The sequence below is a fragment of the Vulpes vulpes genome, chromosome 3 (assembly GCF_048418805.1).
Source record: "Vulpes vulpes isolate BD-2025 chromosome 3, VulVul3, whole genome shotgun sequence".
Classification (NCBI taxonomy): Eukaryota; Metazoa; Chordata; class Mammalia; order Carnivora; family Canidae; genus Vulpes; species Vulpes vulpes.
This window is the reverse complement of record NC_132782.1, coordinates 52214650-52358828: the sequence shown is the minus strand read 5'-3', so window position 1 is coordinate 52358828 and position 144179 is coordinate 52214650. Positions and strand designations below refer to the sequence as shown.

Here is a 144179-nt window from a genome sequence, read left to right as displayed (position 1 = left end):
TGGGCATCAGAACCTGCTGGTCACCACACTGGTTACCTGTGTAGCAGAGGAGTAGCTTCTGCCCCTGTGTATCCCAAACAGATAGGAAAGGGAAGTTGTTCAAAAGGGAATCCATGCTGAGAGCAGCATGGGAAACTGACTCCAAGTGTGTACGTGGGTCACCTAGAGCGGACTGTTTCACTGATAAAGGGTGGCCTGTGACGGCTGCCTGAGTTCTGCTCTGAAACCCTGTCCAGCTCTGTGATGTCAGGTGGTGACTGGATGGTTTCCACATTCACTCCAGCGCAACCCACTCTTCCCCTTGAGCTCCTTGAGTAGGGAGGAGCCCCGTGTGCTTAGCAGGAATGGCGAGCCACACCTTGGGTGTGAGTCAGGCCCCCAATCCACCCAAGATGGGGAAGGTTGATAGGGGTGTGGCCTGTGGCAAGTTTCCTGTTCTCCAGTCTCATCTTTTCCTTGGTTAAATATTCATAGTGAAGGGCATTCCATGGTAAGGCTCTGTCGCATGAGGAGTCCTTCACTCCACCATTGGTTGCTGACAAAGCTTTGCTCCATCGCTCTCTTCTTCCTGGTGTTTTTCCTTCTATATTGCTTTGGGGGATTGCGTTTGCAAGACCGGCCACACAGTTTGCAAACCTCAGTGCAAAATGAAAATGTAGGCCCCTTGTTCAAAAACTAAGGATTTCAACCTGGTGACAACAGAACACGACCGAACATGGGGCCTTTTATCTACAGGGCTCCGGGCCCCTGTGTCGGTTGTTTGCCCAGGAAGCCACCCTGGGTGGGGATGGATCAGGGAGTGGGGACCTGGGGGGGAGAGTGAAGCCCTAGGCCAGTAGACACCAGACCATTGCCTTGAACCAAAGTTCAAAATGATGAGCAATCCTCCCCAGTTGCACCCAATGTAAATAATGGCACAAGGATTAATTAGTTCAACTTGACAGCCAGAGAGATTCAAGATATACCATGTAGGTCCTGTGGCATCACAAGGAGACTTTATCTTGTGAGGGAGAAGCAGGCACAGCTAGGAAAGGTGATCCACGGAAGGTCATGCTGCTTGTTGGTGGTACCCGGGGACCGGGTCTCGGGACTCGTAACTTCAGTGCCCTTTCCAAGCCCTCGATGGAGCTGGGTATCCATGAAATTGTTCTCTGTCGCTGGGGGTAAAATTGGGATTTGAGAATAAGAGTGAGATGCAGGAAGGAAAATGAGATCAATGATAGCTGAATGGAGAAAACAAAACAGCTTAGAAAGCCAAAGCAGTTTGTCTGAGTCCTATCTGATACACAACACACAGCAAAACAGACAAATGTCTGTGCAGCAAAACAAAACTGGAGGAAGAAGATATTGTCAAATAGAATACGCATATTTCCAACCAGCCTTGAGCTCATCTGATAAGGGACAGATTGTCCAGAGTAAATAGAGAGAGGAAGAAAGATGCTTTGGGCTGAATTTAGTCCCCTGTCAAAATCACAGGGGAGCGTCGTGCTTCTCCTCCTGTTTGTCATTTCTCTGGTGGCCAGGCCTTGTAGGGCCACACAGGGGAGCAGAGAAGTTCCTTCACCCATGCATTTGTCCATCCGTCCATCTGTCTGTCTGTCCATCCATCCATCCCTCCATCCAACACCAAATATCTCTCTTGTCATTGTCCTGGGCTGGATCCTAACAAGAATGTTTAAGACCAGCCCTTACCTTTAAAGAGGGCAGACACATATGGATCAGCGGACAAGACTAACCACAGCGGAGTGTTATGCTCATGAGGCCCGCTGTGTGCCGAGGGACTTAGGAGAAGGAGAAATTCATGCTGCCTAAATTTCTCACTGGTTAACCTGCCTGAAGGTTCCTGCCTGCTTCCACAACTCCTGGTAGGGTCTGTTCATCATCCCCATGCCCCTCTATACCAAAAGACTCCTGGGGAGGAGGCAGGGCTGGGGAGCAGGGTTGTGGGATTCTTAAAGACCAAACCCTTTTACTCTCAGGGGTGTAGGTCTGTGCATCAAGCCTTCTCTGCGGGAAGTGGGGAGTCTGAGCTGGTGGCGGTTCTGGTTCAGGCTTGTTGAGGATCTGGGCCCACCTGTGCTTTCTCCCACCCACCTGCTGCTCCAGGCCTGACTGTAAGAGAGCAGCCCTGCCCTGCGAGGAGCCTGCTTCTCCCTCTGCCTGTGGCTCTGCCTCTCTCTCCATGTCTCTCATGAGTAACTAAGTAAAATCTTAAAAAAAAATAAAAAATAAAAAATGAAGACAGCAGCCCTGGCAATGTGAGGGAGAGAGCAGCCAGGTGATCACCAGTATCACCCTGGGCCCATCTGCAAAATGGCAGGAGGGCAGATCTATTAAATCAGTGTTTCCTAACCCAAATAAGCAACAGCTCACATTTTCTGTCAATGACAGCAGGACTAAAGTAGAAGACGAAGCAGAATAAATGGTAAAGGCTGTCACAGAAGAGAGGGAAGAGATGAGACACCAAGAGAAATGATCTCTAAGTGCACATCTGGTAAAATGGTTCTGCAGTTCTCTGTTCCATGGCTGTGGAACGTGTCATCCACCAGGACACCTGTACACAGCCTTCACTATAACTGAAGACAGGCGAGAGGTGAATCACATTCGTCATCCTGTGTCCCATCGTGACAGTTCTACACATTCATGCAGGACTTCACATTCACAAAGCTCATCTCACCTCCAGAATCTCATGAGCTCCCTGGACAGCCTGGGAAGGCAGGTGGGGTCTGTGTTATAAATCCCACTGCATAGAAGAGGCAACTGAGGCCTGGGGAAGGACGAAGCTACTTGCCAGTTGATTCCAGTGAGTGACAACGAGGGCCCAGAGCCCAGGTTTTCTGTGTGGCATTCTTCCAACTGCCATGCCCCTCTTGGGTTGCACTGTCACTGCCCCCGTTGCTGCAGGAGCTGGGAGAAGCATCCCATGGCCACTGGAAGCCTGATGATAATTACCTGCCCTGTGGACATAGATGTCTTTTCAGAATCCCTTGCCCTTTAAAATAGCATGCTTCAAACAGCAATGTACCAGTTAGTCCCAGGCTGGGATCCCGCATCTTTCAGCCACCTCCCCCTTCCCCCAACTGATTATAAAGACACCTGTCACTGAGTGGAAACTGTATTTGTTTCACAATTACTTCTCATTGCCCTGTAGTTTTACAGTGTAGAAGTGGAGTGACCTAGACGCTACTTATGGGAAACTCTCTTTTTCATCCTGGGGTCAGTAGTAAGGAGGGAATAAAGCAGTTAGATCAGGGGACTGTAGTTTATTCCATCTCACAGTTAACTCTACTGTCTGCACTTGTCGAATGCCAGCTCTCCTTATCAGCCCAGAGCTAAGGCTATCTCCTCCTCTGTGAAGTCTTCCAGGACTGCTCCCTCCTCGGGATTCCCACAGCAGTTGTTCTGATCCTATCCATGATATTTGGGTGCTCTTCACTTTCTACATATTTTATTTTCCTGAATTTTCATGCCAGAGGCTGCATCTAGTCCATTTTTCTCTCCTTGTCTACACTGAGAAATGAGAATGGTCAAGGGGGTTGCTCAGTTAACTACTCATTGAATGAAGCCATAAGTGGATTATGCCCTAGACATGGTGGAGGCACGGAAAAAGACAAGCGGACATGTGATGTCTGTTCACTGCTCGTACTTTATTCTATGTAGAAAAGACTTATTTGGGTTTTAAGATCAATTGATCATGATTTGATTTGATTTTCTAGCAGTTGTTACTATGTCAACTCTTACCCTAGGTTCATTGTCCTATGCTTCTCCTTTCAAGTTCAACATCTCTGAAGGTGGAATGATATCCCCAATTTACAGATGACCAAAAATACCAGGTCAGTTGGTGTTGGTTTGCTCCCATAGGTGGCAAAGCCATGCAATGGAAAATTAGGATTCATGAAACAGATATTCTTTGATTATCATTCATTCAAAATGTATTTATTTAGTCCCTGCTATGTGCTGGACATTGTGGGGAATATATGGGAAGATAAGATGTGGTCATTACCCTCAAGAGGCTCACAGTCTAATGAGAGGGGCATGCACTTAAATGGAAAACCATGTTGTGTGTCAAACACTCTGAAAGGAATACTGACAAGAGATTCTGTATGCACATGTACCTGGGTTTGTTCTCATGGAGATCTACCGCTCTGCATGTCCTCTATGTGTCCAATGCAAAAGTTGCGATGATGCTGAAAATCACAAATATCCAATAAATTAAGTCATCATAAAAGAATACTAATAATAGGAACAAAGACTTCAGGCTTAGGCTTCCCTACAGCTAATTGGGAACATACAGATGATGTAGGGGAATGGACAGGAGGCTGCTCCTGCTCACCTCACCAGAAGATTTCGATCAAAGAGGAAGTTGGCAGGAAAATCGAGGACATCTTGAAGAAGAGGACGAGAGAGAGGTGTGTCACTAGAGCGAGAAAGGCCTCACCCACAAACCTGTCCCTGACAGGTTGAGTTCCTCCCTGTAAACACCCTCAATCCTTTCATTTGACCCTTTGAGACTGAGCACATAACTCTCAGCCTTCTCTCTGAGGCAGGGTTCAGACTGAGGGGGTGACAACACCAGGGTGCCCTCGTGTTAGGCTTCATCTGAGCCAACCACATTTTCACTGGCCACTATCTGTGGTCTTGCCCCTTCATCCAAGAAGGGAAAGAAGAGTCTTGAGGATCAGCCACAACCTAGTCAGGTAAGCCCAGGTGGTTTCTCACTGGTTCTGCAAAGAGATGGGATTTCTATGTCTTGATTGCTCTTGGCCCCTAGCCTGGGTTTCTGGCCAGTTCCACCATTGACTCACAGTTCCATCTAGGCTCGTAGTTTGCCACGACCACAGAAAAGTCTTCCATTCGTCCTTACTGCCCAGAGTTGATGAGGTTTGTAGACCAGCATTTTTTAGGCTATAAAATCGCTTGACATACTTATCTATATATTGATTTTGATCTCAACTGCCTTATAAAAGCCATAGGATAAGGTATAATTTTCTCTATTCAGTGGCTTAGTGAACAGAGGCTTGGTGAATTGAAGTGATTTGTTCCAGTATGATCAGCAGGCTAAGGCCAAGATTAAATTTGATTCCTCCTTCTCTTCCTCTTCTGTACCACCCAGCACGTCATATCTTATCTCAAAAAGAAAAAAAAAAAGTGAAAGGGTTTCCCCAAACTGTCAAATGACAAACAAAAGATGTTATTTCCTTACAGGCAGGTTGCGAGGGATGTTTTTGAGCTCATCTGAGACAGATTTTATAATGATATATAGGCTTCATCAAATTGGAGTATCTCTAGAGAACAAATGAGAAGGTATATATATATATATAAATATATATATATCACACACACACACATATATATAAAATATATAAATGCCTTGCAAACCAAAGAGTGATATGCAAATGTGGGAAAATGGCTCCGTGGAGCCTGAAACATGCTCTAGCTCTCTGTATGAGAAGGCTTGCATCTGGGGCTGGATGACACTCTCCTAATGTCAGCAGGAACATTATGAGGAACAGTTCATAAAAGCCCTGGGGAAATATTTAGCTTTTCAGTCTTCCTGTGGTATGTGGAAAAGCAAATCTCAAGGGGGGGTAGATAGCGGAGGAAGAGGGGGGTGGAAACACCCCCAAATCCTTTCAAATTGACTCCTGCAATTTCCTCTCTTATGACAGCTATCATTATATCTCATTGTTCTATAGTTTTTAAGAAAATCTCATCTTCAGTGATTATGTAGTTTATTTTTTTAAGATGCTAATTTTAGCTATCATTTTTCCTTCATGCTCAAAAGGTTGTAGCATTCTGTTGTGGAAGGAAATATTATGTGCATGTGTGCACGTGTCTGTGTGTGTGTGTGTGTGTGTGTGTCTGCTTGAGTCTGTTATGACAGTGCTAATATTTCTCCCCGTGAGCCCACCACAACACAGTGGGTTGCCATGCTACACCATCTTTGGCAGACTTCTATAGTTTCGTAGTGTCTGGCTGTGAGCATCTTGAAGGAGTCACTTAATCAATTACCTTATTCAAATGGAGAAACTGAAGCCCAGAAAGATGACATGATATGCACAGGGCCACAAGGCCAGTGATCATTAAAGTTGTCAGCCAAACAACATTCCTACTCTCACTGCCCATGATGCATAGTGAATGGTGCTGGGCATTCCTCAGCAGAAGCAGGAGCTGTGTCATTGGGGGTATTGTACCCAGATGTCCTTTAATATTCCTTTCAATTAAACATTTTAGAGCACTTTGACCTTTCCTTAGCATTCGATGGAAATATCACATCCTGTAGAATCTGTGACTTCTAGAGAAGACACTTTTCTTATTAGCTTGGTTCTTGTGCAATATTTATTTTAGCCAAATTCTGGAACTTCTTAGGTGTAGCATTAGGAGATGTGCAAGCACTGGTGGCATCTTCATTTTATTTAGCCAGTCTTGGTCTTTGTTTCTTTTAGGACCCTTCTAAAGAGCTGTCACTCAGTTTAACTGGTTGTAATGCTGTGTGATCTTTAATTCAGAATTGTAGAACCTAATGGCAGGGTTGAGTTCTAGAATTCCTTTAATCCAGGGGCTGCAGACTAGTGGCCACAGGTGAGTACAGCACTCAGATGTGTTTTGTTTGTAGTGCAGTGGTCAACAAAACTGAACCAGTTGCAAATATTTAACATCCAGGGAATTTCTTATAAAAGTTCAGATATATCATTTTTCAGGACGATCAGAAGATCTGGTTTTAGTGGGTCCAAATACCCACATGGAAAACATATTGTCTGGGTCTGGGCAGCATGTGCTTCTTGTAGATAGAGCATGTATTCCCCAATCATTTGCATCTCTGTGGGACCTGATTTTGGCTAGCAAGTATTTGCGTTTGTCAATTTTGGTTTCTTCCAACCTGTCATGAGCTCAAATCATTCTGTGTTTCAAGGGAAACCTAGTTCTACATAATGATAGGCCAGGCTATAGATCAATGTCACCAGGGAGGAGGTGAAATTAATTCTTTGGCCCTAACCTCTTATTATTTGCAGAGTAGGAAGAGAAATGATGACTTCAGCAGAACATGCCATTGGCCCTGATACCTACCCAGGATATTAAACCAGATGTCAAAACTTAGTGACTTGAAAGCTTAAGTATTTAGTGACCTGACACAGTTCTAGCATAATCTCTGGGTGCCTACAAGAGAAAAATTGACAAGTGCAGGGTAATACTCTTTACTCAATAGATCAATGTCATAAAAATAAGAAAAGAAATTATGATGTATGATAGCACATAGATTGCAACACAATACTCCACATTCTAAAAGAATACAGAACAAATTGCTGAAATTCTAGAAACTAGCCCAATAATATGTTTTCTGTAATTCATTCACTGATAAAATAATCACTTCTGGATCACTTATAGTGTACATCACCCTAAGTTAGGGGATTTAGGGATGAAGAGCAATGACGCTTCCCCAGAGGGGCTTACTAGTATTGAAAATGTGTGCACAAATAACCAAAACACAGGACAAAATATGATAAATGCTACAAGAAGAAGGAAGCCAATGAGTAAAGAGATATTCATGGAAACTATGTAGTTTGACACCAGGATGGCTGTAAGGAAGAAATGGCATTTGAGCTGGGCTTTGGACAGATAGAGGTGGGAAGAGTTTTTAGCAAAAGAATTTAGGCAAATTCCTAAGTCAGTAATATCTGAAGTGTACTTGAGAGAGAGTGAGAGAGAGAGAGAGAGAGAGAGAGAGAGAGAGAGAGGAGCACATTTGTAGTGGCTGTATACAGGGCCAGTGGGACAGAGAGGGAGGGAGGCTAGAAATGTGGGTCTGCACCGGATCTTGGGTGCTGAGTGACAGGCTAAGGACTTCAGAGCAGGGCGCAACATGGTGGATTCAAGGAACGTTGCAACTACTGACCAGACATTTAATCCAAGTTCATTGCTATCCAAGTCCTTAATTTGGTAGTGACAGAACAACTGTGTAAGTACCACTAAGCTTAGCTTTAAGTTTTTTGAAAAAATTAAGAGGGAAAAACCAGAACTGAGCACTTCTAAACACAGTGGACACTATCAGATGCTTAGGGAGAAGGCAAAGTGGTAATATACAGAAGAATTACAAAGATGGATGAAAATATTTTTTAAAAACATGTTGAGCAACTTGTAAAGAATACTTGGGGAAAAAACATGGTTAAATTTTTTTCTTTCTTTCTTTCTTTCTTTCTTTCTTTCTTTCTTTCTTTCTTTCTTTCTTTCTTATTGGAGCAAGTTTATTCCTCTGGGTTATCTGAAAGTTAGAAAAGTGATGTGCCTAAGTTCTTGTGGGATATGGAGCATTATTTTTAGTTGATAAGCTTTTTCCTTTGGTCTGGAAAGCAGTCACCCCCCAAGGAATAGTTATAGAAAGTTCTTGGATGTCCTAGCCCTCAGCTCTTCCATTAAAATACTGCTGAAGAATTCCACAAATATGTGAAGGCTTCACTGTGGTTTAAAGCATTCCTGATGGGCTGAAGGGAAGGTTCTGGTCTTATAAAGGACTCCACCAGTCACCAGAACAATGTTTTCACACACACCACAAGGTATTTGTGTAATTAACCAAACTTTTTAAATTTTCGTCTGCATGCTTGTGTGTGAGACTGGTTCATCATTGTGCCCACATCTCAAAGGCCTGTGCTTCATGGGAAATGTGTAGGTGGTGTGGCACAAAGTAAAATGAGGTATGTGAAGAGGAGTCATTCATTTAAAGCTATTTATTGAATATCTGTTCAATACAAACATCCCTTCAAGTTTCATTCCTTCAAAACTATTTATTGAATATGGGTTCTAGAGGTTTCGGAAAACCTCTGCAATGAACAAAAAGAAATAATCTCTGCCCTCAAGTAGCTTACATGTCTAATGAGACAGATGGAAAATAAACAAATCAATCAAGAAAATATACAATATATGAGATGATGGTGGGGCAGGGAAGGGGACAACAATAATATAGGCCCTGTAAGACACAATAAGGACTTTGAGTTTCGCTCTGAGTAAAATGGGAGCCATTTACAGATTTTGGACAGAAGAAATACATGGTCTAACTTACATTTCGAAGGGAATCCTTGGTCTTCGTGTTGAGAATAGATGAGGGTGAGGTGAGAAGGCAGGCAGAAACAGGGAGATTCATAAAGGAGTTCTTGCTATGATCGGGATGAGTGATGTGGAAGCTTGGATAAGCTGGTAGTGTGGAGATGAGGACATGTGTTTGAATCTTGTGGTTGAGATGGATTGAATGGGGACTAATGAGACAGGAAGGAGCCAAGGGAGACTCCAACGCTTTTGCTGAAGAACTGGTGGAGAGCAGCGGCCTTATATCTGATATGATGAAGACCATGGCAGGAACAAGTTTTGAAGGAATGCTAGATTACTTTTGGACAGGTTAAGTTGGAGATGTTGAGTAGTGAGTTAACCTACAAATCTGAGACTCATGATACCTGAGCTGAAGATAAAAAGTGGGAGTCGTCAATATATACATGATATTTACAGCAATGAAATTAAATGAGATTATCAAAGGGGTATAGACCAGGTAGAGAGAGAGAGAAAGAGAGAGAGAGAGAGAGAGATTTAAGGACTGACTTGGATACTGCAAGGTTTTGGGTGAAGGAGGTGAGGAGAAGCCAGTCAATGGCATGCCAAAGGGGAAAGGGGAAAGGGCATGGTAGGGGCAGTTCTATGCCAGCAGAGAGGAGATTTCCATCACTGGAATTGTTTAGAATCCCCAGCACATGGTAATAATGAAAAGCATTTTTCATTTACATTTTCTATAGACAATGTGCCCCTTTACCATCTGCCTCTGAAGCAGGCCACTCTTTCTATTCCCACCACCCTCTCTTACTCTCTGGTTCCATGGGAACCAAGAAAAAAGATGGAGAGGGAGCAGCCAGAGTGTGAGCCCACACTAGGTGAGTGCCACGTGCGCTGGGATCCAAGTGTGGGAGCTTTCTGAGGATGAGAGGGTGGTAGGGTGGCACAGATGCTACTGAGACATGGAGGAACATGAGGTCAGAGATGTGAACACACAGCAAGCAGTGTGGCTGGGTGGGACCAGGAGAGAATGGGAATTCCTCTTAAGAAGTAGAGCTTATGAATACAGATGTTCTTTTTAAGGAGCTTACTTGTTGGGACGCCTGGGTGGTTGAGGGTCTGCCTTTGGCTCTGGGTGTGATCCCGGGGTCCAGGATCGAGTGCCACATAGGGCCTGCTTCTCCCTCTGCTTCTGTCTCTCTCTCTCTCTCTGTCTCTCATGAATAAATAAATCTTTTTTTTTTTTTTTAAGGAGCTTATTTGTAGAGAAAATGGACACAAGGTAGAGAGGGAAGAGGGAGGATTTCCTCTGCCTGAAGATGGGAGGAAATGATAGAGATGTGCTTTTATAGAGCTCACACAGCTCAGGGAATCCAGACCTCTCAGTAGCGCCTCCTGAACCGTTGATGCTGTTACACAGATGCAGGATGTCTGGGTCCCTGAGGGCAGGGTGGAGCGGGGGGGCAAGAACTCAGCATGTGCATTAATGAAAACTTGTAATATTTGGAAAGTCTTCCAAGTATGGTCAACACAGGACTTCATGTTGAACCATCTCCCTATCGGAGTATGAGAATGCAATTTCTTTTATTTTCCTTTTTTTTCTTTTCCTTCTTCTTTTCATTTTTTTTGAGAATGAACTTATGATACATCCTTAATGCAGCCTCCTGCTTTCTTTCCACTTGAAGGTCATATGCTGTAAAGTTCTTCCTGTTTACATGGAGCTCCAACCGTATATTTCTGGGTCTTCAGCCCTACATGGGTCCCAACTGGGACATGACTACTCTGTAAACAGAGATACATTGAAACCTATATTATTTGACCCAGCCCTGGAAAACACATGTTTAGAATAAAAAGCTTTGCACACATTCCCTTTGTCTCTCCCAGTGGCAGCTGTTCTCTCCCATCATTAGTGGCACCAAAAAGCAACTCCTAGAGTAAAATGTAACCCTTGTCTTTAGCAGGGGGTCATACTGGGTCCTTGGCATCTATTTGGTGTTTTACTCTGTGTAAGAGCTCTTAGATCCATATATATTCAGACAGCTCAGCATGACTCTGCACTGCCCCTAGAATACTCCTTTGCACTTTGCACAGATTACTATCTAGGTCTTTATCCAGCCATCTTGTAATTATCTTTTTGCAGATCTGATTCTTTTAGAGACAATTCACTCCTTAAGGGCAGAAATTGTATTTGCAGCTTTTCTCCTACTCTCTCCATTTCACTGCCTTCCCCAGCACCATACTTAGCACAGAGAAGGTTCCCCAAAATGTATTTGGGTTAATAAATTAAATTAAACATTTTGTACCATGTAGAGTTGCACTATGCAGATTAATCTATGCCACACAAGCAAAAAGTAAAGTAGCCAAATTCCAGATATTCTTATATGCAGAGTTAGTGAATTAGGTAAATCAGACCTAGAACTGTGGAAGCCAACTGGTATTTTTCACTAGGCTTTTTGGTCAGAGATACATAAAACTGGATAACTGATAAGTCTATTTTGAAAATTTTATACCATCATTATACACACCTGTAACTTTCAGTAGTGTTAATATAATCATTAAGAGCTGTTGACGTTATGAACATTTGTTTAATTGTTCATGCATATAATAAAATGAAGAATTCTTGTGGATCAGTAAGACCAGAAATATGAAGCTAATAAAAATTTCCAAACACACACACACCCAACCTTTGAATCTCACAACTTAAAAATACATTGCAAGTTAAAGCAAATCCTGGACACATTTAAACCATTAATTGCAAAACACATATTTCTTAAAATTACAGAATTCTCTCCTGACACACAGGAAAATTGGCTATATATTTTTTGTTATTTTTTATTGAAGTAAAATTGACATATAACATTATATTAGTTTCAGGTGCACAGTGTAATGATTCAATACTTGCATGTGTTGTGAAGCAATCACCATAATATGTCAGTTAATGTCTATCACCAGGCGTCATTACAAGAATTCTTTTTCTTATGATGAGAACTTTTAAGATCTACTCTTTTAGCACCTTTAAAATATGCAACACAGTATTATAGTAGTCACCATGCTGTATATTATACCCATTTCTTGTTTACTTTATAAGTAGAAATCTCTACCTTTTTATTCCTTTCACCATTTTGCCTACCCCGCAACTTCTACTTCTGGCAGCTACTAATCTCTATCTATGACATGTTTTTTTGTTTTAATTTTAGGCTGATTTCTTCCTAGCCTTTTTAAAAAAATTTCACATATAAACAAGTTTCATATTCCACAGAGACTTAAGTTAAATTCTACATCATTTCTGGGAGGGGTAACTTGGGCATATATACCAAATACTTGAAATCTACAAACTCTGACCCAACATTCCCACTTTTACAACTTCTACTGAGGGTTAAGGATCTCGAAAAGTTTTAGCTACAAGGATCTTCATTCAATACATAGTCATTTTAAAAAAGTAAAGTAAAAAAGCAACAACGTGAATAAGAATCAATAGGGGACGAGCTAAATAAATATAGTTGATTGCATAACAGAACCTTTTCAGCCACTAATATGCTGCTATAGGAAATTATTTGTTCACTGAGCAGTTTAGCACAGTGGTGGAAAACAGGGCCTTGAGGTTTGAGAGAACTTTGATCAACTTACAGCTCTTATCACTATATGACTCTGAGCAAATTCCTCAACTTTTTCCAGTTTCAGTGTCCTAATCTGTAAGGTGAGGGTAACTCTAATACCTGGACCACAGGGCTATGGTGAGTTTGAAATCAGCCAATGCAGTTAAAGCCAAGTGTTTGGCACACATTCAATATATTAAGTGTATGTACAATATATTACTCAACATCTTAAGTGTAAAAGGCAGCTTTTGAAACCATATTTCCAGCATAACTTCATTTTTTAGGTAAAAAAAAGATATTATCTACAGACATAAGGAGAAGTCTTAAAAGATACACATCAGAATTAATTTTCTCTGCATGGTAGATTTAGGGGAAGATTTCTTTTCCCTCTTTTGCTTTTATGTATGGCCTACAATGTAATAAGAAAAGTTAAATGGGTCCAAATTATCATCTGTATCAATCCCTGTAAATGAACATCTATCAAGATAGTAGTTTTGTGCCTGTGTTATCACTGTTTTCCTCATTTTCAAGTCACCAAAATCTCTTTGCACCATTGTCATGGAGGCCATTCATGCAGTGGTTGGTAGTGCTAAGCTGATTACCCTCACTTTCCCCTTGCTACTCTACCCTTGACTTCCGTGATACCCCAGGTGGTGTATATCATAAATACATCCTTCTGTTGAGAACACTGGGTGTTGCTGCAGGGGTGGAATACAAAGCAGTCAGTTTCTGACTTAAGAGGAACCCATAGTGCCTCCAAAGGGAAAGTCACTTACTTTATGGTGCTGTAATGCTTCATCTTACTGAAGAGATCCATCTGTCTCTAGTGAGTTTGGATAGCTAGGGAAAGCTGCCTTAAGGAGGTAGCGTGGAGCTATTAGAGGGACATTAAAAACAAGTATATTTCCATAGCCCACAGGTAGAATGATCTCTGACTAGGATGGAGCCCTTCCAAGCTCCTTGTGTCACCATTACCCTTGATAAGATCTCTTGTATGATTGCCTCTTTCCCCATCATTTTTCTGAAGTCTTGGATGTTTATTCTTATATTTCAATCAATTCCTTTTGTGCCAAAATCCCCATGACTCTGACTTATATTCACTTGGTCCACATCCTTGAAACATTATTTTTCACCTTTTTTGCCTTAATCCTAAGTATAATGTATGTTCAATGCAAAAAAAGTTAGAAAATTTGGAAAAAAATATAAAAAAGAATGTGGAAGTCATCCACAAGCCAGTCACGCAGAGATAATCATTCATAACATTTTGGTGCATGTGTTTCTAATACATGTGTGGGTGATTTTTTAAAATATAATATTTTATAATCTGCATTTCTGTTTCATAATAATATATCTTTTCATGTCAATTAATATTTGACTACAGGCTTATGCTGTGACATCCTTTACAACCTCCCCCTCCTAGAGAGAAGCTCACTTTATCACTTCCATATGTCAATTTTCAGGACTTTTCCTTGCTTATTTATATATACTTCAGTCCTTAAAAATAAAACCATAGGTTATGTATAGCTTTGGATTCTGTTTTTTTACTTAACATTATTCTGTGATTTTTTTTATCTGTCATGTAACTGTCTTAAACATATGATTTCTAATGGTTCCATTATATTCCACTAGGGGTGTGTGCACATAGTTGATACAATAAATACTTTAATTTTAAACCTATCTAATTTAGGATTGATACTTAAATTATTACCCCTTCCATGAGTTTCTCAACTTCATACAAGAAGATCTAGTTTTGATTCACCTTTGAATTGTAGTTGTGTAGACAATTGACAAAGATGAAATCCTTTGTTCTTTTTCTTTAAAAAGATTTATTTATTTATTTATGATAGCCAGAGAGAGAGAGAGAGAGAGAGAGAGAGAGAGAGGCAGAGACACAGGAGAAGAGAGAGAAGCAGGCTCCATGCCAGGAGCCCGACGTGGGACTCGATCCCGGGACTCCAGGATCGCACCCTGGGCCAAAGGCAGGCACTAAACCGCTGAGCCACCCAGGGATCCCCTGAAATCCTTTGTTCTAAGATGAAATCCTCTCAGTGGACACTTTTACTATGTGAAGGGGTTCAGGAAGTTACAGCTAAGTCATTGCAGGGAGAGGAGGCCATGACACACAACATTGTGGTTGCTTGGGGAGGGAGGAGAACTTGACCTTGAATGGGAGAGTTGGGCATGATAAATGCCTAGAAAGGGCATCCTCTCCAAAGTGCCACCCTCACTGGTTGGAGGTGGCTAATGAAACCAAGCAAGAAGTTCTCACCATTAGGTGTATCTTGCTTGTTGAATTAAAAACCAAAACCAAAACAAACTAGTAACTTGTTCTTGTTGATTTCTTATCCCTGGTGCTCTTAAAGATTTATATCTCTATAAATATATAACCAAGGACTAGAAAGTTTTGATTTGTACTGGGATGGTGGTGAAAATAAATATATTCCACCTCATTATTTTTGGTATTTGACTTGCTTTGAAAAGAGCCTCTTAGCTCTCCACTTTGCTTTAGAATGGGGGCTCCAAACCAGGCCTGCATAGAGTCCTAGACTCACAGATCTGGAAGGAAATGTGGGGCCAAGTAAAGTTCCCTCCTCTGCATGTGAAAAAGTCCCCAGAGAGATGATTCACGTCTGAATCAACAGACTCAATGACTTACAGGAGGCTTGTATGAAAGCATATAAGACTTTCTCCATCATCACTAGTTACTACATGCTCTGCTCCCAACAATTCAAGTGTCTCTAACATAGATTCTACTGATCATTAGATTTCTAGCTTCCTTTTCCTCAAACCTTTAAGCTTGATTTTAAGACTCTGTTATAATTTAGGTATTTTTCTAGGCCTTTAGACCATTAGTTCCTCCAATTCCTATACTGTCCTGAAAAGGTAAATATTGGATCCACTTCACATTTGAGAAAACGGAAGCTAAGGATTTTTAAATTGCTATTCAACCTCAGGCAGCTGGTAAATTGTGGAATCTGGATTGAAACCCAAGCCTGTCTGACTCCAAAGATTCTCTACTGTGCCAGTCTATTTCCTGATACAGGAATTGATTGCATGAAATGAATCAATTTATGTCGTTACTATTCCTTGTCTATTATCTTGTGGAAGAGTTGGTTTAATTAATTCTCCAAACATTTGTACCTTTGAGTTGTGGGTCAGTGATTTGTGACACATCCCCCACAACGTTGCACTTAAATCAAAAGCAACGACATCTTTCCTCCAGGAGAGGAAGCTAAGTTGTGTTACTTAGCCACTCCTACTGATTGGCCAAGCTCCCAAACAGGATTGAAGCTTAACAACTGAGAACAAACAAGAACTAAAGTTTTATAAAAGTTGTGGGGAATAAAAAGTATGAAAGGAAAAGAAAATAAAAACCCATTCAATACCACATAGGTGAAGTCATCTCTGCTAAGAGAGGGGATGCATTTCAGGGCAAATCACAGAGAATCATTGACGAGTTAGCAGGTGCAAAGGAAATTTAGGACTGTATTTTGGGATATGGGTTCCCTTAGCCAGATATTTTCTCTTGACCTATTCTCAAGGAAGATGGGTTACATTATGACTTTAAGTCTATTGGCATAATGCAGAGGGGCATGAAGGAAAGTATTTTACAGTGGCTTGTTTCAGACCAATGTTTTTGAATCTGACCTGTGTCAAAGTCAATTTGGTGTGGAATGGTTCCCCTTAACAGCTCCCCTCCCTGCCCCTTCCCCAGGCCACTCTTCAAAACAAGGGGACTCCCACCTCTTCTCCAACTCCACATGCCATGCTATGACCTTTTGCTGGAAACCTGTAACTTCTACCAAATTACTCTGCTCAGTCCATTGTAAATAAGGGCTTTGTTCTTAGAGGATCTGTTCATTTTCCAATGAACACATTGGACTTATCTCTCTAAGACAAATGTTTTCCCCACCTTTTCCCCTTATAGAATTTACATAACAAGTTTGTAACTTGTGGCCCACATAGTGATGTCATTAGTTCTCGTGATAAAACTTGCCTAAGAGGCACTATCTTTTTCCATCTCTCTAGTTTCTTTTGATTTTACTTCCTGAATATAGCCTTTGCATATCAGTGGGCAGACAAAAGTCATTGCCCAATAGTCCAACTATCTGTGTACAGAAAGCAGGCTCCATCTGCGTATGAATTTTAGCCTTCTTCTGACTTTAATTTTTAGAGAATTTCCAACGGCCAGATTTTGATGCATTTTCTGTACGAAACATTCTTTTTTATCTCTGATGGTGGGTGCTGGAGAATAAGAGACCTGTGATGAAAATATGTGTGCTTAAAAAATAATTAAGATTTTAAATGTTTTAGCTAGAACTAATGCTTTCTTTTTCATTTTATCTTCTTTAATGTATTTTCATTTTATGCGCCTGTGGGTGGCTCAGTTGGCTAAGCGTCTACCTTTGGCTCAGGTCATGATCCCAGGAGTCCTGGAATTGAGTCCCACATCTGGCTCCCTGCTTGGCGGGAGTCTGCTTCTCCTTCTGCCCCTTCCCCACTCGTGCTCATGCACGTACTCTCTCTGTCTAATAAATAAATAAAATGTTTAAAAAATATTTTCATTGTAGAAAATTAGAAAATATAATTTTCTATAATCTCATTATTAGGGAAAACCAATGTTAACATTTTGGTGGCTATCCTTGTTAGCGTTCCTTTATACATATCTATATTTTTTTTTTGCAAAAACTGAGATCATGCTCTGCCCTATTTTGTAGTCTTTTTAAAAAATATACACCCGGATGTCTTTCTACTGTATTGGTACTATGTACTATGTTTATTACATAAGCTACATAATATTCTATCTAAACTACATTAGACATTATAAATAAATTATAAATTAAATAGTGTTGCTATTTTAAAAAGGGATTGGCATTGCTGGAAGATTGGCTGGAAGATGATGAGTTTAAAATATAGCTAGAGATATTAGTTATTTTAAATGATATCTCTATTTCTTTGTTTGGATACACCAACACAGCTTCTAGAAATGTACTGGTCAATTCCACTTTCTTTATCAATCTGTCTAAATCTATAATACATAACATTATTAGTGAAACAAAGTAACAGTCTTAGAGAAGCCTATACAGGGTGTGACACTGAACTAGCATAAATATGCTTCCTCCTATATTAAAGAGTCTACATTCAGTCACTCTCAATGGGAGAGTTGATTTCAACTACTCTCTAGCATTTTCTAATAATTTTATCCACTAGCTGGGCTTCAGTGGGAAAATTACTATTTCTCTACAGAATTTTGCAGTCTAACATTAATGGCATTTGGAGCCTGACATTGCCTTTTTTTTTTTTGGTGGGATGCAAGAGAAATGATGAATAATATTAACCAGGGATAGTACTGGGCATTAGAGATTGGCCCCAGCTCATTAAGAAGGGAAGACAGTTAATCCAGAAACCAATATTATATGGTATGTTAACTAAATAAAATTTAAATTAAAAAAAAAGAAGGGAAGATAGAACTTCCCTAAGAGTTAACGGGAAATACATTTTGGAAAATGTCACACATTTCAGTGATCTCTTTAAACACCATGCAGGGTCATAGTTGAAGATATTAGATGTAGAGATAATGCCAAACAACCCACATTGTGGTGATACTTATCTCAAAAGAGAAACTCTGAAGAGTGGTCAAACTTATCCATTCACTTGAATTTCTCCATTCACAAATAGGATACATTATATAAGCCACAGATGTTCTTTCACAGATTTGATATTCTAAAGGGATACTCTAGAGGCAGGAACTGACACAGGAAACGTGTGTATGGGTGACTCTGGCAGCATCTGCATCAAATTCCGGCACTATGAGCTTAATTTTTCTATCTGATCCCCTGGCCTAGTTGGAACAGTTGCCCCCTGGGAAGATCTGGCTCATCCTTTGTCTAAACACACTGTCTCCCCTCACTATCATCCCCCACATCTTGCCAGTAGCTTTGCCTTTGTCAAGATAGGAATCAGCTATCCCTAAAAGCTCTGGGCAGTGCCATTTTCCCTTTAGCATATTTCAGAGATGGTCACAGGGATGGTCACTATATCCTGTTCAGATATTATTTTATTGCCTCCTTCTTCTAGGATAATATACTAATGGCTCTTCAAAAGATGCAAGATCAAGGCATTCGCCATCATTTGCAAAGTACTTTCACAACGTTTTCGTTTGATTTTCACAAAAAAAACCCTCACAGGATAAGTGGGGGCAGGCATCAACACGCAGATTTCCACAGATAAATTGAGAGGTATTATCGCAACATATATGTGTACTTAACATATGAAGATGGCATTTCTGATGACACTTACAAATATGTCTTTTGGTTCATCTTTCCCTGGTCCACCTTCCTACACCTCCTTGATTGCTTTGAGTGAAGCCATACATTTGCAGAAACCTGAGCAAAACCAGTATTCCTCCCCAGTAAGCCAGCCTTGAGATACACCTTCACAGAACCAAGGAAATGTGAATATCACCAGCAGCATTTTAATTTTCTCAGTGCATTTACTATCTATTCTGTATCATGCTGCTTATTGCTTCAACAGGAGATGTAGCAGGCCACACATAAGTACACATTTATCCTTACTTTCTAATATTCTGGACTTATTTATGTGCATATAGTTTACTTATGTGCATATATAATTATATTTTCTTAAGTACTTACATGTTTTGTTTTCTTACTGAAATACAGAAAAAGAAAAGGCCTTTTGTGACAGATGTTATTATTCCTCATCTGTGTTTATTATCTAACTACAGCAAGCTAATATAAACTTTTTTTCTTTTACTTTTTACTTAGCATTCTAAACTGTCTAATTTTCTTAAATCATCTTATAATGAATCTGAAGGTCCTTCTTGAAACAGAAATATTCTCATTTCTCCATATCTGTATGCTGGCCTTCATTATTTTCATGGGAGAATGATGTTCTGCTTTAGTTCTCTTGCCTTTCTCTCTCCCGCTGGTGCTCTCTGGACCTACTTGGATCTTCTTAGCATCTTGTAGAACAGCTGAATCCCAGGTGTTAACATTTTCACCTAGAAGGAGTGGAATTGGGCCAAAGTTGCCTTAGAATGACATTACTATAACGCTTCCTTACACCTAAATTATTTTATCCCATTTGGTGTCTTGTTTAGCATTGGACTTCAATGTATATTTCACTATTAAAACATAGATTGTCTTTCAGTTATGATGACCAGCAAGTGAGAAGTTAGCAATATCTGTTTTTAAGAACTCAACTGCTGCCCCTGTCTAGCCCCCGTCTGGTCTTGTTTTACCCCTTTTAAGTGTCTGCTCCCAAATATTGTCCTTTGGTTTCAGGATAAGCTCTTCTTTACTCCTTGTATTTTCAGACCTGCTCTCAAGAAAGATTCTCGTATTTGTCACCTGTCAGGGTTGTTTGAAGCAGAAGTGGCTTTTTCCCCTGCTCTGTCTCTGGTGGTACAGTCATCTTCTGTGACTGTGACTGAGCTCACTGTCCTGCACAGAGGGTTAAGTATCCTGTAGGAATCCAAGAGGACAAGTGGGGGTGTGGTTTATTCCTTCCCAGAGCTCACAATCTACTCACAGAGGCCAATTACAGTCATTGACTAAAGAACTGGTTGATAAATATCATGGCAGCTGGGGAGCATAGGAAAAATTGCATTTCTAGATTTCCATTCCTGTTAAGCTTATGGGAACAGATAAGTTTGGAGCCTGGTTCAGAATAAAGGGTTTCAAATCTTTTCTTTTCAGATCTGATTCCATCACATTTGAGAAGAGAGACTCTCTAAGTTGAACCTCCTTTGCTTTTATATCATGGGTGCTCCATGGAACAAAAATTTTTATTACTGATCCATTTGTTTAGCTACTGCATAATGAATGCTGTTTATGTTCTCTACTTGGTGCTAAGCATATTGCAGTAAGAAAATTATGTCTCTATTATTAATTATTTTACATACTAGTGAGGAGAATGTGAAAATTAAGGCAAGTTAAGAGATAGTGTGATGAGTACTGTCATAATGATAAACATAGTCTACAAGCAGAAACAGTAGAGAGTCATGTAAGTTATGAGACAAGATTAGTCAGAGAAGACTCTAGCTGCTTTCTAAGTTGAGACAAGAAGGGCAATGGGAGTTATCAGGTAAAGGAACTGGGTGGATTTATGAGTCTAACCATAGAGTAGTATGGCTGAAGCACAGATTGTGTGTGCTGTGATGTGGCGGGGAAGATGGGAGAAGAAGATGGAAAAGAAAAGGAAGAGAAGAGACCTAGTGAGACTTGGTTAGTAGGAGTTCAGATCATGCCTACCATGCTCAGGAGCTCCTATTTTATTTGGAGCACAATGAGGATTCATTGAAAGTTAGGTAGCCAGTGGCACAATCTTATTTGTATCTTAGAAAGATTTGTCTTCCTGCTGTGTGTTGCATGAATTTGGGAAAGAAATATTGGAGAGAGACCAGTTAGAGGACCTTTAAAATGATCAACAAGAGGTGAATTTAGGTCATGGCAATTAGGAGTGGCACAAAGTAGAGCATTTAGTAGATTGAGGCATAAAGAGCTATAGGACTAGGGGCCTGATTGCTAAGTATTGGATAAGAAGAGAGAATCCAGCAGACTTCTGGCCTGAGCAACTGTAGAGCTGTGATTTCATTCACTGAGACTAGAATAAAAAGGAGGAACAAGTTTATGGAGGAAGTAAGAAGACGATGAGTTCATCTTTGGATAGAATGAGATTGAAATACCTGTGGGTCAACAAAGGTGATGTGTCTAGTAGGCAGCTGTTTAGATGGATTTGAACTTGGGAGAGAGATCTGACTGAAGGTACAGGCTTGGGAGTCCTAGATCTATGGATTATGGTGAAGCAGTGAGAATGAAGAAGCTTGTTTAGAGAGAACATCCCTACTGTGCTCTGACAAACACCAGCATGTGAGATATGTGGGTGTGATGTGTGTTTGTGGCGGGGTCTCTCTGAAAGAAACTAAACACAATGAAGAAGCAAGTAGAAAGAACACTGGAATTTGTGGTTCCAAGGGGCAGAAGGATACAAGAATTTGAAGAAGGATGATATCAACAATCAACCATGCCAAAGAAGATCAGGTCGGATAAAGGATGCAAAGTATCTATTGGATTCAGTCACAAGAGCTTTGTTGAGAATATTTCAAAGGAACTGAAAAACAGATTTCTATGGATTTAAGCATAAATGAGATAAAATTAAGTAGAGGCAGCATGGGGGGGGCATTTTTTGGAGAAGCTTGGTCATGAAAAACAAGAGATTCTTCATCTTTCTTATGCTTCTAAGGTCAAATGGAATAAATGCACTCTTTTTCCTCCTTGGGATCCTTTAGATATCTGAAGAGAATGGTCAGTGTCCTCCATGTTTTCTTTCCTCTCATCTAAAAATTTCCAGTTCCTTCTACTGTTCCTCATGGGACACAGTTGGTGGTCCATCACCATCTGTGTGTGATAAGCTCTTCAGAATCAAGAGAAAGGTTATCTCACAGGCCATGGGTCAAAATGACCAGTCTGATCATGGAAATAGAAAAAGGAGAATTTGAGAAGCATCAGTGGACATTGTAAAGTGTCTCTTTATTAATTCATTAATTCATTTAACATCTGTCAGATATATACCAGGAGCTCCTCAAAGAAGAAACAATCATTTGTGTGGGCTTTAGTGCAGTGTCTCCAGGATAGATCCTCAGAGATGAGCTTTATGAAGCCAAAGAGAGCTAACCTCAGAGTCTTGAAGAAAGGAGTCATCATGAAGGGTACATTTCTCTTCTTCATAGACTAGCTAAGTCTTCCTAGGAATTGGAGGCAATAAGAAAAGGAGAGAGGAGTCTGAAACCATGGCTCTTCCTCTAACTTGCTTTGTGACCTGAGCTAAGTCACTTCTCTGAGCATCTGGTTTCTGAGGGTGTTGTCAAGTATCTAAAATGTCTGGCAGTGCTCTCAGATTCCCATCTTTTGAAATCAACTGAATATTTGCTTTGAGAAAACTAATCCTGTCAATGTGCCATTAATAAAGTATTCTTGACCTATGTGGTTGTTACATGGATGTGTTTATTTTATGATCCTTCATTGATCTGTACATTTATGGGTTTTTGAATGCATGTCATACTTCAATATAAATGTTTCTAATAAAATTGCATTAAAATAATAAAAGGTGTCATTTTTATTTGGGGGGAAAATACTATTGGCAGCATTTGGATGAATATCTTTCCCTGAATTTCACAAAATCTTCTGTGAGAAGTCACAGTTGGCCTAGCAGGAAACCCAGGCTTGGGGGCGACTTCCTTAAACAAAGCTCCCAGCCAGGAACATCTGGTTGTGGAATGTGGGCTAGCAATGCTCCCTGGCACTGGGACTAATGCTGGGTAGGTAGTAATCCTGGTGACATATTCCGCACACTCCCCTGGGATGTCCCAATAACTGGGAAAGAGACTTGTTCTAATTTCTAAGCCTTGTCACCATCTAATTTCTGAATCAGCAGCTTCAAAATCAGGGAACCTATTTACTTTGGAGAGGGAAGAAAGAGGCTGCTGTCAGCTGAATTGTTGCCCTTTGTTGATTCTTTTGATTATTCTGCTCTTTTCTTTTTCACTTCTACGTGAGAACAATATTTGAGAGCTTATAGTCCCCTTGAAGTACATCATCTGGATCCAACATACAATATCTTTATTCTGTTCAATTCCTTGTAGGCTGATGTTTTCTTTTTTCTAGAGGGGGTTGGAAGGTTGGTGATTTAGCCTTAATTATTTTCCTTCCCAGGAGAAGAATTCCACCATTTTTCTGTTCCCTCCCTCCCCTAAGCTCTTCCCGGTCAGGCCAGTTGCAAAGTAGGACACCTCTGCCACTGTCTGAGATAATTAACTACAGGTGACTCCTGGCTTATAGGTTGAGTTCCTTCTACTTTTACAAGCACATCCCTAGCCAGCTCCTCCCCAATTCACAAATCCTTGTACAGGTTTATATTAAGTGCTACCTCCAGAATTAATCTTTGTGGGGGAACTCCATTTATTTGGGGTGCTGAAGGGGAGAACCTGAGTGACTTGGATATGTGGACCAAACAGTTATGTCCTTCAAATAATAAACACACATAAGGGAGAAATTGTTACTCTGGAAAGAAAGAAGAAATGAACGGTGCAAAGCTGGACTGTATGCAACGTGGAACACCTCTCCATGACTTCTGTCAGTCTTTAGTGATGTTACTCTCACGAAATGTCTGGGGTGAATGGAACACTTATGGTGTCGGCCCTGATGGTTGCCTTTGGGTTGGTTGTGAGGGAGCTGTTCAAGCAGGAATGGAGCTGTGCTGATAGCAGAGAGGAGGTGTGAAGAGCTCTTTCTACTTTCATCCCGTAAGAGAGCTGTAGTTTTAACCAACTGTTACCAGCTCCTCAAGAAGTGTGGGCTGGGGGTGAGCAGTTGGCACCTCTGTTACACCATATTACCTGCTGTCTTTTGAGCACACCCCTCTTCACACCTCACAGTTGTGCAAGGAACGTTTGTGCCCATCTCCAACAAGCAGTCAGCTCTCCACACCTCCTGCTTTCCCCACTCTCAACCCACCCTCCACTCACCCCTATTAATCCTGCCTTCTGTTTCCACAGTATTTGTGCGCATTCTTCTAATATGACTCTATCACCAAAGTCTGTGATTATCTGCCAGACTATTAGCTTCTCTGAGGAAAGACTGTGACATGTACTTCTATGTGTGTCTGCACGTGTGTGTCCAGAAGATGTTTCCATTCTGCTGCACACAGGGCTTCATTACTCAGCCCACCAATATTTACTGAGCACTCAGGTATGAGGTATGAGGTCATGTGCCAACAACAATGGGTTTGACATAAGCCTTGCCTTTCAATCTTAGACCTGACAGAGAAACAAGCAGGGCATCTATTTGAGAACTTGTACTTGATGCCAGCTCTATGCCATGCCCATGCCAAGTGTGGATTATAAAGATGAGCGCTCAGAGTTGCTTATGGCCCAGGAGTGAAGACAGGGATGTAAAGGGAATTACACAACCGTGAGATAATTACTACAAGTTAGGAACCCAAGCTTTACCATAACCCTGGTTGAGACCAGTGGAAGTATTTGTTGGAAGCATATAAGAAAATTGATCTCAGAGAGTCACAAATTGATCTGTAATCCCACAAAGTTCTCTAGTCAATATCTTTGTCTTTATCAATTTTTTTCTGTATATTTTTTAAGAACTCCCCTTAAAAACTAATATCTTGTGTGAGGGTCTCAGCAAACCTCTACATGTTTTCCTTCTTAAATGCAAGAAGACTTATTGGGGATTTAACATGTCTCTGGCCCTGGCCTGGGTGAGGTGCCCCGTGGATGTCCCAGCAGCTCTGGTCAATGTGGATAGCCACTTGCACTAGAGGGAAGTCAGAGGGCCAACACCCCAGAGTCTTCATAATGGACACCCAAATTTGTGACATCACAATTCTCTTCCTCTGACCCCACAGCCACAGCGAATCATAGGGGAACTACCATGTTCATGGGAGTCACATAACATAGATGGGATGGGGAAACCATATATGAACAACCTCTCTAGACTTAGATCTAGAATATTCTTAGCACTGGAGAAAAGTCTGTCAAATCTTATAGAGCAATTGAGCTGGAAGGAAACTTGGGAATAATTACTCCAACAGTTTTCAAAGTTTCACATATTATTCTCCCCATATGAAAGCTTCAGACGAGGTCTAAAACCAGCAAAATGGATCTGTTTTGAGTGAAATGGGCTACTTGTTTATGCAAACCATAAAGTCTGGCCTCTCATTTTGTAGTTGAGGAATATTCAGTGCAGAAAGAGGAGTGACTTCCCTAGGGTTACCCAGTGAATGAATGGGGGTGCATTCTTCATGCTGGCCCTGTGTCCCCCCACCCCACCCCCTTGCTGAATGAGCACAGGACTCTGCCCACCAGGAGGGCAGCTGGGAGGCAAGAGACCCTGCATCAGTTAAACTTTCTCCCAGGATACAGAGCAGCCCTGCTGGCATGTTATCACTAATGTACAAAATGTGAAATTGTGAAGACTTGTTTGCCAATTCTCTTATCTCAGCTGGCACAGAGGAGGGCTCGTTGGAGTTTCGAGGTGTTAGAGTATTGTTTATCCACCGCACATCCCTTGGCTGTTCTCGCAGAGACTCAGGAAAGGCTGCACATATAAATTCACATAAATTACCTTTACAAAATGTCAAAATTAAAAGTGGATTTTTATTTTGGGGATGTGCCTTGAGCATGTTAACCCCTTATAGTGGGTAGAGGTGTCACCATCAGAAAAGCAGCTGACTTCTTTGAAAGCATCATAAGCCACAGGAACTTACTCCCACGCTCCCGCCCCAGCCCAGCACTACCCACCCTCAAGAGGTAGCAGTTCTTGTCAACAAACCATGGGTTTTTCTGAGCTCCTGGCCTGCTCACAGATTGTCCTCTGGATACAGTATTTTTATTATTTTTATTTTTTTAAACTTAATTTTTAAGAAGATTTTATTTATTCATGAGAGACACACAGAGAGAGAGAGAGAGAGAGAGAGAGAGAGAGGCAGAGACACAGGCAGAGGGAGAAGCAGGCTCCATGCAGGGAGCCCGATGCGGGACTCAATCCCGGGACTCCAGGATCATGCCCTGGGCCGAAGGCAGGCACTAAACTGCTGAGCCACCCAGGGATCCCCAGGATACAGTATTTTTAATCCTGTGGTAGCCATAACTTCATTATTTATGGTCTTTAACTTCTTTTTAATTGACTAAATGGACAGCTCAGGAGAGACACAGAACCCCTGTGGGCCTCAGTTTCCTCACTTACAAAATGTGGAGGTTAGCATAGATGAGTGTTTCCTAACTAGCCATTCAGTCTACCCACCAATCCAGAGAGGTAGTAATGGGGATACTTAAGGAGCTACTAATATTTCAAAAGCTTTGTGGAAATCATAAGGCACCTGCAATAGGGTTGCATAGGCTTAAAAAACAATCCCATGGAGACTTATGGAGGCTCATGGGGAAAGGAAAAAGGGAGAAACAGCTCTGCAGGCTTGCCAGGGAAGCAGAGAGGGTGAGGAGCAGACCTTCTTAAGACCAGATGGAAAAGGGGAGAGTAGAGCTGGAGAGTGGCATGCATGGCCCTTGAAAAGAGGTTCACCATGAAACAGCTCTGAGCTTTATTGCTATCTCTGTTTACTTTTACTGGTATCTCTGCGATACTTTTTATGTCCAACATGTTCTTTATTAAACTCTTGTGAGAAGGAGGAAAAATCCCCAAACTCCCCCTTTCTTTGCCTTTGGTTGGGTTGTGGCTGGCTACTTCTTTCAAGCTGATCAGAGGTTTTCAACATAGTTCTTTTACATACTTTTCTAGAAAACACATATTTATTGGGTCAGCTATTCTGGATCTCTCTTTAATTTTAATAAATCAAAAAATAATTACCTTAAGATTGTACCATTTGTTCCCAGGACAGAAATCTCCCAGTACATAGTGGAGCAGAATCAACCAGAATAAAGAATTTGGAAGGCACTGGAAATGGGTGGGTAAAGTTTCTATGTCTGATGGAACCCCAGAATGGAATATGAAGCAGGGAATGTCAGTAGTAGGATGTAGACTTGATTCAGGACCACATAATCATTTACATGAGCCTAAAGCTCATTTGCCTTTATGGACCTCTCCACTATAATACTATCAATATTAAAACTTATATTTCTATGACTTTAAATAGTTCCCCCCATTTTTTTGGTTTTAGGCAAAACCAAAAGTTTTGGGTGTCCTACAAATTTCACTCTTTTCTAACATTAAAAAAAATAAAACATTTCTTTTGACAATAAAATTGAATTGTTTTGATTTTAAAATAAATTAACAGGTTTCCTGAGCCCCTAAAAAGTTTGCGGCTACAGGCACTGTGCCTGTCATACCTAATGGATAAGTCAGCCTGATACCAGGTAGAGAAGAAAGCTTTACCTGGTAGTGTTGGGTGCTGGGTACCCACTGCTGATGCAGGAGAAGCTAGGGTGCGCCCTGCTTAATGGAAGCTGTATCTCCTATCCCAGAGCAAAGCAGAGCTGACTGATGGAGATATTTGGCAAAAGCGTTTCCAGTTGACCAACACATAAGGTTGATAGCTGCTTCTCTGCTTTTCTTCTAAGTGCTACAACTTGAAGCAGTGAACGAGAGTCAGGAGTCATGTTTTAATTATTAGTTGTGTGTCTTTGGGCGAATTCCTCACCTGAGCATTCCAAAGTTTGCAAAATGAAGGAGTTGGATGAGGCATTGATTCTCTAGCTACAATTTATGCCCTATATGCTTCTGAAATATTTTCAGAAAAAATCACAGAGAGATAAACGAAGGCATGTATACAGTGAGGCAGGTATATTTAGACTAGGACCCAGGAATAAGTTATTTACCATATTAAATTTAGTTCTGAATTTACAGGCAGCCGTAAAATATAGAATTCTTATCATCTAACTGAAGGAAGAGTAACACTTCTTTGGGTATTTATTTGGCATTACTTTGGAGGAGAAGTATATGGTTGAGAAGATATGACCACTACTTGACCAGTGAGCTACCTCCAGGGCAATCGGAATCTCCTTCCTCCTCCCCTGCCCTTGAAATGTACATTCCAGCCACTGTTCCCATAGTGGGAGCAAGTGGAAGGCCATAGCCTCGAGGGAGTAGGGTGTTGCTGAGACCATCTTGAACTTACATGTGACTGAATCCAGGTACGTCCTGTGTATAAACTTTAAGATCCGTAGGCATGTTGCAGAGGCACCTGAGAAAGTCACATGTAAGTTCCCTTTCTTGTTCAACCTGCCACCTACCAATTTGGATGGGTCTACACCTTGTCCTATCTCTTCTTGATTTCTTCAGATTATCCCGCAAAAGCTCCAGAGTTTGCAAATCTACACACCTATTAAATGTTTGATTTTTTTTATTGCAGAAGCAGCACTAACACCATTTAAAACTTTTTAAAAAGCTAAAATTCACTTTCAATCCAACTACCTCAATAAATGTAAGTATTTTCCTTGTGGTCTTTACCAGCGTAAAAATTATTCAGGTTACCATATCTAGAGAAAATCTTTGTTTTTTGCTTTTACGTTTTTTTCACCTAGGAATATGCAACCTTTACTTCCCTGCTGCTGCAGCACTTGTGAACGTTATTTTAAATGTCTGCACAATATCGATTGAATAGACTTAGCAGTTCCTTGACTGTTAGGTATTTAGTTGATTTCTGGTTTTTCCTTACAACCCAGAATAAGCAATTAATATTGCACTCTTTTTCTTCTTTAGAATTTCCTGGAATGAGATTAGGTCCAAACGTACGGACTGACTCTCTTCTAAGCCTTGATGCCTTGCTTTCCTTAGAAATTGTGCTACTTGAGTATGAAATGCTGACATTTAAGGTTCCATGGAGTGTTAGAGAATAATGATCTTTTTAGATTATAAATGACTCTGGATGGGTCTGTTGCAAGGCAGGCTTTATCCATGTAAAGCAGTGAAAACATTTGAATTTGTCTAGATTTATTTTCAGTATAAATATGCTTTTAGTATTTCAATGTATGCAATCTCTTCATGCAGGGGTAGAAGGGCACATTTATTTAATTGGGGATAAACAGTGTCTGGGCAGAGGGTGATGAGGAATGGAGTGGGCTGCTTTGATGTATTTACTCCTCTCAAATTGGGGAGGCTGTTGAAGTGACGTTCCTTGTCCTTGCAAAGTTGTTCCCATGATCAGAGAAGAGCTGAAATCATTCTGGATTCGGGCGGCTGGGCTTCATTTTCCAGGATTCATGGCTGTAAGAATATAACTGAAGCTGAGTTTCCTTCTTTCCTGGATCTCAAACAGCTTGGGCTCAAAGTGCTCTGATTCTCTTCCCTGAGTGTTTCCAGAGAAGACAGCCTGAGGGAGAGGAAGTGGTGCTAATTAAGTCCTCCCTCTGTTTTCCAGGCACAGGAGCCTTCTGCAGATGTCTGTTGTAAGGCGCGTGTTCACAGAGTGTGGCAAATAGAAAGGCAGGCTTTCCTTCCCCAAAGGCACAAACCTTCCTTCACAGGTTACAGGGAACTCTAGAAACACACTTCCTTCCAACAGCCACTGTGTGATTGAGGTGCCAGACCTGGCCAAAGTGCCTCACTGATTGTTCTCTCAGTCTCTCTCTCTCTCTCTCTCTCTCTCTCTCTCTCTCTCTCCATGTGTGTGTCTCTCTCACACACATGTACAGGTGCACACACACACAATTTCTCCTGTTTCTATGGGGGGTGCCTTGTATTTCTTACAGACCATTCTCTGCCTTTTGTACCTTAAAAAAAATTGCTGAAGACAGCCTCAGCGAAGTCTTCCTACTGCAATACAGCGTGCCTCATGATGGACATGCTAGACTGGACCAGAAGCATGGTTGGGAGCTCTGGGTGGGCATCCTGGTGCTGCCACAACTGAGTGTGTCCTGGGTGGGTCCCCTTAATGCTGTGATCCCCAGAGATGCAGGCAAAATCATCTACCTAGGGTTGCTGGGAGGATCAGATGGAGGAACCTATAATGTGACCCGTGGAGGGCTTTACACTGGTGAGCCCCCCTAACCATCTGTATTTTCTCCTGCACTCAGATCCCTCAGGGAGACCGGATATGTCTGCATTTGCCCAAGATAATGTAGTTTACTCCTATCATTCTGATGTAATTGTTAATAGTACCCTTCTCAAGCTCCAAAGTGTCCAGCTTTAGGCCACAGGTTAAATGCTCATCATACTATTTTTACCACTCCTGAATATTCTAATTCCAATGTTAAGAATGTCAACTTGCAGGAGTCAGGGCTGTTTCTCATTCTCTATTATTCCACAAGAATCAAGGAAACTGAATTTATCTAATTAAGAACACTGAGGCAGCTCTGAGAATACGATGACTTTCCCAGTCACAGTGAAGCTGGACACAAAATCCACTTTCTGTAGCATGGACAGTGTACTTACCATAGGTCTGACTCATGCAGGACAGCCTGGTTCTCATCTCATGGAGTCAAGGAATGAATCTCACGGACAACAGAGAGTGAGCAAAGTGATAGAGTTTATCAAGCAGCGAGACAGAGAAAGCTCTCTAAAGTAAGAGGTGTCCCACAGGGTTGCTGCTGAGGACTTTTCTGCTCTGTCTTTTATAGGAAACTGACCAGGGAACTTGGTAAATTTCTTGTCAATATCAGGGTGGATATTGGGATCCCTGGGTGGCTCAGCAGTTGAGCGCCTGCCTTCGGCCCAAGGTGTGATCCTGGAGACCCGGGATCCAGTCCAACCTTGGGCTCCCTGCATGGAGCCTGCCTCTCCGTCTGCCTGTGTCTCTGCCTCTCTCTCTCTCTCTCTCTCTGTGTATCTCTCATGAATAAATAAATAAAATATTTAAAAAATATATCGGGGTGGATATTTAGAAGAAACATGGTGGACTTGTAACTGACATAATAACAAACAAGATGTTTTGTAAATATAAGTTATTGCCTTCTCTCAGGTTAATATCTCCTCCATAATATTTCTCTACATCTGGAATTTCTGTGAGCTTAGTCAGGTAGCCCATGGCCTTGAGATTCTTGCACTGTCTTGGTTTGAGCAGGGACTATTGATAACATCTTAATGACATATTTCTGTGATTACTTAGTAGCCATTAACGGGAGATAATCCATAACATTTTGGAGCTAGGGAGCCAAGTTTATTTTTTCTGTTTTTACTTTCTTATCTCTGTTTTGTTGGGATGGTTAGAAGCCTGACTCTGGGGCCTTTTCCTTATCTTTCCCTCCCTAGCCCCATCTGCTCCTAACTCATCCCTAAATCATGACTATTTGGCCTCAGCTTAGAAACAGTAACCTGATGTAGGGGCTCTTTTTACTAGGCTAGTATGTGCCATCTATGTATTTTGTTAAATTTTGCTGTATATTTACAAAATAGAAACGAGTTTATTATGTTTTTACTTAAGCATATGTAATCATTGTAAGCATCCAGAGATTTACAAAAACAAAAAATTAAAATCACCTATCATCCAGAGATAACCATTGTTAATATTCAATTTTATTTCTTTGTAGACTTTTTCTAACCCTGTCACACAACACACGTATATACATATTCAACTCCAAGTTTCCTTTCCTCTTTCTTTTTTTTTGAATTATTTTAAACCATTTGAATATAATAATTCATTATTATTCATAACCTTTTCCGATTAACAATATATTTTGGGCATATTTCCCATGATAAAAAATATCCACTTACATTTTTAATGACTACATTGTATTTTATTTTATGATATAACATATTTAGCCAATTCCCTACTGATGAGTTCTTAGTTTCTCTATATTCTTCTGGTATTAGATATGATGTATGAGTGACTAATGCGGTGGTGATACACAATGTTTTGCTCTTAGACATAAGCTGTCAGTATTTTTCTGCTATTAGACACATATGATGTGTCTTCCTATATTGATATCTTTGGGCATTTGTCTAAATTTGTTCCTTAGGATAAAATTTTAGAATTGTTTTTTGAGTTAAAAATATGCTGTTTAAGTGTTTTTGTGCCCTATTACTACCCAAGCAGCATATGAGAAAGTGCATTATCATTCCTTTTAACTGTTAAGTAAGTTGACAGGCTGGTAGGTTTTTAAGCAAAAATTCTATGAAATCTTGAAGATCAATTGTCTGGTAATTATTTCATACTATTATCTCCATACTCAGCTCCCTGTCCTCTGGGATTAAAGATGGGAAAATGGACCTACTTGCAGCCCTCTTGTGTCTATCTGAGGGTCTCTACTTCTCTCCCGGGGTAAATGACCAGGTAGGTCGTAGAGTCTCTGTTATTGAACTGCACTCATTAGTGCCTTTGTTAATGTATGAATGCATTTGTCAGTTTCAGGAACATCACGTGCACACTGCAGACCTTTTTGCTCTAGCCAAGACATAGGTAACTTCTTTTCCCCTTTTTTTCTAATGAGAAGATTCTTTCTTCCCTTGTTTTAGATAGAAGAAATGTCAACAATTGGGAGTTTTGAAGGATTCCAGCCTGTGTCTCTGAAGCAAGAGGGAGATGACCAACCCTCTGAGACTGACCAGCTGTCCATGGAGGAGGCGGACCCAGGCAAGGACTCAGAGACAAGGCAGATTTCAAGACAGCCCAGTGTGACTGAATCAACACTGTACCCCAATCCTTATCACAGACCTTTTGCCTCACGGAAGTACTTCGTGACACGGGTAAAATTTTTGGTGCTCTGAAATACTATACAAGACTACTCTTAAAATATTCTAATGTCATTATAAATACTGTATATATTTGCCAAGTATTTTCACGTTTGTTATCTCCTGTAATAGTAATAACCATGAAGTAGGTATTATTATCCCCATGTTACAGAGGAAGGATCTAAATTTCCGTTAAGGGTCTACTTTTGATAACCAGGTAGTATTGAGGAGAAGCTGGTTATCCACTCTCCAGGGATCTTTGGCTCCTCAGTCCTGTGTTCATGTTAAATCTGATCTCCACAGATTAGTGATCTATGGAGAGAAAACCCAGGCAGTGAGAATACAAAATTGTGTGTCCAGAGTAGGTTATTTGTCGCATTTTTGAAAAGGACGGGGGTGATGGAGTGGAAGAGCTTGCTGAGAATGGGTTAGACCTCAGTGTCTACACTGGGATTCTGGAATGACAGTGTGGGAACAGACACTTTTAAATCCCAAGCCTTGGGATCCCTGGGTGGCGCAGTGGTTTAGCACCTGCCTTTGGCCCAGGGCGCATTCCTGGAGACCGGGGATCGAATCCCACGTCAGGCTATCGGTGCATGGAGCCTGCTTCTCCCTCTGCCTATGTCTCTGCCTCTCTCTCTCGCTGTGTGACTATCATAAATAAATAAAAATTAAAAACAACAACAACAACAACAAAAATAAATCCCAAGCCTTCTGTTACTCTCTGGAGCTGAGCCCTTTTGCCTAAGAAAGTAAATGGATAGGTGGGTAATGAAGATGGAGTTTGTGTATCTAGATGTAAAAGATTAGCACCTGGGTGGCTCCATCAGTTGAGCATCTGACTTGATTTTTGGCTCAGGTCATGATCTTGGGGGTTGTGGGATCAAGCCTCATGTCAGACTCTGCACTATGTGTGGAGCCTGCTTGAGGTTCTCTCTCTCTGTCTGCTCTGTCTGCCCCTCTTCCTATTCACTCCCTCTCTAAAATAAATAAATAAATAAATAAATAAATAAATAAATAAATAAATAAATGAAAGAAAGATAGTTTGAACTTCTAGCATCTGGATCAAGTGGAGAGTGGAGAGTGCTTCCACTGGGTTTGAGTACTTTCTCTCTCTCTCTCTCTCTCTCTCTCTCCTTCCTACTTATCAATGTTCTTTCCGAATCCTCAATGTTCTTGTTAGCACAATAATTGCTGGCTCACGGGCTATATAATCAGTTGGTGGCAAAACTGGGGATTGTACAGTGTGGCAATGAAGATCATCTCATTTTTGAAGCATTCATGGGACAAATCTTGAAAAAAAATTTTTTTCAGCTTAATCTTTTTTTTTTCAGCTTAATCTTATAAATAAATGATGGCTAAGATGTTGTGATGATTTACAAGTTTTACTGACAAATCCTGATTTGGTAGCTTTTAAAACATCTTTGGTTAAGATAAAATCTTAACTAAAATGACTCAATGTGTGAGTAGGTGTGTGCATGTGTATGCATGTTCGAAGCTAACACATACCCGTATCATTTGTACTTAGCCACTCTGATGTGTTAAGGTGCTTTGGTAGGTGCTATACTATGTGTGTGTGTTTGTGTGAATGTTTTTGCACATGCAGAACATATGGTTTGTTTTCCTAAGTATGTGAACTTTATTGAATAAGCAAAATTAAGTTGTAAGATACATCTGTGAAGAAAATCAAAGCATCCCCTAAAGTTGTCTTATCTTTGGTAATGATGATATACCAGTCACAGTTTGATGAGATAACAAGCATGAGTGGTATGGAATAAGAGATTCATCATACTCAGAAGCTGGTGCAGTTATGAGGGCTGGCTGGGAAGTCTCTGCAAAGCTGTCGTCTTTGCACCTGGTGATGGGCCTGAAGTTGCTATAGGGCAACCAATTGGTAGTCATGAAGTGGGAATAGAGAATAAGGGAAACACTGGAACCTGTACAGACAAACCAGAATTCCTGAGGAAAAACTGGAATCTGTGTCTGTCTCCCACCAAGTCTAAACTTGAAGATGTGAGTCCTTTCAGGAGAAGTTGGTGGCCTTTCTCCACTGAGCTGCACACTTACCAAGCCTAGGAAAAGGAGAATATGAGGAGGTCTAATTGCCAGCAGTAGCTGTAGGTCTGTCTGGGTGCTGCCCCGTACCACCAAGTGAAGCAGGGGATCAGCAACTGTGAATATGAGCTTGCACAGTGCCTGGTGGACTGCACTGATCTTCCACAGGAAAATAACTGATGTGTCACTTCTGCCTTGCAAATCTTACACTTATGTCTCTTGTGGCCAACTCTACTTGGAAATGGATAAGAAAGGAAACTCTAGAAAACGTAGTTCTAGCTTAGCTAAATCGACCCAGTCTAAAGCCACCATGGAGGTTTTGTTTGTGTGTGTGTTTGAATGATGCTTTTATTTGTATGGTTCTATGCAATTTATCAAGTGAAGTGCCCTGGAGTAACACTATAAGGTCGGTGGGGGAGAACTGCTCACTCTTGTACTAAACATAGTACAGTTTCAGGGGAGTGAAATTACCTGACCAAGTCACATGATATTAGTGAAAGAGCTATAGCTAGAATCTGTGTCTTCTGTCTGTAAGTCCAATGCTCTTCCTACCATCGTGTATAATTGCTTTTATAAGTCAATCAGTGACTGACTCCAGTCCATGAGAAGAGTATCTTCTCCCTCGAGTAAATAGATACAAACCCTAAGTTCTCAAGAGGTTGGGAGGGAAACCTTCTAAACTTGTTAATGAATTTAGAGTAGACTTGAGGACTCTTTAGGAGTTGTGAGGGCTACATTCCCAAGGCACTTAGCATTTGCTCTCCTTCAGACTGATAGATGAAATATATATATATATATATATATATATATATATATATATACACACACACACACACACACACACACACACACATATATATGTTTAGCACATGAGTATAATGAACGTGCTTTATATGTATTTTTATATTATTATCTCTCTATATAAATTTCCTCATTTGCAATGTGTGAATAAAATACAAGTTTTATACAGAGGTTTAAATAGGCTTATTTGTAAATATGCTTAGTACAGTGCATGACATGTCTCTTAACATTTTATAAGCAGCATCTCATTGCTATTATGAATGCTTTCTTATTGATTTGACATTCCTATTTCTATATTTGATCATAGGGAATGACATTAAGATGCCTGTGACCTCACCATGACTTCCAGGGTGAGATATAAATGTAGATGTATAGTTTCTATAGCAGTCAAGAGGTTTGAGTGAAGGAAAGTAATTCATTTTCTCAGGGAATAATTCAATAAGACCCAGGGTCTGGGTGATTCAGAGCTATTAAAGATTCATCATGAAGTATCACTTCTTAGAGCTGAAATGAGATCGACAGATGATCTGGTCCACTGATTCTCCATTTTTATCATGCAAACAAATGACCTGGAGATCTTGTGAAAATGCTGGTCTGATTCAGTAGGCCTGGAGTAAGGCATTAGATTCTGCATTTATATAGATTCTAAGGCGATAAGATGCAATCTGTCCACACAACATACCTTGAGCACCAAGGAGCTATCAACATTCTCATTTTCAGAAGTAACTAAGGCCCAGAGAGGGCTTGTCAAGTGTCATAACCATTAATGAGTGCTGACTTGCCCAAGAGGCTAGTAGTAAGTGCTAAAGCTGGGGTTAGAACCCAAATATTCCAATTCCCAATTCATAGTTCTAGGATCCCACACAGCAATTAAAAAGAAGTGAGTTTACTACTGTGTAAGAATTTAAAGCATATAGGTTGTAAATTCAAAAGAACAGTAAGTAAATGAGCTATGGAATTCCTTGATCAAGCATTTTGTTTCATTAAATATTTTAAAATCATTTCACAGAAGGTGGTTTATTGGGAAAAAAAAAGGAAAATGTCGATAAGCAAAATGAAAGTCACCAAAATCTCCCTGCCCAACATTAACCAAGTATATTGAATGTGTGCTTATACATTTTGGTGTGTATCCTGTCTTGCTTTTTCCTGACCTGTGCAATTGGTTGCATAAAAATATTTCCTATGCCAATAACTATACTTCCATAAAATCACTTAACAATTTAGTTACATCCTGGTATGGAGAATATTCTACAATTTATTTAACTTTTGCTGGACATTGAAGTTGTTTCCTACTTACATCTTTTAACCCAGAAAGGAAAGTTACTCTTTGACTTGCTGTAGCAGAATGGCAGTCAGTTTCTAGGGACCAGGAATAGATAGCCAATGCTGTAATAAGAAAGAAGTTCAATTATATGAGTTTCAAACTGGATATGCAAAGATATGACTGCTCTGGAAGTTAAAATTAATCCAGGAAAAACAAGAGACTCTGTCTCATGACCCTGAGATTATGACCTGAGCCAAAATCAAGAGTTGGATGCTTAAGCAACTGAGCCACCCAGGTGCCCCCAAGAGGCATTTTTTAGCATCATAACCTAATGCATTAGGTCATATCTCTAATGCATTAGATCATACCAGATTATAAAAGCAGTCAATCTGGTTCCTTAAACTTCTTATATTCTTTCATGCAGCATCAGGGATGTTGCTTCCTATCCTCGGGCTTCCAGACTATCATTTATTTCCTGAACTGTGCCCTTGCGACACAGCAATATTTGTGCTCAAAGAAAAGGTCTTAGAGGATATCTAATCCAATCCCCGAAACACAGAAAGGAGATGTGACTTGTCCAAAGTCAACCAGTAATTTGGGGGGCCATGCCAGAACTCCTGATGCTTTTTACCACCCCTCTAGAGCCTCTGACCTTGGTCAATGAATGAGAGGTCATGAGAATAAATGTCTGAAGCACTGGCTATCACTCTGCTTGGATACTTCTTCCTCCTGTTTTTGTTCATTTGCTATTTTATTGCTTAGACATATCTAAAAAAGGCCTGGTGCCTTTTCTGAACAAAAGTACCACTCAAGGCTAATAACTCGAGGTATATTATGATAATCCCTTTAGTTGTGGAGACTGATATTCAAAAGCAACTTCTTATGAAAGGAACAATACTTGATATGCATGGGGAAAGATATTTTTAAACTCCCTGTAGGACTCTATATTTGCAGATACCTTATCAGAAAGTTGAAAGCGATTAGGGATGGGGAATTATCTCTAAATTTATACTTGAGAATGTAAATTACATACAAACTAATGGGACTAAAACTATTTGATCTTTTAATATTTAATTAATGGTTCGCCATGGCCTTTTTATAGCCTGTGTTCTATTGTGAGGAACGAGACTTTAATAAGCAGGTTCAGGACTTCCCATTGTGTAGCAAGATGTCATTGCTTTCATGACACTAATTTGGCTTTCATACTCTCTCCCTTCCCCTCTTCTCTTACTATAGGGTTCCCTGAGTCTTACTCTTGCATTGGGAACAACTAAATATATTATTTATATTATTATTGTCTGTGTGAGTCTCTTTCTGGTCTAGAAATTACATATCTCACTGGGCAAAAGGTTTCTTGATTCCCCTCCTTACATTGAAATCCCTTGAAAATTGTAATAAATTTGATGTTTCTTTCTGAGGGCAGATACTTAACAATAATAAATTAAGAGGCATTTCTTTTATTTTCAGAGAAAGACACATTTGCCCTGGACTTTACAAATCACATCCAATTTAGAGCTGTTTTTCTTCTCTTATGTGTTTATCACAAAGTGATTTCTATCTGGGCATGATGACACCCACAAGAGAGATCTTATGGTATCTGAGTTCCTGGGAGCATTCCTTTCTTTATGGCCCCCTCCTCTTATTGTCTAGCTAGGGAGTCCAGTACATGGGAAACAGTTACCAGTGGACATATTATTTATGTGACAACTGGCCCCTGGCTAGTCTAATTTAAGGAAACATAAGGAAACACACACACACACACACACACACACACACGCACACATGTCTTTCAAATTCCCTTAGTAGGTTTGTTTTGACTGAAGACGTTCTGTGCTGAACTATTAGAAAAGATATTGCCCACTCTGCTGTGTAATGACTTGTAAATAAGGATTCCCCCCTCATGATTTTTCTTCAGATTTAGCATTAGAAATATATGTGTATTGGATGAGGTATACTTATTATTCCAGTGTACTTTCCTATTAGTCCTAGGTGGCATGGAGTCTTCAAGCTAATTGTTCCATTGCAGTGATCATTTGACCCCCAAATCCTGGTACTACTATTTTCCCTTCATTTAATACTAACAATAAGAATGAAAATACAGTGTTTTATTATCCAGTGTTCCCAAAGGTTTTTGGCATTTCCCAACAGCTCTGTTACACTTAATATTGTCTTATCAGCCCAGCAAGTAAGTAAACTGATGTCTGGAATGATAAGGACATAATATGGGACTCATGGCAAATAGAAAGGCTGAGATCTAAACCTTGCCCTAGACACAAGTCAGAGTGCTCACACACTATCTCATTTTCTACACTGAATGGCTGAAGTTAATTTATTCCAGTTAACCAATGATGACAAGCAGAAGAGAGTAAAATACTCTTATCAGGATACAGTGATTAACTGTTCCATAAAGTCACAACCACTGTTTCTGCTGAAGGTGAGAACACCACACTCAGTGAGGATGTTGGCAGAACTCCAGAGACTTCCCAACCATTTTGTAGAAGCCACACTGATGTTCAATGTTTAAGTTTTGAAAAGGTATACAGTAAAACATCACCTCCATTCACTGTCCCATCAAGTGCCTCCCCCCACCAACCATAGGAGACCACTGTTAACATTTTCTAGGTATCCCTCTAGAGTTGCTTTAGCATATACAAGCATGTGCAAATATTTGTTCTTATCCCTTCTCTTTTTATACAAAAATGCAGCATATTTACCCTGTCTTCTGAACATTTTTTCTTTCATTTAATAATGCATTTTGAAATCTTTCCATGTTAACACAGATTTCCAATTTTTTTTGCACATTCATCATGTTCTGTTGTATGGATATGTCCTCTATTATATCTAACAAGTCCCCTATTGATCTATATTTGCCTTGTTTCCAAAATTTTGCTATTCATAAATAAGGCTGCAAAGAGTACTGTATAAACATCTGTCATTTTGCACATATGCAAGAACATCCATAGTATGACTTCAGAGAAGTGGAATGTGAATGTCTAGATCAAAGGAGAGATCATTTTTGGTAGATTTTGCCAAATGCTTTCCTTCAGGAAGACAAGTAAGGTTTTGAAAAATTCTACAATTTTATATTCATCTTCACATGTTCTGGCAAAGTGCCTGGTGTAGAAGCATTCAACAAAATGCTTATTTTAGGATTATTTCATTATTCTCCAATTTCACTTACAGTTTTTTTTTTCTTCTGCAAAGTATTAGTTTCACTACTGAGCTATATGAGCTGAGGAATAAATTATGTGGATATAAGAAAAGAGACAGGAAAAATAGGATGAATCATCAAAGAAAGTATGATTTTGAGCAGTGGGCCTGATGCAGCCAGGCTGTATCACAGGGAGTTCGAGTTGGAGATGGGAACGTTGTCATGGGATCATAAAGGATTTCCCTCCAGCATAGTTTGGTCCTGCCAGTAGGGTCACTAGAACAGTGATGTTGATGCAGCCTTCTCTGTCAGTGGGGGCTCAAGGCATACTTGATTGATGCTCCAGAACTTACTGATTTTATGACTCACAGCTTCCACTAGGCATGGGCTGCCATATTAGCTTTCTGACAATCCGTGAACCAGCCGCAGAGAATGACAAAGGAGTCGGAAATTATTCAGTCCACTGGCTGACTATTCAATTCAACAAGAAATGTGTTAAAATGAGAAAATCAGAATGTCTTGGTATAAGGGCTGTGATCATATTTTCTTAAAGACTTCCAGGAGGCTTTCATCATCAGCTTGGCTCAGAAAGCTTTTATTCAGTCTCCTCATTCGTCTTTATAGATAAAGAAATGGAGGCCAAGAAAACTCAAATCATTGGCTACAGGTCACAGAATTGATTTATAAGAGATCTGGAACAGGAACCCAGGTCACTTGACTCTGTTCGATGGACATTTCCTGGATGACGTGGGCTGTGCTAAGTGAATTGGATGGGGAGGTGCAGACCTAAGTAGGGAAAGCTCTACACCATTTCCCACCACTTCATCTGAAGCAGTGCCATTCTTTTCCTCATTTTCATATATGGATTCTCCTATTATAAGTTTCTTTTTCCCATGACCAATGGATTCTGTGGCCAAAATATTTCAAAGCCTTTTATCGCTGAGAAAGCAAACAAACCCAAATCCTACCACCACCCTACCTCTGAGAGGAAAAGGTATTTGAATGGGTCCTAGGCCATCCTAGTATCCTGGTTTCCTTTTGTGAGAAGAGAGTCTCAGCCTGGGAGGATTGGAAATGTTAATATTAGAGAATATGTGGTTAGTATTAAAGTCCTGTTATATAGAGAATATTCAAGAACTGGCAACCTACTTGTCAGTAGCTCAGGGCTGGGAATGAGGCCAGTACTGCATTGTAGGTGGGGCAATGGAATGTCTATTTTCTTGTCTTGTCTCTACCACATCTTAGCTGAGTGAACTTGACAAGTTACTTCCCCACACTGGCCCCTGTTTCCACACCTATAAAATTAAATGTCTTAAACTAGATAATCCCTGGGCTGCAGTGGTTCTCAACCTTGGCTACACATTGGAGTCATCTGGCATGCTTTAAAAAATCCTGATGTACTGATATGTGGGTCCCATCCACTGAGTATCTGATATGATTGCTCTGGTGTGAGGCCTGGGCATTAGAATTTGTAAAAGCTCCCTTGGTGATTTTGATGTGTACTCAAGGTTGAGAGTAATTGTCTAGAGAGCCACAGTTCTCATAGTACAGTCCCACACCAATAGCATCACCTGTGAACTTGTTGGAAATACAGATGCTTGGGCCCACTCCAGACCTATAAACTCAGAAACTCTGAAAACAATGCCCAGCATTATGTTTTTGATTCTCATGTACACTGAAGTTTAGGAATCACTGAGCTAGAGGTCTATGAATTTCTTATCAGAAAAGGGTTAATCAGCTTTTAAACAAGAGGTAGTAGGCCCATAGGAGGAACACCTGTTTGGAGAAGGGTAAAGAATGCAAGGCAAGGAGAAAAAAAGTTAATTCTCCAGAGTCAGCTAAAATTATGTTAAGAATATTAGAAAAAGTTTCTCGGGACACCTAGGAGGTTCAGTGGTTGAGCATCTGCCTTCAGCCCGGGGAGTGATCATGGAGTCCCAGGATCGAGTCCCACATCGGGCTCCCTGCAAGGAGCCTGCTTTTCTCTCTGCCTATGTCTCTGCCTCTCTCTCTCTCTCTCTGTCTTTCATGAATAAATAAATAAAATATTTAAAGAAAAAAAAGAAAAAGGTTTCTCTTAGATGTTATATTGCCATGTGCTCTTTGAAGAGAGAAAGGTTTGATTTAAAAAAAAAAATATATATATATATATATATTGCAAAATCCTTTGAACTTTCTGGTAAACATGCTTGTCAAAGAAAACTGGCACTCTGAAAATGGTTCTTTTCATTTCTATGAGAAAGTATGAGTATGATCATGGAAGAGAGGACTCAGATCACTTTGGTTCCACCCAAGAAGAACATCTTAGTAAATACCAAAGTTCAAGACTAAGTTCCCTGTCAGGCTGTGCCTAGAACAAACAGACAAACGCAAGACCTATCTTTCCCATCAGCTTTCTGGAGGAGACTACAGGTTATACTCACTAATCATAAGCAAAAAGAGGGCTCAGTTTTCTCTAAACCAGGTATTTTCTTTTTCCCATTCAGCCTGGGGCGATTGAGACTGCCATGGAAGACTTGAAAGGCCACATAGCCAAGACTTCTGGAGAGACAATTCAAGGCTTCTGGCTCTTGACAGAGTGAGTAGTTATGGCTAAGTGAAGGACAATAGAAATCTAGCATTTTCTTTAACACCACTATAACAGAATAGGAGATAGACATGTGGAAGAATTGCTTCTGGATGCCATGTAAGAATTGACTGGCATATCCCCCAGTTACAAAATAAAGTTTTGTGGTGCCCTATGGCTGATGCATTACTAGGTTTGACTCCTACAACAATTTTCTGGGCTAGTCACTTCACTCAGCTATCACCCTGACTCGCTTAGGTAAGACCCTCATCATGGCTCTCAAGGAATATGGCATTGGCCTCCTCACCAATCTCTTTGGTTCCAACCTCTGTCTCTTACAAGTACTCTCTTCCAGCCATATCAGGCTAGTAACCATCCCACTCTGGGTACAGTGGAAAAGAAGGTTAGAAAAGATGAATGAGGTCAATGTATACAGTTCGAATTTTATCTTATGTATGGTAACATGGGCCCATGAAACCAAGGAAATGCAGGATAGAGAAGACAGGCCATCTGTCCAAAATTAGGATAAAAACCAAGTCTAACACTTGAGTCCTTATTCCTTTAATAAGTGCTCCATTTATCCCCAAGGCTTATCTTAGCTTTCATTGCAAATGACACCATGAAGATGGTTACCTTTGTGTCTTGCCCTGAAACTTTGGTGTCTATGACTTTTTCTTTGCTTACCAGGAGACTATTAGGAATACCATGGTCTTTACAATGATAAGTGATATATTCGCATAATAAGAGAAAGAGACACCTCTTTTCTGCTATAGAATCTATAGTATTAAATGAAGAATGTAGTTAGAACTCTATTTGGGATACTCAGTTGGTTCAGTGAGTTTTCTGGCTCCAAAGGCTCCAGCAGAAAAGCTCAGTAATTCCTACACTTCGAGTAAAAAGAATCATTTAATCTTTCACCCCTGGGCAGGACATCTTCTTTGACTAAGTTTTTTGTTTGTTTGTTTGTTTTTTTGTTTTTGTTTTTGTTTTTGTTTTTGTTTTCTGGTGGTGGGTGATGGGCAACACTTGAATGTTCAACCTTCCAGGCCAGCAGAACAACTCCTTCAGTCAATGGAATGTAGAACCAGATCATCTGTGGGTCCATCTGACTGACTGCCATATTACATTATTGTCTCAAAGGGGTTCTATGAACTGAATAAAAATGAGCTTGGAAAGCCAAATTGACCATTTCTAAGCATTGTTTAGACTAGAGATTATGATATGCACCTGAGGAATTGTTACAAGGGCTAAGTGAGAAAGCATGGTGAAACAATTACGCCCCAGCCCATAGGGGATTTTCAACAGATGTCAGTGTTCCTCCTCTGTTCACAAGTTCTAACTATTGGTAAAGTCCTTTTGTGTTTGTTTGTTCAGTTACCTCTGCCCTTATTTCTGTTCTATCCTTCTCTATCTCTTTCATCTCTGGGTTATCTGTAATGGGAAGAAAAGTCTATAATTTAGGTTTTCTACTTATTCATTTTTACCAATGCACATTTTACACCCCACCTTCCATGTGCAAGGTTAAATTTGACTTGTGCAGATAAAATGTCTGCCTTGATTAGGACAGATGTCTACTTAAATTCTGAAGGTCTAATCAGAAAAAGACACCTATTTTGTTTCTACAATGAATTTCATTTATAAGAAAAAATACATGAATGGTGTCTTTCAAAATCCAGGTGTGGCATTTTGAATTCTCAAATAATAGAATCAACAATTTCTTTAATAGTGCGTGTTTTAATTGTTTGTCTTATTTGTATGGAAATTTGTCTTATTTTTGTTTGTTGGTTTGAGTGTTTTTGTTCAGTGATTATAAAGGCCAAGAGATTTAATTTGTCCAAAAACAAAGGAGACTATGATCTGCATTGAGACTTAGCACCATAATTCTGTCTGTTTGATTTAACATCAACTGGGATGATTAATAAGGCCAGAAGTTTTCAGGTATATTTGAACAGTTTACGCCTCAAAGACTCAAGTTTTGCACCTAGCTCTGACCCTAATGGGAAGCTCAAAGAGTTAGTAAGGACTATCTGGCAACTAGTTTTCTATTTCTCTTTTGCTTTGTGGTATTCATTTATATTAGAGAGAATAATGAGGGATGTATCCTGTTTACTTGAAATTTTAAGCAATCATTGTCATATGCTGTCAGACTTTCTTCCTTTGCACTTTGGAACCATTTCCCCTCTTTATTTTATTCTTTTTAAAGATTAATTTTATTTTGAGAGAGAGGGAGCAGAAGGGAAGGACAGAGGGAAGGAAAGGGAGAGGGAGAGAGAATCCAAAGCCAACTCCATGCTGAGTGTGGAGCTCGACATGGGGCTCAATCCCGTGACCTCAAGATCATGACCTGAGCCAAAACCAAGAGTCAGACACTTAACCAATTAAGCCGCAGAGGCGCTCCCCGCCCCCGCCATTTCTCCTCTTTAGATGGTAGTCTTTTGTATTCTTTTTGGTCTTCCTCTTTATCGAAATCCTTCTACACCTCTTCCTGCCATCTATTAAGAAAGATTTGATTCCAGTCATTTCTACCATAGTAAGAATTTGACAGTTGCTTTTCTTTGCCTGTTAAGTCTTAAAGCTGATTTAGACTGCCTTCTTGTAGAGAAAGAGCTGCCAATTGTAACTAAGAGGTTCAGGCATTTGGGCTAAATGAATAGGTTCCCAGTCACTGTGACTGTTCAAGCAGAAGATGGGAGGCATTTATCAAAGGAAGGGCATGCCTAGAGATTCTGAATGACCTTTCGCAATAAAGTCTTTGTTTATTTGTAACACACCAATGTAGGGAAGGTAAATACGACCATAAGAATAGTCAAAGGATATCCAACCCCTCCTCTCCCAAATAACAACAGCAAAACAAAACAAAAAACTAAAGGAACCTATAAATACACAGGCACACTAAAGTGAGAGCCTGGCGGCTACTCTTGTCTCCTTTTCTCTTTTTTCTACTGAGATGAGACCCATCCATTCAATTCTTATGAGTTATAGAGGCTATACTATATAACAGCTTTCCCAACTGCATCAACCACACAAGACTCTTTTCAAGTGTAACACTTTTTTGTGTGTGTGACAGATATGACTGGGCTTTATGCACATCAATGGTTAGTTCCTTTTATGGAAATGAGAAACTCCTAGCTACTATCCAATAGTTTAAAGAATATTCGCTTTCAAACAAGTATTTCAGTTTCAGAATGATAAGAGTGAAAACCCTTCTCATGTATACAGCACATTACAAAAGAACTTCATGTCCATGAACTTGCTTTATGTTCACTACAGCCTTGCTGGTTTTGTGATTGCCTTTTAATGGATAGAAAATGGAGATGAGGGGTGAAGAAGTGGGCAGATAACAGAAAAAGTGAGGAAAGAAGACTGCAACCCCACACTAGCTGGGTTCTGATTCTTTCCCAAAGGGAGTAAGGTGTAGGTGTGGGGTGACTAATGAGCTCAGCTCAACCTTTAGTCATGGGTGATCAGAGTCCCAGAAGTGATTTGATATAGAAAGGTGATATGGGCACTATCATGAGTGTTTGAAGGCCTTAAGTATCAGGTTTAAGAACTTAGATTCTACCTCATAGGCGATGGGGAGACACTGATGGGTGACAAAAGTGTGACTGTATTTCTGTTTTATAAAGATCACTGAAGGCCACAATCCCTTATCTAAAGCCCTTGGAGCCATATGTGAATCAGATTGATAATGTGTCAGATTTTAGAAAGGTAAAACAATGCATATGTGTTTTATTTTGCACCCCCAGTAGAAGTCTAGGACAGCCCCCCCCATTAATCAAACACATTAACATTTTTGCAGGGAAATATGTGATAGTAAAAATAGAAGAAATGGCTTCATGTTGGTTAAGATTGGGTTTTACCACAAGGTGCATTTACTATTCTCAGGGCTTTATTGGATTTGGAATTGTGGGTGAAGGTGTATGGCCTATACATGTTGGAAATGTGAAGGATCAGTGCAGGGGTGGAAGGTTGGATGACAAATCAGATACTGTGCAGTACAAGTGGGGTCTGATGCAATGCTAGGCCAGGGCTGGTCCACACTGGTTTATGACAGGTGAATGTTATAATCTTAGGAATGATTGTTAATGATTAAAATATAAAATTCCACACTAAATAAATTTAAAACAAAGGCAATATACTGAAAAACTTACTTTCTGACTTTTTTGCTTCATTTTTCTGTTCCATTGGATCTTCATGCCTACTGTATTTGTGTAGTGGAAATGCTACATGATGGCGTGCCACTGTGCACCTCTTCTCAACTGTGCCTTCAGTGCTGTCACATTGGTAGCTTGGAATTGACCCTGGTGGCAGCAAGTAAACCATGGAAGTCAGCAAACATGAGAGATCAGAGCTCCATTTATTGCTTTGTTGATTGTCTAAACTCAAGAAAGTGACAGAGAACATTTTGACAATGCAGATTAAACTTAAAAGTATGTCATGTCTGTGGCTGTGATGCTGCAATAACACACATGAAAAATTGAGGGAATATTTTTCCAGCATTTAGAAAAACTATTATACAATTCCACAAAAGTCACCTTTTCCATTAAAGAACCCTGAACAGACAGCTGAAGGAAGCTTATTGCCAAGTGAAGGCTGTAAGGTTGCTGAGGGTCCATGTTCTGGGCATAAGGCTTTGGCCAGAGTCCATAGCTGTTCTCATACCTACAGAGCTGATCCTCAGTCCAGGCTGGAAATTATAAAAAGCCTCTTCTTTTTGTTACATCCCTCTTGTGCTCTCTACTGCAAAAGTGTAACAAGGGGCACACTTTAAAGAAGAAATGCTTAATGGAATTCTGTTGTTTAGCATAGGGCATGTACTGAAGGGTGCATTTGGGACTGAGAGGCAAACTAATAAGCCACAGAGCTGGACTTTGTGGATCTCTGTGTTTAATCGTCTGTGAGGAAGGAGTTCAGGGCAACTCTTGGGCTTTGGCCTGGGAAACTGATGGGTTCACTCTGCCACCATTCCAGGTTTAGAAGGAAATGATAACTACGTTATTGAGAACACGCCATATGCCAAACGTTGCAGAAAGAACTTTGTGCATGCAATCTCATTTAATTATGCCAACAATCTTGTCATTTGCTTTTTATAGAACTTGCTGAATACAGTTTTGGGGGAAAAATGTGTGTGAGATGTCCATAGAGGGTGCACATGGAGATGTTGAATGGATGGCTTTACATATGGATCCAGATACTATCTCTTAAGTAGTTTTTTCAAAAGGGACAGTAATCCTGACATATTTTGTTTCTTATCGTCTTACCTTCTCTAGAATCTAAGGGCATTAAGTAATATTAAGTTAGTAAAGGCATTTTCCAAGGGATATCAACCAAATTCAAGTGAGCTGCTTTGTGACGTCCTAAATATATACAGGTGTATTATTCAGTCAGATTAGAAAAATTAGTTTGGAGGCACTTGGGTGAAGATATGAGAATGATGAACAGAGAGGCCAAGCAGAGAACTGTAGATATGCAACCATCAACTCCAGCTAGATCCCAGTTAGCTGAAACCATTAAGAATAGAACCCTAAGAAGACTCCAGTTAGGACCCAGGCCTCCAGTCCAGTCCATCCTGGAGTTATATATGCCTCTGTAGTTGTTAAGACAGGGTGGTATTTATCTTAACTTTATTTCCTCCTCTCACTGTCCTTCTTGGCCCTTCTGGGAAAGAACTTTTTGAAGAAATTGTGTGTATGGTTTTAGAAGTGATCCATTAAGGCAACACCAAGGAGAACACCTTGACACTCTGTGAAGTCTCAAAAATTGTGTTATAATGGCAATGAAGTGGCTCTTCAGTAGAATGTACTCAAGATGTCTTTGTATACAGTGCTTAAGGAGGCAGGAGGAGATGGGATCTTCTCTCCAACACATTAGTCCAAAGTGGTGGGGCAGATGTTCTCATTCCTCTTATTTTTAAATGAGAAGACTTGCCTCCAGTGGCTGGGGGTCAAGTAACTCTCACTCTTCATCTTTCTGGAAAATACTTACGGTGTTTCATCGCCTACCTTCCCCTGAACCCGCTGAGATAGAGAGTCTTGAATTTGGAATCAGATGGTTTTTGTTTTTGTTTTGTGTGTGTGTGTGTGTGTGTGTGTGTTTGTGTTGTTTTGTTTTGTTTTGTTTTGTTTTGTTTTTTGAGTCTGATGATTAGGTTCGAATCCTGGTCCTGCTACTCACTATCAGTATAGCTCAGTAAACAAGTAGGTTTTGCCATTTGGTTTTTTAATTAGGGTATTTGTTTTAATACATTCTTTAGTCCATTAGAAATTCACTGTCTTTGAAAGAAGCAAAGCCACTGTTAGTTTTCGGTGTATTTTTCCTAGTAGCTTTTCTTCACACATCTTTGCCAAAGATTGGTTATAATATTAATAAATAACCTTTATGGGACATTTAAATTGTACCACATGTCCTGATAAGTGATTTCCCTGCATTTGCTGTGATACTGGTATAATACGTCTGATTTTGATGATCTCTAAATGGCACTTCCCTTAGGCTTTTCCTTGTATTTTTCCTTGTTATCATGTAGTTTTTGTAAAGGTACTTGATCATTCATCTATTATTGGGTGATTACTTTCCAAACTGTCAGTGGTTACACAAATTTAAGGGTTTATATTATTCTTTTAAAATTGAAGCACTCAGTGAGGGATATTTACCAGTAGGGCAGAGTGAGACTCCACAAGTGGAAAGAGAAATGAAAATATATAAGGCCTTCTCCATTTATGTTTTGATCCTTTAAAAAAAGAATATTCTATAGCACTTTGTAGTTAAAAAGTGCTCTGCTACATTTAATCCAATCTTCATAGCAATTATTTGAGGTAGGAAACATTGCCTCCAGTTTGCAGGTGAGTAAATCAAGACTCAGAAGTGTAACAGAGATGAAAACAGAACTGGGGCTCTGATGTATTGTGCTGCCTTGACTTTTGCTAAAATGATCCTTTTGCTGTTGTGCCCAGATTCCACATGTGCCCCTTATTGGATTATAGTCTGTCTTTCTTCCAGCAGAAACTGATGGGATAAAGTCACAAGTCTGTTTCTTGGGCTGGGTGGGCTACATGAAAGCGTGTAGGACATCTCTGCTTGATTTAGACAGATTTCACAGACTGAAAGAGTTATGCTGGTAGTTTAAATAAAAAGAGAGGCATCCTGAGAGAGAAAGGATTGCTGGGGAACAGACAACAGGGGAATATTTCTCAGGCACAGGGTGCCCTGGCATTAATGGATCCCCAAAGTGGCACTATGGGTGACCACTTTTCACACCAGCCCTTGCATTTGATACTCAGACAGATCCATGGGAGGAGGCCAAGAAGAACTCTTGGCTTTATTTTATGAGTGAAGAAACCCAGAGATTAAATGGCTTGCCTAAGGGCAACTACTTATTAAGGTTGTAGGAGGGCTTGCCTTCACAGTACCCCTCACCCAGCCTCCTTGTCTTCTCATCCTGTGTCTCTTGCTGCTTTTCATGAGTTTTCATCTCCTAAGACAGTGATCACTGTGGTTTAAGTGGCCTAAATGGTCATTGTGCCTGTGTCTGGTTTCTTTGTGGATTGTCTGTTGTTTGCAGAGAGGAGGGCAGAGACTTACTGAGGAGGTTAAAAGAACTTTTCCTCTTTTCTTCTCCAGATCATACTCCCTGTGCCATTCATTTGACTTTATTTAGTGTTTTCCTAGAGTCAGTTCAAAAGTCCAATACCTGCAGGGGCAGGTGGGTGCCACTGATGGGCTAAAGCCAATCATAACTTTATCTTGTTCCAGTCTAATTTTAAGGCATGATGAACTACTTTTGTAATGAACAATACTGCTACTGATCATTTTTAAAAAGTAGAAAGACCCCAAAGAACCCTGGAAATCAGGGATTTCTCATCTTTCTGGTCATGAGTAATAAGCATACTATGCAAATTGAATTAACATTCTGAAATGTATCTCATACCCAACCCCATCCATTTTTGCATACATCCTATTCTAGACCTTGTTACTCAGAATGGTCTTAGAATGAGTACATCAGCATCATCTAGGGATTTGTTAGCAATGCTAATCCTCAGGACCCACGCCAGACATACTAAACCTAAGTCTGTGTTTTCACAGGATCCCCAGTTGATTTCTATGTACGTTAAAATTTAAGAAACCCTTGTTCAGGTAGGTCACTCTTGTGCTTCTCATCAGAGGACTTTCGTGGCTCCCCATTGCCTCCATATTCTCCTGTTGCATCCTCAAAACCCTGCGTGTTATGGAATGAATTTTGCCTTCTAATCTTATTTACTGTTAAACCCCTTTACAAATCCTTGGTCAAAGTGAACAGCCTCCTGGTTTCTAAAAGTTCCTGACACAATGCTTTGGCATGATCATCATGATTATACTCACTCACTTGCTTATTCTGTATGTCATTCTCTCCTATATGTTTGTTCAGAACTTTCCTGTCCTTCAGAGGTGCTATGTCTATAAAGCCTTTCCATATTAATTCAGTCAGAATAATCCTTTTCTTCTTTCTGGTCACGTTGTACTACATATAGCATGGTTTACTGTGAGCACTGTGAGGAAAGCATTCCTTAAGGCGGGGCCTGATTCTGATTCACTTCTCTCCAAGCCCATCTCTGCCCACCTCCCAGTAGTATCTGGCATGTAGAGGCTCAGAACGCATCATGAACTTGAATTTAATTCTGAGAGAGTTATCTACTGTTTGAAACCCTTCACTGACACTAGCAGGGTCTATCCATTGGGTCCTGCCTCCGTTTTTCTGGGCCTCCAAAAGACCTCTTGCATCCTTGGGTGAAAGCACTCAAGCTGGAAAGTGCCTCAAATCCATTAAGATGTTAATGACCTGTGGCAGGACTCTGGCAGCAACAAAAGCACCTCTGTTGCCAGAAACCATTTATACTGGGTGGGTGTTTTCGACAACCACTTAATTAAACACATTGCTTTTCTCTATAAATTCCCCATGGCAGGAGACGCATCCAGATAGCTAATGGTCCCGGAGTGACCTGAATTATAGGACAGCGAGGGCATTTAGTTACTGCAGTCACAAATGTACTTGGAAATGTTTGTTTTCCCAAGACTGCTACCAATTAGGGAGGAGTCAGAAAGAGCCAAGAGGTGAAAAAAGTCTGATGCAGCTAAATACCCAGGTCCATCACTTGTGAGCCATGTGACCTTGATTATACAAATCTCTTATATCCTCTGGGCCTCAGTTTTATTAGTTATAAAATGGGGATGGAAAACAAGTTATTAATTTAAGGATTAAATTACTTAAGATACGTGGAATGCTCACGATTTTTGCTACATGGTATGTGCCACATGAGAGTTGGCTTTTATTTTTATTATTTTTATTCTTATTATTTATTTATATTCACTCATTCATACATTCATTTGTGTATTCACTAAGCTTGTCTCATAAGACAAACTCCACCCTAAGTGATGAAAATACAGAAGCAACAAGACAAGACTTTTGTGTTCACGGAGTTCTCCATCTAGAGGGAAGGAGGATATATAAATGAAGTCATGATATATGTTGATATACAGCCCTACAAATGACCTTTCAGGAGCATAGAACTTTGTATTTGCATTGTTGACTTAGGTAAGGGGGATATCCAGGACTAAAGAAGGAAGAGACATTTCCAAAAATACATAATGAGGAAGAACATCCCAACAAGAGGGAAGAATATAAGTAGAGTAACAGACATAGGCTTGGGAAACCACAAACAGTGTGTCTTGATTATAATGATCAAAAGTAAGAGAGCTAGAAATAAGCTAGAAAGGTAGAAAGGAAGCAGAGAGTCAGGGATTTTGAATGGCTGGCTAAGGAGTTTGGATCGCATTTTTTCCTGCAATCATAAATTGGAGATCCATAGGTCACTCAAATGCCTTTAAATCAGCTATGTATTGGGATGATCACTCCCCATTATCTTACACTGGCCTCTCTTTATTCCCTTGATGCAGTGATGTGTGGTGGTCTCTGCCAGTCATGAAAGCCAACTGTATGCATCTCTTCCAACTACATGATCAGTGACCTTACCTTGGTATCTTGAAATCAGTTGTGTTAGGATAACTTATAACAAGGAAATGAAATGAGGGCATCATCATTATCATTATTATTATTTTAGAAAGTGTTTACTATTTACAGCACACCACTACCATTATGTTTCCTTCATGACTACTATAAGCATTTCTTTCTAGAGTTACTGAATGATATTGAACAGGCAGTTGACATTTTTAGAAAGGTAATGGGTTTTGGAAATAATTTACCAATAACCTAAATTTAATCTTGATTATTTCAGGGTCTGCCAATGTGTGTTTCAGTAAAGAAAACAAATAAGACCTCAATCTTAAAACCGAGGCTATCAACATATTTGGGCCACTACAGCTGTTACACAAACAACTATTATAGACTCTTATGAATAAACATGCTGCCTGATTCACAAACAGTAAATTGTGTTTTCTCTATGAGGTACCTAGGTTGTCCCCAAATGCCCTGTTTTAGGGAGGGTAGGTTGGGTCTAAGAAGAGTAATCCATGTGAAGAAGAGGGAGCCTCTGCTTCTACCAGCCTCCTTAGGAGAAAGAACTACAAAGTTTGAGATGTCAAATGCTGTGCTATGTGAATTAATAAAAATATAGACATCCGAGCAAAGAAAATTACCCAGGACAGAAAAATAATTGTATAATGATATAAAAGGGTCGATCCACCAAGAAGATAGTACAATCCTAAATGTGTTATGCACCAAACAAGAGAGCTGCAAAATATGTGAAATAAAACTGATAGTCGGGGAAGGAGAAATAGACAAATCCATGATTATAGTTAGAGACTTCAACACCATTCTCTTAATAATTGATATGACAAATAGAACATCAGCAAGGGTTTAGAATGACTCAACGTACAAACAGAACCCAATCAGCATTTATAGAATGCTCCACCCAGAAAAAGCAGAATAAACACTCCTTTTAAGCACCCAGAGAACAATTATCAAGATCCGACATATCCTGAGCCACAAAACAAATCTCACCAAATTTAAAAGAATTGAAATACTTGAGATTATGTTCCTTCACTACAATGGACTCAAACAAGAAATTAATGACCAGAAGAGAACAGGAAAATCTCCGAACATTTGGGCACAACACAACCTATTTCTAAATGATCTAGGAATCAAAGAGGAAGTTTCAAAGGAAGCCAAAGAGGAAGTTTCAACACTGAGGTGACTTCAAATAAAAATACAACGTATCAAAATGTGTGGGATTCAACTAAAGCAGTCCTGAGAAAGAAATTTATAGCGCTACTGGGAGAATGCTAAAGTCAATTGAGGAAAAGTCTCAAACCAATAACCCAAACTCCTGCTTCAAGAAATTAGAAAAGAACAAACTTAATAGGAACAGAAGGAAGGAAATAATAAGGATAAGGGTAGAAGTCAATAATAATTTTAAAAATAGAGAAAATTAATGAAGAAAACGTTGGTTCTCTGAAAAGTTCGATAAAAGTAAGAAGCTTTTAATAAGGCTAACAAAGAAAAAAAGAGAGAGCAGATTACCAATATCAGAAAGGAAATGGGATATTCCTACAGACCCTGTAAACAATAAAATAATAATAAATGCAAAAAAAATAATAAGCAATTACAACTAAAAACTCTACACACATAAATTTGCAAATTTAGATGAAATGGATCAATTCCTCAAACATTCAAATGACCACAACTCACTCAATATGAAATAGATAATTTGAATAGCCCTATAGCAATTAGGAAATTGAATTCATAATTAAAGCCTCCCCAGAAAAGAAATCTCCAGGCCCAGATGGTTTCACTGGAGAATTCTATGAAATGTTTAGAGATGAATAAGCACCAATTTACATAATCTTCTTTGGAAAATAGAAGAGGAAGAAACAATTCCCAGCTAATTCTATGAAGCCAATATTAACCTGGTACTAAATCCAGACAAAGATAGTCAAAAATAAAACTATGAACCAATATCTGTCATGAATATAAATGCAAAAATTCTTATTGAAATGTTAGCAAATAGAAATTAAGCAATATATAAAATAATTATATATCATGACCAAGTGGATTTTATTCTAGGAATATAAGACTGGCTCAGTATTAGAAAATTAATCAGTGTAATCCACCATATCAACTGGCTAAAGACAAAAAATTACGTGATCAGATCAATTGATGCTGGGAAAGCATTTGACAAAATTCAACACATGTGTTTGTGATAAAAGCTCTCAGAAAAATAATAAAGTGGAACTTTTTCAATTTGATAAAGAACATTTACAAACACTTGTAATTAATGGCATGCTAGTGGGAAAAAAACCAGTGTTTTCTCCTTAAGATTGGAAAGAAAGCAAAGGAGTCTACTGTCGCTACTACCGCTATCCAAAATAGTACTGGGAGCTCTTGCCAGCACGGTAAGGCAAGAAAAGGAAATAAAAGACACAGAGATAAGAAAGGAAGAAATAAAAACTGACCCTAATTGTAAATGGCATGACAATCTTTGTAGAAAAATCCAAGAAATCTACAACAAAATTCCCAAAACTAATAAATTATTTAATGAAGTTGCAGCATACACGATCAACATACAAAATCATATCTGTTTCTATAGGCTAGCATTAAAGAAGTGAAAACAAATTAAAAGTACAATGACATTTATAATCCCTCAAAGAAAAAATATTTAAGTGTAAATCTAATAAAATATGCATAGGACTTGGCATGCTAAAAGCTAACAAATGCTGCTGAAAGAAATAAAAGAAGATCTAAATAAATGAGAGACATACCATATTCATAGATTGGAAGACACACAGGACAGTCAAGGCATTTATTCTTCAATATGTGACCTGTAGGTTTAACATAATTCCTTTAAAATCTCAGCAAGACTTTTTGCAGCTATAAACAATTTTATTCTGAAATTTTTTATGGAGACCAAGGAATCAGAATAGCTGGAACAATTCTGAAAATGAAGAATAAAGTACATCTCACCAACAGCTCCTATTTTCTGCTCAGTAACTTTAGCCTCTGGCCATAGCTGATTGGACAAAGCTAATCCATTAGCTGGCCATGACCCCAAAAGACAGTTCAAAGGAATGATTTGGACTAAACGAATTCCAGGTCTTGAGAATTTGAACTGGGAGAAACAGCTAGAGTGGCTATGAAAGTAGATCTGGAAGTTTGTGTACAGTCAGGTTGAAAGAAAGGAAGGTCATAGACAAGGTGGAATTAAAGAGGAACAAACACTGGTAGTAAGCAGAGGAGCACGGCAGTCAAGAGGAAATATGCAATGTGTGGAGAGATAGAGCAGTCATGACAGAGACAGCCCCTGAGGGAGTAGGGGCTTTTGTTTCTTGTGGATTTCCAGCTCTCATAAAACCCAACTGTGCAATGGTTCCTGCTCTTGGATTTCTGTGGGATTCCTCAGAGTATTTATATATCTCCTCTTTGTGGGCTCGACTGATCTGGGCTGTGTCTCCTGTACCCAAATTGCTGAACTCACATAGTACAGTAAATAGACATCTCTCCCATTTAAAAAGAATAATACAATGGAGGTGGCAAGAAGTGAGCATTTGTTGTGTCTTGTCCCAGTGTTCTTTCTTCTCTGCCGCCTTCTCAAAATTAGGCCTTGTTCTCCTGCCAGCTTCTTTGGCTTCTGATCAAGTGAATACCCCAAAGTCAATTTAGGGGAGGAGAGAACTCCTCAGAGGGTTGGCCTCCTGTTAGCCCCTGGTGTGCTGTGGGGGACATGAGCTATTCAACAGCTATTCAGTCGTTTTTGTGGAAAAGAGAGAAGAATGGGGTGTGCCCAGAGTCTTTTCTTCTGTGTAGCTTTTAAAATATCCTCTTACTGATGGTACCGTGACAGGGAGAGCAAAGTTGCCTGGCTGTGTAGGAAAAATAAGTGGGGGAAGCATCTGGATGGGATGTATGTAGCCTGGGCTGATGGGGTCCAAATAGCTGGATTCTGGTCTTGCCTCTCACTTGGTACTAGATGCATGTCACTTTATTGGGGCTTGGTTTCTCCGTCTCTAAAGTGGAGGATAACAACCATTTGATATGAAAAACATTCATAGATCGCAAAGAAATTTTGGTTGTTCCAGCATGTGATTTAGCTTCTGCTTACATCTCCTTCCCTTCTCCTTGTTCCCTTTGCCTTGGTTATGCCAGCTTCCTTGCTGTTTAATAAAATGTGATGGATCCTGTCTCTGGGCCTTTGCAGTAGCTCTTCACTTTACCTGCTGTTTCCACAGATATTCTCATCTCCCTTTTATCTAGGTCTCTATGTTTATGTGTCCATTTCCTTTTGTCTGTGTGCTTTCCTAGAATGTAAGCATGAGAGCAACAAAGGCTTGTTTGGCTCACCAGTATACCAGTAGAGCCTGGAACACAATAATGGCTCAATAAAATACATGTTAAATCTTTAAGGGGGATTATTTCTGGACTGGGTACCTAGTATTGATTCTCTAAAGAAGTATATTCCTTGGGGCACCTGGGTAGTTCAGTCAGTTAAGCATCCAACTCTTAATTTCGTCTCAGGTCATGGTCGAAGGGTCATGAGATTGAGTCCCACATTGGGCTCTACACTCAGTGTGGTCTGCTTAAGATTCTTTCCTTCTCCTTCTGCCCCTCACCCCTGTTTGTGCTCTCTCTGTCTTGCCCTCAAAGAAATAAATAAAATCTTAACCAAACAAAACAAGAAATACTTTCTGTAAGGCACATAGAGAGAAGAAAATTGATTGCAAATCAATGACTTTACTGTGAGTAGTAATCCTTAGCACCTGCCCTTATGACTTATGAATTGGGCTCATATTTAAATTTGCTGTTGATTTCTCTGTCTGGGATATCTCAATGAGTATAACACGACTCTTGCAGTTGAAAATCTCATGGGTTTCTTGTTAGGTCTTTGTTTCTACTACTCCTGGTCCTTATCTTCTAAGGTGTCCCATGGCAGCTGTCTATGGAGAGAACCTCACATATAATGTATCATCTGTATTTTAAGTAAGTCATATTAACTCAAATATAACTTCCAATATAAGGAAACACACCCAGCTGTGTCAGACAAACAGGCAGACAGAAACATGTAATATATATAGGGAATTAATGATTATTAAATTTTAGGAAATTGAAATGGAAGTATTTTGTATATCTGAAAACTGTAATAGTTTTGAGGAGTTATCTTTAAGTGGATTTACTTCCAATCACTTACCCATTAATTTATTTGTTAAATCAATCAGTGTTGCAAAAGTGTTGATTTTATTTTTGTTTTTGTTTTCTGTGTGTGAGAGAGAGAGAAGGTTGAGGGGGTGGATGGACAGCAGGAGAGAGAGAATTCTAAGCAGACTTCATGCCCAGTGCATAGCCCCTACTTGTGGCTCAATCTCATGATCCTAGGATCATGACCCGAGCTAAAATCAAGAGTCAGATGCTTAACCAACTAAGCCACCCAGGCATCCCTGTTGCAAAAGTGTTTAAAGGTAATTTAAAAGAATTCTTCTTCATTGTTTTCTTCTCCTCCTCCTCCTTCGTCATCACTAACATCATCACTATCACATTAATAGCCAATAAAAATCAAATACTTTGTTGTGTGCTTTATATTTTACTAAGGGCTCTATTGTACTATTTTTAGAATTCATAACAACTCTCTGAGGTATGTATGTATTATTATCATTTTCATTTTAGAGATGTGGAAATTGGATTTTAGAAAAGATAAGTAACTCTGCAAGGTCTCACAGCTAGGAAGGGACAGAATTGCATCTCTAACTCTGGGCCTGAATGTTAGGAAGCCCACCACTGCTCAGGAATGTGGCCCTTAAAATATACCATGAAACGAAGATCCATTTGTGGTTAAAATGAGTCTTAAGCTCACAGAAGTATTGACAAAACTACGCTCTGCCTTCAGGAAAGGGATATAAAAAAAGAAATTAACATTCACAAAGCAACTTCTCTGTGTCAGGACTGGGTTGGGACCATGACATAATATACTGATGCTCTCTGGTTAGTTATCTCGGCTGGAAGACTAAGAAGCAGAAGAGGTTCACTCCTGGAGTTTAAAGAAGTTTTGATAAAGTGAAGGTGGTCATGATTAATTATTTGCATTGGACAAGTACTCCTTGGAAATACTCTGTAGCATTCCACTCTGAAATGTTGGATAAATCCACAAATCTTCCAGTGCCACCTACAAAATTCTTCAGGTTTAGGGTCAGACTGGTTCCACAGCAGTGCCTGAGAGTTCCTAGGTATGATTCAAATTCTTAGATCAGTTCCTGAAAATGTCTTGGTCTTTCAGAATCTTGGATCTGCATCTGGATAGCTTTTCGAAGGATAGATGCCTGGGATTCCATCTCAGTGATCCTGAGTCAGAATCTTTGTGGGTGCTACCCTCCCTTTTTATGGTAATTCTGTTTTCATGATTTTCATTTACATACTGTGCAAACACGTGTCTTCCAACAAGTCATTCTGTACATGTTGCTTTGCATGTTTGCACTGTTCCCTCTATCTAAAATTAATTAATCTGCTTTCTGCAGATTTTCAAAAGCTTCTTCAAGCATACTTTATCCAGAGCCTTGCCTCATTTCCTTGGTGTTTTTAAATGCCTTAAGGTAGAGCCGAGTGGTTAATCAAAAGCATGGGCTCTAGAGGCAGACACCCTCAGCTTGAATTTCAGTTCCACAATTGGGCAAGTTATTTAATCTTTTTTATGCTTTAGTTCCTCATCTATAAAATGAGGATAATGTCTCTACCTTCCTCATGGGATTACTGTAACCATAAATGAAGTAATTTATATGAAGAACTGAGACCAAAAATTCATTTAAAGTAAGCATGAAATCAATGTTAGACATTAGCTGGGATTTCCATAGTATTGTACACAAATTTCCACATTATTATTTATCACTCGATACCATAATATCTGATTTATTCTCCCACATTAGATAAGCTTTTGAAGACAGGGGTAATTATAGTCTTTATAATCTGAGCACCTCCATAATGTCTTTAATAAAGCACAATTGACCCTTGAACAACAAAGGAGTCATGGGTGCTGAGCTCCCACCCCTGTAGTCAAAAATTCATGTATAACTCTTGACTTCCCAAATTTTACGAAGAACCCACTGTTGACTAGAAACCTTACCCATAACACAAATAGTCAATGAACACCTATTTTGTATATGTATTATATACTGTATTCTTACAATAAAGTAAGCTAGAGAAAAGAAAATGTTATTAAGAAAATAAAAATATATTTACAGTATTATACTATATTTACTGGAAAAAACCTGCATGCAAGTGGACTCACACAGTTCAAATCTATGTTGTTCAAGCATCAAGCATCCAGGCACTCAGCAGAATTAATTGATTACATGAAGAGATTTCATTGCCTTTTTAATGAATGGTGGTTTGGTAAAGAGGAGAGCGTAAGTGTCTAAAGTGAAACATACCTCGGATGAATCCTGGCTATGTTATGTGGAACAAGTTAGCTTCCTATATTAATCAGCTTAGGTTACTGTAACAAAATGCCCATAGACTTGGTGGATTAAGCAACAGACATTTATTTCTCACAGTTCTGGAGGCTGGGAAGTCTAAGATCAAGATGCCCACAGATTTAGTTCTCAGCGAGGTCTCTCTTCCTGCCTTCTCATTATATCCTCACATCCCCGGGGGGAGGAGGTTCTCCTGTCTCTTCCCCTTCTTATAAGGGCAGTCATCTCATTGTGGGAGCCCCATGCCCATGACATTATCTACACCTAATCACCTCCCAGTAGCCTCACCACTTAGTACCATCATTTTGAAAGTTAGGGCTTCGACATAGGAATTTTGACAGGAAAGAAACATTTAGTCTGTTATACCTCCCCAAGTCTCCGTTTCTTCACCTGTGCTCATCAGGATTGTTTGATGAAGATTAAAAGAGGTAATATTTGTATAATATCTGGCACAGTAGCTGATCCAGAGAAGACCCCCAATGAATGAAGGCTTTGGTTATAACTTAAGGAAAATACATGCCAGAATTATTCATTTGTGCATGTAGATCTCAGAAGCTTGAGAATTGGTGGGTATATACATATATATGTACACACATACATACACACATATAAATTACATATATGTATACTTATTTAAATAAAACTGTTTATAGTTTTATTATATTTTTTAGAACTCAAAAATTCCTTTGTTCTCTGAGGGAAAAATTGATCGTTGTCTTTTTTTTTTGATGAACTAGAATAATATGAAACTCCAAGAGATTTCTCTTGCTCAGGAAAAAAAATGGTCTTTGTGGATACGTGAATGAATGTTTCTAGGTCTATCCTGTCTGTGTTTTATGGGGACGCTTTGTCTGTCCTATAATAGTATACAATAAGAAGGTGTTAAAAAGATTAATACTGGGGCATCTGGGTGGCTCAGTGGTTGAGTGTCTGCCTTAGGCTCAGGTCATGGCTTTTGTAAGATAAAGGAAGAGCTGCATACAAAACATGATTAGAATAATGATGTGTTCTCTCTAAATTGAATAATTGATTAAAACATAACCTATGAATCATTTGATAAAAGATTATGGTATAAATACTGGGTTTTAGGTGCTAATGTAAATATTGTCAGAAGCTGCTGCCCCATATTCAGAGGTGGTCTGAATTTTATTTTCAGTGTAATGTACTGTTCCATTTGATAAATATACCATAATATATTTATCCTTCCATCTATTGGTTGATATTTAGACAGTTTCTAGTTGCTTACAAACACCACCAATGTGATGCATTATTGTACATGTCTCCTTGTACTCAAATGTAAAAAAAAGAAAATTTTCTAGGCTAAGTATAATTCTCAGGAGGAAGAATTCCTGGGTTGTAGGGTTACAGATCTTGAATTTTACTAGAATTTATTAAATTTCTCCTGAAAGTAGTTATACCAGTTTTGAAAGCAGTCTATATGAGTCCAGAGTTACATGTGTTAACATGGATCAATCTCATAAAGTAATACTACATACTATTTAGGGAAACATTTATAGGAAAATTATTAAAAGGGATTAGGAATGATAAATAAATAAAGACCTAAGTTACTGTTGTTCCTGAAACTAGCTAGTAATGGAAGCTGCTTGGATTTTAATGACTCAGGAAAATGAGATCTCTGAGGGGCAACACAATGTATTTGCTTCTATGTTCTTTCCCATTTGAATGTGCTGAATTAGAAATCATGCCAAATAAGACAATACAAACATTAAAGTGCTTATAGATGAGAAAAAAAAAAAAAAAAAAAAAAAAGGATGCTGGGATCGAGTCCCGCGTCAGGCTCCCTGCAGGGAGCCTGCTTCTCCCTCTGCCTATGTCTCTGCCTGTCTCTCATTAATAAAATCTTTTTAAACAATTAATACTTCTGAAAACTTTTAGTGTATATTCATTCCAAAGAATTGTTCACGCTTGGCAACTTGTGCTTTTTATAACACTGAGGTCTTATACCTAACAGCAGGAAATGCAATGTTGATAAAAGAACCTTCTTCAAGGGCATCAGATCGATCGATGCCTAGGGTTCCTTTTTCTCAGCCCTGTGGACAGTGGGCTGGGAATCTGGAGACCTGAGTCTGTGGACTTGTGTTAAAATTATAAAACCTCATCACATCTTCGGGTGTCATATTAGCTCTTCTTTACATGAGTTCGTGTCACATCTTAGAGAATTGTGTATTCCTTAAGAGCAGAATACTCTTCTCACTATTCCCAGTAGCTACCACAGAGCTTGGAACATGCCTGGCTCCATGAGGTACTGGGGAGAAAACTGAACCACAGGAAGTCAGGTCAGGGGATCTGAGAACAGAGAAGGTTTGTGGGCATTCGGTTTTTATTAGAATACTGTGTTTACTTGGAGGGTCCCCTATTTTAAACAAATTGGAGAGGCCCCAGGAAAGAATAACGAAATGATTGAAAGAATTTAATGTGGATTATTTAGCTAAAGGTTTTTTAAGACTTCACTTAACTCAGGGGGAGGGAAATTGCTTTGCTTCAATGCCATGCATTTTTCATCTGTTTATGTTTCAAGAGCAAACCCAAATTGGATTCTCTTCAGGGCCTGGAACCCAGTGGGTGCTCAGGGAATATGTGTGGAATGAATGATTCAGTGTTTTCCTCCTGGGTTGCCGATTTCTGGCCAGCCAAGAAACTGTCTTCCTCTTTTAAGGTCTGGGCTATGCTAAGAGGCTGGAGGGGCACACAAAGGAAGGTAGATTTGTAAACCAGGTATAGTCGCTCTCTTCAGTATTAGGGAAGATGTTTCTACTGAATGGTGTGTGTGTTTGTGTGTGCACATGCACACACACGTGCATGTGAGTGTGGTGGAATAATGTTAGAAAAAAACATATTTTTGGAGGAAAATCGTCTCTAAACCACAAATTGATTTGACACTGCCTTAAAAGAGGAACTGAAAGTATTGTTAGGTGTAGGCCTAGGGCCACTGGAAAAGCATCTGGGATGGTTTGAGTAACTGGGTGGGGGCCTGGAAACTTGCTTTGACCGGTCGCCTATCATTGCTGGTTCGCTGTTGCCCTCTGCTGGCAAAACTGTTGTCATCCCAGGAAACCACACATCTTGAGTTCCTCGATTCCCTTTTATACAGGGGTGTCCAGGCCTTTCTTCATCAAATAGAGACATGGAAGCTAGTGCTGAGGAATGGTAGTGACAAGAGGACATGTGGCAGATCCTCTGCCAAGAGAGACTGGATCTCACAACTAAGATGATGAATCTTAGTTTTAGTTTTTCATGCTCTGCTCACTGGCTGAGACCATGATCTCTCTCGGCTCTGTGTTGGGCCTAGTAAGGGGAACCCAGACAGGACTAAAACACCTCTCTACACTAGAAGGTCTCTCATCAAATGTGGGGTAACAAGAGGACATTATGGAGATAGACATCACTGTAATATAGAGCAGACTGTGACAACCGAGGCACATCTGATAAAAATCTTGTGGATATTTAATGCAAAGAAAGATTACACCTACCTTGCAGGGGTGGGCTGGAGAATGGTGAGGGTGAGTCTCCGCGAAATAGGTAGCATTTTAACTGGGGACTCGAAGGATAGATGAGATTTATTATCTAAGAAAAATCTCTTTATCATAAAAATGGAATATGTTCATTGCAAAAAGGAATTAAGCTCTGGCTAATGAAAACATAAGAAGAAATGAAAGTCATTTGGAATCCCAACACTCAGATATAATCAGGGTTACCATTTTGATCTATGGATTTTTTGTCACAAAGTTGGAAGTACACTGAAGGTACCATCTTGTATCCTGCTCTGCTCTTTTCTGACTTTTATGGCATGAACATTTTCCCAATGTTACTGATTAGTTTTTGAAACTGTGCTATTTTATGGGGGAGTATTTCAACGTGTAAACGTGAGGATAGGATTCCCAAACAGTGTGAGCCAAGGCATATGGCTTGCACAGCACAAAGATTGTTCATTCTTTGCTAATTCATTTCAGAAATATTTTTTGGACACATGCGACTTTGGAGGCACAATGTAAAGAACTGACTGTGGAGTTTACAGTAGAGGAGCGGAGGCAGACGTTAATTAGGTCATCATAGAAATAACTGTAAAATTGCATCTGGGGTAAGTACTGTGAAGGAGAAGTGTGTGGCGTTATGTAAGTGTACATTAGAAAGAACAAAAGTAGTCACAGAGGTCTGGACAAGCTTGCCTGAGTAAGGAGTAATTGAGCTCAGCACTATAGCTGTGAGAGGAGGAACCTCAGGATGAAGCAGCATATGCAAAATCCCTTCAGTAGGAGTGGGCTTGGTGAATACAAGAAACCGAAAGATCAAGAAGAATGAGTGGAGAGACTGGGCCTAGGATGAAACTGAAGAAATAGGTAGGGCCTGACTATGGATGGTGTCTTAGACCGGGTGAAGAACTTCTGTCATTTCTTGTTAGACCTCTGGGGAACTGTTGAATGTTTGAAGCCAAAGTGAAGAGATGGGGTCAGATTTGTTTTTTTTTTCAGTAGGTTCCCTTCATTGCAGTATGGTGGAGAGGTTATGAGGGAAAGAACAGATGTAGGTAACCTGGGTCTAGGTGACTAGTAGCTCAACCCTAGTAAGGAGGTGATTGAAATAGTCTAAGCAAGAGGTGAGGGAAGACTGGGTCAAGATGGTGAAGGTCAAGATGGAGATAAGTGGGTGGTATTGAGAAATAATGTGAGAGTCAAATGTTTAGGACCCGGCAGGTGAGGTGAGGAAAAGAGAGAGTCCAGAATGACTCCCTCCTAAGTCTCTGGCTTGCATAAGTGGGTGGAAGGAGAGTTCTTTTCCAGGATAGGGAACTCTGGAAGAGGACAAGTTTTGAAAGGTACAGTGATGTGTGTTTTCTCAGGGGAAAGGTTTTCCAGAGAGAACAGTCCCAGGAGTGGTATATATCATCACATCAACTCCTTCCAGAAGTGGGTTTTACCACATTCTCATACCACACTGAAGGACCGTCTATTTGGAGGTGGATGGTACTGGAAAGAAAGCCAATACCATGACTAGGTTTTGTGTCTCTACCTTGTCTTTAAAGGCAGAGACATAACATCTAGTCCAAAGGGTTGTTGTGAGGATTAATAGGGTCATCAACATCCAAGGACTTTGTAAATCTCCACAATATGTTACTGTTACTCCCACCCCTATATTTGTTGTGGATATTGTTGCCAACCCAACTTCAATTATGTTAATATTGAGAATATGAATTCAATGTTATTTCCATGAGTTATTTGGGGAAAAAAGGTGTGATTGAAGTCTAAATAAATACGTATACCACCCAGGAGCTAGAGATGTGGCCCCAAACTATTTATAAACCTGTGTGTTTACTTGAATTCAGACTTTCCCGACATGTGAATTATGCAGAATCTGTGTCACAGCAGAGCACTCTGTGTTCCTAAAAAGAATTCTCTTTTTTCCCCAAATCCTTTACCTTTTAAAATAAATCTCATTATGGAGTGCTGACATTTTCAGTAAAACCATTCAACCAAAAGCTGTGGTTTTTTTAGACTAAAACCAAGTCTGGTTTATTAGGCAGCAGCTTTTAACTTGCTGCTAAGTAGATGCAAGCTATTTAGAGAAATTTATGTAGATATCTGATAAGACATTTCAGAGTCCCCGGTCTCTTTCTGACTAAGACTGAGAGTGTTAAACAGATTATCTAGAATTCTTTCCTTTTCTCAGTGGATCAGGAGTTGAGTATGGCAGCGTTGGAGTGGATGAACACCGTAGAACCAGGATTAAAGCATCTCTCAGACTCTACACCACTGACTCTACTATCTTATTCTAGTTGACTGACTTCGGGTGTGATTTTCTTCAAAGAGTTGTGGGGATGTAGAGCTAAATCATATACCACATCATGACCACCATACAATAGGGCCTCCATCAAGGATCCCAACCTTCTTATTTTTCCATTTTCTGCTTCTCTCTTCTCTTTCACCCATTTTTTTCTCTCTTTCATATGTCCTCCTATTCCTTGCACTGATTTAAGTCCTGGCTGTCTGATTTAAGTCTTGCCTGTCTGTGTTTAGATTATGCTATACTGAGGAATGGTATATATTTGGGTTGCCCAAAATTCCTTAGTGGATTAGGTCTCTGCCAGTGATAATAACAGCTGATTTGTAGAGCACTGATAGAGAATAATTTCCTTTAATCCTCTCCCCAAATTTAGGAGATGTGCTAGTATTGTCTCCATTTCACAAATAAGGAGCATGAGCCAAAGGCAGTTTACAGAGTTAGTAGGTTATAGAACTGGAAGTTTTCACTCCTGCCCTCATCCAGCCCAATAACCTCCAAAAATTTTGATTAGCACTCATTTATTCACTCAACAGATATTTATTTAGTGTAGGCTATTTGACAGGAGCTGTGTAGAATGAGCAACCCAACAGACACAGTTTCTGCCTTCATGGAACACACAGACACACGCACACTCAAACACACACAATGCTGAGCTTGCAATGACTGTCATTGTCCTCCCCTCTGTATTTTTGGTGTCCATTCTGATCAGTCAGTGTCTACATGGTACTTACTTCTAAATATTTTACATATCATTCCTTCTTACAAAAAGCAGTAAGTCCACAAAAAGAGAAGGATCAGGATGGAACAAGATAGAGGGCCAAGTGTATATAGAAGCTGAAAAAATCCTCTTTAAGTGAGGGCTTTCAAAGAACAAGATAGAGGGCCAAGTGTATATAGAAGCTGAAAAAATCCTCTTTAAGTGAGGCATTTGAACTATGATTTGGACAATTAGGGTTCTTAGCCTGCTATGAGATAATGCTGTAGTCCATAGGTAACTTGGATTTTTTCCTAAGATTAAAGAGATGCTATTTAATAAAATAAACAGGGGAATGATGTCATTCTGTTTGTATTTTTAAAATAGAACTGTGGTTACTATGTGAGAATGAATGGGAATGGGATGCCCACTCTATCTTTATATTAGACTGATTCTGTGTATTGAGGATTAAGGCATGGATCAGTCACAGATCATCCTCTTCAAGTCTCTTAGGGAAAACAAATCATGTACTGAAATAATTCTAATAAAAGTCATGAGTACTATATCCTAAAGGCTATAGGAGATAGACAGCAAAAGTGCCATGGGTGAGAGGATTTACAGATCACACTCACTTTTCTCTAATCAGACACCACTCTTTGGATTTCTTCTTGTTTTCTCTGGTGGAGATTCTGTTGGAGTCAGAATTTTCCATGCATACACTGAAAGGCTTTCAAGGCCAAATCAAATCAATTTAGTAAATACTTATCTAGTGTCTACTTTGTCTTTGTCTCATAAGAATACTACTTCACTTGTTTGACTGTGTTTCTACCACAAGGAAATGATAGGATGGGCAGATATAGTGATGGCTTTGGGGTCAGTGCATCTGTGTTTGTCTCCACTCTATCCCCACTCAGCAACACAACTTTTGGGGATTAGAATTAACTAGTACGTAGTGAGTAAAGTTTATGGTAAGAATTGGGGTAGAAAAAATAGATGTTTTGGTGTCCTTGGAACAAGATGAAGTTTTTCTAGTGAACAGGGAACATGTGATGGAACAGAAATCAGGTGACTGCCAACATGATAAAAACTTGTCATTCCCCTCATGGATCACTTCATGGGTACTCATCTCTGCAATAACTTTTTCTGTAATCTTCTATCTTCCCTCCTCCCTTGATCATAGGGCTGGACTGAGAGAAAGAGAGAGAGGATGGCATTAGATATTGGTCAACCCCTCTTCTGAGGTGATCAAACCTCCCTATTTTCTGTGTTAGTAGAGATGTTTTCAGTGAGTGCCATAATCATTAACTTGGAAAGACCATGCCATTAACCATTTTTCTCCATGATGATTCCTACAGAATAGACCACTGGAACAATGAGAAGGAGAGGATTTTGCTGGTCACAGATAAGACTCTCTGGATCTGTAAATATGACTTTATCATGCTCAGCTGTGTGCAGTTGCAACGGATTCCCCTGAGCTCTGTCTACCGAATCTGCCTGGGCAAGTTTGTCTTCCCCAGGATATCACTGGACAAGTGAGTGTGATGCCTTAGATTTGGAAAAGTGGTTCAATGGGGACATGCCATGTAGGGAAGTCAATCACAAAGTTCAGTTTAGTATGGTAAGCTGGGTGGACCCAGGGGAGAAAAGTGAACTCCATGGTTGAATTAATCAATTATTGAGTTTCTACTTTACATCAGACACCAGAGATACGACTTTAAGTAAATTTGTGCTTTAATATGAGAACATGAGAAAAAAGATGGTTGAGTGTAAGGTGGAAAGAGCTGGAGGAGCGTGGAGGAAAGATCCTCAATTTAATTTGTGTGGCAGAGAATCAGAGAGGCTTTCCTGGAGAAGGACTTGAACCTATATTTGACGTTGGGTAGGAGTAGCCAAAGAACAAAAGTTTAACATTCCAAGCTGAAAGAAGAGCACAGCCAAAGGAGTGGAGGTGAGAAAAAGTGTAATGCCCTTGGAAATGGAAATTATTCTGTAAAGATGAATGGACAAAAATCTATGATGGTTAATAGCTCTTATTAAAAGAAGTCTCTTTGAGGTCTTCCCTGGAAGCTTAGTGGAGATGACATCAGCTATCTCAGAGATGTTGACATTCACCAAGATACCTGGTGAGATCTATAGGGAAGGGTTGCTGAACTAAGCTCTTATTATGGTCTTGGAAGGAACTGTCTTTACTAAATATTTTAGATCTAAGCCAGGAGAGCAGTCTTCCTCTGAGCCTTTGAATATGAGCTTCTCCCACTGAATGGTGAACTCCTTGAGGGCAAATACATTTTTTGTTTATTTAGTTTTATTTTTTAAACACCTGGCCTTGGGCCTGGCACATAGTAAGAGCAGAAACATCTTTCCACAATGTTAAAAAAAGCAAAGTTCAAGCAAGTGGTTGGTTTCTTTACAAAAAAGCAAACCATATTAAAGATCTGTTTTTAAATTTACTTTACATGGATGCAAGATGCGACAAATTGATTTTGTTTGCTGACTTTTTGAACTGGTGGATTTTCAATAATACAAGCAATTGTAAACATATTTTTAAACATCATAAAATGTTTCTTTTCAGGAAATCTCTCTCCCATCCTAGACTCTCAGTTCTCAAGCAGTATCTCTTTAGGGTAATAGTCAATAATTACATGTTGTTGTTTTAAAGTAATAGTTTACAAATATACAAGAATCTAAAGTCTTTATATGTGTTTATGTCTGTTTATACATATTTATAACTATGTATCTGCACATGCATATTTATCATAAAGTATTTTACCCAGTGAGAACATATGTCATAAACTGCTCTGCTTCAAGATATTTTACCCAATGATAAACCTCAGAGATTTTATTATATAATCATCTATAGATCAACCTCAGTCTTTTTAATGATGCAGAATATTTTATTTGAAAGCTAATCTGTTTATCCAGACTCTCATTAATGGATATTTATTTTTACTTTTGCTACTACAAACAATATTGGTATAAGTATTCTTGTATATAGTACTTGGCACAGATGTAAAAATATGTCTATAATGTAAATTTCTGTAATTGGAATTATTAGGTCAAAAGTCATATGAATTTCAACTAATAGATATTGCCAGATTGCCTTCAACAAAGGTGACACCAATTAACTCTATATATATTATTATAAACATATTATATTATAGAGTATATTATTTGGACTTTATACAAAGTATACGAATATCTTTTTCCATATACCTTCACCAACATTGCACATTATGAATCTTTTTTTTTACTTTGCCAGTGAGATAAAGAAAACATCTCATTTTTGTTTTAATCTCCATTGCTAGAACTTGAAGGAAGCTGAGGATGTTTTTCTTATGTTAGAAAGCGATTTTATTTATTTTTCTGTGAACTGCCTATTTATGACCATGACCCATTTTTTTTTTCTTATTGGGATATTGATTTTTTTTCTTATTGATTTCTAAGAGCTTGTTCTATATAAGAGAATTTGTCCCCTTTCCTGCCTTATATTTTTACAAATATTTTTCTCAGTTTGTCATATCTCTAACTTTATAATGCTATTTCTTTTTTACTTTTTTTTTGAATTTTAGTTTGTCAAATTTATCAGTCTTTCAAATAAACTTTTTAAATTTATTTCTTTTTGAGGAAGGATTTCTCCACATTGAAATTATAAAATATATTCCCAGTTTTCTAGTATTTTTATGATTTTATGTTTTAGATAGTTAAGTTTGCATTTCATCTAGAATTTACCTTAAGTGAGAAAAAAGATATGCAATCAGCTTTATTTTTTACCAAAATGGCAGGTCAAATTTCTCAGAATCATTTATTCAATACTCCATCTTTTTCTCTTTATATATATTTTTTATCATGTGTATTTGTCTTTATTTCTGGAATCACCATTCCATTTATCTGTTCATTAAAGTACAAAGTGGTTTCCATTATTATCTTTTATTTTGTTTTAATATCTGATAGAGTTAATCCTCCGTTCTTTTTAAGAATTTTTAAAGAATTTATGTTTATTTATGCATATTTATTTTTCTGTCAGTTTGCTTAATTAAAAAATCCTATTTTTTAAATCCTATTTTTTTATCAGGATTCTCAAACATTAAATCAACCTTGCATCCTTAAGATAAATGCATTTAGTCATAATGTTTTTTTCTTTTTACACATTGTTGGGTATGATGTGCTAATATTTTATTAAGGAGCTTTGTGTCTGTCTGTGTTCTTGAGAGATATTGCTCTATTATTTCACATTTTCAATGTCTTCACTGGGTTTTGGTATTTGGGTTATGCTGGCCTCATAAATTTAGTTGGAGAGTGTTCCCTCCTCTTTTATTTTCTGAAAGATTTTGTATATGAGTGGTGTCATCTCTTCCTTGAATGTTTGATAGAATGAATTTACAGAAGAAATCTTCTGGGCTGGAGATTTCTTTGTGAGATAGTTTTTGATAACAAAGTTAATTTGTTTTATAAAATTACTTCATAATTCTTTGATTTTGTGTTAATTTTGGTACATTGTATTTTTCAAAGCATTTGTTACATCTATTTATATTGTTGTATTTGAAACTGTAAATTTGTTCATAATATTCCATTATTACCCCATTAAGATCTATAAGATAGTTAGTGATACTCCTTTTCTTTCCTGATTTTGTTTGGTGCTCTGTGTTTTCTCTGTCAATAGACCTTTCAAGTTTTTCAAGGTTTTTTTTTACCAGAACATGGTTTTCATTTCGTTAATTTTCACTATCATCTGACGTTTATGTTGTTGATTTCTGTTCTTTAATTTTTTTTCCATTCTCCTACTTACTTTTGCTTTACTTTTTCTTTTTTCTTTTTTTCTTTTTTTAGCTTCTGAATTTGAAACTCAAGGGCATCAACTTTAGGCATTTCTTCTTTTCTGATACAAATATTTAAAGCTATAAATTTTCTTCTTAGGACTGTCTTTACTGCATCTCATAGATTTTGATATGTTGTGCTTCTATTATCATTCAGCAAGAGGTAGTCTTTAATTTTTCTTGTGATTTCATCTTTGAAACCTTTAGAATTTGTATTAGCTAATTTCCAAATGTTTGAAGGTTTCTTGAGATTTTAATATTATTTAATTTTAATTTAGAGAACATACAGGCTTAATTTTAATCTTTGTAAATATATTGAGAGTTGTTTTACTGACTGGATGATAGTACTCTTTGTGAATGTATCATGTTCATTGGAAAAAATTGTATGTAGTTTTTTATATCAGTTCATTATATTTGACAGTATTCTTTAGGTTATCTGTATTTTTACTGATATTTTTCTAACTATTTTGGTTATTGAGAAATGAATGTTAAAATCTACTGTCATTGTGGGGTTTTCTTGTTGCATCTAACTTCATTATTCTTTGGTTCATGTATTTGAGGGTCTGTTATTATGTACATATACATTTGTGATTAATATGTCTCCCTGAAAGGCTGAGCTTTTTTTCATTATGAGATGTTTGTTCTTTTTTATCTCTAGCAACATTCTATGTTTTGAAATTTATTTTTATATTTAATATTATTATATCCACTCTATCATTTTTATACTTAATTTTTTGCACAGTAAATATTTTTTAATCCATTTACATGTCTTTGTATTCAAACTAAATTTCTTAAGGAGATCACATAATTGAGTCCTAGTTTTAATCCATTCTGATAATCTCTGCCTTTCAATTGGAGTGTTTAGTCCCTTTACATTTTATATAATTTTAATTTGATTGAACTTGATTCCACCTATTCTTTGTTTTCTGTTTCCCCTTTCTAGTTTTTATTCTTTTCAACCTTCTTTTTAATTATTTAGATATTCTTCATAACCTAATTTTAATATTTCTGTTGGCTCTTGAGCCGTAACATTTTATGTAATTTTATAGTTGCTTTAGGCAGCGTTTCTCAACATCAGCACTATTTACATTTTGGGCAGGACAATTGTTTGGTGTGGGAAGCTGTTCTGTGCATTGTAGGATGTTTAGCAGCAACTCTGGCTTATACCCACTAGATGCCAGTAGCACCCTACTTCTGTTATGACAATCAAAAAATGTCCCCCAGACATTGCCAAATGTACCCTAAGGGCAAAATCACTCCGTACTGAGAACTATTGCTGAAGGATTTATAAGTATTTAACTTTTCAGTCTACTCAGAGTTAACACTGTAATGCTACACTTCAAACATAGAAACCTTGTAAACATATTGTTCTAGGAATGTAAATGTTAGATATGGTATGATAAAGTCAGTGTGGCCACAGGAGAAAATGAGAAGGAGGCTTAAAAGAAAGAAGTTTATTATACTCACAGATCCAAGATAGGGGGTCACTATATGCTATATAGGGCCACAGGGGAAGTCACCAGTGTTGGTTAGGAGGGTGAAAGGGCAGGAGCTGCAAGAGAACTTAGACCATGGCCTTTACTGGAGTTTCCAGGAAAAGCAAGGCATTACATTACATCAATGTGAGTTTAGCTAGTTTTAATAATTTGGGTGGACTTTAAGCCACAAGAGTAATCCATTGTTTCTCACTACCTGACCCTGGGTTCATGAAGGCAGAAAAATACTGCCTCATGGGATGTATGGACCAGATAGAAGAGGTATGGCCCTGAGTTGTTTTATGTTCATATCAATGGTATGTTGGAGTTGGACTCTTTGCCATCTCTAAGAATTGACTAATCCCAAGAAGGGCAGTCTCTCCCCAGACAGAAAAGCTTCCTTAATATGTCAAAACATCATAATATACACTAAATATATACCTACCTACCTACCTACATACATAATATATATGTGGCACACCTCCTTTTCACTGACCTTTTCTGTTGCAGTTGTCATGCATATTCCTTTTATGTGCATTTAAACCCCATACGATAACATTATAAACTTTGCTTCAAAAAGTTATATGTGGGGCACATAGGTGGCTCAGTCAGTTACGCATCTGCCTTCGGCTCAGGTCATGATCTCAGGATCCTGGGATCTAGCCCTGTGTCAGGCTCCCTACTCAGTGGGGAGTCTGCTTTTCCCTCTCTCTCTGCTCCTCCCTCCAACTTATACTCTCTCTTGCCTCTCAAAGAAATAAATAAATCTTTTAAAAAGAAGAATTATATGTGTTTCAAGGAAGCTATGATATATAATTGTATTTTGTATTTAAATAGATGTTTTCATTTCTGATAGTCTTCATTTGTTCCAGAATATTTAGAGGGAGGAGAAATAGGCTCCATGCAGGGAGAGGGAGGAGAAATAGGTTCCATGCAGGGAGCCCAATGTGGGACTTGATCCCAGGAAGCTGGGATCACTCCCTGAGCCTAAGGCAAATGCTCAATACTGAACCACCCAGGCATCCCTGGTGATATATATTTTTAAAACATCTTTATTTGGCCCTCATTCTTTTTTTTTTTTAAGATTTTATTTATTTATTTGAGAGAGTGACAGAGCAAGCATGAACAAGGTGGGGGGGGGGCAGAGGGAGAGGGAGAAGCAGACTCCCCTCTGAGCAGGGAGCTGATGTGGGGCTAGATCCCAGGACCCTGGGATCATGACTTGAGCCGAAGGCAGATGCTTAACCACCTGAGCCACCCAGGCGCCCCTAGCCCTCATTCTTGAAAAATATTTTTTCTAATCAGAGAATTCTGACTTGGCATTTTTTTTCTTTTGGTACTCACAAGATGTTGTTCCACTGCCTTCTAGCCTCCATAATATCTGAAGAGAAGTTCACTGTTATATGAACTGTGTATTCTCTATCTGCTTTCACATGTTACCTTTATCTTTAGTTTTCAGAAGTTTGACTGTGATGTGCTTGGGTGTGTCTGTGCACACGTGTATGGTTGTTTAATCTTGTTTGGCATTCCCTGAGCTTCTTGCATTTAAAATTTATGTCTTTCAACAAATTCGGAAAATTTGGGGTAACTTTTTAAAACGTTTTTATCCTATTCTCTGTGTTCTTTTTTTCTTCTTCTGAGATTTAAATTATATGTGTAATAGAAATTTTGGATTATCCACAGATATCTGAGTCTCTATTTTTTTTCCAGTCTCTTCTCTATCTCATCTTCAGACTGGTAATTTCTACTGATGCAACCTCACATTTACTGACATTTCTCTTTGTCATTCCATTCTGCTATTGTCTATCAAGTATTTTTTTTATTTCAATTGTTCTTTATGTTTTAAAACATCCATTTATTTCTCTTTTATATTTTCCATTTCTCTTAAAAGAGTTCATATATTTCATTTCTTTATGGATATATTTTTCTTTATCTGACTTAGCATAAGTACAGTAATTAAAGTTCTTCCTGATAATTCCAACTTTGGAATTTCAAAATTTCAATAACTTTCAAATTCATTCCTCCTGGCATTGGGGAAACTTCCTTAATATACTCTCTAAAGCCATAAGTAGAATTTTTGTGGGGAAGAAGATGGGTTTGGGATTTTTTTTTTTTTTTTGGTATTTTGTGCAGAATTTCTAGTTGTTATCTTCAGAAGGGCTAGTCTGCTAGGCATTTATGTCTAGATGCTGAATTTCTATAAATGCTTTTATAGAAAGCATCTTTGGAAATATGTATATTTTTCTCCTTAGAGATAATTAATATCATGAGTTAGGTCATACATTTCTTAATATTGAAACATTTTTGTATATTCAAGGCATAAATCCACTTGTAATAATTATATTATAGTTTAATATTCCATTGAATATTCATTGCAAGTCTTAGAAGTGTTTTTTGTGGGGGACCTGGGTGGCTCAGTGGTTGAGCATCTGCCTTTGGCTCAGGTCATGATTCAAGGGTGCTGGGATCAAGCCCTGCATTGAAATCTCTGCTTAGCAGGGAGCCTACTACTCCCTCTCCCTCTGCCTGCTGCAATGCCTACTTGTGCTCTTTCTCTCTGTCAAATAAATAAATAAAATCTTTTTAAAAACCCAAAAATGTAAGTCTCTTTGTTTTTCATGTGTTTTTATATATAGCATGTAATTGAGTTTTACTTTGTGATCCAACATGGAGATCTTTTCTTTAAACTGGTAAGATGAACCCATTTTCATAAAGTGATACGACAGTCATGATCTTTGTTCTGCCTTCTTAATTTTTGTATTATTATATTATTCTAAATATATTACCATATTTTCTGAGTTTCCTTTGCTTTTCATTGAGTATTTTTTTCTTTTTTAAAAATATTTATTTATTTGAGAGAGAGAGAAAGAGAGACAGAGAGTGGGCATGATAAGGGGAAGGGACATAGGAGGAGGGAGAGGAAGAGAGAAAGAATCCCAAGCAGGCTCCAGGCTGAGCACAGAGCCAGTCACAGGGCTCAATCTTTTGACCCTGAGATCATGACCTGAGCTGAAACCAAGAGTTGGATGCTTAACCATATGAGCCACCTAGTTGCCCAAGTGTATTTTTAACAAGAAGGTTTATAGTCTATCTTTTTCAACCAATGACTATAAGTGTAATTTATCACAATATTTTTATTCTAGTCTTTTTGACTATTATCTATTGACTTCCTAATACAACACATTCACATTAACAAAGAACCCATTTCTTTCATCTTCTTTTTGTACTTCTCCATCATTTGTTTAAAAAGATGCTTAAACAAAAAAATGCTTATACCAATCATTTTTAGTTACTTACTTAATATATTTCCACTTGATGTGTTATCTTAAATAGTGTATATGGAACTTCCATTTTGAAAGATAAGAAATCTGCATGTTCATACTATTCCCACATTCTCTAATCTTTCATCTCCCTTCTTTCATTAGTTTTACCAGACAAATTTCATTTTTATGGCATATTTTATTTTATTTCCCACGAGGCACCCAATTATTACCACAGAGAGTTGATGTAATTCCAGCCCTCCTAATTAACTTGTGTGGCTTTCTCCAGATTTGCATTCTGGGGTTAGGGAGAGGAAGCCTGTGCCAGCAGCTGGAATGTTGGTAAATGTAAAGGTCCTTCCCAGGCTCCAGGAAATAGGAACACAGTGAGAGGAAGGGGTGGTGTTCTAAATTCTGTTCAGTTTTCTAACAAACCTCCATAGTAGATTTCTGGACTAGGAATGGAGGCCTTGGTTTGGGCCCCAATTTTGCAGCTGTTAACTTTGTTTCCTCATCTCTCAAAAGGTGACATTAATCATCATTCTGCTTCATTAATAGTCTTATTGTAAGCTTCTAATGAGATAGCTTGAAAGCATTTTGTAATATGCCTCATAGATATCAGCTGTTAACAAGTTCTGATTTTTCTCCCAGATAAAAGCTTTTGTTAACCTGGAACTAAGAAAGTTGATTTGATTGCTGTCTTTGTTTCCAAGTCAGTTGGCCCTCCTTGGTTGGGCATTAAGTCACCATTATAAGGTCAGAGGTCAGGCAGCAGCAAACAGAGAAGAAAGAAGAGGCAAGGGAAAATCAGCTGCTGAATAATCACAAGCCAATTCCAGAGGGAAGCTTAGACAGAGCAAATTCCCTTGTGATAAGAAAATGAAGTGATTTAACATTAGCATCCTCTGGCTGTAGGTGGTAATGTTGACCTTGTTTACCAAGAGCTTTTACCTTTTACCATACCAAACTATGCCATTTGACCTTCAACCCCCAAGAATAAATAGGGCTGAGTGCATACATTTTAGAGATGAGACAAAACAAAAGAGGTTCAGGGATTGGGGCACCATCAGCTATTTAATATCAGAGCTGGGTTCCAATACCAATTCTTCCAACTCCCTGCCCAGTGTTTTTTTGGATCAATAATATTTTATTGGCTTCTTTCTTTCTCTGCCCTCCTTCTCCCTTCCCTTCCCACCCATGCCTTTGCTTTACTTTCCTCTCTCTCTCTCTCTCTCTCTCTCTCTCTACTTCTGTGGTTTTTCATCCTGTGTCTTCTCTTTTGCTCCTCTCTACCCCTCTGGGTGAAGATAATCTCTCCTGTGAATGAAGCCCTGCTCCTCTTAAGAAGCCACAAAGGGGACTATTGGAACTTAGCAGGACATGTGCCAGCAAATCCCACATACTGGTGCTTACAAAACAAAGTTGTTTTGTTTTATTCACTGCTTGCTTTTTGGCTTCTTATGAAGGAGAGAGTAATGGCAAGAGACAACTAGAGGTTGTGGATCAGGTATTTGTGAGATGATAGCCAGTTCTCTTTGGATCAGAGCATTAGCCAGAGTCAAAAGCAGGAAAGGGTAAAAGGTCTGGTTTATCCTCCAGGGACAACTAGTTGCTACTACATAGCATTTGTTATTATTTCTTATCTGAGACAGGAACCCTGCATCTATTCCTATCATAATTGGATTTATTTTCAGATTTTAATTAACAATCCATTTTCATAACCCTGTTGTGTCTGTAATCTTTAAGAAAAGTAGAGGAGAGAGGCACCTGGGTGGTTCAGTCAGTTAAGCATCTAATTCTTGATTTTGGCTCTGGTCATGATCTAAGTGTTGTGAGATCGAGCCCCATGTCAGGCTCTGCACACAGCCAGGAATCTGCTTGAAGATTTCTCTCTCCTTCTCCCTCTGCCTCTACCTCTTACCTCTCTTTCTCTCTCTCTTTCTCAAATAAACAAATAAATCTTTAAAAATGTGGAAGAGAGAGACTAGGCTTTTGTGAGATTAGCCATAGGTTAAAGCTATGACTAGTCTTAACCACATTGATTTTTTTTTTTTACTGTTCAAATTTGGAAAATGCACTTGAATTCAATTAAAACTGGCTTTCTTTTTCTAATCTATAAAATGTCAATAGTAAAAATCCTTACCAGGCCTAACTCATAGGTCATTATCAATTTAAATGATGAATGTGAGAGTGTTTTGTAATTTGAAATCTGCTAAAATAAAATAAGTTGTCACAGAATTCCAGAAATCCATACTTACTTGTTAACTCTCCCCCCCCCCCCCTTTTTTTTAATATGCCCACAAGAGCTAATGATGAAGAACCTGTGACTTTGAGTGGTCAAGTGACTTGTCTGTAATCATGTAAATAGTGGTGGGGCTGGATACTTGAGGTCCTCTGATTTCAAATCCTCCCTTTGTGAAGCACCTGTTTCCTACTAGTTTTCAAATGCATTGTCATTTTTGAGGATAAATGAGCCCCATTTCTTTGCCTCCGTCTTGTCTGAACTCTGTCATGGGGAGGTAAAGTACAATCTAGAGCTTAGAGAGCAGATTCTGAAGCCAGGCTACCTGAGGAACTGATCCTAGATCTGCTTATGAGTGACGTAGGGCAAGTCCCACAATAGCCTCTGTCCCCTCAGTTGTTTCCCCTTAAACGGAAGAGAGTAATAGTATCTATCTCATTGGTATATGTTGAGAATTAAATGAGATACTACGTTTAAAATGCTCAGAAAAATATCTGATATGAGTGAGCACTCTAGCTTGTGGGTAGGATAGAAGCAAACCTATTGCTTCTCTAGTAGGTTTGGTGGAAGGATACTAGTTTAGGATTCAGAGATCTGGGTCCTGATCTAATTTCCCGATATGTCTCCTCCCTTTACGGAGTCCCATTTTCCTCATTGATAAAATCTAGAAGGGTTTTTTGTTTTGTTTTGGTTTGGTTTGGTTTTGGGGTTTTGTTTTGTTTTTTATTTGTTTGTGTTTTTGATGTTGAAATTCTGTGCTACTGCAGTGCTCTGTCGGTATAGCGAGTTTTCAAAAGTCATTCATTTTCGAAGGCCGGATGACTTTACCTAATCAATTACTCCTGTGAAAAATGTCTCTAAAGAGGTTTTGTGCTGGAAAATACTGTTGCTGTCACACTGATATGCCAACAAAAGCTGAGCAGTAAGGTCATGCCAAGAAATATCTTCCTGCAAGAGTAGGCATCACACATTTATCTCTCAGGGCTGTTTAAAATTTGCATTCAGCATAATATAAGGGCTAGGCCGTGCTGCAGAAGGGAGGCTTGGGAAATTTCCTGCGGAGGTCACCGCCACTATCCTGTCTGTAGAGATTCTTGTGGAAGCAGGAGCTAGAAGCCCCCCCCCGTTGACGTAGCATCAGCACATGCAAGGCAGCAGGAGGGCATCCCAGACATGACTCCATCAGCTCAGTGGTGCTCCTTTGAATCCAAAGGCCAGTGAGCTGCTCTGTGCCCCCAGAGTTCTAACTGGGCATCTTTTTCCCAGACAAGAGCTTCAAAGTGCCTCTGCTCTGCTCTGGGTGAGACCAGCTCGTGGCCCAGGCCAATTCTGCTGTCTTTGCGTCTGTCAGTGCGTTCTAATCACTGTTATAAGTGTGGTTCTGCGGAACACCTTGTAAAATATTTTCCTATTGCTCCAGCAACATCTCCTGTCTAGACAATCTAATTATGAGCACAGAGCAAACAGCTGAAGTCTATTCCGCCCCCAAGGGTTGCCTAACTCCAGGAGTGGGGGCGGAGGATGAGGGGTGAAAGGTATTGGTTACTTTTTGTTGACCTGACCAGAAAATTGAGTGCTCCAGAAGAATCGGGCTAACTTTTAATTAAAAAGAAATGATCTGGTGGAAGCTGGATTTTGTAGTTTTTCCAAACTCAGCGGAGGATTAAAGGTACCGATTTATTTCCCTCCAATCGCATCTTTTTCTTGGCTTCAGAGGTGGTTTGTGGTCTTTGCTTTAAAACAAAACAAAACAAAACAAAAATACTGATTTAATAATCTGCCCTCACAGCAGCATTTTGCAAATAGAAGGCAGCCCCCTAAAGGTATGTTCTTTCCAAGTAGTAATTCAATTACATTCAGTGAGTGTTTCCTGAGCCCTGGCCAGGTGGCAGGCATTGAGCATGTCAAAGTGACGAGACATGGACTCTGTCCCCAGGATGTTCACAGGCTCACAAGAAGGAGGACACATATGCACTCATGCTTTAAGCAGGCTTTGTTTAATGCATCAGTGCAACGGCAACAGTGTTGTAGACATAGGAAAAGAAGAAAGACTTTCTACTATGAAATATGGGGGATTCTAATGGAAGAGCTAAAATCTGAGTAGGTCTTTGTAGGATGAGCAGAATTCGGGCAGAGAGGTAGGGAGGAGCAGTGCAGTGCAGGCCTAAGTAGGGGAATGCCCAACTGGTGAGATCATGCCACGTCTCCCATGGGGCTGGGTCCTGGATGTTGGGAAAGTATGATGGGAGCTTCTGAATGGCTTTCAATAATAAATAAGGAATTTAGGGTTTTAGTCCTATTAGCATGTAAAGCAATGAACTTTTGAGGGGAGGAGCCTGAAACAACTGACATTCTGCCCAGGAAGGTAAAGGTGGCAGCAATGATGGTTTGGGAGAAACAGAAACTGGAGAAAGGGGCTGGTTAAGGGAGAGATTCTCTACTGGAGAGTGGGAAATGACAAGGCCCTGACCTAGGCCAGGGAGTGGCAAAAGAAGGGCATGGGTGAGAAGGCTCAGTTGGGGTAGATTGTGCCACATGGTGACTGGATTGGATTTTCCTGCTGTGGCAGAAGGAGAAGGTGACCATAAGCCCACAGATGGAAGATGTTCCTCGTGTTTATTCCCTGGGAGCCTGACCAGCTATGTGACGATGTTTGCATAAACTACTCACGTAACGGATATTTATGGAGCACTTGCCATTGCCAGTTGCTCTGCTGGGCCCTGTGATACCTTTGGGATAAATAGTTACTGCTCCATCAGACAGTAATCAAATAATCGTATTGATAAGATTAAAATTACAGCAGTAATATGCTCTGAAGGGGAAATATATGGGTTGTGTGTGAATTATCTATTGCCATGTACTGAGTTACTTCAAAACTTAGTAGTGTAAAATAACAAACATTTATTATTCCTGGGTCAGAAGTATGGGTGTGGCTTAGCTGGGTCCTCTGATTCAGGATCTCTCCAAAGTTTCAGTCAAGATCACTTGGGTCTTTGGCATCTCAAGGCTCAGTGTGGGAGAATGATTCTCAAGCTTATTCATGTCAGCAGGCTCAGTCCCGAGCTGGTGGTTGGCCAGAGGTTATCAGTTCCGGCCATGTGAGCCTTTCCATAAGGCCACTGACAAATGGCTGCTGGCTTCTCTCAAAGGCAGCAAGGGAGAGAGAGAGAGCAAGAGAGGTTGAGCAAGATGGAAGCCACCATCTTTAAGTAACCTAATCTTAGAGAGGACATCTGTTACCATTATGAGATTATCTCTGCCACAGTCTTCTCATTGGAGGCAAATTGGTAAATCCAGCTTATATTCCACGGGAGGCTATCACACAGGGACATGCGTATCAGGAAGTAGACATTTTTGGAGGCCATCTGAGAGGTAGCCTATCACCTGAAGGATATCACAGCATGTATTAGATGATTTCGACCTAACATTCGAGAGTGAAAAGCAAGGAAGGCTCCTCTGAGGAAGGGGTTCTGGAACTGGGATTTGAAGGGTGAATAGGAACTGACGAAGTAAAGGAGGTTATGGAGAGAGTGTTGCAGGCAGATAGAAGAATCTGTGCAAAGGAGGGGAGAAACTGGTTACCTCTGAAGAAGTGTAAGCAGCCCAGCATGGCCTGTTAGCTTTGAAGGGCCTGAAGGGGGATCCCTGGGTGGCGCAGTGGTTTGGCGCCTGCCTTTGGCCCAGGGCGCGATCCTGGAGACCCGGGATCTAATCCCACGTCAGGCTCCCCGTGCATGGAGCCTGCTTCTCCCTCTGCCTATGTCTCTGCCTCTCTCTCTCTCTCTTTCTCTCTCTCTGTATGACTACATAAATAAATAATAAAAAAAATTTTTAAAAAAATGAAGGGCCTGAAGGACACCAACAGGGAGACGAGTTTTGTGTGTAGATGTGGATGAGCTATGTTATTTTAGAGGAATTAGAGTAATTCTGCTTTTATCTGTCATTTGCGTCGGCATTCACTAGAGAGTGAGGGGGTTCCCGGTTAAAACTAGTTTGGAAGTCCTCGCTCTGAACTGCAGGACTGTCTCTGGACTGCTGGGAAATGGGTCTGATTCAGTGTATAAAATGAATAAAATTGCCCACTTATCTCTTAGGATAATTACTTATTATGTAATGAGATAATGTTCATAAATCACCCTGGGCTTCTTGGGGGAAGGTGTTATATAAACACAAGGCTTTATCAGTGATGATGGAAACAGATTTGGGGGATTAAAATCAGATGTGCGTCTTGACGCTATGGCATTTTACTCCAAACCAAGAGACCTGTAAAGTTCGCCTGAGTTCTTAGGAAGTGTTTGAGGTTCAGAAATGGAGGCAGCAGGGTACTGGGAGGTGATTGCCATGGGTGTAGCATGGCTGGGGGAGGGGTTGCACTCTTTTTAGCTCATCCACCCTAATAAAGGAAGAGCATTGTTCTTATTAATTCTGGCTAAGAGTGTGACTCCTTAGAAATGCGACGTGAAGTCTCTGTTTCTGGGAAAAAGAAAAGTCTGAATTCTCCATCTCTATTCTGTCTTCAGTTTGCTGTATGTCTTTGAAAGATACTTGTTCCCCTTCTCAGAGCCTTAATTTACCCATGTGTAACATGAAAGGGGTTGGATTAGATGATCTTTAGGGTCTCTGCCATCTCTTGGGCCAGTGACTAACCAAGATTTTGTAACATTCTTTCCGGTTTTGCTTCCATGAAATGAGAAAATAATAACTTCTTTACTGTCAGCAGTCAAAAAATGCTCTGGCCAATGACAGTGTTTTGCTCTGGGAAAGTTGAACCTTGGTGACAGAACATGAGCATCTGTGCATCTATTTTGCTGACCCATGGGAAGGATGGAACAGGTGAAGAGAAAATAGGTCACAGTTGGTATCTGATCCACTTTTTTCCAGCTTCAGCAGATGTATTCTTCTCTCTCTCCTCTCTTTCACCCTCTGCTCTTCTTCATTCAGAGTCCCCGGACCCACTTATATGGTTCCTATTTTCATGTTGTCATCCTTCATTTCTCTCTTTATTAAAAACACCCAGTCGAGTATGAAACAGGTTAAATTAGTCTTCACTTAAATATGTGTGAATATTAGGTTATCCATTTAACAGAGCATTTACCTCACCAAAAAGGGTGTTAAAAAAGAAAAAGAAAAGAAAAGAAAATGAAAAGCCCTACAAAGCAAAGTCTTCCCATTAGGTGTAGGTAAGGTGAGAAGTTATTGAACCAGAGGCTAGTCTGTTGTCTTTCCCGAGTAACAACTGCCTGGCTTCTCATCTTTTTCTTCCCAAATACCCTCTCAGTAAATAAGGTAAAGGGGAACTGTACTTTTCTCCCTAAATGCATCCTTATTTATAGACGTAGTTCTTCACTCCATACAACTCAGGATAAGAAGGCCTGGGAACAACTGAAGTCCAAGAAAAATTATAAACAGCATTAGATTACCCAAAAGGTGGACAGGCACTGGATGTATGGCAGTGACAAAGTACAGTCACCAAATGATGACTTAAGTTTAATCCTGGGGTACTTACTCAAAATTTTAAGTCTGCACGGCTTGAAAGAAACTACTTTAATTTCAGTATTCATGACCATATTCTACTTTTTGATTCTGTGTTGTTTATATTGTGATTTATATATAAGTAGAGAAGGCCATAATCTTTGTAGTTCTTAGGGTCATAAAATCTTAAAGATGGCTGTCAGTGTGAGTAGAGACACTGGAAGCCGAATGAGTCCTCTCTTCTGAAAAGTGGCATCCCAGTATGAGGCTGACATGGTTGGCTCATCTGGTCTGTCCACTAAGGCAAAAAGCAACAATTTTTGCCTTATCTGTAGATTATCTCTAAGCATGAATAAAAATGACCCAATTTTCTTTTTTTACCTTTTGCCTTCCACATTAGAATCCTGAACATTCAAAAAAAAAAAATAAGAATCCTGAACATTCTATCTTTAAACCCTTAAATTAGTCTTCAGAGTAGGAGAGATGTCTGCGAAATACAAATGTCACGATGTCAGTTCTCAGTAACATACTCCTTTCTCCCCACCTGATGGAATTCCTAAGTTAATGGCAACAACCATGTTTCTAACTGAAGTGTTACATTTCATAGACTCTCTTGAAGCTAAGTATGTCTATTTGACCAAGTTCTGGTCAATGACATGTAAGCAGAAGAAATGAGAAGGCCTTCTGGGAAGACTCCTCAAAAGGCAAGGAAACACTCTTCTCTCTTCCTTTCTCACCTTCCCCTCTTTCTACCTGTAATGTGGATGTAATGCTGCAGCCCTCATCCCAGACCATGGATCCAAGGATCAAACCTAAGGGTGGCAGAGGAGGAAGCTGGAAGGAGCCTGACTTCCCAATGATTCAGTGGAACTTCCCTTCCATTCTTACACTACCCACCTCTGATCTTCTTTTACCAAGAGAGAATGTTCTTTTCATCATTAGTTGGGATTTTTCCTGTTATATACAACCAAACCTCCTCCTAATAGAGCCATAGAACAAGAGAAGGGAGCCTGCCAACTCCCGCAGGTTGGTGATGATGGGGATGGCTGTTTCACGTGGTAGAGTGTTCATATGGTTCAGGATTCCACAGACCGTGGTCCCAATCCTAGATCTGTCACTTACTGGCTTGGATACATAACTCTTCTCAGGCTAGTGTTCTTATCTCTAAAATGAGGTTACTAACACCCACCTCATGGAGTTGTGAGGATTAAGTGAGAATACTTGAGCAGTGCAAAGCTGCTCACTGTTATAGGTGCTCCAAATATATCAGTTCCCTTTCACTTTCCAATTAGCTGTGATTTTATTAGGGAGATGGCACTCTATGTGTATCCTTCAAGGGATTGCAAAATGCTCATAGACAACCACTCCCTGAGAAGCTTCTGAGTCACCAAGTGGGGCAGTTAGGACTACAGGTCTGCATTGTAAGTTGAACAGGAAAGAAGTGTTAATCATTCACTTAGCTCTAGGCCTGTCATTCAGTGGAAAACTAACGGAGAGCTAGGGCCTATTTTCTGGTGGATATAGCAACTTGATGAGTTGGTTTGGGATAATCTAAGCTGTATTCATTGGATATAAGGAATCTGTTTCTGTGAGTAGGGAAAGCACATGTTAAAATGCTCCCAGGAACAAGATGGTAGCCCCCAGTTCAGACTAAGCAGGAAGTGTGTAAGAAGGGATGACTCTACAGGTCTGCACAGAGAAGTGACCTAAAATCCAATGCATACTCATCTAAAATACCTAGTGTTACATTTTGTACCATTCCATGACGGGGCAGCAGACAGAAGAAGCTAGTTATGTTGAAAAATCTAACTTACAATTAAAAATTATAGGTAATCAATATTACCTTGATTAATATTAATATTACTTTGATATTAATATTCCTTGATTTTTTTAGTTAAATAATTGTGTCAGCTCTTTCATATAGTTACCATCATTATGCATTGTCCTTGTATGTTTTTGTTTATCTTCATGGTGAAATCAGATATTGGTGCACCCAAATTCTTAAAGTTTTATTTATTTAATTTTTAAAAAGATTTTATTTATTTATTCATGAGAGACACAGAACGAGAGGCAGAGACACAGGCAGAGGGAGAAACAGGCCCCCTGTGTAGAGCCTGATGTGGGACTCAATCCCAGAACCCTAGGATCATGCCCCGAGCCGAAGGCAGATGCTCAACCACTGAGCCACCCAGGTGTCCCTCTTAAAAGAAAATTTTAGTTGTGATAGTTTTAATGTGGTGATCCAACATTAAAACTGGGCATTATGGGTGTAGTAGTTTCTAGAGGGGAAAGGAGATGAACTGTACATTGGCCTTACTCTCAAATAGCTTGAGATCTAATTTGGGACGGAGAGCACATACATAGAAAACCAATCCTCATATAACACATACATGACAAACCCTAAATGAATGATAGAAGTAGTGCATTATGGGAGCACAGATTAGGCAATTATTTTTTTTTCTAAGGATGGGAATTATTGCTAAAGATACAACAGACTAATGAATTCTGGTAAAGAACAGTCACTGCCTCATGTCTTAGGGGAAGAGTATTATCACATGACACAAAATGTGGAAAGTTGTTTCAGAAACCATGACAAGTCTCCTAGGCCACTGGAGGACAAGACGGGTGGAGGGATGGAAAGAGGGGAGGGAGGAAAACCTGTTCATAGACACTGTTAAATGGCAGGATATGGAGGTTTTATATATTTTGATTGGCCAAAGGAGTCACAAAGGCTCTAGAGCAGAGAGGCTTTAGGCATCTCGGTGTCTCCACAGCCAGGAACACAGCATTCATATGTGGCAGGCACAGCGCTATGTACTCAATGGGTAGTGAATAAATGATTAGGACAGGTGGGGGTATGTAGCATGGGTTAGAGCACTGAGAAAAGTTTGATCAGATCTTTGAAGTCAGTCTTGATGAGGGGTGTTGGATACTTATCCTAGGTGTGTAAAGAAGTTATATGTGAGATTCTGAGTATCATCCTCTTGTGGACAATGCTGATTAATGGCCCCAGATTCCACTGGATCCAAGCTGCTTGAGATTTGCTTGGTTGGAAATAAGGTCTGAAAACTTTGCGTTGGGGTTTATGAAGCTACCACCCTCAGTAAGGATCACGTTACATGGCATAGTAGATGAACTGGACAGCAGGCAAAGATTTTGTCACGCATGCTCGCCACTTTGCCTTTGGGGGTCTGTGCCAAGAATGCCCTGGATTTGATCTTGGGTGCGGTGCTGTCCACTCACTCATAATGCCCAGGGAGGCGTGTTGACAAGGATGGGTGGATGGTGGGGGATGGCTGAGCTATTTCTTGGCAAAGCCCTGGGAGGAGGCGTTCCTCAAATGCCACAATCCTGTTATTTTTGAGTAATTGGCTGAACCCAGGTGCCTGATTGGACAGGGCCACTCCCAATTTCTTCTAGATAAATATTTGGTTGCCAGGAGGATATATTTAAATGAGAAATACCTCCTTGGGAAGTAGTTGCCTAGAAATTCCTGCAGAGGGCAGGATCCCATCCCTGCTGGGAAATGCTTGAAAGCCACCCCAAAACTTACTCTGCATGTACTTACTTACTATGTACTTAGCGTGAGGGCATCCGGTTTGAGGTCCGTTGTTCTAACGACAAGAAAGCCCATCAGCTTTAGAGGAACTGTATTTCTCGGGGAAGTGCTTGGGGTCTCTGGTGGCATAATGGCAGAATTCTGAAACACAAATGGAATCCAAGTCAGGGATTTGGCTTTAAAGAGACAAATCGGTTCTCTGAAAAAGAGCCAGATCCTTGCTGGAATCCAAAGCCCAGAGTCTTGGGAAACTAGAGAATCTGGATCTTTCAAACACAGGGCACTCTTGACTTTGTTTTCCTTCCTTGTGATCCGTATTTAGATGTTAGCTTTTCAGGCCCCAGCAATTTAGCTTTTCTATTCTTTCAATGGGGAAAATTCTCTTATTTTATGTATTTTTCTTCCATTTTCACCACATGAGACTATGAAGAGTCAGCAATTAAATCTTAGAACTGATATTTGGATCATCTATCTTTAGAAATACCCCAGTTAACATCCTCAGTTGGTTTTTTGTTTGTTTGTTTTGTTTTTCTAAAGAAAAGAACCCAGAACAGAACACGAATGAAAACACACAGAAAAAAGCAAGGCATAAGGCAAAAATACAAATAAAAAGCCTATTAATCTAGCTTTCAGGCTCAAAGTTCAGTGTTTTTGATCCTTCTGTCAAGAACCATCCTAAACATACATTTTCCATAAGAACGTGTGACCTCAGGGTCACATGCTGTGACTCTCCCCATGATGTTCTGAATCCCATCTTAATCACCAGACATATATATTATTTTGTTTGTTTTTTTTTTTTAGCCCCTTGGACTCCTTTTCATTAGGGGTGGCACTAATGTTCACTGACAAATAGATCACCTTAGAAAGGAAAGACCTTACCCGCGTGTACCAGCTTACATACAAATGAGAAGAAGCAGGCACGTTCAGCAGATTGGGATGAGCCCCAGGGCTATGGAGGGTAGTATGTCTCAGCAGGAACCCATCTGGAGGAATGACATGGAAACTTGGGGACGCTTGGCAGAGAGTCAGAGATCAGGATTTGTTTCTTCTAATTTATTGCAGAAAAAAAAAAACCTGTTAATTTTGATTTGTTTAAAATCTTCCAAGGTGCCATTATGATGATTCAGCAAATGAGAGTGAGTGATAAGAAACAGGCTTTTAGAGCTTGAAGGGATTTTTGTGTCTGGTTCAGTCTCCCTGGTCGTAGAGATAAAAACTGTGGTCTCAGGGGACTGTGCTCCAGACCCCAGTGACAAGACTGAGAGGAGAACTTACAGTTGCTAATTGACTATGGAGGTTGTTCATTGACTAAATCTATGACTCTCTGCATCTTTAGGTGTTGTTCTCTTTATGTCATCAGAAAATGGGGACTCTGCTCTTTAGAAGCATCTAGGGAGTACAGCCTCAGCGTCAGATAGTAGATGTGGAATTAGAGTTTTGGCTTTCCACAAATGAGCTCCTTTACACTGGCTATTAATGATCTTCTCACTACTCTTCTCTGGCCTTTTTTTGTTAAAGACATCTGTAGAGCAATGGAAACATAGGATATGATCTTCCAGTTGTCTTTCAAAACTAAAATTCTATAATTTGAAATTGTTATCTGGCCACCCTTAAATAATAATAGTAATAATAGGGGATCCCCGGGTGGCTCAGTGGTTTGGCGCCTGCCTTTGGCCCAGGGCACGATCCTGGAGTCCCAGGATCGAGTCCCGCATCGAGCTCCTTGCATGGAGCCTGCTTCTCCCTCTGCCTGTGTCTCTGCCTCTCTCTCTCTCTCTCTCTATGTCTATCATGAATAAATAAATAAAACCTTAAAAAAATAATAATAATATACTAAGCATATAAGAAGCTCCAAGTAGTTTTATAGAAATTATACCTGTCAGGAGTTTTAAATTTGACCCAGTCCTAGCATTTAACCTATCACGCATTTATAGGTTGTTATTGCTGGGGAAGCAGTTTTCAAGATAGGTTTCCCCTCATTGCTTCTTAGACTTTTTAAATAACTATCTCATTCAATTTCACTTGTATGAAATTCATGCAGTTCCCCCGGGTAGTTGCTGGGTGGCAGCAGAAGTGCTGAAGTGATGGCCCATGGAACAAGCAGAATGGCAAAGTGGGAGGATTCCTGTGTTCATTTAGCACTGAGTGTGTGTCCTGGTTCCCACAGCAAGTGAGTGACAAAGCTAGAAGGGCTGTGAGTGTTGGGATTAATAGGTGAGAGCAGGCATGGGAGGCCATCTTTCCTTTCCCATTGTTCATCACTGGCCATTTGGAAAGGGTGGTAAATAATTATGGTAGCTACTACAATTCATTGAACAGCCACTGTGGACCAGACACTGTATTAGGCTCTTTCAATATGTCATTGTGAATTCAAATATAACCTCGAGCAAGGTATTATTATCCCCATTTTACTGACTGGGAAACCAAAGAAGAGAAAGATTAACTAACATACTCAAGGCAATGAGAAGCTGGCCAGTGATTTACCTGGGATGAAACCAAGACACTAAAGCCCATGCTTTCCCCACCATGGGACTGCTAAAATAATAATAATGATGATGATGATAAAGCCTACAACAAAAATTGCATCTCTGTTGTTGAGGTGAGGAAATCAAGGGGGGTGGAAGTGTCAGGCAAAATTTTGGCTAAGGAAAGAAAAATGTCAGTTCTCAGTGTTTTAGAGTCCTAGAACCTGCAGGCCCTGTACTTATTATCTCCTTATCTGGATACACACGCACACACAGACCATCCCATAATAAATGCAGGAGGGCGGTTAATTTTAAATTTTGTAAATGAAGAAACTGAGGCTCACTTGAAGGTGAAACCATCTTACCAAAGTCCCCCCGTATATCTATACCTACATAGTGCCAAGCAATGTTTCCCTGTCCCTAGGCTAGGACATTTTCACAACAGCACAGCACCTGGAAGAGATAGGCTGCTTTCTCTACATGGTAAGTCCTCTAAGATCCGTAGGCTTAAAAGCAGAAGGACAGTGTTAGGCCTTCATGCGCAGAGTTGACTGTCCCCACCGACTCGATGGTCTGTCTGTCAGCCCAAGCTAATTGCTGCCTACATTTACGGTGGTGCCTGTTTCAGCTGCAGCTGCTTATAGATCTCTGCACACAGTAAATGCCTCACTTAAGCTTGCACATCATGAGCATAAAGAAACTGTGAATATATTGTGTCTTTACTGAAGGTCCTCGTTTGGTGCCAACACTCAGACAAATCTAGCTAAATGTGCCAGAGCAGAAAATAGAAAAGAAAGCAATCTAGACATTGAGGATATTGTGCCTGCTTATGTTTTACGTTATTTATTTTTGGATGGAACATAATATAAGAACTTCACTTCAAATCTTGGATATTTGAGGTTGCGTCAGAGAACTTCTATAACTAGAATAGACCTTTGAGATTACCTAAGACCCAAAGAGGGGAAGTTTCTTATGTGAAGCCAAATTCATTTACAGAGGCACGGACAGCTCAGGTGTACCGATACCTTGGGGAGGAGCTTAGGCTTGGGAACAGAACAAATGTGGATTTGAATCCTGACCCTGTCATTTACTGGTAGTTTAACCACAGGTTAAACACTTGATGTCTCTGAGCTCCAGTCTCATCTTTAAAAATAGAGATAATTATAACTATTTTGCCCAGTAGTTGGATGGTCTGAATGAGGTCGTATATTCAAAAGTCTCATGTAGGGCTTATATACTTTGCCTTTCCTATCCACCCTGATGCCCCAATGACCCTCATTTGCTTTGTATTTTAATGAAATCATGTGTCTTAGAGTTTACAGCACAGATGACCTGCATGATAGAGGAGTACAGCTCAGCCTTTGATGGGAAAAATACAGTGCAATCAATCCCTTTATAATTTATTTACGTCATAGGTTAACCATGTTATAGCATGCTTTTCCCATATGTAGTTTTAGCATCTATTATTACATTTGGGATCTGCTTTGACTTGTATTCCTGAACCTGTATAATTAAGTGTTATATTATAGTGGGCTTCACAGCATTGGGTAATGAAAAGAATTCTGGCCTTGTAATCAGCGGGATTTTGTGCCAACTCTACCAGGCTCTTAGCAGTGTGGTTATAGATGTCTCCCTTTGAGGCCTAAATGAGAGCATTTTAGTTTAGGTGATCTATGTAGTTTTGATCAGTTTTCAGATTTGATTTGTCTATGTTTTTCTCTACTAGCATGTATTGAGACCCCCTGTTTATTACAACTTTCATGCTTCTAGTGGGGTCGGAGCATGTGCCATTCTTCTAACTCAAATCAACGCTGTAGTGGAAGATTAAGTTGACTTCCCAGCCAGAGACCTCTGCTACTAAATTCAGCGTTTTTGCTTGAATTCGTTTGATTTTGCTCTTTAACTATAGAGGCTCAATACCAAGTTGGAACAGTGAGTCAGCTCTAGGGGATAGACCTTTATAAAGTACCCCAGGTTACAGGAAGGTGGCGCTAGAGACTCTTCTCTCAGGTAAGTCCTGAGACCTGGAGGCTGGAATGGAATAGTCCTAGAATCACTGCATTGGAGACCACCCAAAGCAGGTTTCTTCTCTCCAATAACTCTGACAGATGGTTATCCAACCTCTGTTTGCAGGCTTCTGGTAAGAGATAATTCACTACTTCCTTGCCTTGCCTGTACTACTTTTGGGAAGCTCTGGTAAGAAAGATGTTTCCTGTGTTGAGTTGAAATAAGCTCTTCTTGAAGCTGTTATCTATTGGTCCTAGTATTTTTCACAATAGCTGCACAGAATTAAGAGTCAGTTCATTAATTTAACTACTTTTTAGTTCCTGCTCTACATCAAACACGGTGTTGAGCTCTGGAGAGGTAAACTAAGCCATCTTTTGTTTCAAAGGCTTGTAGTGTGGTTGGAGAGATAGACAAGTAAAATATCAGTCATAGTATGTTGTGACAGGTGCTGTTATGTGTCAACATAGAGTACTGAGGGGCACAGAGGAGTTCTTCTTACATAAGGGAGCAGGAAAGATCCCCTAAAGGGTTTGAAAATCAAGTTTTCACGTCTTCCTTCACCTCTATCCTCCTCAGGCTAACTGTACCTCTAAGGTGACAGGCAGTGTAATTTTGGAATCACCGAAAAACTCAAGAGACTTGAGTTCTAATCCCAGTTTTGCTGCCATCATCCCTATGAGACATTGAATAAATCAATTCATTCCCCATAGTAGATGGTGTAAATAGCATCCTTTCATGTTATTCGTCCTTGACATTTTAAAACAAACAGCTGATGCATTTATCTGATGAATCTGGCCTAGCCTTCAGATGACAGGTTATTTCCCCTTCTTTATTTCTATTCATCACTGGTCAGCCTAGAGCAGACAATTAGTACTTACTTTTCCCTGCACCTGGGCCTTATCAAATCACTCTGAGCTCTCTCTTCCACGCTATGGACTGTATTGGGGGTGACCCTTAGCTTGTGCTGAAGATGTTTTCGGCAATCATTAAATTAAAAGCACACTTAGAGAAACCCACAGAAATTCTAGACGTGCCCAGGCAAATTGGAAGTTGCCCCTGGGATCTTTCCATTGACCAGCACAAAAAAGATGACTAAGGCAGTGCCTGCCCACTCCTATGTGGAAATAATGTTGTGTTTGTCTGGCAGCCAGTGAAAAAAAATGTATGTTGAAAATGGCCTGATGACAGGTTATTTTGTACCCCAAGTGCCTTGATACCTTAAATCCTTTATTTTTTAAATTTATGCACTTTGATTTTTTTTTCACTGATCCTTGGAGAGATTTTTAGAGAAAGAGTTAATGGTTCAGACTCAGAGGTCTGAGGAGTCTGTTAGAACTGAGATAGGCATTACTCCCACCTGCTTCAGCCAAGCTCTGATAACTTTCTTGGAGCTAAAGTGAAGTGAAAATATTGGGTGAATGGGGCATCTCACAGTCACTGGTGGGAAATCCCTTAATGATGGGATATAGAATCCAGTCTCCAAGTGCTGTTACATAAAATATTATTTTCCTTGGAATAGGAAAAAGTGTAATTGCCCTTCGTTCAGCCTGTCTGGATAAATTTCAAGGTCAATAACAATATCTCTTGGGAGTTTTTATATTATACAGAACTTAAATCAGTACATGGACTTGATAGGACAGTGGACTTGCTAATTTTTGGATTTCGAATGACTCTCATGCGAGCGGTGAGGAGAGTTGTAATGGAGGCATGGGGCCCAGGTAGTAGCACTGAGAATTCTCTAAGACCATGATGTCAGGGTAAAGATTTTCTGAGTTAATTTCAGTAAGCTTTCATCATTGATTCAAATTTTTGCAAAGAAATCCCCAGGATTTGTCAGCTCCTCTCTTTTTCCTAGACTAAAGTCAGTGAGGCTTGTCCCTCAACTTGGCAATAAAAATTCCTCACCAACTTAAAAAAAAATGTGGAAAGTTGGTGATTTTGAGCATATTTGAAAGCATACGCATAGGTCTCAACTCTTACTTTAATTTTGATCGGTGCTTTTTCTAAAACAAATAGTAGTCACTGAGTTTTCCCAAAAGCATATCTTAGGAATTTAGTGAATTTTGATATATGTGTACAAGTGAAGTCATAATTGACCGTAATAATTATAATCCACAAAACCACTCATTTATGAAATATTTATTAAGTTAGGGCACTACATATATTTGTGCCTTTTGATTGGTCCAGAAAGAAGAGAACAGAAAAATGCATCACCTGTAGGGAGGTCTGAGGCATTTTCCTCTTTAACGGAGCTCTTGCAGATCAAGCTGCTACTTGACAACTTGGCTCAGGCACCAAACAGCATGCATAAAGGCAATATTTCAAGCCAGGTTCAAACAATCTGTTCAAATGAAGGAAGCAGTCAGTGGGTGCAAAAATGCACACATCACTGTTAGGTGTTGTAGTCATATAGAGCTAAGTGACACAGTCCCTACTGTAAAGAGTGCACATTCTAACAGCAGAGATAGGTTAAGTATCTGGAGAGTTGTGCTTTAAGTTGCAATAAGGTTATGCCATCTCAGTGGAGGTGACACGAGAGAGGATATTCATAAATCTGTAGCTACATCTGAGAAACATAAAAATAGGGGTGTATTACATGGTCTTTGAAGGATGGAACCAAGGTATCAGTGGGAGTTAGGATGGAAAGAATAAGTTAGAGGTAAAGGGTGGTCCATATAGAAGGTAAAGCAAAATAAAGCCATATGGTCAGAAAAGAGCAGGGAAAACAGAGAATAGTGAGTAAGGTATAGTTTTGCTTGAGTATACAATGAAGGCAGAGTGGACAATAAGGCTAAAATGGGACCAGATGAAGAAGGGAGGCTTTGAATGCCATTGCAAAATGCTCGTACTTTCTTGGTCTCAATGAAGCTACTGTTGAATTTTAAATGAGAATGTGTATCTATTTAGAGATTTTTTTTTTTACATGCTCTCTCCTGGTTGGACATGTAAACTGCTGAGAACTCAAAGAAAAAAGAGACAATCTCATATTTCAAAGTCTTCATTTCGGGATGGGAGGAGAGGCAAATAGAATTAATATAGTTACACATACTGCAGGGGCATCTTGCTCAGATAACTGGGGGATCATGAAAAGTTGCTTCAGGGAAGTGGACCTCAAGCATGAGATAAGGGCTGTTGAGGGGGAACAAATGTGAAGCACTGGCCCAGGAAGACCCTGCCACGGTTTGTGTGATTGCTAACACGGGTGCACTGGGAGGGGAGATTCTGGGGGGAAGATGGTAGAGGGTGGGAGACCTGTTAGGTGGCTGAGACAGCTGCATGGGAAAGAGAAAGGGAGGGTGAGATGTTGAAATGACTGTGAAGATGAAGAGAGGGTGACCTATGGAAGAGACATCATCTGCAGTTCTCCATTTGATGCTGGAAAGGGGGTTGAGGCAGGGAACTCCTGAAGTGGAAGAACAGGAGAACAGGAGCTGAATGGGTACTGCTAGAAGTCTGAGAGGCGAGGAGAGGGATGCTACCATTGGTAGGGATGCAGCAGTCAGGAGAAGCTGGTTTCAAGGGAAATGTGTGGAATTTGATCTTGAGTCACTGCTAGAGTGCAGAATAAGCAAATCTCCATAAAACTGGGCAATGAGCAAAATTTCTTAGGCTATGATGCCATAATTTCTCTCTTTTCTCTCCTGAAAAAATCAAGGCCACAGGACTAGTGTCCAAATATTGCCTCAAGAACACTTTAAAGTATTGATGTCTAAGACAAAAAGGTCATGTGTATGAACTGTAAAGGATAAAACCAGACATTGTTAAGAATTCTTAGACTGTTCCTTGGCTTGACTATGGACTCTTGACTCTACCTTGGAATTACTTAGGATGACTGCTTTGACACTCCTCTTGGAACATACACATGCCCCTTTAGCAAGCTGGTTCCTTAAGAAGGGACCAACAGAGGTGTGGGTTTGTCAAAATACCTACTTTTCATTTCTTCTTCCTTTCTTTTAGCAGATAAATTTGGTGGTTATTGGAATGTATATATATATATATATATAAATGACCCCAAATGCTATTGGGAAGAATCATGGTGGTCTCTTCTCTTTGCCTCCTTATTACTTCCCTTCCAGCTCCATTTCTGTCTCCACTGTAATTGCAGCACTGGGTGAGATGCTGCTTGGGGAGGAATTAGCTGAACTTGGTGGTTTGGCAACTGAAGGGTAGAGAGGAAATAACATGGAACAAGAGGTCTGTGTGAAACATGTAGCCTTGTGGCACTCTGCCCAACCAAGGCAGCTTCCTCTATAATCTCCAGCCCTCCAAGGACTTTTAAGGCATGGAGTATGAGATGGGGATAAGTCCCTATGCTGCATTTGCCCCAGATATAATTCTCCAGCTACAAAAGGGCACTGTAAACACATACAAATGCTTACACAACACTCCATACCCCAAGATCCTGGGGGAATTTCAAGACCCCATACATGTATCAGAAAACAGTACACTCAAAGTAAAGAGAAATATTGATTTGAGCAATCTGATAGTTCAGTGGGGAAAAGAATGAGGGTAGTAGGAGGAAGTTATGAATGGGAATATAACACAGCTCTACTCTATTGAAGAAGTTCTTTTGAAATATGGTTTTTCGTTTGTGACTCAAGCCTCCCAAACTCAAAATATACCACTCAGTAGGACTCTGCAGTCAGCACGTTTGGCCAGTGTATAGTATAGAGAAGACTTTATGAAAGTGTATGGTCTTGAAGTACTGAATGCCAGTTAATCAAGTAGGAAGGTCAGTTATGGAAAATTATGTGTACAGTATAGGTAACTTCAGAACAGCCCTATTGAGGGGCACCTGGATGACTCAGTTGGTTAAGCGTCTACCTTCAGCTCAGGTCATGATCTCAGGGTCCAGGGATTGAACCCTGCATCAGGCTCCATGCTCAGCAGGGAGTCTGCTTGTCCCTCTCCCTCTTGCTCCGTGCCCTCTCTTTCTCTCTCAAATAAATAAATAAAATCTTAAAAAAGAACAGCCCTATCGAGCAGCATAGGTAGCATCAGTGCATGAACTAGAACATATTTTTCAGTTCCACTTGTCTAATACCACATTCTATGTTGGAATCACTATTGCATTCCCTAATGAAGGGGAAAGTGGTATCAGATCCGACATTCTCAGGGATGGGGAACTCACCACCTCCTCAGGCAGCCTGTTTAATTTTTTATTGAGTTACAACTCTCAGAAGCTTCTCCTATTTTGCCAAATCTGCTTCATCAATGCTTTCTCTGCATCTGCAGCCACAGAAAAGCCTAAATCTTCATATCTATTCACATGCTTCAGGTCTGTGAGCATGTGCTTTCTCACACTGTGTGTGTGTCCTGGCTAACTAACACTCATCAGAGAGGACATCCACTTAGATCCTGCAGTGGAGTGAGGGGTGCCTGCATGGCTGAGTCAGTTGAGCCTCTGACTCTTGGTTTCAGCTCTGGTTGTGATCTTGAGTTCATGAGATCAAGCCCCGAGTCAAGCCCCACATCAGGCTCTGCTCTCAGCATGGAGCTTGTTTGGGATTCTCTCCCTCTCCTTCTGCCCCTCCTCCTGCTCTCTCTCAAATAAAAATAAATACATAAAATACTTTTTAAAAAAGATACTATGACCCCAAGGCTCAGGAGCAGTGAAGGGCATGGTAATCTACCGCCTGGCTAACCTGTTTGAGTGTTCCCAAAAGAGCATTTGGATAATGATGACCACTTCCCTAGATGGGGAAAGAACAGAACAGTAGGGGTCCAGAGGTCAGAAGAAGTCTGGACTATCATGGCACTGGGTCTTGTAGGCTAGTGTGGGTTGCTGGAAGCTGGTGCTCGGAAGCAGATTAATATATAGACGGAGTAGACTGCTCATCTAGATCGATAATGTCTCCTCTCAGTACCGTGGTAAATGATGCCATGAACAGTGCCTGTTTCTCTCCATCTCACTAGACCCTGTGTTCATTAATTAAGGTTGGATATGGATCTATGGATCTCATGGAAGGAGAAAAGTGCCTAGCACTTATGTCCAGTGACCTTAGGAAATCTGTACAAAATATAAAGTAATAAAGTGCCACAAGTTAAAACTTTTTAGGCTGTATTTGAGGTCAGGTATATCCTAGACCAGAGAGCAGCAAACCTTTTCTGTAAAGGAATAAAGGATAAGTATTTATGGTCAAAGTATTTGACTCTATGGACCATACAGTATCTATCACAGCTGCTCAATTCTGCTGTTTGCGAGTAAAAGCAACCACAGAAAACACATAAGTGTGGGACACCTGGGTGGCTCAGCAGTTGAGCATGTGCCTTTGGCCAAAGGCGTGATCCTGGAGTCCCGGGATCGAGTCCCACATCGGGCTTCTTGCATGGAGCCTGCTTCTCCCTCTACCTATATCTCTGCCTCGATCTCTCTCTCTCTCTCTCTCTCTCTCTCTCTCTCTCTGTGTGTGTGTGTGTGTCTCTCATGAAAAAATTAATAAAATCTTAAAAAAAGAGAAAATATGTAAATGAATGGATGCAACTGTGTTCCAGTAAAGTAAGTTTGTTTGTTTGCTTGTTTGTTTGTTTATTACTAACAGACAGTGGGCCAGATTTGGCCACACACCCTCCTTTGCCAATCCCTGCCCCAGAGGATGGACAGCTAACATACTGGAGGACAGAGCTTGGCAGCTTATAGCAAGGGCCCTGTTCTGTCCTGTTCAGCATTCCTGTGTATGATTCAGTTGAAGGCAGAGGGCACACCTGGTAAATGCATGGATTTCAGAAATTTAGAATGTTCTCTAATATATTTTGCAATATGATTAGGATGCAGAAAGGCATAGATAGCCAGGTGGCTAAGAGCATTGCCTCTATAGTTAAATAGATCTACATTTCTGTTTGGAATAATTCTTGGTAACTTATGTAACTTGTATTTAGCCTCGCTGAGTTTTATTTTCCTCATCTGTAAAATGGGCACAATTTTTCTTGTCTCAGGGGTTACTGTGAAGATGAAACTAGATGCCACATGTGAAGTATTTAATACAAAGTCTGACACGTAGTAGGCCCTCAATGAAAGGTAGTCTGAAAAGCCTCCCTAAACCAAAACCAAACTGAAGAAGGTCACCTGCTTTGCAGGAGAACCCACATAAGCTGATTCATCACACAGAAGCAGAATCCCTGATGACGGCTCCATGTTGTATCTAGAGTATCGTTATCAACCTGTAGATTGTGACTTTGGATGAAACAGTACAGAGAGGTGATTCCCTCTCTACTGAGGTGTCTAAAGAAAGTTATAGAAGGAGACATATGAATGAAAGGTAAACTGGATCCAGTCCTTCAGATAAGCAAAGAAATTAGAGGAGAAGATAGAGGCTTCTAAACAAGGAGTTAGAATATTCTGGTAGACCATGGGTTGTTATCTGGAAGATTTCTGAGCTGGCTCTGTAACCACTTTCTGTTATCTCTGGTGTTAGGTAAGATTCCTATTGCAGAGGACAGGAAGGGTAGTGATGCTATTACACCTCTCTTCTGCTCTTCAGGGGTTTTGTTGTTAACAAGAATCCCATATCAGCATCAGCCCTTCACAGACTATCACCATGCTCCACTAGAAGGTATTTCAGATCATGAACTGGGTCTTTCTTAGCTTTGTCCCTCCAGCCTCGCAGAGTGTAGGAGATTTTTTTTTTTTAAGATTTTATTTATTTATTTGAGAAAAAGAGAGAGATCGTGTAAACATGAGCAGGGGTGGGCAAGGCAGAGGGACAAGCTGACTCCCTGCTGAGCAGGGAACCCGACAGAGGACAGATGACATGGGGCTGGATCCCAGGACCCTGAGATCCTGATCTGAGCTGAAGGCAGATGCTTAGCCGACTGAGCCACCCAGGTGTCCCAGATTTTTTTTTTAAGTATGAGTGTTGTGAATAAGAGGAGACACAGTTCATTTAAATGCATGTATTAATACTGAGAACTAGAGAACCTTTAGATCCTCTTAACCACTTCCTTTTATCTTTCCCTCCCCTAACCTGTAGCATAGAGACAAGCATAAATCTTTCTGCATATGCCTCCAGAGGGCTAAAGGAAAGCTATGCTAATAGAGACTCAGAAAAGCCTTGCATCTTCCACTAAGTGAAACTAGCATAGGACTAGCAAACATTCTGGTTTAAAGGACTAATCTTACCATTGCTATTTCTTTCTTTTTTTTTTTTTTTTTTTAGGATTTTCTTTATTTACCAGAGAGAGAGAGAGAGAGAGAGAGAGAGAGAGAGAAGCAGGCTCCATGCAGGGAGCCTGATGTGGGACTCCATCCTGGGTCTCCAGGATCAGGCCCTAGGCTGAAGGTGACACTAAACCACTGAGCCACCTGGGCTCCCCAATGCTATTTCTATTACCTTAGGCAAGTTCATCCCTTTGAGCCTTGGTTTTTTTCTCTGTAATATGAGGATGATGCTCTCTGTATCTCAGGGCTATCATAAGGAGTCATGGCTTTAATACATGTAGTAGCCAATGTTGTTGCCTGCCCAATAACCAAGTACCCCCTCCCTCTCTCCGTTCTAAACAGATCTAGCTTTATTTATGTATCAACTGTCTTCTGAGAAGTCATGTGATTCAGGGACGGTGGATTTCCAGCCCCAAGAGATGAATGATTGGTTAAGCTCCCTTCCTTGTCAGTTAATGCTTCAGGCATAAGTGTAAGCTAGTTCAAGCTCATTAGCTAACATGTAATAGGATTTACTATGAGCCAGATGCTGTCATAAGCTCTTTATATACATTAATTCAGTTAACCTCCTACAAGGTAAATATCATTAACTTCACTTCACAAATGAGGAAACTGAAGACCAGAGAGGTTAAGTAACAGGTCCGTGGAAACACAGCTAATACGTGGTAGAGCTGTGTTCAAACCCAGGAGCCTGGCCCCAAAGCCCGTGCTCCTAACCATTAAGCAAAATTGCTTTTCACGTAAGTGAGAGTCTGCTAAGGAACTTCAGGGAAAAATTTTCTTCATCGATTCAAAAGGAAAAAAAGGGGGGGGAGGGGAGAAAGGGCTCTGCATTGCTAGGTCTACATGTGAGACCTGGTGTAGCTCTAGCCACCTCACTACCATGAAAGAAAGTAACATGAAATGCACAGGATTGCAAAGGAAAAAAAAAAAAAAGATTGTCAGAACCTGATTTTTAAAAATGGCATTTAGCTCTTGAGTCAAAACAACTCTGGAGCTTAATGTAGATTTGCATGTGTATGCATGTGTTTTTGTGTGATATTGGGACTATGTGTTATCTTAATTATGTGACACATACAATTTTATAGATATAAAATCAAAATACGATAGCTTTTTTATCTTCCCTCATTTTTAAATACAAATTAAATCATCATTGTAATCCCTGGGGTTCACAAGGTTTGAATTCCAACTGTGTAGGTAAATTTTGTCCTCGATGACTTGAGCTTTCTGGTTTGGCTCTTTCTGGCTTAGGTACCTCTGAGTTTCATATTTTGTCCTCTTACCCAAGGTCCAAACCAGCACCTAGGAAAGATCTTGAAAGGCATCCACAAAAAGATTAGAAATGGTTGCAGAAGGCTGAAAGAGTTTCCTAGCCCAGGGCAATGTCAGTGGGCATCAGTGCCTTTTCCAAAATAAATGAAGCAGGAAGTGAGGAATCTTTGGCATCAGCCAGAGCACGAAGTGGTGTTATTTTGGGCAGCAGGTCATCTAGGTGCACCTGAAGTCATATCTTGTAGGCGTTCGCCTGTTATTTTCAGCATGCCAGGCCGGCTCTGGGGGCTGCTTCTGCACACCCTTCTGACATCTTTATCTGCCTGAACATGTAGTTTGGAAGGCAGAGAAACTTGGGGAGAGGGAAACACGTGGTTTTGTGCCTCATTCTGTTTGGTCTCATTTCTCCCCTCATCTCCCTCCTCTCTGTCTTGTTCTTTCCCTGCAGTCCTCTCTGTTAGTCCCTGTCAGCTCCCAAACTCAGGCTCTGTCCTCTCTCTTCTTGCTCTCTGCTATTCTTTTGTGGCTTATTTAATGGAATAATATTCTGGGGGTGGGGGGGTGGTTTCTATAAAAATGCCTTGGGCGCCTCAAGGAATACCTTTCCCAACTCCTTGTTTTGATTATTCCGAGTAGGCATACACAGCTGGCCCTTTTCTGTTCGAGTAAAACCACAATCCACTCGGCAAATCACTGCTTTTTATTTTGCTGGCTGGAGGGAGAAAGGATCAGATAGGCAAGATGAGGATGTGGAAGGGGGATGGGAAGATAATGACAGATTTGATGATAATTAATATTTTCTGTGTCTGAATAGTGAAAGTCTCGTCCAAGCCCCCCAGCCAAGCTCAAGTTAAACTCTTGGTGTGTGGGTTTAAGTGCTCTGCAACCTGGCATGCTGGGGCTGGTCGAGAGGGAGTGATGCTGTAGATGTGGAATTTTGTGGTTCTCTTTTATTATGATTACTGAGTAAACCATGCATATCTAAAAAGGAAACTTTAAGTCAACTTCTCTCAAGGTGAATTAATGTATTTGGTCTGAGTTACCTTGCCCATAATTTAAATTACCAGAAGGTTTATATATTAATTATTAAAGGCTTTGGAGTTCCTCGATCACTCATTTTCATTTTTATATCAAACCTCAATTATCTGTGCATCATGTTTGTACCTATTTTTTAAAGTAATGAGACATCAGCAGTTGGATGGACTGGTAATGATTTTCAGATTCATTAAGCTGGCATTCAGCTTCTTTCAGTGTTCAGGACTGGAAATGTCTCTTTTGTGACTCCTAGGCTTTGTTCCAATATATCTTTCAACAAACCAAATAATCATTTCTTTTAAATCAGTAATAGAAATTAATACACAAAATAAGGTTTTCTTGTAAGATGATTTGTTAGAAATTCTCAGTGCTTTGTTTTATATGACTATGTCTTAATAGAGTGTATCTGAATGCTGTTAGGTTCACTTTCTGTGAGATTTTAACAGTGTTCTTAAAAATAAGACTGGGTGGGCTCATGGAAGCCAAGAGAGGGTATTTTTATGATGGGGGAGTGGTGAGCCCAACCAGTCACTCATTCTACAAATATTTGGTAAAACTGGTGTTGGCAAGGAATTATTATACTCACTGTTTCATTTAATGTTTACAATGACATTGAGGGGTAAAAATTGTTTTCTTCTTTTTAAAACAGAAAAAGTAAGGCATGCAGAGAATAAATTACTTGTTCCAATCACAGAGATAGTAATTAGCAGAGCCAGGACCCAAAACTGAATCTTGAGTTAAATAAACCAAAGATCTGAATAGAGGGGTGAACACTTCAATTTTACTTTGCTGTTTTCATGTTTGGCAACAGACAAGATGACTGGAGACTTCTCCTTCTTCTCCTCTGATCAGAAATGTATTAGAAATGGGGGCAGATCAAGGAAGTTTAGTAAAAAAATGGATGCACAGATGTAATAGAGACAGACATCCAATACAGTCCTGCTCAGGTTCCCTGACTCTTGAGCAGTGTTTCTCCATTAACTTCCAGAAGAAAGCTTCCTGCTACTTACCTGCCCCATTTTTCCTTTAGCTTTCAAATTCCTCATTTTTTCTTAAGAATGCATTTGGTTATTTTTCTACAAATATGGGATGTTGCATTGTTGAGAGATGGAAAGTGTTACAAGCAGTTTGGAAAGTGTCAGTGGACTTGACCTGTGAGTCTTTCTTGCCAGGGCCTGCCAGACCTCTGGAAGGTGAGCCCATGGTGCTCCAGGGCCCACCGAGAGACAGTACTGGGGCCTTTCTGTATCAGAGAGAACGGGCCCTTTGAAGACATCGGGTCTAAAGTGCTCCATGGAATCACATGCTTCAAAAGGTGTTCAGTGCTCCAAGTAAATGAAGAAGCATCAGACCTCATGAGGTCAAATAGGACTTCTACGAATGCCCTTCTGGAATGCTGGTAGACTAACATGCATTGTAAATGTCCAAAAAAAAGTGTTTTGTTCCCCAAAGTTCTTTGATCTTAAGAACTCTTTTCTCACAGTGCCTTTCTGCATATAAATAACCCACTCACTGTGCATAACTTAGTTCTTTCTCAAACAGTCTTTTTTTTTTCTTCAAGGTTTTATTTATTTATTCATGAGAGACACAGAGAGAGAGGTGGAGACATAGGCAGAGGGAGTAGAGGACTTCCTGTGGGGAGCCTGATATGGGACTCAATCCCAGAACCCTGAGATCACAACCTGAGGTGAAGGCAGATGGTCAGCCACTAAGCCACCCAGGTGCCCTTCTCACAACAATCTTTGAAGGCACTCAGTAACTATTTTTCACCTGGAACTCAAAGAGGTTGATCTCTTGTCCAAGAACTTATAGTCCTAATGGTCCTGGTAGGATACTAACTCAAGTCTTTCTGACTCCAAAGCCCATGATCTTCCCTTATGCAATCCTTCCTTGTACTTTCTCCATAGAGACTTCTCTGGCATTCCACATACATCTAACTGTGTGCTCTAGACCACTTATATCAATTTGTAGTACACATTTTTGAGAAAGTTTTCCAGCCCATCATAGTCTTGCTTGAGTAGGGGTCTGACTCTCAAAGGTGGACAGTCTAACCTCAAGAGACACGGTCTTACCCCCTAGCTCATGCTGCTAAAGATATGTTGGCTTCCATGGTGTTTCTTTAAAAACTGCCAAGCAAATAAATACTCTAGTTTCAGGATCTTTGCATTTGCTTTTCTCTTTGCCTAGAATGTTGTTCCCCAGATATCATATGAAATACTCCCTCATTTTCTTCAGATCTCAGTTTAAATGTCACCTTCCTAGAACCTTGACCACCCTATGGAAAACAGTAATTTTCCCTGTCATATCAGTCTTTAGCTTTCCCCTGCTTTATTTTTCTCTATACCACATATTTCCACCACATATTATATATTTGCTTGTTTCTTGCTTGTGTCAATAAACCAAATGCTGAACTCCATAAGACCTGGGACTTGATTTGGTTCACTGCTATATCCCTGGTTTCTAGACCAGGAGCTGGAGTGATTTAGTTGTATTGGTTATAGTCAGCTATTAATATAAACAGTGGTTTAAACACTTGTTTATGAAAAAATTCAGGGCTGACATCCAGTGATGGCTCACCAAGGCCATCAGCAGTTCAGCCTCCTTTCCTCTTCCCACTCTGCTGTCCTTCCCTTGAAGACCACAGTATTCATGCTGTCACCTCATGGTTACAAGATGATGCCAAACCTCTCGGCATCATTTCTGCACATCAAATAAGAAGAAACGGGAAGGAAAATGAGGCTAGGAGGTTTTTCCTGGTGAGGCTTTGCCTTTTGATTTCAGAGAGATAGTCTTCCTATATCTCACTGTCTACAGCAATGTCCCAACTCTAAGTAGAGAAATCAAGTAGTTTAGCTCTTTTGAAATTTCTGTATGAGGATGACAAAGGAAAAGAAGGTTGTAAATGGCTCTTGGTTGGCTAGTTCAACAGAATTTATCACAAATGGTGCCAAAAGAACCTGCTACATATCCTATAGTTTAACTCTACTTGTTCTCATTTGTTTTCTCTTTCCACTTTGTAGTGCATTTGAGGAGGGGCCATAACTAATGCTGTTTCTATGGCCTTCAGAACATGCTGAACAAATAGCCTCCATCTATATGTGGATGCCATTACAGATTTTAATTTGGTCTGAGAATCTAATTTTTCACAAAAGAAGTCTTAGCTCTACCCCATATTAATTGCCATCTTTTTTGACTCCAGAAGCATTCTTTGTACAACTACATGTCTTAATGATTCCATAACTCCACTATAAGCACTTGCTGATTGGGCTGGGCCGTAACTTTCTTGATAAACCCTTAACATAGGCTGTCTTCATAGTCAGGGCTCAGTGAACCCATAAGTGAATCCACATGTCATTGAATGCCACACCTTGTAATTCTGTGTCAGAGGTCAGTTATTTACTAATTTATTGCTAATATTTCATTTGGCTGCATATTTTGTAGAACTCAAATAGAAGTAATGTGTATAGTTTCCCTATAAATACTATTGGATGCTTACAATTCTCTAAAAAGAACAAGATTATAAACTTTGCTGAGAGCTATTAAAATGCTTGTTTTAAGTTGTAATCTGCAAATGTTGTGATAGTACATTTCAGATATGAGCACAAAGGAGAGGGGAAGTGGAAACGAATACGTAAGTTGAGAAAAGACACAAGAAATACCTGAGCTCCTGCCAGGTCAAAGGGCATTGTGATTTTTTCTGGGAAATGCCTCTAATATCTGAACAATTTTGTCTGGGTGCTGATAATTTCAGAGAGGAACTGTTCAGAACTGTTGGTGTTGCTTTACTATTCTAAGTGCTATGGGCATGATAATATGTGTCAGTACAAATCTTATTTTGGTGGAGGATGCTAAGTTAATATTGGCCAGAAAAATCACTGGGCTTTCATAATGACTATTTAAAATATTTAATAGCTATGATATATGAAAATATTTAATGACTATTAAAAATTTTCAATGAAAAGTCAACTCTTAAAGCATAACTCAAATGCATTTTGTGTGTTGTCCCCCCATTTTAAGGTATGAAAATTTTTAGAGGAAAAAACTTCTTAGGTGGCAGTGTGGGAATAGATTAAGAGAACCGAGTCCCCAGTGATAGGACTTTATCTCCTAATAGTATAATAATGGAGATTAGCATTTTGATTTTTAACAGAAAGTTTATAACAAAAACAGCAAAAGAAGAGAGAGAGAGAGAGAGAGAGAGAGAATGGATGTGTGAGTGAACATATCCAAAGTTCAGCCAAAAGTAATAAAATTGGTTTTCAAAAATGTTTTATTCAGACTAATGATGTAGCTCCTTCACTCTGTAAAGAAATTAATAATATATAATCTATAACCAGCAGATACTGCTATCTATGAAAAACTGAGAGAGCAAAGTTTATATATACTTTTTAGTTCTCTCTGGAATCTGTAGTGAGATTGCAGTACAAAGTAGGAATGAGCTCCAGAGGTCAGCAAATATTGTAGGAGGAAAGGAATGGCTGGTATAGCAAATAGAACTACTATAAGAAGTTCTATACTACTCACTGTTTACTTTTGGGGTGATATGCTTATTTTTAGAAAGACCAAACCCAATTGGTCCTGTGATCCTAAGTCCCTACTAACTGAAACACAAAATCAGCTTTTTTTTTTTTTTTTTTTAAGTTTATTTATTTTTTTAGTAATCTCTACACCCAGTGCAGGCTCGAACTCCTGATCCCAAGATCAAAGGTTGCATCCTCTTCTAGCTGAACCAGCCAGGTGCCCCTGAAATCAGCCTTTTAAAGGATCCTGCGGGTCTGTATTCCATCTCTTTTTTCCTCTGCCAACCTTGGACTCTTCCCCAGTGTCCCCTTCCGTCTATATTTTCTCTTCCCACCTCAGTGTGATTGGGGGCCCTCTTAGGACTAACTCTAGGCAGAGGAAATCATTTTGAGCCAAATTGCACTTTTGAAACTCCCAAACAGACTTCATTATCATGCAGGAGCAAATTCACCTTTGTAAGGGCATCTTGCTAGAGGAAAGGGAGGAATCATTTCACTGTTACCCCATCTATTCTCCGGCCACTGGTGTGTGTGCCTAATATTCTGAGTTTGGAAAATAAGCAGTGTAAGGTGATTTTGCAAAAATATCCAGTTTGTTATGAGGGGGCTACAATTATGGGTGCTTGTGTCTGTGTGTGAGTAGATTTTTTTTTTTTTCTTTTCCAACTCCAAGCATTTATGGAAAATTCTATCCTGTGTCACTCACCCATGTTCAAGGTGAATCTAAGACTGAAAAGAAGCTGAAAATAGCTGATTGAAACTTTAGCAGGTCTGGGGGCCCAGTGATGGGAAGCACTCCACACCTGCATTTCTTCCCCTTGGCTGTCTCCACCTGTATGCCCCACAGGCATCTCAAACTCAACACATCATCTTCCCCCTACCTCACGCTTCCCCAACAAACCTGCTTCTCTTCTGTATGCCTTTATTTATGAGGATGGCCTCATTATCGTCCCAATTATCCAGGTTTCACAAATCAGTCATCTCTGACTCCTTATTTTCCCCCAAATATAACCAGGTTGTCAAATTCTGTCAAGTCGATCTTTGCCACATTTCTCAAACCTAACCCCTTCCATTTCTACTGTCATGATGTTACTGTGGGTCTTTATTATCTCTTACTTCAATGATTATGGTGGTTTCCAATGCATTTCAATGTAGTGTTTAAGATCCTGGACACTCCAGACTTGCTTAAGTTCAGGTTCAGCTACTTACCAACTCTTCAGAATGTCTCTTATCTTCTCTTCCCTTTGGTTTCTTTATCTCTAAAATGGAGATGATGATAGTTTGCACTTCATAGGATTATGAGGATTAGTTGAGACTACTTATCTTAAGTGTCTGATACAGGGCTAAATAAATATTGAGTACTATGAGGTTATTAGATCTTCCTGCTTCCAGTGTCCACCAGTCCTCAAATTCATCCAATTTAACACTATAGGATTGTCTTCTTAAAATCTCACTGTGATCAATTCATCTCTCTCCTCAGAATTCCACTAGAGATGCCCCCTTATCTCCTTAGTCTTCACAAACTAGATCCCAGAAAATCTCAAGTAACAGAGTTGTGCTAAGGTCTCTGAGAAGCCACAGGATAAACCTCCCCTATCTACCTGAAGTCTCAATTTTGACCCATGTTAAATTGTTTGGATTTTTAAATATTATTTTTTTTATTAAAAATCAATCCATGTAAATGAAATATAGTAGGAAACATAATTACATAATTTTAAGGATAAAACAAGAGATTTCAAATAACTTTAGTGTTTAAAGCAAGTGGCCTTACCCTGACAGTCTTAGGGATATTCCACTGGCAAAGTATGAGAAGCAGGAACATACAGCTTCATACCCTGGCTTACAGGACCTTTGCAATATGATCCCACCCTATTTTTCTAACTTGTCCATTCTTAGGTTCTCTTCATATAATCCAAAATCTCATCAAATCAGATATATCACTGTTTGCCATACTTGTACCATCATTCTACTGCCAGTGAATGTTCTCACATGGTTTCTTCCTCCTGAACTGCTCTAAACCATCTAATCACTGCCCTTCTCATGTATGCTGTATTTACTTTCTTTTGCTCTAAATTCATCTATATCTTAAAGCCCAAGACTTAGTGATGAATTGATTGAGCTGATGAAGTAAAGAGAAGTGTTAAAGATGACTTCAAATTCCATGGAGTACTCCATGAAATATAGTAGGAGTACTCTAACACAGCTGTCTTAAGCCCTGTTAGGGATAAATGAAACAGATCTTGTTTGTCATCAATGATATCAGAAATTCAGGAGGAATAAGATTTTGGGAAGGAAAAGTCTCTGAATGGTTCCAGGGTTGAGAGGCTTGGCTGTGTTTGATTGTAAAACATTGCAGATCAGGAGGGAGTTTGGTTGGGGTGAGGCCATGCTGGAGCACCTCTGCAGATATCATTTGAGTTACATAGGCTAGACCTATATAAGTCAGGGAAACTCACTCGCAAAATAAGGATCATAGATACAGACCTTGGGTTACTTGAGAAGTTAACTGGGAGGAGAAGCTTTCTGTAATTGTTTGACTGAATACAGAGACAACAGCAGTTTAGTTGAAAAAACCCTAGGTTGACCAAGTTCTAGACCAAATCTGACCTCTGCAAATTTTGTGAACTTGGTAAATTGACTTTCTGTTATAATTCTATCATCCAACAAAATAGAAAAAATATTGGGGATATATGAATCAAATGAGGCAAAAATTTATATGTAAAAACACTTTGTAAATTTCAATGGAGTTTCCTTATCTGTGAAATGGAGATAATAATATGTCTCCACATTGGGTTAATGTGAGGATTAAAATGAGAAAGCAATACAAATCTCTTACATAGTGTTGAAAATAGGATGCTAAAGGGAAGAAGTATTAGCCATCATCATCATCATCAACATCATCATCAATTATCATCTATGAAGATGGACAATATTTATTATGGTAGCATTTGGATTATGGTTTGGTGGCTATATTATGGCTATTTTATGATTTAGGGTTTTAAAGGGATAGCATCATGATTCCCTTTACCTCTTGGCAAAATCTTTATTTCAGAAGTTGGGTCCTTAATTATTAGAGATTTGAGCAATTATCTTTAATTTGCATAGTGCTTTGTTTGTTTCCCAGTGCTTTCATAAATATTTATCTCATTATCTCCTGAAAACAAAACTTGGGAGTTGGACAGACTGAAGCTGGGGGCATGGGTTTTTGTCCATGGTCACGAAATAGATTTATGGTAAATACTGTGGACCCCTCTTGCTGCAATGTCAGAGACCTCCCACAGCTCTGGCCATGCCTCTGCTTATCCATGTTTGCCACTTTAGGGAAGCTTCTGGAGGACAGGTACTAATAGAATGGAGATACCTTCTAATTCTCCAAAAACCAAGAAAGCATTCAGCACATAGTAAGATTTGATCACTACTTCTCACGTTCACTTTTTTTAAAAACGTGAAAATATCTTTCCTGTTTTTTCTTGATGATCCTGAATATGACAAGAAGATGTAATTTGTTCAAAAGCTTTCTGCAGCATCAGTGTAGGAGCTCCAAAAAGGGAGTTAAAACTTTTGCAATTGCAGGATTTACAACAGAATATTAAGAGTGATTATCTCTGGGTGGTGGGATTAGATGTAATTTTCCTTTTTTTTTTTTTTTTTTTTTGCTTATCCTTACTTGCTACCTGTTTCTTCCTCCCCACTAAATTTTATGTAAAAATAGCAATTATATTAGGTTGGCAACAGTGCCACATTTTGGAACTGATATATGTCTCCCCAACTTGCTACCTGGGTAACCTTGGAAAACCTCCTTCACCTCCCTGTTTCTTAATTTCCTTTGTATGAAATAGGATTAATAATAATAATACACAACTCACAGGGTTGTGGAGGGATTAAAAAATAATATAATGTAAGGATCCTGGCATATGATTGATCAACTAATATATGTCTACTATCATCTGTACCTCTTTTCTCTCTTCTTCAAACTTATAATAGTTTCAGGCTAGGGACGCCTGAGTAGCTCAGTGGTTGAGAGTCTGCCTTCAGCTCAGGGTATGATCCTGGGGCCTTGGTTTCGAGTCCTGCATCAAGCTCCCTGCCCTTTGCCTATGTGTCTGCCTCTCACCGTGTCTCTCATGGATAAATAAAATCTTTAAAAAAATTGTTTCAGGCTAGAAAAAAAATTAAGTGGTAACTAAATTCTGTATAGAATTAAACATATTCATTTGCCAAAACAACCAAGTGAAAACTGAGGGTGACAAGTTATCCCAAGTCTTAACTCTTTCCCACACACTGTTTGGTGATAGGCTCTTGCAAAATGTTGTGATTAAATGCCACATGACAATGAGCAAGGAAGCCTGGCCAGATGATCATGTAAGGGAGGTTGGGAAGCACTGTTTGTAAAGACATCCTTAAATGCGAGGAGATGGATGAGCGCAGCCTCTGCAGTGTGGAGTATCAGCCACGGGCTGGATTTCAGGCATCCCAGGGTCCCATGTCTGCTTGGGTTGGCCCTAGTTCAGATCACTTCGCCTAATAAGAACCTGCAGCCTCTGTTTCGGAGCTTGGGCTTGGTTTAGGCAGCTCTCTAATTGGTTTATGTCATTCATTAGGAATTTCTGTTCTTTAAAGTTGGCGACTTGAAGCCAGATTGTGAGGAGAGATTTCATACCACCCATATCTGTTTTATTATTCCCCAGGTTATAAACGAGGTGATTGGGGGGCTCCTCTGGCAGCATCCTTAGCTCCCGGTCTCCAGAGTTGGAGGCCTGGTCTGTTTGGCGGGGAGGATCTCACCTTGTACCTCCACCTTCCCTAACTGGGTGGGGCATGGGTGGCAACATGCCTACCAGGTCCAGCCACTCTTTTCTCTCCCACTGCACTTAACACTGAAGACCTCTTGATCCGGGGTGTGGATAATTAAAGAGTTCTTCCACTCCTGGAAAGGGTTTGGCCCAGAAGGTGGGGAAAGATGTGTCAGGAAAGGGAGCAAGGAAACATCAAGAATGACTTTGCTGCACCACAGACTCCTCAAACTCAGTAGGCCCAGGAATAGAACTCTCTCCCCACCAGACCCACTGGGACTGCTCTAGTCAAGGGCACCACTGGCTTCTCCCTTACTAGGGACAGAAACTTCAGGACCGTTGGATCATTTCAAGACGCATACAATGAACAATTTTTTCAGAGATATTTCTAACTGGAACTCAAGGTTCTGTTACCTTTAGCCCTGACATCTCCCTCAGTTTCCTTTTTATTCTTCTTGGCACCACCCTGCTCTGGTTTGGGATTTCTCCACACGTGGCCCCCTAACCGGTCTCCCTTTCTTTATAACCTCCAAATTCATCCTTCCCCTCAAGTTCTGACCATTTAATCTATAAATCAAAGTCATGGTCAAGTCCCTATCTCTCCCCTTATTGAAAGCTTTCCTTAGCCCTCAGGTGTTCAGAGGTTAATGTCTTATAGGAGAAACTCCTTGGTTGAGTTTTCATCATCTTCTGTTACCGGACTCCAATCTATTTGTCAACCCCTTGACTTCTTCTCTTATGCATACTAAGTTTAAGTCTGGTACTGGTGCATTCAAAAGCTTCTGGATGCGCTTTATGATTTCTTCTGGGAATACTATATGAAGTTTTAAAAATAAGAGATAGCTGGGTATATAAAGCAATGTGAATGTCTCCTTATCAGTTTACCTTTCCCATCAGTTGGTTCTGTCCATAGAAGGACTGACTGGTGACTTTGAAGACTGAGCTTTAATTTTAGGGAAATTGATAAAAAGTAAAGATTTGGGATCTAGTATTTAGATACTGTTACCTCTACAGTGATATGTAAGATCCTACAGGTGGGAAGAAAAAGAAAAAGTTAACAAACAAACCAAAAACAAAAATAAAACAACGACAAAAACAAGCTTTTTCTTGGAGTCTATTCTAAATTATGTACTAACCAGGTTGGTAACATATTACCACGTATAATACAATAAAATTTGTGTTTGGTCCCACTTTGATTTTTAGGTATAAGAGAATAGGAAAAGGCAGTAGTGAAATGGTAAACTAGCATGATTGAAACACTGTATCCAGTAAGATTTTTGTGAGCAGTTTGGATGAGAACAACACACTACCAGCCCGCCTGCATCCTCTTTGGTGAGATGGAGAGTGGCCTGTGTATCACAGGAGGGAAGGTCAAATGAAATCAAAGAGACTTCACTACTTTTAAGTAGGCTTTTTGAATAGTCTGAGTTTCAATTTCTTTGTAAGTATAGAAAATAATATCTGCCATAAGATTGCTGAAGAGGCATAGATGAGGACTGTAAAGCACCTGATTTTTTTTTAAAGATTTTTATTTATTTATTTGAGAGAGAGAGAGAGAGAGAGAGAGAGAGAGAGAGCAGGAATAGGGTGGGCTAGATGGAGCACAGGGAGAGGGAGAAGCAGATTACCTGCTGAGCAGGGAGCCTGACACAGGGCTTGATCCCATGGCCTGAGCCAAAGGCAGATGCTTAACCCACTGAGCCACCTAGGGATCCCTAAAGGGTCTGATTAATAAATAGCAGCTAGGTTTCTTACTATACCAGGTAATGACTTACCAGAGAGGATCTGCTACATGCAAACTATGTGCTTCCATGTGGAACATGAACACTCCCCTGTCTGTGACATCCCCAATCACTCAACACACATACACACATACACACAGGGGTGGCGATGAGGGGAGAGAATTTTTCCCTCATTAGAGCAGGAAGGAACTGGTTAAAGGTATAAAGCTCAAGGACAATACTCAGAATTTACTTGGCCTAGGGTGAGAAGTAGAAAAACTCCAATATTTCTCCACATTCATGCCTTTGTGTTATGTCCTTCTATTTGCAATATCCTTCCTCCTCATCTTTGAATACTTACTTATTATATTTCCATGTTCTAATTGCCACTTCTTTCAGGATTCACTGACCCTCAAGTCACAGGAATCTTCCTGGGTGTAATGATAGCTTCTCTTTTCATGGTTCTCTCCTTTTATCTTTCTTAGGACACTTGTGTCTTTCAAAGCAGACTGTGAGCAACCTGCATGAAGATGAATTTTCTTGTTTATCTCAGATGAATACTGCCTGGGGCAATATTTTGAGCTTAGTTCCACTGAGCACACATTTATTGAATGGATGTTGTTGCTAAGATAAATTTTAATACTTTATATTTTTAAAATAATACTGTTGGGGCACCTGGGTGGCTCAGTGGTTGAGCATCTGCATTTGGCTCAGGTTGTGATCCTGGGGTCCTGGGATCGAGTTCCACTCAGGCTCCCTACAGAGAGCCTGCTTCTCCCTCTGCCTGTGTCTCTGCCTCTCTCTGTGTGTCTCTCATGAATAAATAAATAAAATCTTTAAAAGTAATAAAAATATTGTTTCGGTGGCTTTAAATGATAATTCATTTTTGTTTGTATTCAATACTTAGGTAACATACTCTATTGGGCATCAGTTGAATTGCAAAAAAAAAAAAAAAAAAGGTCTTAATCTCTCTGACCTTTAAATTATTATGAAGAAGCTACTTTGATATTCTGAGACTCATTTTTTTTTCCCAGCTCTTTGCAGAAATATGTGGGGATATGGTCGAAGAAGGCTGTAGTTGTACTCAAAATATCTTTAGGGGATTGTTTATATGTGTGAATTTTAATTTCAATGATTGGAAGTTCCCAAGAGTGCACACTTCTGTAGTAGGCATGATGCAGGACTAATTAAAGACCATGCTCAGATTTCTGTCTTTGTGGCTCTAACAGCCTCTTAGATAATGCTTATAATGCAAAAAGAATTAATTTTGCCAGATACTGAAATGTCCTACAACCCCTTGATTATATTGTGGAAAGATGATTTATTTGGTTTCATTTTTAAATGTTTTTTTTCTTCTTTTTTTAAACACTTAAGCCATTTTTTAAGCTGTGGCCAAGATAGGAGGTTGGTCGATCTATCTATAGATCTATCTATCTATCCTTCCTTCCATCTGTCCATTATCTGTTTGAGCTCTGCTTTCCTTAATTCAGAAACTAATTCTAAGACAGAGATACATTTTATAATGAGCTGGTAATTTAATGCCTGCCCTACCAGATATAACACATTAAATTCCTTTTGTCTTTGCTTTGAGCATGTAGCCTAAATAAGTCATCGGGAGGGTTTGTTTGTTCTGCCTTAGAGTCTCTGATCAAAAGCTTCCATATGAAAGATCAGGTGCCAAAGGTGGAATTTAACTATGAGCTGTATTTTCCATGTCTACTTTCTTGAAAGGCAATTTGAAAAATCAACTCTTCACAATGTATTTTAGCAGGAGCAGGTGTAAAAAAGACTTAGAAACTGTATTTGATGGTGAACTCTAGGTTGAATCAGCAGTGTGGTAAGTCACTTGCACAGTTAATGTTATTGTTGGCTAAATTCACTGATGTACAGCTTCAAAAAGGAAGGAGGGAGTTGTCATGATATATTCCACAGTGATTGGATCACTATTGGGTATTGTTTTCCCTTCTTGGCTAACATACCTTCATTAGGACATTGGAAAACTGGAACATATTTATCTATATCTATACTCATATTGTATCTATATCATATCTATAGCTATACCTAACTATGATAGCTGTATCATATCTATAGCCATACCTGTATCTATAGCTATACCTATGCCTATGTATCTATAGAGAGATTGTATGATAAAAAAAACTTGTATCACTGAACTTTTGAATAATTTTTAAGCAAACCTAATACTAGTCTCTTGATGAAAAATGATTTTTTGAGGACTTCTGCTTGATAATTCCATTATATGATAGGAAAACTATCTTAATTGCAGGCTTTGGATTTTGCCTTTAACCACAGATCATTGATAGAACCCTCTTCTCTTAGATTCTTGCCTTGCAATCAGATACAAACCATTGGACCTTCCCTTGGTCAATCACGACTCCTGCCCTAGTCCCACAAGGTAGACAGCCTTCCTTTGATCCTTATCTAGCTGTGGCCATTCTCATAGACCAAGGAACCCTCAGGGCCATGGGGATATGCCTAACCCACAGCCTGTGCCCCTCCCCACTGAGCTACTTATTATAGGGACCAGTGACATCAGGATCATCTGGGAGCTTGTTAGAAGTACAGAGCCTAGAAACTCAGGACCCATTCCACCAGCTGAATCAGAATCTGTTTCAACAGAGTCCCCAAGTGATTCAAACACACATTAAAGTTTGTCAAGCATTGATCTAGACCATGCTCTGGGTACCTGAGACCTTAGAATTCCCTGCCTAAATGGTCCTGCATTTGCTTTCAGGGCCTGTCCTTCCTACAGCATACCATGCTATCAATGAACATATACTTAAGCCTGAGGGGTGATCAAGGGGTGATCATTTGGATGGGGTAGGGGATCTGTGGGTAGAACTTGGAGATATGGGCTGATGGTTTCACTCATGTATGCAGTACTGTCACACTGAGGGAGTGGATAGAAGGACTGAAGAATAAGGGAGAGGATCCTAGGTCTTTACATATATTATTGCTATGGGCCTGGGTGGAGAAATAAAGCTCTGTGGTAGAAGTAAATCTTAAGTGAAAACAAAATCATAAATCCCCAAGCTTATATGTATGCAAAGCAATATAATTACAACATGCAGATTAAACAAACAAAGAAACAAAAACCACAAAATAACAACCAAACACACAAACACATGAAAACCCACTAACTCATATACCCCAAAACAAATATACGCTGTGGAATGTAGGTAAATCAATTCCATTTTATGAAACATCTAGATTTCTAAACTTTGCACATAACTTGTTATTTCACCCCATTTTCTTTCTTTGTCCCTCTCTCTTTCCCCTCCCCCAAATTTATGATTTGACAGTTTTTGGCGGATGCAAAAAAAACTAGCAAGAGTACAAAAGAATTCAAGTGAAATGTCTTATCTTCTGATTGACTTTTCAGAGCTCTGCTAAAGGAGTGCTTGAAGCCTCCGATGAGAGGTGCCAGGCACACTACATCCAGCCTGAGAACAGTTCTGCTCAGTAGGCATCTGTCTCTTCATTTGCAAAAGAGGAAACAGACTATGAAGGTTAAAGTGCCGTTTCCAAGGCCACATAGTAAATGAAGGCACTAGATTCAAACTCAGGCCTGCATCCTCTCCCTAAAATCTCTGATTTCTTTATTATATCAAAGTACCTCATAAATAATATGGGTGTTTTTGGTGTCTGAATTTTACTCATGATAGAGTATAATCACTCTGGGCAGGGATGGGGGGCAGTGGCACTAAGCACACAGTTCTTGCTGAACAGTGTGAATAGCTCATGTTGACCATGACCAAGAGAGAACATGATATTGCTGGTGGACGATGTCAGTGTGTGGAAGTTAGAGATGGCCATGTTTTATGGGCCCACATAACATACCTTATGGAATACCATAAATAAACTTCCCCACAGAATGTTTTCTTAAGCATAAAAGGGAAAATTAATAAGTATATCACATGTAATCTCTTGAAATTTGTCCTATTTCAAATTCCTCCAAAGTATAGAAAGCAAAATGTTTGCAGCTTCAGGAACAGAATCAAGGGGGAGGTTGTGGGAGGCAAAGCTGAGTTTCTTTTGTCATCCAGAGCCCATGTGCATCATTGCCTTCCTGGGGGGCCCACCACCCTGGCTACTTCCCAAAGGGCTGGGGAGGGTCTGGACCACAAGTTTGTGGTAACTGGTCTCTCTCATTGTCTGTATGTGTATTCCAGACAATCTACTCTCCATCTTGAAAGGAAGTAGAAACCAAGGAGATTTTAAAAAATATGTTTTTCTCAGATGCTTTTCTTTTTTTAACTTAGCTACTCTGTGCCTGTTGAAACTGGCTATTTGGGGTGCTCAAAAGCAACTTCCTCTTAAGAGAGGAGACCAAACTTTACACAAACCTGAGGCTAATGTGATTTGCCAAATATCCCCATTTGTGACAGGGGGAGATACCTCAGAATCGTTTCCTTTATTGTGTGGCATTTTCCTGGATAGCTTTGCAAGAGTTGCACTCTCCTCTGTCCACACAGAAACATTTTGCATGAGTCTGGCATGCCAGACTCTGCAGCCTAGTGCTTTTAGGGCAAGGTCATAGATGACCTACGGGCAAAGGTACAGCCCCTTCGGTCCTGGGTATTTCTCTAAATTTGTCATTTTAGGTGTACCCCCCTTAAATAAACAGAGAACAATTGAAGAGCTCAGTTTTAAACAATGCAATTCAAAAATGTAGATTAATGAAAGACAAAAGCAGCAGCCTGACCCATTGGTCTGAGGGAGTGAGTATTTTTGTTCTGTATTTATTTATTTATTTATTTATTTATTTATTTATTTATTGTAAGGATTTGGTCTACTTATTTAAAAAAACAATGATTTAGTGTAAGTAGATCTTGTGGGGGGAACATATATGATTTAGGCATGGACCCTATTCTTGGACAGCTCAGAGTTCTTTTGATGATATAAGTCAAATATACACAATAATTTCATATTAGTGAAATGATCATAAATGCTGTAAGACAGGCTCAGCAAGTTGCATTGTTTGGTGGGATGGTTGAGGAGTTGTGGCTTTGAGTTTGGGAAATGAATGCTGGAAAAAAAAAAAAAAAAAAAGCAAAAAGCCTTGACTGTCAGGCTGGGAAATTGTTTTCTGAATTTTAAAGGTGCCTGGAAGCCCCCTTATGGTTTGTGAACTGTTGAATCAGCACTGTGGAGAAAGGTCGAAGAAGGTGGATTCGTTTAGTTGAAGAAAAGCTACAAATGAAAATGTGAGCTCTGCAAGTGCCTGTCTTTGCCAAGGTTCGCGAGGGGAACACAGAGCTGGTTGGCATAAATGTTTGTTTTCATCTCTGTCCTGTACCTCTACAGGGTTCCATGGAGTTGTGGGGGTCTGTGGAACCAGAGAGACCCACATTCAAACCTTAGTTCTACCACTTACAGGTTGATGGCTTTGGACCTCTCTGTGAAACAGAGATTATAAACCAAACGTGTGACTTTGTGGTATGGACTAGAGGTAACAGATGTAGGGGTCTTAGCCCACTGCTGGTACAGATTAGTTGTGGCTGTGGTCGTGATGGATGACAACATCTTAAATATGCAGTTGTTCATTTCCGTGTAAAAACAATACATGCTCATTACAGAAAGTAGGAAATTTTAAAAGAACGACAAATGATCCTATCGTATCAATAATAATAATACTCTAGTGTGTTGCCTTCAATCCTTTTATTGGAAAGGAAACAGATTTACTGTTGTCCTTGAGACTTGTCTACTCCCTGATTTGCTTTGCTGTTCACAAGAAGAATAGGACCTGGACCAGATAGGCTCTCACTGCCATTCTTTTCAAAACATCACTGTAGACACCCACCTACTCTAGACTGCTCTGAGCACTGCTAGAAGCAGGCTGACTCTGCCAGAAATGCCACAAAATGTCCCCTTTGTCCTAAACATGTATGAAATGAATGAAGCCTTCTCTGATACCTTCAGCTGTAAGGGACTGTTCCTGCCTCTGAACCCTCATTACAATTTTATCTAGAGCATTTTCTCTGGACTGTACGGAGGATACTAGCAGAGATTTGCTGATAATGTTGTGACTCAGATTGATTTTTAAGTATTTTGAGAATTATACTCTAAATAGTTTGAAGGAGGGACCAGTAAGACTCCTCATACAGAATATGACAGTGCCAGTCTACCAGAATATGACCTTAAGGATGACAAAATTTCACGTCATCCCCATTGGTGGAAAGGTGGTTGTCATTATTAATTCTGGGATCAGATTTTTTTTTTTTTCTAACAGGCACAGAACTCCAGATGGACTTTCTAAAACATGAGCCATTTAAATGCCCATCTTAAAGTTATTCACTATCAACGCTATTGGATTAGCTCTCCATTTAAATGTCGTCTGTGAAACCAAAGGTTTTGTTATAAATTTCCCTTATAGGAGAGGGCATTGGAAAGAGTGTTGTTTTGTTTAATTATTTGCCATTACTACAAAAGTAATGCATTCCAAGATTCCCTGTCAGTAGAAGTTCAGAAAAAGCAAATTAGAAGAAGAGCTGCTGGAGTCAGGAACGTTGATAGCAGCAAGAAACGACAGATGATGAGAGAAGAGATGGCCCATATAAGAATGAAAACGTAGCAGTCAAGAATCCCGTACAGCTTGGGTAAATGGCCTTACTCTTCATGTACAACAGTTGGCTTTTATAAAGGGATACATTGAAGTATAGGAAAATATTAGGAGGGGATTGAATATTAACCTAGGTAATTTTTTAGATTTCAAGTCCCCATTTTAGTGAAATTAAGGGATCAAGGGCATAGGACACAAATGGTTAATAATAAATCCCTTTTAAGTCTTAAAATTTGGTTTGCGGTAACTCTTATTAAGCCAGAAAGGAATTCGTTATCTTTATTATAATTTGTTTGAGAAAATAAGGATGTAAGTTTTAGAATGATTTATTTCCTGATAACCCATTCATACCAGTTCTGGAAAATAAAATATATCTGTATGTTATTTAAGTGAAACTCAAATGTAGGTTATGCTTGTCTCTGATGAGTCAGAAATGTTCCATTTGCACACCCTCTATAGAATATCTGATTCAGTGTCTCTACTATTTTATAAGAAGAATGTCTTGGTCTTTGGGGCTTCTTCAACAAAATACCAGAGACTGAGTAGCTTATGAACAGCAGTTTATCCATCATGCTTTTGGAGGTTGGGAAGTCCATGGTCAAGGTGCTAGCAGGTTTGGTCTCTAGTGAGGGTCTACTTTCAGGTTTGTATTGTGTTGCCTCTTCCCTGTGTCCTCATATAATGGAAGGGATGAGGAAGCTCTCTGGGGTCTCCTTTATAAAGGCATTAATTCTATTCATGAAGACTCTGTCTTTGTGACCTAATCACCTCCCAAAGTCATCACCTCTTATTTCATCATCTTGATCATTAGGATCTCAACATATAAATTATGGTGGGACACAAACATTCAGACCATAGCAAATGGAAATGGAGGCTCAGGGGTGCTATACTCAGCTCTAAGACACAAAGAAAGTTAACATCAGTGATAGGTTTAGACCTAGGTTTTATTGACTGCTAGTTCAGGGCACTTACTACCATAACATATAACATTCTCAGAATGAAATGATACGGCATTCACACTCACAGGCATCCTAACTCATCTGTGAATTTATTCCTTCGTTCACTGGTCTTTATTAAACATGGATTTATTAAGTGATTGCTATGTACCTGGCACACTGTAAGTTTAGCCTAAGTATTTGCTGCATGCCTGCATACATATGCATGTGTGCACATGCACACACACACACATACACACACAGTCTAACACTGTGAGTCACAAAATCCTATGCTGGATGTTTGGTTTGGACCTTAGTCTTCTTCACCTCAGCTCTGAACAAGGCCACCTCTAGGGAAAGCACATTTAAGTTTTCCAAGCAAATAAACATTTCTTTTAAGGATTTTCATCCTGGGAGATTCCAGAGCCCTTTTTTGTAGCTTTCATCCTCCTTTCTCTGGGTTCTGCTTTTGGTTTAATCCTAGGTCTTTTATTCTGTAGTTTAAGATCCTTTATTCTTCTAGGAGAAAACAGTTAAGGTCTCAGCAGCCCTATGAGAATTTCTCAGTCACTAATTTGTCCTTTGACTTTTTGTCTAAGCATTATAATGCATATTATTCTGTGGGTTTTTTTTTTTTCCCATAGTAGATATTAACTTATTAGGGCAGAAAAGGAGATAAGAGATGATCTAGTTCAACTACTGGTTTTGTTAATTGTCCCCTGGAACACAGAGAGAAGAAATGGTTCAAATTTACACAGCAAGTTAGTCGCAGATTTAGTCTTTGAACCTAGGCCTCCTACCTGTGGTGCAAGTTTTTTACCATGGCATCACACTGCCCTTGAATTCTCTTTAGGGACACTGCTGGTCTGTTTTACTTTCTCATTTCCCTCTCCCTCAAGTAAAATAACCCACAGAATTTCTTGGTTACCCATACCTGTAAATGGTTAATCTTACCAAGCCCAAGGCCCTGGAAACTTCTGGGAGGGAGCCAGGTGAGCAAAGAGAGCAGATAAAGGCACCACCTGCTGATGGGTTAGAACAGCCTGGGGACACAGAGAGAATGTAAACACATTCTGCAAATCTTATTGTCTGACACTGTGCCAGCGTCTTTGGGTTCTTGTCATGGAAAATATTTCGTCTGAGGTCATTCAATGAGCAAAAAGGAGCATTGAATACCCTCCAGGGTGCCAACTCAGTCCCCCACCTTTTGTCCAGATTAAATAAGCAAGGGACTAACATTTCATGGTTCTAGAAGGCCCCCCTTTCAACAATACAGGCTGTAAGGTAGGGAAAAAGGAGACATTAAGAAAATATATTGTGTTGTTCTGAACAGCTCTCTCCCCTGGGCAGCCCGCCCTCCTCCCCCGCAGCCTCCCTCTGTTTGCTCACCCATACTTACAAGCACACGCCCTGCGTTTAGAGCAAGAGTTAATGTCTGTGCTTCCTCATAAATCTCAGTTTGGTGCCTCGAGCTATGTTTTTAATTCTGTGGTGGAGCTTTGAGATTTGAGATGAGTAGAAAGGAGGGGCAGCTGATGAAGGCAATAATGGAAGCTGCCATTTCTCCTGGGGACTTGCCTCCTCATTCATGTCTTCTATCAGGTGTTTTAAAGCCTTAGCTCAGCATCTGTGAAGGCCAGGATGGAAGGAGAGTGGGAAGTCAAGAGAAGGAATAGCTATGTTGTACTATGGCTATATTGTACTATGCCAAGGGATGCAGTGCTTTGAAGGTTGTAGAATGTGTGGAATGAGCAAATTAGCCCAGACTAGTGACTGTCTGGCATATTTTTCTGGTTCAGCTAAAAATGACTTCAAGGAGAGGAGTCTTTCCCATCGAAAATAATTTATTGTCTTACAAAACTAGTTATCAAAGTAAGTTTTCTCTCCATTCAACTTGGAGTTCCTTTTTTGTGTGGCTCATTTATTTTTCATGATTGGTCCTTCGGCACTTGGATGATAGTTTCTTCTGTATAAACCTCATCTCTTCAATATGCCTTTGCTTTTTGTGGTGTAGAAGGCAAATCTATTCGGCTGCTATGATAGTTTAAAGTAGCAATTGCTTAGGTTTCCACCCTGGCAACAACTGTATTTGAGTAGAATTCTGAGTCTGAGTCACTGAGTAGAACGTGTAATTAGCAAGACTAAAGGAGGAACTCTGATCTTTGAAAATTCTGTTCCTCAGTTTATATATCTATAAAATGAAAGAATTGGAAACACATCTCTTAAAGGGCCTTCCAACTCAGACCGTGTTAGTGATCCTAAAAGTCTCCAACTGTTATAAAGTCTCTTCTTCCACCAAATTCTTATGAATCCTTATGAAGACTTTCCTCTACTTCTAGATCTTTCTGGGAAAGGTTTCAAAATTTATCAGAAATGACGGGTACATTGACCTTCTTCTTCTTTTTTTTTTAATTTTTTTTTATTTATGATAGTCACAGAGAGAGAGAGAGAGAGAGAGAGAGAGAGAGAGAGAGGCAGAGACACAGGCAGAAGGAGAAACAGGCGGAGAAACAGGCTCCATGCACCGGGAACCCGACGTGGGATTCGATCCCAGGTCTCCAGGATCGCGCCCTGGGCCAAAGGCAGGCGCTAAACTGCTGCGCCACCCAGGGATCCCTACATTGACCTTCTTGCTTCTACTACTGTCAGAATGGCGGCCACATCCAGCTGACTTCCTCAGGATGAAAATGGGAACAAAAAAAAATCATAATAGATGAACTTCTACTTCTGTAATGAGATGTATGGGTTTCTATTTGTACCTGTTAGAGGTATGGGAAAGAGATGATAGTAAGATAGGCCCAGAGATCATCAGACCCTGGGATTCCAGAGTTCAGAGATTGAGTCTTACTCATTTCTCTACCTGCAATTCATTTCTCTACTTTCTCCAGCATATTCTAGAGAATATGCTAATTAAATCGTGGAATCGAAGATAGACAACTTACATGGCTATTTCAGGGAATTACCTCTGAGGCGATTTAAAAGATTATTTTTAACCTATTAGAAAAGTTTTATAGAACTATGCTGACTCAGTAAAGAAAAAAAGAACTGTAGGGATGCTTAAAGCTGACTGGACATCTCTCTAATGGATTTAATTTTAAGCTGGAAATTATATACATTAAAACACTGATAAAGCAGAAGCTAAACATAAAAGTATTCTGACACTCAGAATCAGGTGGAGGAAGAGGGATCAGAAGGTGAATAAAAATGTAGAAGATTCCAGAATCTTCTCTGTTCTAGAAATTTGCTTCTCTGGTTTTGTCTAAGTAGGGATCATGGTATTTCTCCTATTCTTTGTTATTCTGTTCCTCTAGTGGTTCTTGAGTTGGTGATCTAATTAAGCCTGGTCTTATTCTTTATCATATTTCCTGTTAACTTCATTTATTTCTACCAAAGAAGTTTTGAAGAATGCTGTAGCAGTTAAAGAACATTTAAGTAATATTTTGGTTTTGGCATTTGTTACCTAGAAATGTACCCCTACTTTGATTATCTTGACCGTAATAGCTCAGTGAAAAAGATCCATTCTTCTTACCCTGATAATGTAACTTTTTTGTAATTTCCCTCTTCACTCCCAGGGCTACCTTATTTAACTGTAATCTCATAATTGATAATATTAAATATATATAAAAATCTACAGTTCCTTTTGAGACTGAGATTTCCTTTCTGACCTTTAGCTAGGATCTCTGGGCAGGCTTTTTGCCCACAGATGCTGACGGTCTCCTTAGGGCAAATCTTTTAACTCTGTGTTGATTGGAAGGAAGGCTATGTTGTGTAATAGCAGGACCTTCACTTGGAATGTATTTTGTAATGATAGCTCAGAATGGTGAAACGACCCCTAAGTGAAGTCTTGGGAGACCAGAGCTCTCAACAGCCCATTTCTGTGTGTGGTGATGCTTCAGGAAAGCCCTAATCCTTCTGTGTCAGTTTTCTCATCTCCAGAAAGAAGGCACTGGGCTTTAGCTTCTAAGAGCCCTTCTAGCTCTGACATTCTTTAGTTTATAAACATTTAAATGGTATTCCATCATATGGTGGCTAATTTGTGTCTGGTAAGTGCTAAAGTTCCCTAGGAATTGTGGGACAATGCTCGATATGCTCTTTGGTAGAGGGTGTGTTCAGGGGACTAATCTGATACCTATAAGCTGAAGCCATAACCCAGAGACTTCTTTTAGATTTTGTATGTCCTTAACTGGATGAATGTGAGAAGCATCATGACCATAGCTGTCTATACCATTTACACAGTTACTAAGGTCATGAGATGTCACGTGCCATGATGGAAACATGCCAAAGAACATATAGTAAAACTGAGATTCAGAAAATGAAACTAGCTTATTCATAGGCACACAGTGTTAAGTGTCAGAACCAAGACTCTAACACAAGACTACCTGATATACTGTTCTTTGCATTTTTCACTTCACTTTGTTACCTCATATGATATCTTTCATGGTGAGCACAAGTAACTAATAAAGCACTTCTGGTCATAAAGACATTCTCCACCCTTTGTCCTAATGGCATTTGACAGAAGAAAAGATGATAGATTTTCATAGACCTCTGGTACTTAAGTCTTTGCTCAGAAGCACTGCCTTAGTTGTACCTTTGGAGAGACTTCTTAGTTGTAGATTTATCTTCTCGGCTATCACCAGTGGAGCTTAGGAGAGAAAGTTTGCTGAACTCGTATATTTAGAAGTATGCTACATCTCTGAGAAATGTCATTGCCATGCTTAAATTGATTGGTTATTTAGAAATAGGGTCCCTCTTGAACTTCATGCTTAAACTTCATTTGAGGTTTCCCTAAGGTAAAAGAATATAGAAACTACTTATTACAGAAACTATCTTGGCAGATTTTCATTGCCTTTGGATAAAAGCAAAATCGCACCCAGCACGTAAATTGACATATGAAGCAGTAAATAATTCCATTGTGCAAGTTGTTTTAATGGATTAAAGCCAGAATGCTCCATTAACAAGCATGCATAGAATATTCACTGAGTTTAGAGTTTATTACCAGATAAGGGGAAGAAAGAAAGAAAGGAAGAAAGAAAGGAAGGAAGGAAGGAAGGAAGGAAGGAAGGAAGGAAGGAAGGAAGGAAGAAAGAAAGAAAGAGAAAGAAAGAAAGAAAGAAAGAAAGAAAGAAAGAAAGAAAGAAAGAAAGAAAGGAAACAGAATGAAGGAACCTATGAAGAGGGTGATAAATATCAGCATAGCAGCTGGGAAAGTGAGAGGTTAGAAAGAGTACTTTTGAAGTATGTACAATATGTTTCTTTCCTCTTTTCTTCTTTTTTTGTTTTTTCTTTCTGGTGGAAGGATTAAGTATAAGAAAGGTTAGGTGTCAGCTTTCAAACATAATGATCAAAAATCCGAGAACTGGGCAGTAGAATGTGCCAGGCTCTTTTCTTACTTTCCTTTTGAAAGACGAATCTCAGAGATCAGCCAATAGGGGAGAGGGGTGGCGTATGTATATGTGTGAGATTGTGTTTATACACATATCTACTTGGATAAACATTCAGAAGCCACAATAGCATTCCCAAAGGAATTCTTCCTTAATACAGGAAGTGACAGCTTTGTGAAGGCACCACAATTAAGCTCCGGGTTTTTATTCTAGATCCCAGGATTTAATTTCTAGAAGAAATGAGAGCTCTATGATGTTCTATGGGGCTGTTTAGAATTACAGGCAACTTAATTTTAAAGCTTATTAAATGCAAAGCACCTGAGCTTGGTTTAACCTCCAGGGATCTCTTTGCATTCAGAGATGTCTAAAACCACAAACCATAAATTCTGATGGACACATGTAAAAGAAGAGACCACAGGAATTACAGTTTTGTTATTCAACATGGCCACACTCTCCTGCCACAACTTCCCTCCTATCACTCCCAAGCTTCCTCTTGCTTTGTATTTAGGTTTACCAGATGACCAGGCCAGGGCTATTCCAGATAGTATGTAAAAAGGCAGGCATAATTCTTTTATGAGCTTTGATATGTTTGTTGCTGCAGCTTTGCTGGATGGGATATGTGCAGAGAATAAAGAACCATGAGATATAAAAGCTGAAGTGGCAGGCATGTAGAATTCATCATCACTCTAAAGGATCTTATATACACAACTATCCTTAATGTTCTGTGTCTCTTCTCAGTCACTTTCTGCTTGTGTTTATGACTGTCATTTCCCTTCTCCTTGAAACTGTCTGCCACCTCAGCACCTCCAGTTCCTGTCCCATCACCTTGACTTATCCTCTCCCTTTCTCTTTTAACCCTTACCATCGAATATTGGCATGTGGTCAATATCACTATTTCCAGCCCTGGCCTGTCCTCAGCACCAGAGTCACACTTCCAACTAGGCATTTCCACACAGGAATCTCAACAACACCTGGAACGCATGATGTTTGGAACTGAATTTATCCTTTTATTCTTACCTCCTAAATGTCTGAACAATCAATTAGTAGGCAGCCACTTAGCATTATTTAAAGGCTGACTGAGACATTACATTACTTTCCCATACTTTTTGTTTTAATCTAGTGGAAATGGCTAATCTAAAAGAAACTCCTTTTTATAGGAGACAAGGAGAAGGCCTTAGGATCTACTGGGGGAGTCTGGAACAGCAGTCCCTCTTTTCCCGCTGGAACCCGTGGTCCACTGAAGTGCCTTATGCAACCTTCACTGAGCACCCTATGAAATACACCAGTGAGAAGTTCCTCGAAATTTGTAAGGTAGGTAGTTTGGGCACCACTCCTGGATTAACTTTGGTGTTGAAGCTGTATCTGTATGCTCCTAAGACATGTACTGTTCCAAAAAAAAAAAAAAAAAAAGGTAAGATACAACCTTGGGTTATACAAACTTTGAAAGGTTTATAGATCTCTTTTTTTAGTAAACAATGGAGCAGTTTTAGATATTAAAAAAATATATAATATTTATATTAACCATATTGTGATGTTTCCTCCTTGCTTATTTCTTATCAAAAATTATGTAATATCATTTACAAATTGCAATACTTGTATTTATCTGTTTATTGCCATCAGGTTACGTATAATTTTTTGTATGTAATTAAATTCTAATTATTTTATTCAGAGAAGGAATGTAGGATAATGTGAAGTATAAACTCAGATATGGCTGTTTGGTGATTTTTGTCACTTTCCTTTCTGGACCTTGGTAGTCTTATCCCTAAAATGGACATAATGATCACCGTCCTTCCTTCTAACTTGATTGGAACACTGTAAGATTAAATGGGATAATGTGTTTATAAAAGCTTCATAAATTGTAAAGCAATTAAGAGTACTAATTGAGAGTATTTTTATGTCTTTCAATCTCATCTCCCCAAATAGATTTTAAGTTTATCAGTGGCAGGGTGAGTCCTTCTACTCTTTCTTTTATCCTCCCTAGGGAAACTTAGGCAGTACTTGCATACTAAATAGGCAGGAAGTAAAACAATTGGAGCTGTAAATGCAGAGAAAGATTAGACTTTTATATTTTAAACAAAATCTGTATACATATAAGACTGTGCTTATAGACCTAGAAATTCTTGCCATCTCTGGCCTTCCTACATTTACTTTTATATGCTGTCATTCACTTCTAAATATCACAATTCTCTATTTGCTATAATTTCAAAAATGGCAATATACATCTAAAGTCCTGTGGGTGGATGGCATGCATGGCATTGCCTGCATTATTTTCAACAATTCATGCAAGTATGTATATGTTATAAAAATAGTTTTAATTGATAAATCCCCTATTTTAAAAGGGATTTGAGGCAAAATAGATGTGATTAAAGGGTAGACGGAGTCTTTATTCTCCCTAATATATAGGTGGAGTTGGCTTAAATCCCTTCTGCTCTCAGAAAGGTCAATGGTCTTTTCAAGATTCATGCAAATATCCTCAGGGGCTTATGGACTGGGGGTTTACTTCCAGCTTATTGCAGGCACTAAGATAGTTCATTGTGTGGATCCTGTGGTAGCCCAGTTTTACAATGTTGCAACCCAAGCTTCCACATCAGCCCCTAATCTGACTCTACCACCCAAAAGCAACAGAACAAAACAAAATGAGAGCAACAAAAGCACTTAAACAAGGCCCTGATGTGAGAGAAGACTTGCTGAGGTCTTCAGGGAGATGGAAGGGGAATTTACACCATAATAATTGGTCCAGACTTCACAGGCAATATCAGTTCTCCCTATTTTAAAAATCCTTATTAAAAGTAATACTCTGATACATTGCTTCATAATCCTCTTTCCTCTCCTCTGAATCTTGTCTTGCTCCTCTGCAAATATGTGCCCTTCCTCTTCCCCTTCTTCTTTCTCTTCTTTTTTCTCTTTCTCCTCCTCTTCTTCTTCCTTTGCCTTCTTCTCCTTCCCCTTCTCCTCCTTCTTTTCTTTCTATTAACAGTTCAGAGTATTTTATCGTTTCTTTTTTTCTTTTTAACACCTGCTAATTCAACCCAAAATGCTTAGTAATGTATTTTTCCAAAGCCATTTCCCACCTTTAAAGGAAGTCTAGTTCTGGTCATTAAAATAATATGTATTTTTGCATTAATAGTCATTGTATTTTATTGTAAGTTAAAACAAATACCAACTGCCTTGGTTATTACATCCATCACTTCATGAGCCAAATTTCTTTTTCCTCATACCTGATGCATTAAGTCCTTACTCCCTGAGTATCCTTTGCTGGAAAACATTCAGGGTAAGGAATTAAATAATAAGTTCTATTAATTGCAGAGAAATGGTGCTGCATTACCCTAATTCTTGATGGTAGTTTGCCTTATTATGATACATATATGTACAATCAAATAATTTTAAAAGGAAGATCAGAAGTAAAATGTCAAAAGGGGAACAGAATAATTTTTTCCCAAATACTGTGAATGTGGTTAGTAGAATGGAGTATTAATTTTATACAAGCTTTCCTATAAGTCAAGGTGAAAAGGAAAACTCAGTGTTTATTTTACATAGCTCTTATTGAATGGGAGTAAGAATAACAGGTGTGCTTGTGTGTACACCAGCACACATGTGTGTATGTGAGTATAATGCATGGCTGTTAGTTGGTTGGTTGATTTTCAATCAAATTATTTTGTGGGTCTGTTAAGTGTATTTCCTTTATGACTTTTCTCTTTAAACTATTCTTCCAAAGCTCTTTTTTTTTTTTTTTAAATTTCCTGGCAACAGTCTGGCACTTTTCATTTGCCAAACTATTTCTTATTCAAAGGCCACCCCAAGTCCCAACTCTCTATGAAAACAAGTGATCTCCATCTGTGATGTGAGATGATGAGTACTCTGATCCAGTCTTAATTTCTCTTTTGTTGTTGGTTTTTATGTCACAATATTATTTGTGTTTAGGATATTTTCCAAGGTTGGCTTTGATTAATACTCAGTTATATTAATGTAAAAGAGTAAATAAGAAGAAAGATAATTCTGAGGACATAGAATTCTTTTATGTATTTTGGCACAACATAAAAATTTAAAAGGATGATATAAACTAGTTTTTCCATTCCCCTATAAATGAAATGAGAAAAATAGAAAAATAGGGGTAAAATGTATAACTAAATCAAATACATGAAGCAATTTAATTCAATTTATCAAATCTATTATGGCACAGGAAAAGGAATTCTGTAGAGCTGGGTTACACATAGTCAAATTTTTTAAATGATTTACAATATAATGGAAAACTTATTTTAAAAAAATACATTTAAAAAATCCCAGTTTATTCTTACTCAGTCTTTTCTTGTATAGCACATGCTATTTATTTATTAAACAATTATTTTCTGACACCCACAAAGTACAGGTATTATTATTGTTCAGGATACAAACAAAAATGAGACAAGATTCATGTCTTTGTGGAAGGCATTGCTTAACAAAGGAAGTAGATAAAAATGCAAAGATTTTTAAATGAGTACTAAATTGACTAGAACAGAAGTTTAGATGAAATGAAGAGGGATAGAGGCACATGAAGGTACAAGGAATGTTCTTAAACACAGAATAATTTATTTTAGCTGGAGTTCAATCTTACATATTCCCTATCATGATTGCAATGGCTCAAATAATAGGTATAAGTGCTTAAGTTAAGGGCAATAGGAATGGAGAGAAGATAAAAAAATTTGAGACATTTAAGACAAAGAATTAATGGAAGCAGATAACTTACAGGATATAGTAGGTGGAGGCGAGAGCGAGGTGGAAGATAATGTGGTTTCTGGCTTCGGTAGATGGTGATTCCATTAATTTGAATGAGGAAAAGTGAAAGGAGAGTAGGTTTGGAGGTCCATTTTAGAACATGTTGAGTTTGACACATCCATGAAACATGAGGTTCAGCTTGTTGTCAGGAAGTTAGAACTTTAGGCCTGAAGCTCAGGAGAAAAAAACTAAACTGGTGATAGGGGTTTTAGATCATAGAACTCTGGGTCAAAGCTGAGTCATGGGCTTGGTTGGTCAGGCAGGTATCGTAGGAAAGAGCATAATGGACACATTAATTGCATTCAAATTCAAATTTATATTACCTCTAGTTCTCTTAATATTGATCTAAAAATGACTATAAAAATTATCAAAATAGCATCAAAATATATCATTTTTCTTGTATTCATCTCACTAACTCTGTAGCATTCTACATCTGGCGAATATGATGGTCGAATGGCCTTTTTCCAGACATTCTTGCTTATCTCTGAGCCTCACCAACTTGTTCTAATCTGTTTATGCATATACTTTGCATTACTCATAAAACACAATTGTGAAAATAGGAAATAATTTTTTGGCATTATTGTCTTGTTACAAGACATAAAAATAATCTCACGTAGTATTATGTAATAGATTATATTTATCGATTACAGTTTGCATGTTTTCATGTAATTCAATTAACAAAAATGCTGTGAGGTCAAGATAGCTATCTCTATTTTTAAAATGAAGGTACTTAGAGTGATTAAGTGAATTGACTAAGGAATTACGATAAAATAGCGTTATTTCTACACCTAAGCAATTTGTTAATAAGCAGGGAAATGGGTATAAACCTGAAGAAACTCTGTGTGATGTAATGTGATATATTATACTTCTGATAGGACTCAATTATCCTGAGTTGTTTAGTCCACTTTCTGTTTGTAATTTGGAGTCTCATCTCCCCTGTTTTAAACGTAGCCTTCCTAAAAATAAATAAATAAATAAATAAATAAATAAATAAATAAATAAACGTAGCCTTCCTGAGTTTTTAGGATGTGTGGACAGTCTTGGTGGGAGGAACTAATGGCTGAGCCCAGAGCTGGTGAATAATAGTGAATGGGAATTAATGCTCTATAGACAAATCAAAGGGATTTACAGGCCAATCCTTTTTATTCTTTTCTGGCATATTTACTCTTCTTTTCAAGGGAATTTTGAAAGTGAACCGATCAATGTTTTAGCAATCACAATATAACTTTACATCCTTAACTCCTTAGCTCAATTTGACATCAATTTGACATCAATTTGACAAATATTCATTGAATATCCACCTGGCATTGAATACTACATGCTGAGCAGTGTGCTAGTAAGCTGGGATATGGGGAAGAATACAACAGATTTTGCCCTCCAGACACTTACCGAGTAACGGGAGAAAACAAAAAAGTAATTAACAAATTATACTTTAATATGCTAAGACTGTTAATAGAGGGCTTCACAAGTTTCTATAGGAGCCCAGAAGAGGGAACAAGTAAGTCCAAAAGTTAATGGGTATGATGACATTTGAAGTGAAATTCAAAGTATGAGTGATTTAAGCATCAAAGGATTTGGGAAAAGACATTTTAAATAAAAGGAAGATGGTTGGTACTTGGAAATTACCAAAGTATATGAAATGTTCTTGAATAAAGAATAGTTCATTTGAGCTAGACTTTAAATCATGTGCGTGTAAGCATGTGTGTTGACGGGGGGAATGGAATAGGACGAGGATGCAAATTAGAAGGTATAGAAACCTCTCTTGGTGGAAAGACGCTTCTTTCTCAGCCTCCTTTTCCTCTCTCCACACCTGAGCATACCCACAATCAAGGCATCTCCATGAAGATAATTCCAGGTAAAATGTGCCAGAATGATATAAACATTCTATCCAGTTGTGTGACTTTTCAAGTGGTTTCCAGGATTGGGTATTGGATGGACTTACTCTTTATCCCAGCATGCTTCACTTTCTACAGAGGGAGGCTGAAACATGTAGCCTGAAGGTTTGGAAAATCTGTTCAGCTGAGGAATGCAGGCCTACAGGCATGAAACCTGGTCTCTTTACCCAGTGTAAACAGGAAGCAAGTTATGGTTGTAATAAGGAAAACTGAGACTCTAGGCAGTGAACTGCTGGCAGACGGCACCTGAAGCAACCCAGGAGCCCAGTCACTCAGCTGGTAAATCATTGCTGTAAAGTCAAGAAGAAGGTTCAGCACTCCCCCCGACCTCCAACACACCCACCCACACACGCTGCTATACTTTACCCTAACCAGCACACAGCTCCTATGTAATCCGAGTTGTTAAAACTTGACCCTCTGTTTTTGAGACTGGAATAAAAGAAGGAGCCAGGGGTGGGTGTATAAAAGCTTTTAGAGAAAAGTATGTGGCTGGTGGCATTCATATCAGATGACACCGCGTTCCTGTCACACAGATTGAATTCAGGTGCTTGAAATGCTCAAGAGCCAGCTTGGGGACTTGGCCTTTTGTCTGCCTTTCCTTCAACGTACTGCTTGTCACTTTGTCTTCATGGTCCCTCCTCCTTTTAGAAGGCTCACCGAAATGACTAGAAATAAAATGCATCTGACTCTAATGAAATGCCAAGTTCATTGAGTATGAAATAGTGTCAACTTTTCTTTCCAGCACTATCCTGACAGTCCAGAGGGTGTTGGCAATGGGAATGTTGAGGTGAATTACATTTTGGTCTTCAAGAAGTCATAGTTTGATGACGACATTGTCAATGATTTAGTGACAATATTTGTTTATTATTAGTAATAAGTAATAATAATATACTACTAATAATTTAGTATTGTGTAATAATAATATACTAATATACTAATAATAATTAGTTCCTTATTGGCCTTTGAAGTATGCTCCAAATTCAAACCTCATCTCATTCCACTTCCCCAACCCTTCCTGAAATACATGAATATGTGCACCTGTACATGTAGAGTTTATATTACAAACCCTGTAATATTAAGATTTAATCTTACAGCCACCCTCTGAATTTAATGCTATTAGTTTTTTTCCTTTCCTTTCCTTTCCTTTCCTTTCCTTTCCTTTCCTTTCCTTTCCTTTCCTTTCCTTCCCTTCCCTTCCCTTCCCTTCCCTTCCCTTCCCTTCCCTTCCCTTCCCTTTCCTTTTCTTCCTTTTCTTTTCCATAAAGAAACTATAAAATTCAGAGAGGTTGAAGAACTTGTCCACAATCACTAGTGAGTGCTATATTTGCAACCTAAGATTGGATCTGTTTGATCTCAGTATTCATGTTACATCATTCATACTTCCTTTAGTTCAGTGCTTTCCAACAGGGCACCATTTTACCTCCTGGGGGACATTTGGCAATGTCTCAAGATATTTTCGATTCTCACACCCAGGGTAGGGATGCTATTGGTATCTGGTGGGTAGAGGCTAATTAGGTTACTTAATATCCTAAAATGCAGAGGACATTGTTCCCCATAGCAAAGAATTATTTGGCACAAAATAACAATAGTCCCAAGTAAAGGAAGCTTGGTTTACTTATATAGACAAACAGCCACACTTGTGACTCTAATTCTTAGAAAATTGAATGAAATATTTAAGTGGAGATATAAATGACATGCAATAGAATAAAATATTAATTTTTACTTTGAGTATATGGGAAGGCATTGTGGGAGAGAGAGGATTTGAGCTTGATTTTGAAAAATGGATAGGAGCATAGACAATATAGATCTTTGTGGATTGAATAGATTGTCAGAGCTAGAGATTGCTAGTCAAGCTTAATATATACTGTTTTTCAAATTTTTTTAGAAGCAAAAGACTTTTAAAAATAAAATTTTACTTGAAACCCAAATATATAAAACTGTTAAAAATAGAGCAGCTCTAATTGATGTGATTACAGGGGCTGGGGTATGTTACCTGCTTGGCTTCCACACCTCCTCAAACCCTCAGGAATATCTGTTGTCCCAACATTGTTATTAACAGCACTTCCTTTCTTTTCAGAAGAATCTTGGTCCAGATGATAAATTACATGGTCATTTAACCTAAGAGGAAATGTAATGTTCTAAAGAATATCGTTTGAAAATTACAGAGTATAGTTTTTTTCACAAGATTCAGAACATAATTCCTTTTCTAAATATTAGAGTTTTACTGCTCATAATAGTAGTGTATTATAGAAGAGAAGATTTTAAGACTTGGGCCTAAGATTTTGCTCAGTTGCTTGCTAGTTATTTATCACTGGACAAATCTCTGAAACACTTGGACTCTCAGTTTACCCATCAGATCTCCTATGCATTGCCCCCAATGCCTGGCATTTTGTCCAATAAAACTGTCTGAATTTATGGATTTCTAATCCCTGCCCTATATCCTATCTTGTGTAGACTACTAACTTCACTTTATGAGCATTGTTCTTGACTTCAGGATCTATAATTATTATTTTGGAATTGCTGAGTATAGACACAAACCTATCATCTATATTTCTGCATGCTCTGGGCTCATGTATTCACTGACCATTAGAAATTATTATGAGTCTTACTGGTTAGATACCTCAAACCACACATCTAGAACAGAATCCTTGATCCCTGTACCTCACTGCTTGCAAGCCCTTCTCTCACCAAGGTTTTCCCAATCCAGTCATGAAATCACTTTCTACCCAGTTTCTCAGATCAAAAGCTAGGTGTCATCTTTGATTCCTCTGTTCTTTTCATCCCCTATATTATGCCAGCAAATTCTATAACTCTGCCTCCACGTAATATCCCTAAGTCAACCAGTTCTCATGTTCTCCACTGCTTTCTTTGTCCAAGCCACCATCATCTCTTGCCTGGAATACTAAAGCAAATTTCAAACTACTCTTAATATTCCTGTTCCCTTTCTTGACCCTAACAGTAGATTCTCCATACAACAACAAGATAATTTTTTTAAAGCAAACAAACAAACAAACAAAAACACCAAAACCCCCAAACAAAACAAAAACATACATCACTAAACTTATCTTTAAAATCGCTTCAATTCAAAGTCCTTAATATGGCCCACAAGGTGCTCTGTGCCTAAGGTTTCATTTCCATCTCTTTCATTTGATCACTCTATTCTAACCTAGTCGACCAGGCTTTTTCCCTATTTCGTGAATTAACTAAGCTCATCCCTACCTCACAGCCGGGTTAAGTGCTTTTATTTTCTCTCTGGAATACCTTCTCTAGACAGCTGCCTCTTTTTCATCCTTTGGGCCTCAGATCAAGTTTTACGTCCACAGAATGACTGTTTTGAATATGGTATGTGAAATAACCCTCAATCCTATTATTTTACCCTTTTCCACATTTTATCTTCTCCTAGAATCTATCGCCATCAAAAGCATCTATATTTACTTTTACATTTTCTCATACCACAAGAATGTAAGCTCCATGGGAACAGGATGCCTGTATTGCCTATCTAGTCCATAGCACTTAGAAAATGCCTGGTGAATAGTGTAGGTGTTTCATTAATATTTTTTGAATGACTTTAGATGCTTTTTAATCTATCAGTGACACAGAGAGTTAGTTTACAGTATTAATACTGATAGAAGTAATTCATATATATACAGAAAATTAAAGCAGCTAAAATTAAAATGGCAGCTGGTAGCCTTACATAGCTAATAAACAAACTCAGGAATTGCCTGTTATTTTTGACATTAAGAAGCAAAATTTGGCTTGAGGAAAATTAGTGTTAGTAGAGTTAAACACAAAATTAAATTAACAACTAAAAATCACACAGGGGATTCCTGGGTGGCTCGGCGGTTGAGCATCTGCCTTTGGCTCAGGGCATGATCCCGGACTTTGGGATCGAATCCCACATCAGGCTTCCTGTATGGAGTCTGCTTCTCCCTCACCTATGTCTCTGCCTCTCTCTCTCTCTCTCTCTCTGTGTCTCTCAGGAATAAATAAATAAAATCTTTTTAAAAAATGAAATAAGATAAATCACACTCAGGAAAATAACAATATTAAAGATAATATCCTCAAAAGAAAACTTAACTGACTAAATTTGAAATGGACAAAATCTACCTTTTTAATTTAATTTAATTTAATTTATAGACATAAATTTATTTAATGGAAAATTTTCAGGAAAAAATGGGAAAATTTATAAGTTATTTGTTTCAGATGGAAAATTATTCAGTGAAACCAATTGTCTTGGTGTAATTCATATCCAAAACCACATTCTTAATGAAGATTCAGTAATGCTTGTATAATTTTGATATAGGTTCATATTTAAAAATATAAAGATAAACAGAGAAAAAGTGTCATGTTGCATCTGGTTTTCTTTTGAACTTTTTCTCCTTGGTCAATTGAAAACTTCAATAATCTTGGGGAACTAATGTTTAGGATTTTTTTTTCAATCCAGAGTTTAAAGGCTTTTTATTTTGAAATAATTTTAGACTTATAAGAAAATTGCAGAGATAGTAAAGTTGCCGGGTACCTGTCATTCAAATTCTATAATATAATATAGTTGTCAAAACCTGGGAATTAAACATTGGTACAATAATATAATGTAAACTACAGGTCTTATTCACATTTCACTGGATTTTTGTTTTGTTTTTCCTAATGTCCTCTGTCTGTCCCAGGATCCAGTCCAGGATAACATATTGAGTTGTTCTGTCTTTTTATTCTCCTCCAAACTGTGACAGTTTCTCATTCTTTCTTTGTTTTCACGATCTTGGCACTTCTGATGAATACTGGCCAGTTGTTTTGTAGAATGTCTCTCAATTTGGGTTGCCTAATGTTTTCTCATGATTAAATTGAGATCTGCTTTTTGGGTGCAGACTATAGGAATGATGCTGTGTCTTCACTGTAGGCTTATGATGCCTATATGTCTTATTACGAGTGGTGTTAAACTTGATCACTTGCTTAAAATAGTGTATGCTGAATTTCTCCACTGCAAAGTCAATATTTTTTCCTTTATAACTGATAAATATCTTGGGGGAGATACTTTGATGTTCAAGCCATGTTTCTTGAAATCATAGTTTCTGAGTAGAATTTGATGTTTCTTTGGCATCCAGAGAAATCTGTTACTTTTAAAAAGCTCATATCAGAGTTAAAAAATTGTTTTCTGGAGACTATGAATCACATTGAGATTGGCATTCTAAGTATGGAATTAAAGGGAATGGAACTAAGGAAGTTAAAGTCTTCTCTGCCTATAAATAATGTAAATTTTTATATCTATAAACAATATGCTTTATAAAATAGTTTTGAAAAATTTACTTAAATTCATACAACAATCTGATGAGATTGGCATTTCGTATTATCATTATTATTATTTTCCAATTTTCAGATGTATAAACTGTGATGGAGTAGACATGGTCAGATATCAGTGAGTTCTATATCATTGAATATGTCTATCCAGAAGGATGTGGCTTCTTGATGAAGATGTGGCAAGGCAAAACAATAGATGAGTGGCTGGAATTGATAAGCTGAAGATCACTTCTGATCTTAAGATTCTATAATTTTAAAACTAGTGATTAGGGACGCCGGGGTGGCTCAACGGTTGAGCATCTGCCTTCAGCTCAGGGTGTGATCCCAGGATCCAGAATCAAGTCCCACATTGGGCTCCTTGCACGGAGCCTGCTTCTCCCTCTGCCTGTGTCTCTGCCTCTCTCTATGTGTATCTCTCATGAATAAATAAATTAAATATTAAAAAAAATAAAATATAGTGATTAACAGTCTGTGTTATTAACTTATCCTCCTTTTGCTTTCCGCTTTTGGAAGTTGAAGAAAGAACTTCTTTCTGCTTTCTTATTCAATCAGCTAAAGCACTGGTGGAGTTTGCTGAAAGGAAGGATGTTCTTCCTTTTAGAATCCTCAGGCTGTATGATTATAGTTTGTATCATTCAGTAACAGCAATGTGTAGATCCTCTTTAAGATCTCAAAGAGGATGCTGGAACTGCAAACTAGTAATAAGAAGTACCTTCTGTCTGTCTTTGCTGCTATAGGCTGAAGCTCATGGAGAACAAGCAAAACCCTACTTCTGTGTTAGTTACATAGCCCCAGTGAAGTGAGTCTATTTTTTTTTAAATTAATGTTTTGGTATTACTCAATTAGGTAAATATTACTTTAACGAAAAGTAAAGAGACAGGACTGCCTAGGTGGCTCAGCTGGTGAAGCGTCCAACTCTTGATTTCAGCTCAGGTCACAGTCTTTTGAGATTGAGCCACAAGTCAGCTCCATGCTCAGCAGAGAGTTGGCCTAAGCTTCTCTCTCTCCCTCTCCCTCTGTCCCTCCCCCTCCCTCACTCTATCTCTCTTCCTCTAAAATAAATAAATCTTTTTTTAAAAGAAGAGAGACAAATACATCTGTTTATTTAGAAGAGAGACAAATACATCTAAAATAAATAAAGCTTTTTTTTAAAAAAAGAAGAGAGACAAACACATCTGTTTATTTTGAAATAGAAATATTGAGGTACTCCAGAAAACTATATTGTTTTATCATCATAGTCACTATTTTTTCTTTACTTCTGATATTATCTAAAAACCATAGATTTCAATGCTTCTTTTCAAAAGAATAACTGAGGCTCAAAGAGGGGAAATGAATTTACAATGTTACATGGTTAGAAAATTATAGAAGTTTAATTTGCATGGCCTTTTTTTTTTTTCCTTATGGGTTAGGTCAACTAGCAATCATAGATACATTCTACATTTAAAATGTTTTTTTCTTACTAATAAGGGAACTAAGGCTAGAACAAGGAAGTGATTTGCCCAAGGGCAATATAAAATTAAGAATCCAGGATAAGATCCATATGGAAAATTATATTATGGGGAAAGACTACAGGCTTCTCTTTCTTCATTGAATCATCACTCTTGTGGTAGTCCTTTAAAGCAAAGATTGGTCTCCTCCTGGACAAATGGGAAGAACAATGGTCACTTTATATAATATGCTTAATAATTTGAACTGATAATGAAATAAACTCTAATAGGAGTATTAATTTAGATTAGTGGCCAGTTGTCTAGGAAAGATTTGGATCTCACTGTGAATAAGATTTTATTCCCAATGTTCTTTTTAACCTTGATACAGAAAGTGCAGTAATTATGGGTAAGTCCTTATACCTTCTATGAGCCTTGGTTTTCTAACATGGAAATGGTGATACATTCTTTAACCTACCTAATACATGCATATTAGAAAGAAATCATGGAAATAAAAGAACTTGTTGGAAATACAAAGATATAAGCTTTCCTGCTTCATTTCCTTTCTTATCTCTCTATTTAGAATGCTTCCTAAATTACCTTCCTCTTAACCCAATTCAACTTGGCTTGACCAAAAGAAGGAGTTTTTCTTTTATTCACTTAAGGTAAAAGTTCAGGATCAGCTGATCTACTAATTTGAATTACTGTGTCAAGAATTTATCTTTCTCTACATCTTAGTTCTTTTATTTTTATTGGCTTCAGTTTCAGGCAGGTTCTCACTATATGTGGCAAAATGACCATGAATACCTCCAGGCTTGTTCTATCAGTTTTGCAACAGCGTTAGTTATGTGCCAACACCTGAACCAATCTCTGTGACCAGAGAAATGGACTCCTCTGATTGGTTAGGCCTGAGCCATATGCTAAAGTTAGTTCCACTTAAACTATTTGAGCTAAATAGTTCAAGAGGATGGTTATCTAAAGAACAAATGAGGTACTCTTAATGAAAGAAGAATCTCAAATGCTAGAAAGGATGCTGGGTTGGAAAAAACCCATAGCTGTTGACTATGCGCCCCGCCCCCCCGCCCCAGTCCCATTTTACTTATTGACACCATATGAATCCTATGAGGATTGTCTCAAGAGTTTCCTTGTGAAGTCATTCTGATCCTCTAACTACACATGATTTCTCCCTCTTTTGTGTTCTCTTAGCATCTTGTGCCTCTTCTGCTGCTTATTTTCACAAACTTTGTATAATTATTACAAATTCATTTTTTAGGGGCACCTGGATGGCTCACTAAATTGAGCATGTGGCTCTTGATTTCAGTTCGGGTCATTATCTTGGAGTCCTGGGACTGAGCTCCACCTAGGGCTCCATGCTTAGCATTGGGTCTGCTTATCCCTCTTCATCTGCTCCTCTCCCTGTTCTGTTTCTCTTAAGTAAATAAATAAAAATGTTCATTTCTTAGATTACTATAGTATTAGTTCTTTAGAGACAGAGACTGTATCTTACCTGTCTTTAATTCTTCAGCAGCACCCAACAGGTATCTGATTCATAATAGACTATCAGCAAATATTTATTAAACTGACTTCTTAATGTTGTACAAATTATGAAGGATGAAAAATAAATAGGATGAGGCAGTTTTATTATGTACATAAATTTATTGACTGATTAATTTATTAAAAGACTAACAGAAGCAATGTTGACAATTCTGAGAAATGATTTCTGTATAGGTAAGGATAGCTGCAACCCCAGGAGAGTGGTCAGCTTTGGTGAGGACTGGTTGGGAAGGAAGTGTCTCTGGACCTACTCTGCATTTACTAACTCTGTGCCTTCTTTTCCTCTTCAGTTGTCTGGGTTCACATCTAAGATTGTTCCAGCTATCCAGAATGCACACAAGAATTCCCTTGGATCTGGAAGAGGAAAGGGACTGATGGTGCTAACTGAACCCATTTTGATTGAGACCTACACGGGGCTGATGTCATTCATTGGAAATCGCAACAAACTTGGCTATTCCCTTGCCCGGGGGAGTATTGGCTTTTGAGACTCTTTTTGGTGTATTAGTATGTCATCCATCAATATATCTTTATTGAAGATTCTGTTTCAGACCATGGTATTTTTATTTTTTATTTTTTATTTTTTATTTTTTTTCCATGGTATTTTTAGACTGAAACAATTAATTACTTTTAAATACTACTTCATGATTTTGAATACTTAGTATTTTTAGGAAATCTAAAAGCTTGATTAGACTGTCAGATGAACACTTCAGACCTCATATAAGAATAATCAGATTTGGGCAGCCTGGGCAGCTCAGTGGTTTAGCGCTGCCTTCGGCCCAGGGTGTGATCCTGGAGTCCCAGGATTGAGTTCCACATCAGGCTCCCTGCATGGAGCCTGCTTCTCCCTCTGCCTGCGTCTCTGCCTCTCTCTCTCTCTGTGTCTCATGAATAAATAAATAAAATCTTTAAAAAAAAATCAAATTTCCTAAAACCAAAAAATAAGTTCTCTTGAACTCATCAAATAATGTTATCAATGAATACCTGATCATAAACTGAGGGCAGACTCTCTGGGTTCTCTTATTCCTCCATCCTCTAAATATAGGTAGGTATGTTCTGGGTCTTGATCTCAAGCCCTTTGGTTCTGATCTTCTCTTTCATTGGGGTCTGACAGTATTAGTTTAGCTGCTCTTTTTATGAGGATGACTTCCAAATTCATATTTCCATCCCTAATATTTCTTCAGGATTTGATTTTGTATTTCTTTCTGCTGATCATATATATCAGTGTTCCAATGGCCACTCACATGCAGCATCTTCAAAATCCTGGAGTTCTCTGGCATTTTTATGGTTCCAGTAATTGTCCCTGAAATCCATCAATATTGCTATATCTAAATTCATTGCCAAATGATTTTGTATGATATCGTATCTTTCATAGTCTGTCTGGGCTGTTATTATAAAATACCACAGACTGCATGGCTTATAAAAAAAAAAAAAGAAATTTATTTCTCACAGTTCTGGAGGCTGGAATTGAGAGTTCAGGGTTCCAGCATAGGCAGGTAAGGGCCTTCTTCCTGGGTTGCAGACTTCTTCTTATATAGTCACATAGTAAAGAGGCAGTAGGGTTCTCCTGTGCTTCTTTTTATAAGGGCATTAATTTTATTCATGAGGGCTCTGCTTTCATGACCTAATCACCTCCCAGAGGTCCCACCTCATAATACCATCACATTGGGCTTTAGGATTTTGACATATGAATTTTGAGGAGACACCAACTGTCAGACCATAGCAGTACCCAATTTATGTGTGGCTTAGCATTGTACCCCAATGCCCAGATGTCAAGCTTAAAGTTCACTCTTCTTTGAAAATTGGTCATAAATTCCTTTCCTTTACATTTTCATAGGTATATATTATTAGATCAAGTCTTTTATTCTGTTCACCTGAATAATTATGCCATAGCCTTTTACTTGGGATCTTTGACCCAAGGCTGACTCTATTCTAATCCATCCTGCATTGGTTGTCAGATATCTAAAGCACAATTTAATCTTATCACTCCTTGCTCAAGAATTTTTAATGGGTTATTTCCTTTTGCAGTTTTTTGTTTAAACATTTATTAAACAAAATTTATTTTCCATTAGCAGACACTTCCCTTCTATTGAAATCTGTTTTTGATTCCTAATATGTAAAATAGGTAGAAGTGAGGCCACTAAGATAGAAGTGGACATGGGATTGCCTCTGGATTCCTCTTTTTTGGGTCTCAGAGGTGTCCCCTGTAGAATGTCGATGGCTCCCAGAGGTTTTGAGAAGCATGTTTTCAAAACTACTGTCCGAACCTATTTTGTTTCCTTTGCTCTTTTCTCTCATATTTTATTTTTCTTTCCCTAATATATGTCTCATTTCAAACAACTCAGAAGATTATTTCACCTGTTCTCATCTCTTCAAGTTTTTCTTTCTCAGGTTTTCAATTTAATTTTTAAATTTATTTTGAAAAGAAGCTCTGAATGCTGAACACCATAAATATTATTATAATCAGCTTTTCAAGTCTGTCTCAAGATTCAAAGTTAATACACCTTGGTTGGTATTCAAGTTAAAAATTCCACCTATTTTTTTTTTTTTTTTGGTAGGGAGGTTGTGCAGAGTGTATTTTTAAAGTCTTTTCTTCTAAAAATTTATTTCCTCAGTTTCAAAGATTTGTCCTCTGATTCGTTAACAAACATTGATTTGATGCAGGCATTCAAAACCCACGCCTTGAATAACTCTCGTTTCATTTTGTCTTTGTTTACTTCCATTAGGATTTTTCTCTCTCTCTCCCCCTTTCCCCTTCTGAACACTCACTTCCCCCCAAACCCCCCACCTCATGATGGCAAATATTGTTATAGTCCCCAAGGCAGGGAACTTCTATTCAGACTGTAAAAGGAAATGTTGAAATCTTTCTCTGTCCTGTCAACAGTAGTGGAATGAAAAGTCGTTGGATTGTTTTGGCAATGGTTCTGAAGCAGGCATAATTGGCAAATTATTATAAGACTGCTGCCCGAAAATCCCTATTTGCCTCAAGATAGTGGCATTTGTTGGCAGAAGCATCTGAAATGTCCAG

General features: G+C 39.1%; 1 protein-coding gene across 1 annotated transcript; it reads left to right on the top strand.

The window, feature by feature from the left end:
- Positions 1-32572: 32572 nt before the first annotated feature.
- TPRG1 (tumor protein p63 regulated 1) lies at positions 32573-142589 on the top strand. Its single transcript, XM_072751501.1, has 4 exons — positions 32573-32797; positions 42540-42631; positions 127395-127548; positions 141445-142589. The coding sequence occupies exons 1-4, from the start codon at positions 32576-32578 to the stop codon at positions 141637-141639; spliced, it is 663 nt and encodes a 220-aa protein (XP_072607602.1). The 5' UTR covers positions 32573-32575; the 3' UTR covers positions 141640-142589.
- The last annotated feature ends 1590 nt before the right edge of the window (positions 142590-144179 follow it).

Excerpts from the sequence above, each read along its gene's own strand:
- TPRG1 (XM_072751501.1), top strand. The coding sequence starts at position 32,576 with ATGTCAACAATTGGGAGTTTTGAAGGATTCCAGCCTGTGTCTCTGAAG. Across the intron at positions 42,632-127,394 it reads GGCTTCTGGCTCTTGACAGA|GAGACAAGGAGAAGGCCTTA; the intron begins GTGAGTAGTTAT and ends TCCTTTTTATAG. Across the intron at positions 127,549-141,444 it reads AGTTCCTCGAAATTTGTAAG|TTGTCTGGGTTCACATCTAA; the intron begins GTAGGTAGTTTG and ends TTTCCTCTTCAG.